This window comes from Hydractinia symbiolongicarpus, chromosome 13 (assembly GCF_029227915.1).
Source record: "Hydractinia symbiolongicarpus strain clone_291-10 chromosome 13, HSymV2.1, whole genome shotgun sequence".
Taxonomy (NCBI): domain Eukaryota; kingdom Metazoa; phylum Cnidaria; class Hydrozoa; order Anthoathecata; family Hydractiniidae; genus Hydractinia; species Hydractinia symbiolongicarpus.
The window spans coordinates 21,977,541-22,106,062 of NC_079887.1; the positions used below are offsets into that span (position 1 = coordinate 21,977,541).

A 128,522-nucleotide genomic window follows, 5' to 3' on the forward strand; every position below is an offset into this window, starting at 1 on the left:
GAGATCAAAATACTCATTTCAGGCAAAACATTATGTTTATCAATTTTTTTCCTCTCACGATTGTCTATTTTTTACAACAGAAAAGCTTTTAAGAAATTTATGTAACAACTCGTGGATTTTATGTACCAATTTGTAATATTGTTGTTTGTTATTGCAACTTGTATCAAAAAGTAACTCACAACTCGAGATTTACTAAACCACTCTGCGATATACAGCCAAATGTTACACCACAGAGATATGATAAAAGAGAAAGAGACACAACGCGATTTTCTATTCAAAGTCCTATTGTGTAAACAAACAATGCGGAGAAGGACGTGGCTTTCAGTTTGTTTTTTCTTGCAAAACGACTAATTACCGATTCTTTCAGTATAGACCCGACAATTTTCTTGTTGTAAAGGATTAAGAAAATATTTAGGTTCTCCACTGAATTCCGCTAAAGTTTATTCTTTAAATGGCTCTCAGGGGCTCACCCTCGCCTTCGAAATAATTTATCTGCATAATTTTCAAGAGAACCAGTTGGAAAAGAAGCTCGAAGGTCAAGCAGCCATATTAGCTGTTGTCGTATATATATAAAAAACAAACGTGTTTTTTTGAAGAAATACTGAACGGAATACGAATCCTTCATAGATGTCCTGATGTAACGTCCTTCACTTGGTTATTACTTTAGTAATAACCAAGTGAAGGACGATGGCTAGCGGAAGCTTAAGGATAAAATTTAACTGTTTATTTTCGGTGCTGACAATGTCTCCCTTTAAATTACTCACTGTGTTATACCACGTTTTTTTACGTAAAAAAGGCGGTGTTTGATACCTCGTGACTTTAGAAACTTACAAGTTTTTTAAAAAAAGCAAATTTTGGCTAGTTGGTAATCTTATTTAAGTGTTATATCAACACAGCTTTAGCAATCTACAATCTCTTTAGGTTTCAGGAGCTGATGTGAACATGTAAAATGATTGGATTGTAATGGACAGGGTAGCTAGCTAACTAGCTAGCCAGCTATACTTCGTTGAGGGTAACCAATAGAATTTAAATCGCTATTGCTAGCCATTTAGACGATTTCTCTCACAACTATCAGTTTTGACTTGCTAGTATTTGCACTACATTCAAGTGATCTAAGCTTTAAACGCAACTGCTTTCATATCAGACAACTAAAATATGCACTGAAAATTAATTACAAATAATTTCACACAGTTTAAACACACGTTTTACAACAACCTTAATCAATATTAGAAAATCAGATCAGCATTATCAGGAACGTCGTATAAAAATGTCAAATGGCGAAATTAATTAACAGGAACATATATGTACATGCAAAACCAAGTTACTGATTAAAAAAACATTCCATAAGTTATGCCAGATAAAAATATCGATTAACTGTGCATTTTATCAGCATACGCCAGACATATTAAATTTTATTACGTTTTGGAAAAAAATATTGTCTTGAAAGATCCATTTTGATCAGTTACTGCAATGATCTGATTAAGCGCCAAGCATTTTTTAGGCGTCCCCCCCCCCTCGATTAAGCGCCCAGGTAATTTCCTCAAAGTTCAATAAGCGCCCAGCACTTATTAAGCGCCGCCCATCTGATAAAAGGGGGTGCTTAATCAAACACTACCTTGAGAAACTGGGCGCTTATTTGAAAATTTTACTTTCTTATATTGAGAATAAAAAAACATATTTTATATCTTTTCTATAACACAAAAATAAGGAGTTTCCTATGCAATCCTTTCTTTCTGTATTTTAACTCCAAAATTGAAAATTACCGTTGCCTTTAATTTGTACAAAATTAGGAAAAATTTATAAGCGCCCAGCAATTTTTAAGCGACCCCTTCGATTAAGCGCCCATGCAAAAGATCCAAAAATTTAATAAGCGCCCGGGGCGCTTGTTTGGATCATTACGGTATAAGTAAATCGAGTTATACAAACGTTTTTAAGATATACGCGAAACACCGACACATAAACAATTACAAATTGACATTGAATTGGATTGACAATATTTTATTGAAACAAAATAAATAGTGTGACATTCTGGGAATCTTATTGTTACATCTGCAAAACCTTAAAAAAGTCGCTTGCGACAGTTTCTTCCGCGGCTAAAGTAGTACTTAATATACCACAACATTTACACTCCCTTTTGGTGTTTTAGTAGGTATTTCAACACAAAGATTGATAAGTATGTAGATGAAAGCAAGTTCTACTGAAGTAAGAAGACAAGTACAGGAGCTCGTCTTTACATGTGATTAACTTTATTTGTTCTTCTTTGAGCTGTAGAGTAGTTTCGGAGCATATGTTTAGTGTCGAAAGCTGTTTCAAGATTGCAATTTTAAGTCTTTTATTTCTTTTGCTATTTCGGAACATTCATTAAGCAGTTTGACGAGTTCTTCACGCCTGCTTAATCTTGCTGGTGAACAATCACCCTAAAAATAACAACATGTAAAAGCTGCATTAACGGTCTCGCTATTAAAAAGGTGCAGCCACAATACTTTCACAATGGTGACACACCCAATTTTGTTGTTCAATTTACACTTGAAAAAACCGAAGTGGTATATCCTACTCAATCTGTGACCACAAATTATGCTAGGTTTTGAAACCTATTAAATGACTCCGGTCGGTTGCCGAAAAAAACTTTTAGGACAAAGTAAAAATTTAAGGCGTGCATGTAGCCATTAAGTTACGCAAATTTAAAGCAGCTAAATGGGCGACCAGCGATATTTACAAATAAAAATTCTTTGAGAAAACGATTTCAAAATTATGATGCCTCACGGTATTTACTTCTCACTTTTTAATAATCTCTATTTTTCTATTTAGACCTAATTTTTTAACCTGATAACAAAAAAGCAACTCAAACTTTTGTAAAAGTGATTTGATACATCATGACCAAAATAAATAAAGGGTGATCATCTGGATGAGAGTAAGGATTGCTAAAAAGTGCAGCGAGGAAAACCATGCGCTTGGGTAGAAAAGCTTTAAATAAAGTGAGAATAGTGTACACCTACACGCTTTATTTTAATAAGAATATGCTATATAAGAATATGATGCTAACGGGCTATGATGCTTCTGTTATAAACCATAGTTCTATTGCTTGAGAAATAAAGAATAATGACCAGCTTGGTTAGAACTTTGATATTCTTATACATAAAAACGTATAATAGATTTCAATTAAATATATACAGCGAGTTAATTTATTTTGTCGCTGATTGGTATAAAAATGGGAAGCTGGAAAATTTAAGACCTTAAAACACCCGGTCAATGACGTCGTGTTCGGTATTTTAAAGAAAATTTTTGCGCTCGTGAAGTGTTTTGGCGTCCTCGAAGTGTTTTTGCGCCCGCGAAAGAATTGTCCTCTGTCAGACACCGCGAAAGTAAATCCATATCGTTAATGAATATTTTTCACAACTAATTAAAAATACCTTTTGCAAAATCAAAATGTTAATAATATGTAGGTTCAGAAGCTTGTAATACACTAACAGAAATATTTTGCACCACATAATATTCATTAAATTGAGATCTTTTAGAATAGGTTCTGCATATTTGTCTTTTCGTTAGTCTGCCCAGATTGGTATTTCTGTTTTCTGCACAAAAGAATCGACTTTCTTTATTCTTTTGTACTAAAAAAATACCAAATACTACTTGGATGAATTCTGGCGTTTTACTGTATTGTAAAAATGCTGAGATACGTAACCGGACAAAAATAAAAATTTAAGGCGTGCATGTAGCCATTAAGATACGCAAATTTAAAGCAGCTAATCGGGCGACCAGCGATATTTACAAATAAAAATTCTTTGAGGAAAGGATTCCAAAATTATGATGCCTCACGGTATTTACTTCTCACTTTTTAATAATCTCTATTTTTCTATTTAGACCTAATTTTTTAACCTGATAACAAAAAAGCAACTCAAACTTTTGTAAAAGTGATTTGATACATCATGACCAAAATAAATAAAGGGTGATCATCTGGATGAGGGTAAGGATTGCTAAAAAGTGCAGCGAGGAAAACCATGCGCTTGGGTAGAAAAGCTTTAAATAAAGTGAGAATAGTGTACACCTACACGCTTTATTTTAATAAGAATATGCTATATAAGAATATGATGCTAACGGGCTATGATGCTTCTGTTATAAACCATAGTTCTATTGCTTGTGAAATAAAGAATAATGACCAGCTTGGTTAGAACTTTGATATTCTTATACATAAAAACGTATAATAGATTTCAATTAAATATATACAGCGAGTTAATTTATTTTCTCGCTGATCGGTATAAAAATGGAAAGCTGGAAAATTTAAGACCTTAAAGCACCCCGTCAATGACGTTGTGTTCAGTATTATAAAGAAAAAATTAAAACTTTGCGCTCGCGAAGTGTTTTTGCGCCTGCGAAAGAATTGTCCTTTGTCAGACGCTGCGAAAATAAATCCATGTTGTTAAGGAATATTTTACACAACTAGTTAAAAGTAACTTTTGCAAAAACAAAGTAATAACAATGCATAGGTTCAGAAGCTTGTAATGCACTAACAGAAACATTTTGCACTTAGAATGCTTTCCAATCTCCTTATAAAAAGAAATTGCCACACCAGCCCAAAAGAGGTGAAAAAGAGAAAAGTTTGCAACTTTGCTTACATCTCTTTAATAATAACCGTATTCCGTCTGTCTGTTTGTGCGCGAGGAAAAAGTCTTGTTACGAAAACACAAAATGCTATATATAAAGGACGGACGAACCCGTAGATTTTTTAACGGGCTACTAGTCTCTTTAATAATAGCCGTATTTTGTCTGTCTCTGCGCAGACCCCCCCGCTGAGTTAGAAAATCGTGCTACGGAAATGCGATATATTTTTATCCACTTTGTTGCCACGGGTAAATTTAAAGGACGTGCGAACCCGTGGATTTTTCCACGGGCTAGCAACTAGTCTCCTTAATAATAGCCGTATATCACTGTCTGTTCGCGAAAAAAGCGACGTGCAACAGGCACAAATTCACATGCTATTTTTAAATTCACATGCTATTTTGTTTTAATATACCTTTCCTGAAGTTATAAATTATAATAATTATGACGTCATCCAAAATGTTTAATAGTTTTGTGCTCTTTAAATTAGGATATTTAGATAGAATATCAAATTATCATGACAAAACTAAAGTTTTTAAAGCAATATAATATTTTGATTGGATTTTATTTAGTTTTGAAGAAAATGATTATTTTAAAAACGAAGCTATATAAAAGGGTTAACCGTAACTTTCAGCTCGCAATTGAGGCACTTAACGAACAGAAATATTTACGAAATAAGGTAATTTGTTTTACTTTTTGCTAAGGGACTTAGGGATAAGAATCATTTTTAATATCGACCTCTTTTTGTGAGTTTGACATAATTAGGAAATTCGGGTAAGGTCTATTGTCCCAAACGTAGTAAAATGTGATGTAGTCATTTTATTTTCAAGTGATTAAATTGGCTATTACTCAAAAGCTCCCTCGCAAAGTTGAACTCATTAAACTTTGCGAGGGAGCTTTTTTTTATCGCTGAAACATAAAAATCTCTGAACTAGCGGCATTTTGTCTACTTCGTCCATTCATGTAATCACAACTGCGCAAAATGATGCTCTATAGAAACTTATCATACAAAACTTGCTTATCTGAAAGGCACCAGCGTAAAGCATGTTTTTAATGCAACCTTAAACGCAGCACATTTTTTAACGTATGTTTAAGAAATTTCATGCTAGTGAGAAGGCCTAATTTCATAATGGCACTCCGAGAAGGACACTCCCGGACTTTATTATACCACGAACACCTCGCTTATTGATACTCCGGCCTAAAAAACCGCCGGATCACGCAAACAACGGCTAAAATGACCACCGACGTTGTGTAGCAGCACCAAAATGTCCGCTGAAACGCCCGCCGATCTGATAAAACGCTGACCAAAATGATTGCCGAAATGTGGCACTTCCTTGATATAAAAAGCCTAAAACAAACACTCAGGCCCGTTAATTGTGTAAATAAACGAAAACATACGTTGGTTGTTGCTGTTTCTTCTTCAGATTTATGATCAGTATCTACATGAAAAAAGTGCAAAAGTTTGTACAGAAGAAATACAAATCAATTTCTCTATTTTTATAGCATACCGTAGGTTATTTTATGCTTGAATATGTCTAATACTTTTAAATAACTAATTTATTTGACGCACTTTGTCTTAAATATTGTTTAGCTACTTAGCAAATTTTAACTTGTAATCATAAGATTCCAGCTTCAAATCACGACTTCGATGCACGCTTAGTGTTCCTGGTCATTAGGTGCCCTACACTGACCGCTAACCGGTTTAGTGACAGGCAAGAAAGTTAAAGAAATGCTATACGTATGTCTGCTGGTAATAACAGGTAACATAGTTACAGTCTGAGGGAAGAAAAAGCCAGACGTTAAGATGGAATTCCTAAGGACATTAAAACTTCCCTTTATCTACTAACATACTTCCTTACTCAGCAAACATCAACCATTTTTAGTTGACGTGTTTTTAAAGTATTCTTTCGGCCAAATGACAGGCTGTTTTCTAGGTTCTAATAAAAAAATAATTTTGTTGGTGATATTAACGTATGCAAGAAAATGGAGGAATTCACCTAATTATGTTCGCCAAAAAAAAGTTTTAAAAATTCTGTTTAGTAAAATTTGAATATGACAAACATGTAGGACATATTTCTTTTTTTAGCAGTTTTTTTAAAGATAAAAGTTCATGTCTAATTGATAAAGATGCTGACGATGTTGTTTGTGCTTCACGAAAATCAACAGGACATTTTGTTTGTGCACGCCTATTTTTAAAAGCAATACAAACTTTTGACCGAGGCTTGGCGTTGCTTACGTGTCTAGGTTTTACAGGCTAAGCTCTTGCAGAATAAAAAGCAGAATAAGCAGAATAAAAATTGATTGAAATCACGTTTTCGCATTACGTGACTAATACTAAAAAGAAAATCCTAAACTTATTTTTATATTTCCTGTTTCTTTTTCGCACTTTTTTATTATATTTTATTTTTTCATTTTTCACTCATTTCATGATGGTTGTTACTTGTAAGTTTTTGAAGGTTTTAAGCCTCATTTTGTTTATAAAATATTGCTTTTAAAAAACGTAAAAAAAACGCGTAGAATCATGGAAATTATTATTTCAACGCATAAAATGCATCATATAAAAAGTCCTACCTGGTATGAAAACTTCTGGCTTATTCATTTCGCCGTTCTCATCCACAACATGCATGTCAATCTCGCATTTTATAAAAGCGCCTGACGCTGCAATGTTTTCGTCGGAAACTTGCGAGTTTCGGCTTTCGTTCGACGTTGAATTCCAATCTACGTCGAAACGTGTGCTGTCAGATTTGACATGTCCTTTAATGTGATTTTCGATAATTCGAGAGGCCGAGGACGAGCATCTCGAGTCGGTAAAAAAATCACCAGAGTTTGGTACGTTAATTAGTTCTTCGTCTACTGTTCCTTTGCGAAGTATTTCCTGATTGATTTCATCAAAAATCTTAGGATCGACGCTATTTTTCATTTTTTCACTCCCTTTACCAACCTTCTTATCGATGGAATTTAAATGTTCGAGGCTACTGTCACTCCTTTGATGGCTGAGTCTCCTTGTTGGTTTATTACGGTCATCCACCAGATGATTAGCTGTTAAGGTTTGAAACTTTTCATTCTTGACTGAAGATTTTTCCTTTCCTTTGATAAAGCGTGCAGTAATTTTCTTTTTTTTCGCGCCATTTGAAAACGAAGCAGGTACATAAGGAGGTCTAAATTATGGAATTTATAATAAATTTTGATCTTTATCAATTTTTTAGCGTGTAAACAAGCGCTGGAGATATATGAAGCCATTAAAGACACCAATCGCTGCAGTATTGCACACAAAAATCAAAAAGAACTCGTAAGTACATGATAACTTACTTTTTTGGCGGAAATGAATTTGGGTTGATTTGTTTTTTCAGTAATATATTTTGATGTCGCATATTGTCCGGTTTCACTTGCAATATAATTTTTTCTTTCCCAAACTGATTTTGGTTGCGGAAAAGCAATCGGAATGCCGATACATCGTCCTAAATATTACAAATCAGGTTAATGATAACGGGGCAAATATCACGTTTTGGGTTTTTAAATACTTAAATACTCAATATGATCGTAAAAGATTAGATTATTCCGACAAATATATAAAGCAAGAAAGTAAAATATTCACTGATATATTGGGCGCTGGTACAAAAACTGAATGTTGTACAAACACAAATCAGTAGAACTTCGCCATAGCGAACCTCAATGATATGCCAGCTATAGCAAAGTGTCCGCTACACGGTTCTTACTAAATTACCCTTGTATTGCTTCAGAAAACTGCTCTGAAACGTCATGCTATAATTAAATCGACCGTAAAGTTTGTCAATAGGAGAATTTTTGGAAAGGCAAACTTTCTTTTACAAGAATTGTGTCCATTATTTTGCGTGTCTGCTGTAGAGGGGACAGTTTTATGGGATAATGTAAGTTTGGATCTTAAAACCATGTCCTTTATAGAGAGATACTTTGCTAACAGTTTATCCAATCCCGTAAAAAGTGTCCGTTGTAGAGAGTTGTCCGCTAAAATAAATGTGAGCCATAAGGGGGTTTTACTGTAATACGAAAACACTTTTCGAGCAGATACAGGGGTCCCAAGCTATCGTTGGGATTCCATGCTCACAAGGGTTTCAAAAGATACAAAATTCTGTGTAGACGCAGGGATTTCGAGAAGACACAGGGGCTCCAAGCAGACACAGGGGTTCCAAGCAGACGCAGGGGTTCTAAGGAGACACAACGATTTCAAGCCGACAACGAAATGTCAAGGAGACACAGAGGCTGCAAAAATGTGTGGATTAAACTTACTTTGCATACACGCTTGTAGCATTTTTCTAAAGCATTGACGTCATGTTTACGACAGCATTTTTGGGTGCATTTCTTTAACAAACTACTATTTTGCGTGTATGGACTAACTAACGCTTTTGTTGGCATTTTCCTACAAGGAAAAATAAGGAAATAACGAACAACAGATAAAATGTAACGATCAAGAAAAAAACGTAACGAACAAGAAAAAAACGTAACGAACAATGAATAATTTGTAACGAACAACGAAAAGAGCGTAACGAACAACTAGAAATATTTGTACAAGAACCAAACCGTAAAAACGACATTTCCATCTGCTATTAAACGCAATTAAAAATTCATCATTCATCAACAGCTCAATTTCGGTTGTACGTTTTATTTTTTGACAGTGAAAAGCAAGACCTTTCTTTTTTAATATGAGTATTAATTACCTTATGCAAGGATTGCGTGTCAATGAGGGGCTGCTGATTTTTTTTCGAGTGGTAGCACTCTAAAAAGTATAAAAAATAGACACCTGAATCGTCCTTGACGTTTTGGATAGTTTAACTGCTGCAATATTGCATAAATAAATTGTTTTACCCTCACAGAATATGGCAGAAAAGATGATGTTTTTGCCATGTCATTCAGTTTGCTATCGTGGCTTGCTCCCTAAAGGAAAAATTAAAGCAAGAAAAAGAAAAATTATGAAATGAAATAAATGAAGTGAAATGAATTCAATTTTTTACTTTTGCTGAACAGCTATGTCGATGCTTCGAGGTCTTCATGTAGACGTCACTCGAACGTGTCTCAACTAAATCATTTTTAAAAACTTTAAACTACTCAACATTTTGCAATTATAACAAATTATAAGCAATATACAATTCATTATTGTCAAAATATTTTAATTTGTTGCGCTCATAAGGGAAGGACGAAAGAAAACAAAACATTTTGGAAATGAAACATTCTTGTGGAAGTGTCGGCTTGTTGCATACTTTGATCGTACAAATTTAGCAGAACAACCATCTAGGGTTGGGAGATGTAACCAAAAAGTTTAGCGTACACAATACGCACGTCATCTATACGATGTACATATCTAACCTAGCGAATGATTCGTTCTTGTAGTCGTTTTAATTTAAATATTGCTCCATCACAATCGCGTATCATGGTCGAATTAATCTATAAAATACGAAAAACAGCATTCCAATGCAAATATAAGTTCAAAGTGAAAAATATGTGATTTGTTTTGTTTTATAAAAAATCATAAAGATAGCTATTTTCGTTAAACAAGCGTAGCTATGGTTTATTTAACGAGTTTTCTTTTGGTTCTTCTAATCCTTTCTTTTTCATTTAATGGTAGAAGTTTTAAATAATTTATATTCTTGTGTTTACATGGGCTTACTTTGTATTCATAACATATAACATATATAGAACCTCTGCAAAAAAAAACGCACACATGTATTTGGTATTTTTATCAAAATATTTTAAGCAATTGCACTCTTCTTCTTTGTCGTTTTTTTTTTTTTTTTTCTTAAGCTGACGGAAATAAGTTATCAGCAAAAAAAAAAAACAGAAGTTACCGCACCGACAAGACATAGAAAGCAACACAATTGAAAAAAAATGAGAATGACTTTTTTATTTTGTGTGATGCGAAAGCAAAGCAAAAAATGTAGCCAGTTCCAGACTTCTTCATTTCCTGGCGAAAAATTTGTATGTGTGTGTAAAGGAATGTGTGTGTGTATAGGAAAGAAATCGTTTGTGATGAAAATCACTATTTGAGTTTTTTCATCCTATGATGTCCTCTTTCTTTATCTTTCATTTTCGAACTTTAATTTTTCACATGTGAATATTCACATGTAAAAAATTAAAAATGCCTTTTTTGAGAACATTTTAATTGTTTGCCGAACTTGTAACCTAAAATAGTGGTTAGGTCGACAGAAATGAGCATTTTGTTGACAGATAACTCTACAAACTGTTTTCTTTGTTACAAACAAAGATTTTCATCTTGTAATCATTTCATGCATCGGTAAAAAATTTTGCAAAAAATCTCTATATATTTTCTATAAATTTTTATGGTAATATTTTGCACGACAAACATGAGTAAAAACATGAGATTTCCCAAACAATATAGTTACTGATAGATAACTCTTTAAAACTCGCATAATGTCTCAAGTGATATGACACGAGATAATAAATCAAAAATAGTTTTAACTAAAGAACAGTGTATAACAATGCTAGTCTGTAGTCCGCGGAAAACCCTACATAAGCAGAAGCACAATAAAAAAAATTCGTCTTTTGAATTTTGAGCTGTCGATACACAAAGAATCTTTTTTCAGAACTTTGTATACCCGTTGCCTCTATTGTGTAAAGTTTAAAACAGTGGTCAAGATAATGTGTGCTAGACGAATTTCTCTATCTGATTTTTTGAATGAATACATAAACGATTGAATGAATGAATAAATGAATGGTAAAGAAATAAAGTGAATGGCGGACCAAAATTTGTTACTCGATTTTTTGTATCTTACTGTTTCAATGAATGAAGGAATGTAAGAACAAATGAAGGAATGCATCAATGTATGAACAAAGGAATGAATTGTTGAAAAATGAACGAGTCAGTGGCCGAGAAAATTTGTTACATGAACTTTTTTATTTTAATTTCTTAAGAAAGGAATGAAATTACGAACAAATGAATGAATGAATGAATGAATGAATGAATGTATGAATGAACAAAGGAAGGATAAGAAAATGAATGAACGAGTTAATGCCCGATAAAAATTTGTTACACTAATTTCTGTATCTGAATTTTTAAACGAATGAATTAATGAAGAAAGGAAGGAAGGGATGAATAAAGGAATGAATGATTTAATGATGAAAAAATAAATAAACTAATACTGAAACAAAATTTCAAGACTTTTGAATGAATGAATGAATGAATGAATAAAAAATGGAATAGCAAAAAAATGATGACTAACTGAAAAGCCGACTAAAATTTGCTACACAAATTTCTACAACGAACGAACGAACGAACGAACGAACGAACGAACGAACGAACGAACGAACGAACGAACGAACGAACGAACGAACGAACGAACGAACGAACGAACGAACGAACGAACGAACGAACGAACGAACGAACGAACGAACGAACGAACGAACGAACGAACGAACGAACGAACGAACGAACGAACGAACGAACGAACGAACGAACGACGAACGAACGAACGAACGCTAGTCAGTCAGTTTTAACAGGTGCGCCACACATTCGTACCAATATAAATTTAGCAATAATCTTCCGCTATTACTGCGTTTCATCGCCTTTGCCATTAAAAACGATTGGCAGTGGGAGACGAGTTAAAAATGTTTTTTTTAGTTTTCGACTACGAGAAATGTCAGTCTTCCAAACAATGACTAAACAATAACAACAAAAAATGACTAATTCTTCTGTACAAGAAAGCAACATCGACTTCAATCCTCCTACCTACCAAAATGTTATGAAAATATTGAATCAAACGTTGTGGCGTGTCAAGAATTCCTTTTAGTTCTAAAAACAACACTACTACACGAACCGAACTTTTTATCATTGGCATTACGCTCACAAGATACTTTCCTTTTTAGGTTTCGGCAACAGTTTGATGTTGTTAACACATATACTTGAAAGTTCTTGCCTGCATAGCCAAGCTAAGTTTTATTTGGATACCAATACACCTCGTCTCCTTTTCGGAAAACCACATTCTTTCGTCTCCGTCGATGACTTGCTATTACACGCTCATCTATACGTTTTCTTTATCTTGTATTTCACACGGGGTAAAAAAAAGTCTAAGCTTAATTAAAGACTGAGATTTCATGCTAAAATTCGTTCGTAATATGGTTATATTTGTTATTAATGTGCTGTATAATGTCACGTGACTTTTATCTTATCTCTTGGTTCTTTCTTGAGTTTTTTACAAGAAACTTTTAGAGAGAGTTCTACGTTTAAAAAAAGGTCTGTAAAAGTTAGTTTTGTTTGAATTTAAGAATTAGAACATCCACTAACACATATTAATTCAAAAATATTTGGAAGAAAGAGGATTTCAATTCGTGTGAAAAAGCTTAAAGTGTATTTATCGATCAAAAAATTTTTTTAAGGGAACAAAACGTGTGACAGGTCGAGGGATTACAAAGTGCGATATGTTTGGGATTACAAAGTGCGACAAGTAAGGTTATAAAATGCGATAGGATTACAAAGTGATACACTGCACCAGGCATGTAGCTTAGCTGGCTACTTGCTGTCTTCCTGGTAGTTATGCTGGCAGGCTACCAGCAAGCTGATTTTAATTTTTTGAACTGATCAGAGTAAGAGTAGGCCGCTAGCTACCGTTCCCTGGATAAAAGTCCAATCGATTTTTACTTTGATTGCTGAACTTCGCGTCGTCCGAAAGAGAACGGATTGATATGTCTACAATACTGTCTGACGCATTTTCTTTTTTCAGTTGATAAACAACTTGTTTCAGCAGTACGTGCTTGCTAAACCGGGGGTAAAAATAAATTAGACGGGGCTGTGGCGTAAATAACAGATGGACGTAACGCCACACTTTGGGGACACAATGCGTGGGTCACAAGAAAGTGACCTGTGATTTTTGTGTCGTGCTCAATGGCTAAATAAATCATCATCATCATCATAAAGCATTACATAACGCGTGCATAAATTCAATATTTCCCTGCCATACTTCTCGGTCCATAGCAAATGTACATGTTTCTTTCTAAGAGAACGCAAGCTCTGCCTTAATTTTGCGTTGAAATACATCAATCACAAACTCTTTTTTTTTTAGTGTCCATATTTCTGCATTGTAGAGGAATATTGGCATAACATATGTATCGAACGTTATCATTTTCATCGTTTTCTATATTATTATACCCGTATACGTCTTTAGATTTCTGTTTTTAAGTTTAGCTGGTTAGTACTTGTTTCTACTTTTTTAATTTCAGGTGGATTAGATATTATCATACTTATTTATGTTAATGTGACGTTTGACTGGTCTTACGGTAGTGTAGTTATGTTCTTGAAGTTGGTATGGTACTGGATTAATTGATTTTCAATAGCTATTATCTTCGTGTGTTTTCTCCAAGGTTTTAGCTATGTAGAGAGTGAACTCATTCGCTGACATACAGGGGGTCCTGTGTCTGTCTTAAAGAATGTACTGGTGTGATTTTTGACTTTTACTGCTAATTTCACTTGGGCAAATTTATAGACAAGATGAAGCTTGTCTGGATAAAGTATCATTTTTTTAATCAGTGATCAAGGATTTTCAGTCGATTGAATCAAAAGCTTTGCTCATATCATGCATGATTATGTGCACACGATTTCTATGTAATTGTTCGACTATTTTAGCTGCAAGGACATGCTCAGTTTTACTTCTGCCTTTAATCTATGCTGCTTGGCTAGGTTGGATGTTATCAAGTTTGATACCAATTCTCTCGATTAAACATATGGCAAGTATGTTTCGTATACCTTAAAAAAGGATGATAGTTCTCAAATTTTGAGGTGGACCTTCTGGTTTACCAAGTTTAATCTACACAACATTCCTTGCACCATTTATTAATTTAGGTTCATCACCTGTTTCGACCATTTTATTGTTAATTAAAGCAATGCATCCTGGACTTTTATTATTATTTATCATTTTGTGTGTAGCTTTCTTTATTTCTTCTTTTGTGAATGGAATTATCATTTTTCGTTGGTCTAATAATTGGAAGCGGTTCGGTATTTTTATAGAACTGATTTTTTAAAATACTTTAGTATAATTTCTGCTTGTTGTTTTTTATTGGCAGTTAACCCTGGTTCAGTCTGGATTGTAAGGATTGTTTTTGTGTTATTTTTTTTAAGTCCCTAATTCTCTATGTGTATTCTCTAGATCTTTTAGTGTGCTGGCTAACTTTTCCTTTTGTACATATTTTATGATGTTATGCATTTTCGTCAGTTTTTCATTTCTTTCTTTTCAAAATGCCTTTCTTTTGATGTTATCATTTGTGGAGTTTCGATCTATGTGCAATTTCTTTTGTCTACCTGATAATCATTTTATTTCAGGATTAGTAATCTCTTTTTGTTTTTTACTTTCCTTAGCACCTCTGTTGTTGTTTCATAGATCGTTTCCTGAATGATACTCCATCTTTCCTGATTTTTGTTTTGTTCAGGTAAGGCATTTACACGTTGCTCAAGTTCGTTTTTATATTGAGTTCTAAGTTCTAAGACATTGATGTTTTTTATGTTGATTCTGCTTTTTGGTACAATTTTCTTGTTATGCCTTAATGTTATTCTTATGTCGGCTATTAAAATTTTGAGACCTGATTTCGTTTTCATTCTGTTGTAGAATCTGGAGTTATAAGTGGTAATACATAGATTTTCTTTCACTAGTCAATTTCATTTCTGTGTGGATTTCTCCTTATCGTGTTGGTTTTTGCGTGAATGTGGTCTTTTGTTCTTTCTGGACTTTTCCAGGCTGGTGAGATGGTTTGTGTTTAAAAAAGTATTAGATAGTTGTGGTCTATTTTTGCGAATTCAAGGAGTAATTGACCGTTTTCATTTATAGATCCGATTGAGTATTTGCCAACTATTTTGTTGTATACGTTTTGTGACTGATTATCTGACAGTTTTGTTTTGGCATTAAAGGCACCTCCAACTATCACTACATCTTTGGTTTTTTTTAATTTTAATACAAATGTGAGACTGTTATAGAACTTGTTTGTTTCTTCTGGGTTTTGTTCAGTTATTTTTGTTGCAGGAGCATAAGCGCTAATGATATATAGCTTATAGTCATTTTTGACGGCAATTGTTAGGAGACATACTCGATCTGATCCGCACTTACAGCTACGCCTTTGCTGGGTTTATCTTTACTACCAGAATAATAAAGATGTAGTTTTTCTTTGCTTGATTTCAGTTCTATCAAACCAGATCCTTTTATATGAGTTTCTTGTATTGCTGGAGCGGTTAGTTTGTATCCCAGAATCATTACATTGAAAAAGCCTTGACAGTTAAAACTTTCAATGTGACTGTTTTATTGGATTTCATGTTTTGTTGTTTTATGCACTTTTAAGCGAATGTAAAAACGGCAATCTCGTTGAAGATACAAGTAGCGCCACCACACTTGCCGACCGTTTTTTTCAATAAATGAAGTTCTGCTTACAAAATACAAAAATAACCCGCTCTACTGTAAAATAGCGACCGAGGTCGAAGTGCCGACCGAGCTTGCGAGGCCGGGAGATATTTTTATTCGTAAAATCCGTAATAGAAACAACACTCCCGTATTCGCTACCGTTAAATCTAAACAAAAATGTCGGAAGCACCTTTACCACCTGGATGGGAAGCAAAATATGACCCTAATTCTGGTAGATAGTAAGTGTGTAAACTCTATTATGTTTTAGAGTAAACTTACGACCCGTGTGTAGCTACAATATGTAGCTCGCTGAAGTGTAGCTATCTAGAATGTTTTTTTACAGGAGCTATTATAGCTAGCTAGTTAAGCAAACTTTTGGCTTTGACTCTGATTAAACCATCTTTAGATAGATGGATATGCATATTTTACATGGCTAGCCTCACTAATATCGAGGGATATACCCTGTCTAGTATTTCCAGGGGGGGGGGGGCATGGCTTAGATGAAGAGTCCTTAGAGTATTTAATGCTCGTTTTGAGCTACGCAGACCCAATTAGGGCCCGTGCTCTACTAGACAGCATTTTCCCTCACATGGCTTGGGTTAACCCGGGGCTATGGTAACATTTACTCGCCCATGTTGAATCAACGTCAAGAAGAATCACTTTCATTACTCTGTATATACCTGGTAATACTTCTTCTCCACCACTTCCCAAAGAAATGAGATTGGACAGACCCTGAACAACTACCCCAAAAACCACAGTTTTCCAGGGCATTCTGGAGCCAGAAAACACAGTATAATTTTTCTTTTTACCAGGAAATTGGAATGGTTAGCTAAGGTTAGAAAAATTTCCGAATTTCCTGCAGTTAGATAACTGACTACAAATTTTAATGGATGATAGCACATTTTGATAGATTAATTTCTTTCTATTTCGATATTTGTCTCCCTTGATTGCGAAAACGACCTGTTTATAATCAGAATGTCCGGATTATGGACGCATGGCCTGATTATGTTTTTTTGCCCTGATTTTGTTGTGGCAACCGAATTATGAATGCTGGTCCGCAGACTGTGATTGGCATTTTCTTCGAACTTTTTTGAATGGAACATTAGATAGATGTGCATATTTTACATGGCTAGCCTCACAAATATCGAGGGATATACCCTGTCTATTATTTCCAGGAGGGGCCATGGCGTAGATGGAGAGTCCTAGAGTATTTAATGCTCATTTTGAGCTACGCAGACACAATTAGAGCCTGCGCTCTACTAGACAACTCCCGGCAACATCCAACAGCCCACACAGTGTGCCATCTTCCCAATTTCCCTCACATGGCTTGGGTTAACCCGGGGCTATGGTAACATTCACTCGTCCATGTTGAATCGCCGTCAAGAGGAATCGAACCCCGGTCTCCCGCACAGAGTACGAGAGCTATAACCACTAATCTACGACGCCACCAAACATTCACAAATTATTGACACAGAATGACAGATTTCGTGCTCTTTTTACCCGGGAAGTTTATTTTATGTTTTAAACACCTTTTATACCAAATATATAACTAATTTTAAAGCTGTGGATTTCGCTTGCAAAAGTGGTTTTGCCATCTGTGTTGTTTTTCTCTCCTATTTATCATGTCGAACATGATAATCAACTTCATCTGTATCAAGTCTGTCCTTATAACCTCTGCCAAATCTTTCTCGATCCGCCTCTGGGCTTTGCCCCAGGAACTATCAAGTCTCTACACTTTCTTACCCAATTATCCTCCTCCATTCTTTCCAAGTGCCCCAGTTAATTCAATCTTCTTATCTGGATAACATCTTTAATTCTACGGAGACTTAGCCTGCTTCTTAGCTCATCTGAACTCTTTCTGTCTCTCAGACTGGCGTTACACATCCACCTAACCATTCTCATATCATTCCTTTCTAAACGATCAAGATCTTCCTGCTTCACTGACCATGTCTCACTACCGTACAACATAACACTTCTTACACAGGCCTCATACAACCTACCTTTTACCTCAATTAACAGGGCTCTGCTAGTCATCAAAGGAAGTAACTCTCTGAACTTTTTCCAAGCAGAACCTATCCTGCAAGTAACACTTCTTCCAACACCCCCTTCACTGCCCAACATATCACCTAAGTAACAGAAGTTCTCAACTATCTCTAACAAGCCACTGTTGTACATCATTAAAGCTGGAAATACTTCATTCTCTATAATCTCACCTTTGCAACGCTTGCATACAAACTGAATGTCAGCTCTTAACCTTCCACTAATACTACTGCACTTCTTATGTACCCAATGCTTGCAAGTCTGACAAAAAATTGAGTTACTACCAACCCCTTTCCTGCAAACTCCACAAGGCCACTTTCCAACTACAAGGTCACACTTGGCTGCAATGCTACTAATCATGACTTTAGACTTTGCTGTGTTTACCTTTAGCCCTTTCTCTTCTAGTCCTTTCTTCCACTTCTCAAACTTTTCAACTAATTCTTCCATCGACTCTGCTATGAGAACCAAATCATCTGCATACAATAACTCCCATGGACAACCTGTTCTGAACTCCATCGACACCGCTTCTAAGACTAGAATAAACAACAAAGAAATAAGTACAGAACCCTGATGTACAAGATTTACACTAAATTCATCACTAAGCGAATCGTTAATTCTGACACGACTTCTAGCATTGCTGTACATTAGACTGTACCATTGTAACTAGCCACTCATCCACACCTAATTTTCTCATAGCCCATCAAATAACTTTACGTGGCACTCTATCAAAAGCTTTCTCTAAATCTACAAAGGCAAAATAGAGATTCTTTCTCTTTCCTAAATACTTTTCCTGAAGCTGTCTGAGTAAAAATATTGCATCTGTAGTGCCACGCCCTGAAACAAAACCAAATTGCATCTTATCTATAACAATTCTTTCTCTAAGTAACTTATCAATCACTCTTTCAATAACTTTCATTACTTGATCAACCAACTTCAAACCTCTATAGTTACCCCTTTCTAATGCATCACCCTTGCCCTTGAAACAATTCACTATTACACTCGACTGCCACTCACTCGGAATAGCACCATCCTTTATAATCTGGTTAGCAAGACTTGTAATAAGCTCAACTCCAATATATCCAGATGCTTTTACCATCTCTGCAACAATACCTGATACTCCTGCAGCCTTGCCAATCTTCAATTTCCTAATAGCCTCCACTACCCATTCTGTCTTGATCTGCATAGCTGGCCCTTCTACAACATCATCATTAGACAAATTATCCTCGTCCCAATCAAACTCCGTGTTAAGCAACCTCTGATAACGATTCTTCCAAGCTACCTATTTCTCCTCCTCTGTGCTAGCCAAAACACCTTCATCATTACATATACACTTCTCACCTACAACATCTTGATTAGTCTTCTTCATTTGCTTTGCTATCTTGAATACCTCATTGCGCTGGTCTTCCCTTCTTAACACATCTGCAAATCTGTTTCTCTCTGCTTCTGATTTTGCCTTATACACTGCTGTACGAGCGCGACGCTTAGGTTCTAAGTAAATATTTTTACTACCACCTGACTTCCACTCTTTCCAAAGTTTCCTCTTTTCCTTTATACACTGGCCAACCTCATTATTCCACCACCAGGTCTATGTCTAGCTGGTCCTTTCGTCCACCCACAGGTATCATCAGAAGCTTCTAGAAGACAATTCTTCAAAGTAGTCCAAGTACTTTCAACATTGTCACTATCACATTGACCATTGTGGGCTAACTGCTGAACTTTTGCACTAAATTGTGCAACAATCTCTTCCTTCTGCTTCCAGACTTTTCGACGGGGCCTGTACTTTCCCTTGGCTTCTTTAACACTCTTCAAGATAATATCACAAACCAGCAACCTATGCTGGGAAACACACTCTTCCCCGATATAACTTTAACGTCCTTCACCACTTTCTTTTCTGACTTTTTAACCAAAAAGTAATCTATCTGTGTCTTACAACCACCTGACTCATATGTTATCAGCCTACTCTGTCTCTTACTGAATGATGTGTTGCAAGCCACCATGTCCGTTGCCATTCCAAACTCAAGCAATCTCTCCCCTTCCTTATTTCTGCTCCCAAATCCATAGCCTCCATGCACACCTCTATAACCTTCAGATGACTTCCCAACATGACCATTAAAGCCGCCGCCCACCATGGCAAGTTCAGTGTCTCCAAATTTTGATGTGACTGCTATTAACTCATCATAAAACTTATCTTTATCTTCCTCACTGAATCCACACTGTGGAGCATAAACTGACAGAAAAGTGACAATCCTATTACCTATCAAAAACTTTATCACTATAATACTACTATAAGAATATCACTATAAGACTATTAACACGCATTACATCTATTACTTTTTCTACCCACTTCTCTGCAACGAATATGCCAACTCCTCCATATCCATCATTATTACCAATCCAAAATAGCTTATACCTTGCCTTCCTACCTTCCACAAATCTCACTGAAGCTCCTCTCCACCTGACTTCCTGAACACAACACATATCAACAGATCTACGTTCTAACATTTCAACTACTTCACCTGCTCTACCTCTCAGAGTACCAACATTTACACTAGCCATCCTCAACCTAGTGTTATCTACCTTGTGATGTGATAGCTGGGTAACGGTCTGACCATGCTCACACCTGACATCTGTCCTACCGACTATTCTTACGGCCATTAATAAAGAGTTTTTGCATTGTTTTACAGCTGGATGCCCTTCCTAGCGCCAACTGTTCGCAGACCAGACTGGGTGTTTTTTAAAGTGACACCATCACTAGGTGTCTTTGATGGAAACAATTCACACCTTGTTATTTTGGAATTGTCTCTGAGATTGTTTCAAAAAAATATTTCACATCATTTCATTTTTTAATTAGCATAGCGTGTGATACGAATTTTGAACGATTTTAAAGTAATGTTTAATTTTTTGAAATCGTTTAAAATTGTATGGAAATTGTTTCACTAATTTGTAAATCATTTCATTATAACTAAAATCGTTTCATAATCGTTTCAAGATTGTTTTAATATATTTATATACTTAAAATCGTTTCACATCATAATTCGTTTCAAAATTGTATCATTATGATAGTTTCAGTATATTTATTTTAGGTCTCTTCAAAGGTGTTTTTTATTAATTTTATAATGGTCTCTCGATAAAGCCTAATGGGCTGTCGCGTAGGTAAATTTCTACATCATTAAAAATCGCGTATATAAAACATTGTTTATACAGATTTGCGTATTTTTTTATTCATTAAAATAAAAAAAAGACAACAATCATCCACACATTTAATTTTAATATTTTTGCAAGTAAAATTGTACCTGGTTTACTTTATAATTATTTTTAATGTGGGAAAGAGAGAATAAAGAGAGAAAAATTGCTGATATATGGTAACAAATTACTCACACATTATTAATAAAAATATATACAAAAATAACATTTTGTTTTACTTGTTCATAATTTAATATGTAATAGTGTTTTTTCAATGTTACGTGTATCAAGCGACTGGTTGAATAAAGTAAATACAAAAATTACTCAATTTTACAAGTTTGTTTTTAATATATACAGTACCACTATCAGAAAGCCTAACATTGTGTATCATGTATCATGCGTGACACCCATGATCTTTGTGCTCATGCGAGACACCATCTATTGTGTCACGATGCATCATGAGTTTCTCAATCATATAAAAAATAAATCATGTTCGTCACGATGCAATTGTTTCACTGAAGTGCTACATATTTTTTAAAGTTTTATTGCTTTAAAACAATTTAAATCATAAGCAATTAAAAAAAATACCGTATATATTCGTTTTTTATAACTGCGCAAAACTATTTTATATAGTATCACATAATTATTCCCAATAGCATTATTATAAATGTTATCTCTACCAATGTGACACGAAGAGCCATTGTTTAATAGTTTTATTAAATAAAAGTTTTGCGTGGAGAACGAGCAGCGATAGAAAGCTTTTTTAGATCACGTTTTGAAATTTTAAGAACGGCTATAGAAAAGCTTTGTTAGATCGCATTTTAATAATGTTCTGTTATTGTTAATTTTTTTTTAAGTTTAATTTTTTAAAAGCTGACTATAAAAAGCTTAAATACCGTTGAAGCTCAAATTATAAAATCACAAAAAAGCTACTGAACGCAAGATATAATAGATATCTCTGTATTCCTTTAACAATTCTTATAATAATTAGTGCAGCCAAAAGTAAAAACAAATCAATTGCATATATAGGCTTCTAAAAAAAGGATTATGTTAACTCTAAGCGCTGCAAAGCCTTTGTTAAATCATTCTCTGACTTCGTATTTTGTATACTTTAAATGAATCATGATTCTCGTCGCGAAACTAATGTAGTTTTCTTGATCCGTTGCGATGAACATGAACATCACGATAGTTTCGCCATCTAATATCTAATATTTTTATAATCATGACTGACACAATAGGATCGTAGATCGTGGATGTTGCACATGATACACGATCACAATGTTAGCTTTCCTGATGGCAGTACTGTAGGTTTTTAATTGGCTCAATGATTTCACAGGTTATGGCAACTTTAAAGCTTCGCAAGGACGTTTTCTTGTCGTTTTAAAATGAAATATTGTAACTTCAAAGCTTCGCAGGGACGTTTTCTTTTCATTTTAGAGGGGAGTCTGGCAACTTTAAAGCTTCGCAGGATTTTTCTCGTCATTTTAGAATCAAATACAGCAACTTTAAAGCTTCACAGGAATGTTTTCTTGTTATTTTAGAATGAATACGGCAACTTTTTGAAGAAAAGTTAACTTTATATTTAACTAGTTTAATTGGTTTTTAATTAGTTCATTCATTTCGAAATTTGTTTCAAAAATGCGTCATGTACCTTTAGCATTGTAGTACATTTGATATTTTTACAATTGCACCCAATCGGTCAAACTTTTTTACGAAGTCGTTTCGAAATCGTTGCAGACCAGTTTTAAAATCGTTTCACTTTTCATAGTATATTATATATAATCGTTTGTGAAAAAAACAATTAATTCATTTCATGATACGATTATGAAAGGATGTAAAAAACATAATGAAACGATTCCCTTACAATGAAAATCATTTCAATTCGTATCACAAATGAACCAATCTCAGAGACAAGTCTTACTAGAGTAAGCTTGCACTTATATATAATGTAAACATGGTTAAAATCATGTCACATACTTAATAACAGTTATCAACACTTTTTTTGCTAGTTTCTTCTTAAATCACCTAACTAAGCAAACCACATGGACAGATCCAAGAACCATATTTTATAATTTACCTACGTCATGTCAACAGCCACAATTTGCTTATCAACAGCCAGCACAATATCAACAACAGACGGCACAACCAACTACAACATATAACCAACAGCCATCTTTTCGTTATCAACAACCCACTTCGGTATGTATATTTTTCAAATAGACCTTATTTCCACATCCATTTGATTCCGCGAATTGTGCATGCAGGATGCATGTTGTTTACATCCAAGTTTGAAGAACGTAGCAACAAAATGTTGACTTTTACAGCTTTTAACTGGCAGTTTCACATAATTGTAGTTAACACAGTTACAAAGAGGGTATTAGTAGTAAGTTAGGTTTAGGTATAGCTAAAACCTAAAACCTACCACTTTTTTAGAATGATATGAATACATTTTTATTTTAGTGTTCCCAAGTAACTTTATAGAACTAAAACTTAATATATGTTCATTTTATTAACGCTCAGTGGCACTCTATATTACTCTGATCCGTGTTATTCTTCCCCCCACCTAAAATAATAAAAAAACTAGAAATTGATTTTCATAAAAAATGTTAGTGTTCTTTTAATGTTTTTTGTGCAGTCTTAAGACAATCTAAATTTAAGTGAAAATCGTTTTACGGACTGTAGTTTAGTTGACAATATTTAAAGTCTTATGCAGCATTTTTTATTAATATTTATAAAGCAGGAGGGTGTTACGACAAACGTATTCTACCTTGTTTTCATTATTTTTCCTGAATGGTATTGTCTGAAAGCCTTGCAGTATTAGATTTTAGATAGCGTAACACACATAATAAGCATAATGAAGGAGGGTGTTACTACAATAATAATCTGTCTAGTTTTACACTTGTGTTAAACTATTTTAGCGAAAGGAGCTAATTTTTGTTATAAATCACGTAAAAATTTGATCTTGTTCAACCACATAACTTTTTTGGTGATTACAAAATTAGTGCATCACCCATTTTAGTTTCATTGTAACAAATTACCATGAACAAAGAATCAACTAAAAGTAGCCCTAACAATGGTGATCCTAAAGTAACGTTATTGATATGACATCATTTATCATCTTCCACATTAAATTGTCACGAGAAAACGTTTTTTTGAAACAAAATTGTTAATTGTTTTCTTCAAAAAGTTTTTCTTGATTTATTATTTTTTTGTTTTCGTGAAAATTAGGGTCGGTTGGGGATCGTAGAACAACTAATTAAGTTGGAGTGGCCTTACACAAAATCCTGAAAATTAATTTTAAAGAATTGATTGAATCGTTTACAGAAAATAATCTCCATGTAATGAAAATATAAAAATATTGTTTTTGACATGACAAGCATTTTGTAGACAAACTTTTACAGAAATGCCTTTCTTTATAGGCGGTACATCAGTAACTTTTTTGTGTTTTTTTAAGCAACAATTTCTACATTGTTTTGTGAAATGATCATTTCAAGACAAAATTTGTTTTTGACCAAGCAAAATCACTGGACAATTTCATTTGACTGAAAAAATACCAAGATGGTAATGGTAACAAAATTTAAGAATTAGGATATCATCCATTTTGTCAAAGTTATATTTTGAAGTTTTAAATTGATAGAGGCTTAAAATGCGACCCAAGGAAGCAAGAACTTTACAAGGAATGTTTAAAGTCCAACATTTCCCACCAAGCCAAATTAATATCCTACTAATACTGAAATTACAAATGTGTGGAATGTGAGTTATAAATACTTCCAAAACTACTCTCACTTGAAAAAAAGATAAACAAGGTAAGGCACCCGCGAGGTCAAATTAACTAGTATTTTAATACCACTGTCAGTAAGCCTGGCTAATGTTATTTTCACAGATGTTGTTTGAAAAATAGGTGCTCTTAATAACTGGAGACACACGATATAATGCCAGCAACATCACCAATTTTTGTAAACAGCTTGAAATTTCGTGTTTGTTTGAAACAAGTTAACCAGCCAACTAGGTAGCTAGCTACTGATATCATGGTATTCAAAGCTAGTTATTATTTAGCTCATTTAACACCAAGAATAGTAAACAAAAGCATTAGAACAGCCCAGTGATGCATGGCTAATCCCATATTTTCACCAATTGTTAATAACAATCTGTATGCCAAATTAATTTCAGACGTTTCAGTAAAACAAAGGCAGTTTTTTCCTCATTGTTCAAATATGGACAAAACCGTCAAACAGTTAATGCTCTGTGGTCGTCAGGCTGCAAAGATGCTACCTTTGCACACACTTAGGCCAGGCAGACAACGTTGAAAAGTTCTCTAGCATGCTTGCACACCGAAATAATCCACATAGTGGCCCACAAAGACTTCAAAATTTGTGGAAAATGGCGATGCTGATGTCGGCAACAATTAGCGCATTTTAAGAATTTGAACTTTACTAAATAACTTAAATTCCACTGTGAATATTGACAAGTTTAAGGTGACGGTATACCTTTATTGTATCAAAATATCGATTTTTTTATTAGCAATTTATACTAATGAAACTACGAACTTTCCAATGGCGAACCTTGAAGGGGAACATTGACTTTATCCAAATTAACTTTTTTTCTGATCGACCTTTCACACCTTAAATTGAATAAGAGTTGAAAGTGAATGTTTTTAACACTTTCATCCTCTTGAGTATAACTTTCAAAAATAAATTTTATTTCCTTTCCAAAAAGAAATGGCCATCTAAAAAAAAACACTTTTAGTGCTAAAAATCTATGCCATCCTGCTCTGTTTCTGCAAGTCACAGAAAAATGTTAAACGACTTAGAAAGTTCTATTTCTATGGTATTTTCAGTCACGTCTTTGCAAATAATAAAATTTAAAAGGACAACATTCTGGATATTCATCGCCTTGGAAGTGTGAAAGTATCACCATCATTATGAGTATGCTTGAAGGGTGTGATATTTTCAAAAATCTTTAAAACACTTTTTTGTAGTGTTTTTTTTTGTATACCAACTATTACATTTCAAATATCCTTTACAAAACTACAGAAGATCTACAAGGGAGAGTGCGACTGTGCTGAAGCCAACATGCTTATCTAAAAGTGTTTTTTTTTTCAATACATCAGCGATTCTCTAGATATTACATCTTAAACACAGAAGTTTAAGTTAAAAAAATGGCTTTTTTAGAAAAAGCAAAACTTTGTGGAAAATAATTAAAAAATCGTTTTTACATACATTATGACGATTCTAAAGAACATCGAATGAGATTTGAAAATGAAGTAGTTTTGTAAATGAAGTCACTTTTTTGAAGGCAGGGTGTGTTTCAAAAATGTCTCTGTACTTTTCACGAGTTAAAAAGTTTTAAATTATTTTTATACATTTAATAGGTGTTTAAAAATGCTTTTCGATCATGTATGAGTGAATAAACTTTGATTAACTGTCACGATTTAAAAACCCATGCTAAAAAGGTATACCGTCACCTTAAAATGTGGAATCTAACATAGAAATAACCTACGCAAATGCTTGTGGTGGCTGTAGCTGCCCTGTCTCAATATATTTCGACCAAGATTGTAGTTTTTTTACGTAATGTGTTTATATGCATAAAATATTCAAACTATTTATTACAAATAAAGCACTTAACACGATAAAACATGAAACGCACACTTGTGTTATTTTTGATGTTTAATTTGTCAACTTTTATTTTTGAATTAAGCATGTTTAAGGTCGCTTATTTTTATATTGATACCCTTGTCCTGAGATCTGGGGTACAACAACGAATAAATACGGTCACAAGCTATATATTTTAAAAATAGGTTGACAATTACGTCGGTAATGTTGAGAGTCGACGCAGATTTACAAAGGCTGTAAACCAGTTTGCTCACATAAAGAGAAGTTATGTGTTTTAGGTAATAAACTAACATAAAAAAAGGTTAAAATTTCTCAACAACTCTTAAAAGTAATATTAACAGTGAAACCAATGAGCTTAATAATAATAATAGTAATAAAGTATTTAAAAAGAAAATCACAAAAAATTATTGTTAGTGAATTGTTACCACTAGGGGCCACTGAAACGAAGAGAAAAAACAAAAAAATGATAAACATTGGACTGGCTGAGCACAATCAAACATAGTAACCTATTTTTTGCTAATGACTACTAGCTGTATAAATATGGCAATTAAAAAAGTATGAATACATATTTTGGCACCTTTTTTTTTAGGATACTGTTACACATGGAAATGGAGAAGCCGAAACTGAACTTTTTGATGAGAGTGTGTATAGACCAAGCAAAAATGAACAAGACAAATGTAAAGAAATTCGTTAAAAACAATTACAATATGTATGCAATGATTTGAAATGTTAGTCTACAAATATTTTTCAAAGTTATCTTTTTCTTTTCAGTACTGAAAAAGCTTCGTGATGAATTTGATTTGGTGGGGGTGACAAGTGAGCTTCTCATAGAAACATTAGAAGCAGTAAGTTGTCTGGGTATTTTTAACTTTCCATTCTTTATCATCTCTTAAATCAGAAAAACTAAATCGGCAAGGCAAATCGTTGGCTTCGATTAATATTTCTGGAATATTTTGGGATTTAATTAGCTGTTGGAGTAGAAATGAACTTCATTATCCATGCACTTTTTTTAGGTAAATTTTAAGGAAGACATGGCAGTTGAAATGATGAAAGGAATGGGTTTTAGTACGTATATTGTATATGTATGTTAGCACATACATGTCCATGTATAACATAACATTGTTAGTAGAGCGCATTTTTCAAATTAGCAAACGTTTGAAAGCAGTATTTCGAATCAGTCAATTTAACATCAAAACATATAGGGATCCTAGGTTTATACACCAAAAAAGTTTAGGTTAGAAACTTTCGCAGTTGTAAATTTTACCTAATTTGGGAAATGTTAGTTTAACATGTTGATACTAATTTTTGTGCAGCGAAGAGAAATCTATTTTATACTTATTGTTTTTTACGGAACCTTAAATTTATAAATAACAAGAAAAAAAGCAGTAAAGTTCATGTTTTAGACAAAACAAGATTTGTTCTTTTATGTAAACTGTAGAATTATCCTAAAAAATTTTGTGTACTAACTTTTTCGCAGAACGTTTTCCAATACTTTACTAAATTTGGTGCAATTTTGTGCACATGCGCGTTACTATAAAAATTTCTGCTAATGTAAAATGTTTACACTATTTCTTTGTTGTAAAAGTGTTGGTTGCTGACTACAAAATGTCTAATTATGCAATATAACATTCATACAGAAAAAAAAGGTGAAGCTTCCACAAGTGCCGAACCAGACTCAACATCTAGATGGGAAGTTGGTACGAGTACCAGTTCCTCTAGACCTCGCGGTGACGACAAAAAAAAGGCAGCTGCGGCCAAAAAAGAAAAGACAGCTGCAGCCAAAAACAGGAAGAAGCGCCCAAAAAAATCCCCTTCCAAACCTATCTGGGAAAACACTGAAACAACTATTTCGGACATGTATGTTGTTTTTATTATTATTGTTGTTGTTGTTGTTGTTGTTGTTGTTTCTCCTTTACGAAATAACATAACATTTTTATTGAGTGATAATTTTATATCTTATAGTGTGGCAGGGTTTGATGACATCAATTTTGATGACTTAGACAAAAATTTCAATTCTGCATCTGCAAAAGGATCAGGTAATTATGGTATTGTTTTTCCATTATAAAAAATAATCAAAACATAGTAATCGTTTAGTCAAAATAATCTCTAAAAATTGAAGTGCGCATTTCTCTAAAAATTTCGTTTACCAACGTTTTTAATATTTTATATGTTATTGTTACCTTACATTTTTTAAGGAGTTGGGTTTTTTTCATCACTTTCTGCTTTACATCATTTTCCACACTAGCATGTATTGAACCAGGTGTGTTATTTAATCTTTTAATCTCATCTAGACTGTGTTAAAGTAAACTTCTCTGTATCAAGTCCGTACTTTCTACCGCTGAATTTTGTTTCTCAGTAACTGTCAAGTCTAATGCTTCTTTACCCAATTATCCCTTTCTATTCTATCAAGTGTTAGAGCACCAAAACGACCTTCTTATTTAAAAAACGTCTTCAACGCTGCAAATACTTAACCTGCTACTTAGCTTGTTTGCACTTGTTTTGACTTCAAACTGGTGTTACACAACTATTCTCATATCATTCATCATGGTCAAGATGATCATCTTTCTTCACTGTTTATTTCTTCCAGCATATGATAATGTTATACTTCTTACACGCACTTTAATTCCATTGCCAAGACTCTGCTGGTCAACAAAACTCTAACTTTGTCCAAGCATAACCTATCATATAAGTATAGCATTTCTTCTAACACCGCCTTTCACTATCCAACATATCACCTAAGTAACAGAAGTTCTCAACTATCTTAAGCAAGCCACTGTTGTACATCATTAAAGTTAGAAATACTTTGTTGTCTTTAATCTCACTTTTGCAACGCTTGCATACAAACGGAAAGTTAACCTTTTTGCAATATCACTGCAGTTCTTATGTATCCAATGTTTAAAAGTTTGAAAAAAAATGAGTTCTAACCAACAACTCCTCGCCTGCAAGGTCCACAAGGTCACTTTTCAACTACAAGGTCGCTTTCCAACTACAAGGTCGCAATCCAAATACAAGATCACGTTTACCAATACTACTAATCATGCTTTTAAACTTTCTCAACCCTTTCCCCTGTGTGTCCTTTCTTCCACTTTTCTACATTATTATGATGACCGACCTAATACTGCTCTTTCTACTCTTGTTAAATGAAGTTGATAGCAAACCTGCTTACGTTTAAAAACCGAATTTACGGAATGTATATGGATTGAAATTACTATCAACAACGCATTGAATGTTCTCTCAGTGAATATTTGAGAGCACTGAATACTTCAGATTATTTGTCGAAAGACTTTAATAACATCAAATGTGGCGAAAGCAAGAAAGAAAGAAGAAATACTCACAGGTGACTTTAATGTCAACTATAGAAAGTGCAATAAGAATTAGAATTGTATACGGTTTAAAACAACGTATTAAACAACTAACTCTACTCGTGCTACAGAAACCTTGGAGACACTTATTAATTTCATTGCGAGTAACAATGACAAATCAATCTCACATACTTATGTAAAAAGCTGTACATATCTAAATAGTTGAATTTTCAGAAACCAAAAAACTGTTAACTGATTACCGGTTTGGTTATGGATGTAACAGATTTTGTTTTTTTATTTTTTTCTTCTCTCTGCGAGAAAAGTTAAAAGGATTTCAACCTTTAGTTTGGATCACAATTGCTCGTTCCAATCTATTTTTGTGTGGAAATCCACTTTAGCACTTACCTTGGACACGTGCTTGACAAAAGTTTGACTCTGAGAGATGAGTTTGATGCATCGTACAAAAAGGTACAGAACGCATCCATTTGATGGTGCAACTTTGATCTTATTTCAGCCATGTTGAAGCTAGGCAAATTTCCGTATCTACAATTCTTTCAAAACTGACGTATGCATACATAGTGAACCAGCATCTTATGACAACACAGTCGTCCATATTGAGATTATTAGAACAATGTGCATAGGAGATTCTCAGAATACATCATCAAGAAGAAAACAATCATGTGTGTAAGAAAGTGCATGGATGGTTAGTGCGTGGCGTTTGTTCAAACTTTTTCTGTTATTTGGAGAGTCAGGATGACACAATGAATCTAAGGATTAACCAGAAGTTAATAAAATTTCCACAATGTAAGCTAGAGTTTGGAAAAAAGTATTTGTATTATATGGGACACATATCGAAGATGTCGACATGTCGACTCCGCTATAAGGACCTGTAAAACTGATTTTTTTTGTGTTTTTTATTGTTATTATTGTTATTATTTTTTTTTATTATTGGTATTTATTTTTTTCGATTCTGCCCCTATTTGGGTCAGCATTTTCATCTTCTCTAGTGTTTAATGCGTCGTTGAATGTGCCAAAGTTTGACCAGTGCGGTAGCATCATATGACTTTTCATATTACACTTTTTATGATCGTGTTTCTTTCGTAAAGATGTCTGAATTACTGCATGTCATGAAAAGCCAATATAGTGGGAAGTTTTTTTGAAGCATAGTTTTGTCGTTTCATACGTATGTAGTAATAGAGTTTGTTGTTTTGTTTTAGATACCTTCTTAAAGAGTATGCAGTCTGAAAGACCCAGCGTTGTCATCAGTCAATCTGCATCTACTGCAGCCTCGTTTGCGAAGTATGTATTTTTTTATAAACGTAACATAAGTAAGCATTTAAGCTTAAATAGGATATGTTTTAACTATAATACCCAGCCTTGATAAATCCTAAGATTATTTTGTAACTTAAAAAGACTATTTTATCCGATCTATATAGCTTGTAAGGCAACGTCTATGTTGTTAATTTATTTTTCCAATAAGGATAACGTAAGCATACGCTAGCCTGATTGTGTTCTAATTTGGAGAATATATAAAAAACAGATAATTTGCATGGAAACCAACTACTGTATTGACATATATTTCTGCTTACTTCAATTCAAGCCTTAAAAAATAAGGAAACAAGAATGTAATTTTTTGAGAATTATGCACCTCATACATTGTTTTTATTTCTTACAGGTTGCTGTCGGGTTCAGCAATGCCAACTTCAACGTTTGTTTTTATTTCTTTTTTTACATGCCTTTGACTATCCCCATTCTTCTCGACTGTTTGTTGCGCATTGAGTTAAAACCACTATGGTTTGATGAAAAAACTACATGTCATAGATTTTGCTCAAAAGAGAATCTAAGTAGAGAATTGATGGTTTCATTTGAGATAACTATTCAGTTTTGAATAAGACTTTACAAACCATGCAGAAACTACCCTGCAATGTTTATATTGTTACTCATAGCAAAAGCTTCATATTACGGGAGATATCCAACACTCTAGTTGATAGAACATAGGAAAGGTTTATTTTTCTAATAGTTCCACATACAGCTCTACGAAGTCTTCAATCATTTCATCGAGTAGCTATGAATTGACCAAGAAATTAAAAGCGACTGGTTGCGATAGGAGTTTGACAGTTGGTAGTAACGCCACATTATTGAGGTATATTTTTGAATGCTATCGAGCTTGTTTGTTTTTTTGCTGCTTTAGACAATGTATATATAGACGACTGTTCTTCTTTATGAGATGCGTGGATAAATTAGAAAATTCTCACTGAAATGGTAGTGATATTCTCTGCAATTATTTACTATTGTTTCTCCTTTCTTATAAACCAGATTGTTTCTTCTACAATCTTCGCCTGCTGACACCACATCTAGAAAGTTTTTGTTCGACTTACTGTAATTTCAGTTTTGATCAAATTTCATTTTTCTGCAAAGTTTCATCTTTTTTTCACTATAAACATCATTTACCATATTTTGTTTGTATTTAGTACGCAAAAGACACTCCACCGAGGCGCGAACGCCAGTCTGTCCTTAGGTCCTAACAGTCATCTAGCAAAAGGACGTTCCACCAAAACATCCGGTTCACAAGTCAAAGCCAAAGGTAGATTTTTGTATGTTATCCTATGGTTGTAAATAAAATATTTTAACATCTAAGCTATAGTCTCGAGGTATAAAAGATTTAAAGTATAGGAGATCATTCTTGTCTTGTAGTGGGTTGAGGAAAAAAAGGTGGACTGCACACTTCAAAATTTTCGTGTTGTGTGGTGCCTTTGTTAATGAGGATCATTTTACCGACTAAATCACCGACTAAGTACCCCCAGACGCTTATTTAATTTTCGAACTATTACACTGGGTGCGTATTCTCAGTGGGCACTTATTTGGTCACTGGACGCATATAAAATATTTTGAGAATTGAGGTAATGAAAATGATAGATAATAATTAAATTATAATAACGATAATAACAAAAAAATAATGATAAATCAAAATAAGTTCAAATATAAGTGCATTATGTCCAACTGTGCTTCATCCACACCTTTTCCAACAACTTTTGAATAAACAAAACCGTCATGTCCAACTGTGCTTCTTCCTCACCCCACCAACAAATTTTGAATAAACAAAACCATCATGTCCAACTGTGCTTCTTCCTCACCTCACCAACAAATTTTGAATAACAAAACATATATGAAACACTAAAATTATACAAAAAAGCTAGTGTTTTTGGTGACGTTTTCTGAATAAGCGGTTAGTTTGGTGGGTGCAAGCCTAATCGCTAATTTATGAGGTGTTTAACTTTTTTATGCTGTTTTCTAGTACATGTAATATAGCGCTCATTGAAGTTTCACCTTAATCAAAAATCACCTTTTTATAGCGAATTTCATCAATTTCGGTGTTATTTTGCAATGTTTGTAAAATGCTAAACAATTGACTTCCCCACATACAAAGAATTTTTATCATCGAAAATTTGGAAACTTCAGAAAATCAATTTTTAACTTCCCAAAAAGATTGAGATGGCTTCGTAGCGAAACGCGTTATATCTGTTAGCTTTTTAGCTAAGCTAAACTTAATTTAGCGTCTTTAAAATTTCCAAGATTTAAAAAGTAACATAACACAATGAACGGGAATGTATTTTTGCTTATTGTAGCTTCTTAAAATTAACACAGCATATTAATTGTCCCATATAAAGATGTTCACCCCCCCCCCCTTCCCCCTTTCCACAAGTTCCTTATGTCCACTAAATACATGTCTGATTGACACTTTTTTTAACTATGTATTTCCATATATCTCTACGTAGGAGCTGATCCAAGGTTAGCTGCTGGAAGAAACCAATCATTAGTACATGGTCCTCAACGAGCAGCGTAATATGCACTGTGTTAACAGAAATGTGATGTGTTTACACTTAAAGAGCAGTGTACCGATGTTAGTGATGTAACAACTACAAATAACTATTATACTTGCATCGATGCTTCTATTTTGCCTCTTTTGATATTTATTTTTTATTTATCAAGTAATAATTTAGTAAATTTAAATGTTTAGCATTTAATCTTCCAGAATATACCTTAATAGCTGTTAAGCCCATATTTGTTAGTGTAAATTCGCCATTTTTGAAATGAAATCATTGGCTCATTTAAAAAAACAGTTAAAGACAATTTAAAATTTTTTACGGCATATGAAGGAAAATACACTAATGAAGAAAAATGACGTTTATTGTAGATTAATTGTGGACTGCGTCTGGATTCTTCATCTTTACATCAGAAGTCAATTTTCTTAGTCCCGAAGTCAGTTTTCTTGAATTTAATATCTTGCCATTCCCTATTAAACATTTAGGAAACACCTAGAACAAAAGTCTGAGTTTAATCAAAACTGTTTTTTTATGTCTTATATAACTTGTACGAAATTTGCTTACAAATCATACAGATTTTTTTTCTGATAAAAAAATACTTGTACTCTTCATTTTTAGATTTGTTTTCTTATATATATATATATGTATGTTGTATATACCAAAAAGGTAGTTTCGATTTAAAACCTCGTTTACTGTGCTTTTTTTTTCTTTATAATAAATAACATAACAAGTGAGGTAAATGTATTCATATTACAATGAGAGATGGTAACTGGTGAGAAAATGTCTTCTTTGTTGTTTAAAAATTTATTCTTTTGACCAAGAACAACCTATGGAAAATGACTTTCGCAAGAAGAATTTTGTGATATTTTTCCATTTCTTCATTTCGTGAAAACAAATTCGAGAGTCTGGTGTTAAATGTTTTTCGCAGGAATAAATTTTGAATTATGCAGAAAATTTCAAAAAAAAAAACAGCAACTTATAATTTAGTATGATCACAATATATCAGCAACAATACATCTGTATTTTTTGTAAACAATATCTTATAAGCAACTTGAGGCTGTAGTTTTTTTCAAAACTGACGTATAAAGAAAGAGATGCGACAAAAATTTTGTTTCAAATTTCAACGAAATAGGCTAACTGAGCAGCCAACTTTGTCTTTGGAAGTAGACACCAACAAGCAACACGTAAACATCATTCGAGCTTGTATAATCTATACTATTCTTATTCTATACTATAATACCCTTATACGTCTGTCTGTCTGTCACGCGAAATGGTAACCGGAGTAGTAAGATACGAAATGTGGTAAATAAAGGACGGAGGAACCCGGGATTTCTCCATGAGCCAACAATATACAGGTATATTTTGCGAGAATGTTTTTTGAAAATCGCGAAATTCTGCAAACTGTACTTCGCAACCGTTACATTTTTTTTCCTTTTCCTGTCGCTAAACTTTAAAAAATTAAAATCATGCATTAAACAAAACAAAAAACACAGGAAATTAAAGGTTGTTATAGCGGTCATTCTTTTATCGCGGAAACAACATCTGGCAACAGACACTTATCTCAGGAACGGAATTTAGGAGAAGCCTCTGTGGCGAACACCTTTATAGCGCACACTTTTTCTTTGCTTAGCTTTTTCAGCACGATAATATCTCAGGCAGTTGTGTCTAGTTCAGCGATTGCTGTGTCTTCAAGGCTCTCGCAACAAATGTTGGCGACCTTTGTTGGCCCAAATGTTGTTCTGATTTGCGGCCGCCTCTTTATTGCCCAAGAAAAAAAAATAAAAGAGAGGAAAGGATACAAATTTCAGTTAATGCAAATGTCCTAGGGACTAAGGAAAAAAAATAAGGAAAATAGTTCGACTTACGAATGTTCCAGTTCAGCGAAGCTCCCGTTAAGACGACAATAGGCATGCAAGTCCCTTGTAAATTGAATTTTCCTGGACAGACAACGTTATCTATCCTGAACTCGTAAACTTAGGAAATATTTGACCAATTTTTTCAATACTTCTCCAATTTCAGTTACCTCCCGGTAATCCGAACACCAGATAACTCGAACTTTCGTTATCTCATTCTCTTAGGTCCCTTTAACTTTCGTCAATACTTCCTTATAAAAAACTCCGTTTAAATCGAACCTCGGATAATTCATTGATTAACTTATCTCATTTTTTGTTCCTCCTCCTGAGCCTAATTCCCTTGGTTAACTCTAACTTTTTTATGAAAAAAGGAAATCAAAGACTAGATAAATGCTGACATTTTAACTTTTCTTTTAGTTTTTATTAATTCTTGATGTAAGCTAATCGCTAATCTTGTTCTAAAAGGTAGTTTTTTATATATTTTTTATATTACAAAGTATTACTTTCTGATTAATCCACGCGTTATTAATTTAAAGTACTGAAAGGTTTTGAGATCTTATGTCATTAACAATGTGAGTTCCTATGTTTTATGTCGACGATATTCAGAGAGAAATCTCCTAATGCTTGTGTTTAGGCTTATGCTTGTTACAACAGTGGGAACCAGGCTTAAGCTCAACTATCAAAAAACGCAGGCCGTTGAGAAGCAAATAGTCCTGGAGACAAATAGGTTCGCAAGCGTCGTTATGCAAAATATCCACCATGTCGTCAAAGGGGCCACGGAAAAGGCTGCACGGACTAATCCCAGGGGCGCGTAATGGCGTATAAATCAAAATGGCAAATCAAACTTACCTGGTTTAGTAGGGAAGGAAGGAAAGTCGGACTTTATTGTGATCGAGTTATAACTGGTTTTGTTCCTGTAATGGTGTTTTTGGAATTTTGCCTTAATGGATCACTTTCTTAGCGGGTCACTAGCTATAAAAGTCTTTAGCTAGCCACTAGACTAGCTTCTGTGTCTAGCTAGCTATGTGCATAATAGATAATAGATAAGTGTGCATATTTTACATTACCCTGTCTGTTATTTGAAGGAGTCATGGCTTAGATTAGGAGTCCTAGAGTATTTCATGCTAATTTCAAGCTACGCACACTGGGGTCTGCGCTACCAACTCCTCTGCCTGCACAAGATATACATTCAAAAGCCCCCACAGTGTGTGTGACATCTCTGCAATTTTACTCACATGACCTGATCTATCTATCTATCATCTAACCCAAGGCTATACTCGCCCGGAACATTCTCGAAATGCAATACCTTGTAACATAAACATGGCGGACGACAGTTAAAAAAATGTGTTTGAAGAGAAAGGAGTTAATAAAGTTTATATATAAGTTATTTATCAAGTAAATCTTATCAAAAATCATAAAAAACAGCTCTTTTAAGAACTTCACTACCACACAGTTCATTTTAATTTTTATACTTTTTTAAATAATTATTTGAGAGTCATTTGTGGTGAATCTTTTTTTTTCTGGCATTGTTCGGGACCATGCAGTTTTTTTCGGTCAAATACCTGAGTTTTTCAAAACTCCGAACTCGCTGGAAAACGCCCGCACTTTTTACCACATAAGCGGCTTATCAGCACCCTTGTCATACGCCGTAAAAGGTGTGGGCGTTTTCAGGCGATTTCGGTGTTTTAAAGAAAAAATCAAAAAAGAAAAGAAAAACAGACACTAATGATTCATAAAACTATAACAATTAAAATAAACTTACTATGTCATAGCGACGTTCTTAAAAGAACTGTTTTTGATATAGTTGATAATAAGATTTACTTGATATAAATTATATATGTGACTGTCCAGAGGAATTTGATAACAAACAAATTAGCTTTAAATTTTAACGTTATATCGCTATGAAGAACAAAAGAAATAACGCTAATTAACGCTAGAAAAAGCCAACTTTAAAGTTATACACGTTATTTTTTTATATAAGAAACATCTATATAAGAAACATGAGGGTGAGATTAGATTAAGAAACAGTTAAGAAACAAGGCTAGGCTGAAAGTCTTAAACAAGATTTTAAAAATGCAAGGTATACTAAGCCATTAACAATCGAACTAATTACAGAAACAACAAACACTGCAATGACCTCAATATATATAAATGTTTTCAAATTTTATGTGTATATAATCTTTTAACAACCTCAATAAATAAAAGAATTAGCTTGTTTCTAAAGCGAAGGGCTGCTGCTTCGCATTTTATATCGTAGTATATACTGTACCCCTGTAAGGAAAAAGAAGAAAAACACGTGTAAGAACTATAAAAATTAAATAGTTTAGAAACCTTTGAAGCTTAAAATGGGAAAAATTAAGAAACGCGCAGGCTAAAGTCAAGCAGTGTGTTGCTTTATATAAAAAACGTGTAGCTTAACATGAGATAACACTATAGCGTTAATTATCATTGCAAAATAGCGCTAATGTTGGCTAATAACGTTAAAAGCAATTATTGTACATGCGCTAAAAACAAATTTTTCCAGCACACAAAAAATCAAAATGGCGTAATCATGCTTTTTAACGTTGATAGTGTTATTTTAGCTAATTTTTATTATTATCTTATCGTTATTATCATTACAACAAAATTATACCAGCGTTATTAATGTTATAGCATTAAATGTTAGTGCTAAAGCGTTAATATTAGCGCTTTAAACGCTAATTAAGGCTAAATGTTTTTATCAAATTTCCCTGGACAGTCACATATGAACTTTATTAACTCCTTTATCTTCATGCGCCTTCTTCTAACTATGGTCCGCATAGTATTGCACTTCAGGAATGTTCCGGCTGAGTTCGGGAAAGTGCAGGCGGTTTCGGCAAAAAAGGCCAATTTGATTCAAAAAGTCGCCTGAACTCGACCTTTTATATGCAGGTGTTCGCCCCTTATCAGCACCCTCTTACAAGCTCATTGTTCTTATTTAAATGTTGTAAGGAAAAAGGAAGGTGCTATTTATAGAATAAACGATATAAAAAAAAGCATTTTTCAGAAATCTTTCACTGACTGCTCCACATTGAAAAAAGTAATTATACATGATGATTTTGAGTGGTCAAGAGTTGTTTGAAAGTAGTTAAAAAAGGGAAAGAAAAAAAGAATTGTATTTTTCACATTTAATTGTAACATTTGTAGATTGTGACAAGAACTGCCTGTTGAAGGTGAATTTGCTTACAACTGGGCTTTTTATAAAAAATAGATATATGTTTGCAGCATGTGGTCTCAGATCATGTAATTAGGATGTGCGGTTAGAATATACACAACAAACAAAATGTGCAATACGTTATTTTTTCACCAAGGTTTCAGACAAAGTTTAATGTTGCTTAGGCAAAGTAGTTCGGAAATATTCCTATTGACAATTTTTATTTCCGAACTGTGAAAGTTTGTAACAACCACAATAAACTATTTTTTTGGGAAAAAGTGAACTGGAAATTTTAATTCAATTTTTGCTTCATAGACTTTCAATTGTTTAATTTTATTCACAGAGGGATTCATTTTCGTTTTCAAAATCGATCATGACGAACATGATAGAGAAAAAATGATTTTAAGAACTTTTTTATGGTACTGTACTTAAATTGAGGTTCAGTGACAGGTAAAAGGCTTCCAAATAAATTTTTTGTATTATATATTATAATGCATTGTTGTTGATGTCATTGAAATGCTTAACGGAATTATCTAACATTATAGATATAATATTGTTTGTGTTCATAAAGAATTGGTGCATAAATCACCTGAAAACATAGTATAATTAGAAAAATCAATGGGTGATTGCAGTGACTTAGATAGGTAAGTCATTTATAAACTAATAGTTATTTGTGTTTTGCATACTAGCGAATAGGTTAAAGGGGCTATGAACGGGTTAAAATTCTCACTTTCCGTATATCCCGCTCACATATTAAAAATCCGGAAAATGCGTTTTGCTCAATGAACAGACCAGCACACTTTGCTCGCTGGTTCAATATTTTTTTTTTTTTTGAAAAGTATATTAGAAAGAAATATTTCAGCGAGACTCATTCTGGATGAAAACATGACCTAGGCTGGAGAAGATAAAAATTCTAGATATATCTATGTTTGAGTCTGTAAATTATATACATGCTGGAGAAATAGCCAGTTTGTTTTTCGCCACCATTAGCACGACTTTCGTGTAAGTCACTAAAGTCGAAAACCAACAAACGTTCCGTAGCCCCTTTAATGATGTGGCACTTATATTTATTACTATAATAATAGCTGTATTTTGTGCAAATATTTGTGCCAAACCACTACTTTGTGTTAAGGACGGATGATAATCTGGGCAGCAGATTTTATATAGGACGAGTAAAACCATAGATTTTTCATGCACTAACAACTAGTGTGTAATATATAACACATACATAAAAATTTTTTTGGAACGTTTGCTATTAAAATAAATAAGTGTCCAGGTTCTATGTATGAATGCATTATATTTAGGAATTGTTATATATTGTTATAAATTTTTTCTTATTTATCTACACTGTTTATAACATTTAACTATTTGATTGTGTTCTATTTTTAGACAAATTGAACAATTACGGAGGTGTGAAGTGATAAAGGAATGTGAAGTTAAATCGTTATGCGCTAAAGCAAGGTATGCTATTTTTTTGGTAAAAGTTTTTGTTGATTCAGTGTTTTACTATGCTGCAACACGTTGGACTATTTTGTGTAGAACATACAGTAACAATTGTTTGATTTGTAGTAACAGTTAAAGGGATTTTATTTACGTTACTTTTTGTTTAACTTTTGTGTGACTCCAGATTAGCTTTTTAAATATATGTTTTTTCTTGACACTTGTTTGCCATTTGGATATTCTTATTCATTAAATATTTTAAACTAGTTTTGGCCATGTATAGTCAGGACCACTTTAATTATAACTAACGGCCGGTCACTGACCGCCAAATTTTTTCAATTGACCGTCTGACTGGCCATCGAATTTTGTTAAGTAAAAAAAATATTATTTATTTACCATTAAGAATAGATAATAATGTAATTAAAACACATATACATGGTTGTCCAGCATTTTTTGTTTTCCTTTTAGTAATATTTCGACCTCCTTATTGGAGGTCTTCATCAGACTATACAAAAAGTTATCATTACTAAAGGTTATCATTGAATTGACATCAAATCAAATGACATCAAAAGAGTTTCGTTTCACTCCAGTTCTTGTAATGCTGGTAAAAATGCTAAAACAAGAGTGTCATAAATTTGATCATAAGGTACGCAAGGCACTGGAAATCCAGTTGCAGGATATGAAGCCGTGTAGTGAACATGGTCTTAATCTAGATGATGGTCAGTATGTGACGATGAAATTCTGAAGACCAATGTTCACGTACCTAGATTAAAGTCGTTGCAGTGACGTCGATTTGTTGTCAATGTCATGTAACCTTTAGTAACGACAACTTTTTTTATAGTCTGATAAAGACCTACAATAAGGAGGTCAAAATATTACTAAAAGAAAAACAAAAACGCTGAACGACCATGTATATGTGTTTTAATTATTAACATACATTCACATGAAAATGTCATTTAAAGAGATAATAATCTAAATATATTTTGCTTCACATTTATTTCCCTTTGAATCATACACATTTCTTTCTGATATTTTGCATTTTGTTTTAGTGTAGCTAGCTAGCTAAAATACTGCAATTTCACCACAAGGCTGTTTGACCATTTGTTTATTTATTTTTTGATAGAGAGAAAAGTATGAACCTCATCCCCAGGGGTGGCTTGTTCGATGAAACTAAAATTCGCGATGCTCTAATTTTGTAATCACAAAAATAGTTCTGGGGTTAAACAAAAGTTTAAATTTTATAAATAAAATAGTTATAATACAAGTAAAAAACCTTTGTTATCATATTATATATGTTTAAAAATATGCTAGCTAAAATGCTCTTAAATTGTACTTAAATTTTGATTTTTTATAAGACTACTCAAAAAACATTGAAAGAACACTAAAATATTTATCAAAATAACTTTTCTGTTTTATTTCATTATTTTAAATGGGAGAAAAATAATTTGCTGTATAAATTTCTAAACAACACAGGTATATCTTGTGTAACTCAAGACAAAATACTTGCAGCATAACGTTTTTAAAACAAGTTTTTGAGCATGCAAATATATTTTTATCTTTTTCCTTTGACAGCTATAGGAAAATAGATAGAAAAATAAATAGAAAAATATGCTTGTCGTAATACCCTCCTCTGTGGTTATATATATTTTTGTTGTTGTTGTTGCTACAATCATACATTCTCTATAAAAATATTTTTATTTCACTGACCGAAAGACCGTATGCAACTATTGACTTCACCCGTAGAACAACTAATTAAGTTGGAGTCTCTTCAGTAGAATAAATACCATATTTCGTGATTAGAACTGTTACGCAAGGGATCACATATATTTTTTGACCTCCGAAAAATTTGATTTGACTGGCCATTTTGGATTTCCAACGTGAAGAATGACCAGCAGTGGTCAAATATTTATTTTAAGCACTGTGCCAAACATCACAAAGTCCGTAGTTGGGTCCACATCGCGGAAATGCTTAGCTTTGCCACATGTACACGTTAACCCATGTCATGTAAGGGAAATTGGGTAAGCAATGCCAGTGTATAACTTTTATGTATACATTTAGAACATTTAGACCCAGATTGATAAAATTGTGTCAAACACTGAAGTGGCTAAATCCTCTATAAATATTTGGAATAATAATAATGTACAAATTTTATATTAAAAGAATTTACTGTGGAAGGCAAGTTGTAAAATTTATTGATGGTACAAAATGCTGCACTGCGCTGCATATAACTTTTCAAATGAGTATAAAAGATCAAATCAACATGTTATCATAAACTTCCTAACACAACTCTTGTCTCATTTACACGGCTTACAAATCTGATACAAACATTAGAACCGAGATTGCCCCAATAAATTACCATTTTGACATATTACAGTTAATAGCTAAAAAGTATTCAAGAAACAAGTTTTCTCGTGAATTTTTTGCAGGAAAAACTTCCGAGCAACTTAGGTATCAACCTCGATCCCAAGGCCTGTAGCAATTATTTATATAAGGATGAAACTCATATTCATTTAATCCCACATAGGCGTTTTTTCCGCAAGAAACTTCCGTGAAAAGTAAGGTTAAATTACTTCTTTGATAAAGGTAAGACTGACTTGTCGATTAGTTCCAAATGGTCTTTCCTCTTTCTTTGAATATTGTGTATCCCAGCAGACTAACAAGAGTGGCAAAAGCACAGGTGGTTGACATTTAATTTTTCATGCATTCGTTTAAAAGTTTGTAACATGGAAGTGCAGTGCGGTTAAGAAGCTACAGTCTGTGGACGTTGTTGGAATACTCTTAATTTGAAACCGGTTACCTCACCTTTTTGTCCCAAACCTTGATACAAAGAAACACTTGGCATTGATGTTTGTGCTACACATGGGTGAACTTTAATAAGAAAAGAAGCTTTAATCAGGCAGTAATTTCTGTTTTTTTACATCATCGTGGGATGCAATGAAGCAGTGTTCTTCAAAAAAACTTACTTCAGCAGTTCTGTTCTATTAATTTTTTTAATCTGTATATATGTCAGCTATGTTTGATAAACACAAATAACTGGGTAGCTTAGGGGACCTTGTCTAAAGGTTATAGATCAGTAAATTTAACAACGTGTTTCTTTAAATAAATTTTTTCTCAATTTAAAACAAAAAAATTATGTAACCATATGTTGCACAGGATCACATGTCATAAAAAACACTGCAACTAGTTCAAAAAAATTTTTTAATGAATAAGGTCAAGACAGCCAAAAAAAAACCATATTTGGAGTCCCATAAAATTTTAACAAAAAAGCAAATATGTCATGGTAAAAAAAACTCTGGTACTCATGCATTTTAAGTCTAAAATTTTTGTGTTTAAACGCAACCCAGACGATTTTACGCAAATATTTTTATTTTTATTTTAGAGAAATATTAATAGAGGAAAGCAATGTACAAAGGGTGGATTCTCCAGTAACTGTAAGTTTTTACTCACATTCCAAGCTTTACTAATTGACGCGTGCATGCCGATGTGGTAAAGCATCAAATTATAAGTTCATAAAATTTCATGTTAGCAATTAGTTGCTGACGCAGCAAAAATTGTATAGAACAGCTATATATTCCATATATGCACCATTGTTAAATTACATGTTTACATTATATTCTACTTTTGGGATAATTGTATGAAGTTACTTCGTTAGTTTAGTAAAAAACCCTTCTTAATGATTCCTATAGGTATGTGGTGATATCCATGGCCAGTTCTATGATTTAAAGGAATTGTTTAAAGTGAGTTTATAACATTTTTTTTTTGATATGTGTACACTGTAACAATACTGTTAATTTCCTGTCTAGTTCAATATTGGTCTGGTCTGTAAAGTTCATCTCTAGCATTAAATAAACATATAAATCTTTTCAAATGTATTCGTTTGATTGTCTTAAACGGCTCGTTTGCAAGGAATTGGTGAGAAAAACTACTGCAGATGCTGTTGGTATTTTTTCTATGATAGTAAATCTTTTGTTATGATTGAATTCAATAGTCAAATAGTTTTGTAAAAAATGTAATAAAGCATCTTTTTTCGGATCATAAACTTGTCTTGATTTTTCTTTGTTATATTTGATAGTTTTGTTGCTTTCTTTGGTCTTAGGTGTCCTGTTCTTTTTCATCAAAGATATTTCTTTTTTCGTTTTTACAGGTTGGTGGAGATGTTCCAGATACAAACTATCTCTTTATGGGAGATTTTGTTGACAGGGGATTTTATAGTGTCGAAACATTTCTACTCTTATTGGCATTAAAGGTAAATAAAGGAGTAGATAAGAAACTATCAGTGTTTGTTATTTGTGTTTTTCACTGTTATTGCTGGGAATTTGTGGGAACTGATAATGTAAACATCAAATCGGTTACTCTTTCTTCAGAAAGATATGAAAGATTGGGGATTGGGTTGTGCTGCTCTCGGCTAAAATTAGTACATTTAGTCCGTTTTTAAAAAAAAAGGACAAGTAAACTTTGACAGTTTAGAGTATGTAAGACTGAAGAACCAGCAGTCCTGATTGCTTGAAATTATGCCCTTCAAGCTCGACCCTCCTTTCCACTATTATTCTGGTGTTGCGACCAGTTGTGTAAAATGAGTGTAATGTTCAAATGTTTCTCTTCGATTTCACAGGTAAGATATCCAGACAGAATAACGTTAATCCGTGGTAACCATGAAAGTCGACAAATAACCCAGGTATAGCCGAATTAGTTGTTAGTACATTTGTTTCTCTAGGGAACATATAAGGATTATTTTTTTGTGTTGTATTTTAGGTTTATGGTTTTTATGATGAATGCGTGCGTAAATATGGTTCAGTTACAGTTTGGAGATACTGCACTGAAGTGTTTGATTATTTAAGTTTGTCCGCCATTATTGATGACAAAGTATGTTTTCATTCATCCTTGTCATTCAACATTTCATTTTCTCTTTTTATTTAATTTTCATTATTATTTTTTAGATATTCTGTGTCCATGGTGGTTTATCTCCATCGATAACAACATTAGATCAGGTTGGGTGAATATAAGTAATCTATTTATTGTAGGCACCGTTCGTGAAAATTATTTTATAGTTTATGCAATACAGTATATTAAGTTTACGTCTGCAATATTAAAAATGGAAGTTGAAATAGTTTGCTCAGGGTTACAATTACAGCAGTTATTATTTTCTATAGAAAACAAGTGTAACAGTGTGGAAGTCTTTGCATTTTTTTGGTTGTATACCTAGGGGTTTTTGGTGTGCTTACCTTGGTGACAACTCTAGAAGAACCACAAGTAAAGCTACCTGTTAATATTTAACACGTGGATGACTTTTTTTTGTTGTTTTAGATTCGAACTTTAGATCGAAAACAAGAAGTCCCCCACGATGGACCTATGTGTGACTTATTATGGTCTGATCCAGAAGGTAGAATTTATTTTCCACCACTTTTTTAGAAATAAATTTATAAATGACCTTACGAGATATAAGTTTCGCATTTTTGCAAAAATTTTATGCTTTTCTCGAATTACCACTATCGCCATTCGCGAAAAAAATGTTCTTGCAAGTGTTTGTCAATTTTGTCATTCGCGAAATTAAATTGTTGCGTAATTTAATTTTTAGAGCTGCTTCTAATTTGGGAATAAGCAGTCATTGTGTTTTACCAGTCATTTACCGATCTTTGACCCTGTCAGCACTTTGTTTATATATCTTAGTAACAGAAATAATATTTGCTTTTGCTGATATTCCGCCAGCTCTAATGTGAAGAGACATATAAGTCAGTGACTACCTACCCGAAAATGATCAAGGATAAAGATGACGATTTCCCCGAGAAATCTTATTGGGACATAGAGTTTGATGTTAATGAAGGACGAAATGCCTTTAACTATTTTTTAACAGCCGGAAACTTGTGGATTTTTATATAACAATATGTTCTATGAGAGTATCAGACTGGACTGCCAGGTTGAAAAAAATAGGTCTATTGTTTAGAACAACAGAGAAATAAGAAAAATAACCAGCCTGGTTAGAAATTTGACAATCCTAAAGAAAAGTGTGTAGAATAAAAAACATGCCCATATCCAAATTTTGTAGAACGTAAAACTTAATTATATGCATGTAATTAAATAAGTTTACGTTTATTTTTAGATACACAGGGTTGGGGTGTAAGTCCTCGTGGTGCTGGTTATTTATTTGGAAGTGACGTAGTTCAACAGGTTTGCATTTTCTTACATCTTTTTATTTATTTATCAAATCTATACGGCCTGTTATCTTGTGTATATAGTGCCAGCTGTAAAGAGCAAACACCATTTTGGTTTTCTTCTCGTGAAAATGACAGTTAATCCATTTATTTTTCTTAGAGCATAACATAACCCATTAAAAGCTGAAAGTTTTAGATGCTTGTTTTCCACATCGTGTTTTTAACAATATTTTAAATACGAAATCTGATTTCATTTTAGTTTTATTAATATTTTTCTCGTTTTTGTAATATTGTTTTATTTTTTAGTTCAACGCTACGAACAACGTGGAATTGATATGTCGTGCACATCAACTTGTTATGGAAGGTTTCAAATGGCATTTCAACGAGACAGTTCTCACTGTGTGGTCTGCTCCTAATTATTGTTACAGGTATACGTTGCTTGATGTAAATGTGGCGCAAACACTATGCACGAAGTGTCAGATATTGCAAAAAGCCTTCAATTATTCTGAATATATCATTAAACATTGCTTGTCCTTTGACATGTCCTAAATCACCTAAATACGCTTATAAGTATCACATAACATAAATGATATGTCCTAACTCACCTAAATACGCTTATAAGTATCACATAACATAAATGATATGTCCTAACTCACCTAAATACTCTTTTAAGTATCACATAACATAAATGATATGTCCTAACTCACCTAAATACTCTTTTAAGTACCACATAACATAAATGATATGTCCTAACTCACCTAAATACGCTTATAAGTATCACATAACATAAATGATATGTCCTAACTCACCTAAATACGCTTATAAGTATCACATAACATAAATGATATGTCCTAACTCACCTAAATACGCTTATAAGTATCACATAACATAAATGATATGTCCTAACTCACCTAAATACGCTTTTAAGTATCACATAACATAAATGATATGTCCTAACTCGCCTAAATACTCTTTTAAGTATCACATAAAATAAATGATATGTCCTAACTCACCTAAATACGCTGATAAGTATCCCATAACATAAATGATATGTCCTAACTCACCTAAATACGCTGATAAGTATCCCATAACATAAATGATATGTCCTAACTCACCTAAATACGCTGATAAGTATCACATAACATAAATGATATGTCCTAACTCACCTAAATACGCTTATAAGTATCACATAACATAAATGCTTCAACAATTGCCATTATACGTCCTTGTGAGTGTGATCTCAAACTTTGCTGCTCATTATTTCATCATTTCTAACTAAAATAGTTAGGACGAGGAACATTTAAGTCGTTAAAATTTGGGCCAATAGACCTTTCCCGGATTTCCTAATTATGCCAAACTCAATTGAAGAGGTTGATACTAAAAATGATTCTTATCCCTAAGTATCTTATTGAGAGGTTGAACAAATTACCTAATTTCGTAATTTTTTTGTTCGTTAAGTGCCTCAATCGTCAGCTGAAAGTTACGGTCAAACTCTTTATAGATGAACTTTCTAAGAATAGCCTCGTTTTCAAAATAATTATTTTGTTTAATAATAATTATTTCGTTTATTATAAATAAAATTTAACCAAAATATTATATTGCTTTAAAAATCTAATTTTTGTCACGATAATTTATTATTCTATCTGAATATCCTAATTTGAAGAACGGAACCATTATAAAATTTTGGATGACGTCATAATTATTATAATTTATGAAATTCTTATTAATAATTATTTCGTTTATTATAAATAAAATTCAACCAAAATATTATATTGCTTTAAAAATCTGATTTTTGTCACGATAATTTATTATTCTATTTGAATATTCTTATTTCAACAGCATAGAACCATTATAAAATTTTGGATGACGTCATAATTATTATAATTTATGAAATTCTTATTAATAATTATATCGTTTATTATAAATAAAATTCAACCAAAATATTATATTGCTTCAAAAATCTAATTTTTGTCACGATAATTTATTATTCTATTTGAATATCCTTATTTCAACAGCATAGAACCATTATGAAATTTTGGATGACGTCATAATTATTATAATTTATGAAATTCTTATTAATAATTATTTCGTTTATTATAAATAAAATTCAACCAAAATATTATATTGCTTTTAAAAATCTAATTTTTGTCACGATAATTTATTATTCTATTTGAATATGCTTATTTCAACAGCATAGAACCATTATAAAATTTTGGATGACGTCATAATTATTATAATTTATGAAATTCTTATTAATAATTATATCGTTTATTATAAATAAAATTCAACCAGAATATTATATTGCTTTAAAAATCTAATTTTTGTCACGATAATTTATTATTCTATTTGAATATCCTTATTTCAACAGCATAGAACCATTATAAAATTTTGGATGACGTCATAATTTTTATAATATATGAAATTCGGGAAAGGTTATTAGGTATTGTTTACTGTTACTCTGCGAAGCATAATAATTCAATATCGAAATAAGTATTTTATAGGCTTCAAAATACTGAGGATATAGGGTGATACAACGAAGCTGTTAAAATGCTTAGCAATAATACTGGTTTGGTTTAGATGCGGTAACGTAGCTGCGATACTTGAGTTAGACGAACATTTAAAGAAAGATTTCACCATATTTGAAGCTGCGCCACAGGTAGAGACATTTCTAATCAAACCTGTACATAGCAGACATCACTATGCGCAACTTTAAAACTTGCATATGGTGTGAATAAATTTCGTGTATAGTCAGTTGAATATTTTGCTTGAGGTAATCTGTCCACAGATGCGCAATTTGTTTGAAATTTTTGATGACCCGAACGTCAGGAATATCAATAATTCTAAACTATCAGAACTTTTTAACTATTGGCTAGTGTTCTTAAAGAACATTTTTCTCTTCCGTCAATATGCTTGTATTAAAAACCTTTGTAACCAAACTACAAATAATCTCAGAAACGAAATAACATTACAAGTGGCGTACATTTCATGTTAATCCTCGCTTCATCCACCGCTGACACGCTGCCATTTGTTTTAATATTTGTGCCTTTATTCTTTTACCTTTTCGTGGTCACATCCGCTTAATTTAAAAAGCTACCTTACATTTTATTTTCAATATCGTGCGTTCGGCTATGAAACTTTTTACGGAGTAAACGAACACTCGTACTTGCAGGCAAAGTCTGAAAAATACGGAGTTCAAAGATTGAGTGAAAATTTTTTGCTTTTAAAACATTTTTGTGCTTAAAAATTAGACGTGTCAAATTTTTTCTGCATTTTAACAAAACTGGTTGCTTTTGTGAATTTTTAGAAGGAACAAACCACGCACGTAGAGGAATATGTAAAAAATAAGTGGCAACATTCCCTCTGCTATGCTAACATTTAAGCAAATATGATTTTTAAATCCTATTATTGGTCAAAAGTCGACACGAGGTTTTAACTTCTCATGCTTACGAAAAAAACATGTATTTATTATCAAGTTGTAACAAAAAAAAGCTGGTCGTGATGATATATTTTTTTTAATTGTAGGAATCCCGAGGTATGCCAGCAAAACGACCACAGATCGATTATTTCTTGTAATTAACTACTTAACTTGGCTTGGATTGCCAACTTGGTTCAACGATGTTTTGTGAATTGTACTTTGTGAAAAGTGGACAGCTAGACGAATGTAGGTTAACAGAACACCGTGTTGGTTAATAACGCTAAAATAACACTTGTGCTATCAATTATAAAGGTGCGCTCATATTGGCAAGATTTTTAGAAGGATTTTAAAGTTGTTTATACATGCTGCTTGGGTCTAAATTCCGACACTGTTTTACGAAATGTGAGCAGAAAAAATTGACTTTGTTTTTTCGTAGTATTAGTTAACTTGGTTTCCTAAATTTTGTTCTTTTTTAAAGCATTTTTGCTATATTACAGAGAACCCCAATTTCTTGACCTGAACGTTTAAACTTACAGTATTTTTTATAACCATGCCTTGATGTCTTAACCGAGCCTCTCAATTTTTCATTCCTAATATTTTCCATTCGAAACAAACTCATCGGATCAACGAAGTATTATTATTTGACTCGATATCCCAAACCAGTATTTACGTTAGGTGCTTATAGATAATTTATTTATTGCTAGTAAATTTGTTTTTATCTCGATTAAACAAGTACAGATTTAATTTTTTATATTAAAAATTTTACTAGTAATGCTTCGCTGTTTTTGAATATTTTGCGGAACGTATGCTTTGATTTTGCGGAACACGTAGATTTTAATTGCTCTGAAGGTTCTGGAAATCGTAAAAAATCAACAATTCTGGGCACAAGCTAAACGCTTGGTTGTCTAACTCAAACACAACGAGGACACGATACGTTAAAAAGGCTATGAAACGTCTGTTGGTTTTCGACTTTAGTGACTTTGCACGATAATGAAGCTAATGGCGGTGAAAAAAGTTTATTATCACTGACAACAAAAACAAAAGTTTAATCATCTTAAATATAGTATTAGGTATTCAAATATAACTGAAAATGACAAAAAACGTTCCCTACATGTAATGGATATTCATACTTTATTCGATATAAATACTTCCCTTTTTTAACGCAAGTTTTCTAATAAAATATACTTCAAACTTTTTAAACTAGCTTGCTAGTTATATCCTTCGAAATTTTGCATAAAAAACATAATTTATTGTACATAAGCCAGTCGAAGCAACAACAATAATTTTAACATCTTTTTAGATGTGTTAAATACCTTCTTAAAGCTAGCAGATAGCATTTTTTTAGCAAATACAATTCGTCACTTTCGATTGACTGATATTTTGCTTTGACATGAGCTTATTAAATCTCTTCGTAGTCCCTTTAAAGAAATTTATATCGTCTCTATCTTTTCGTCCATTGTTCTTGTCTGTCTTTTTCTTTAGAATTTAAGAAAAAAAGTTGTCATTGTTAAGCATGAAGTTTTACCCCCTTTTTTTTCGTGGTTCACTCGCAGTTCAATAGACAAGTTTTAATTTACGCTTTTTACCATCAACAGATGTTTTTTCGTTCGTTAATAAACTAGCGAAACAATCCAATCTTCTGTTTCTTGTCGGAATTGTTTCCAGTTCCCGATTCCAGTGTCACAAACGTTATGATACGGTAAGGCGGGATCACGTATTACAGGATGTCGAAATGTTTCTTCTCTTTTAATAGGATAATCGTCTGGATTGTAAAAGTGATTCCACTCAACGCTAAAAATAAAATGAATTCATTTCCCTGTATCAGTCTTAGACCTCATCTAAAATAGTAATTGCTTTCAAACGCAACTTACAGCTGAAGACCGTCGCCATTACCTGTGTATATTGCATGCCCCCGCCCCTTCCCTAATACTGCGTTTTGTTTATAAAAGACAGGAATTCCACTGCTCTCTCTGCTATAAAAAATCTGCTCTGAAAAATTATACTTACTATAAATATTCATCTAACACGTTAATTCCAAACTCCGTGAGTACTTCTTTTTCGAAAGATGGTGTTTTAGCTATGCTGAGTCTACAAAAAATCAAATAAATTAATTGTCCCTTGATTATGTTACGTAAAACCAATGTTTTGTCACAAAAGAAGTTAATAAATGGCTTTCTATGCCAGTGTTCTACATTGCGTAATCTTCCATTCCTTTTATCTAATTTAAAAAACAACGCGTAAACTTAACCGAAGCGATAGTTACTATTTTAAAAACTTTTACAAACTGATTTCGTGTAGTCATATATGGAGTCTCCACTTGACAAACAAGTTATAACATACTTACTTTTCCGTGCTCTCATATGCGTGAATTAAAAGCAGGGACAGTAGATAGGAACTTGGCCTGCTATCAGCATCTTTCCACTTTATTCGGTTTGACCACGCTTTGACTACACAAATTAAATCTTTGCACTAGAAGAAAAAAAACATGTAAGATGGCGGTGGAAGAAGCGAAATTTTACATAGAAACTGTCGAAATTAAAGAAAGTAATGAGAAAGCCAGGGTAGCTAACATATACAAAACTTTCTCACTAAATCTGTTTGTCGATCAATGAACTCCGTTTGCCTTTCAGAGGATATGATAATAAACCTAAAAATATTTTAATAATACTACATATTATATGTATCTATATTTTGTATAAAAAAACTGCACAGACCTAAACGTAAAGACAATAACTTTTTTGCTTATATTTGACTGCCCTGCGCGTCGTCGAATATCACAAGCTCGACTGAATAATTACGGATATTCGATTTTACCTTGCTGAATATCTGCTTAATGATACTCAAAGACACTTGTAAAAATATCATTTCCCAGGCTATTTCTTTCCTTCTTATTCAAACTAACAATGATTTTTCAGCCTAGAGCAACCCTCGTTTTAAGATTTGTTGCTTTTTTAATGTGAGCTCATACCAAAAAGGCGAAAATCCCTGGGAACAAAGGTGGCCTGAAGCTTATTTTGCTGAAGGACATTGTAGAATACTTCATATACTGCACGAAGTCTTATTGTGTAGCGCGAATATATCTACAATGGAGATCCATGATAGAGCAGAAAAGAGTAGAGAAAAAACGGATTCGGAAATTATTAATTCCTATCGAAAACTGGCAATTAAGAAGAAAATATTGATATATTGGTATCAAATGGGAACGGTATTTACCTGTGCATGGTCAATTTTTTCGCTTTTGACGCTTTTTTGTAGACATCTTCATAGTTACCGTAATAATCTAACGCTCTTGACAACAAAATGGTAACATTCACTTCTCCCAATTTAAGAAGCAACGCATTTCCGGTTACATAAAATCGATGGGCATATAGTAAAGGTGTGTTAGAATCACATCGTTTGATCGACATATCAGATGGATTTGTGGAGCAATGTTCTTTTATCCTCTCTTTGATGATGTTTAAAAGAAGAGGCATGCGGTTGCTTTGTTCCGTATAATCTAAACATATGAATAATATGTCTGAGAAGTCTCGTCATTGCGTTAAATATATACTATGTTCAGTTGAAACCAAGTTTTACGCTCTGACATACCAAAAACAATAAATTACATAAATCGCTGCACCGTTAATTTTGCACAACGTTGAAATAAGTGAATTACATATTTTTTAGAATATGAACCCGGATATAAACACGACTCTGACCTGCAAGTTGGACAATAAAGTCTAACTGATAAAAGTTAGCAACAATAGTTCCGTGGCCAAACGCACCAGCAGGTATAATATTTACGATCGATAGCGGTAAAGTCTAAAAAAAGAAAATTATGGAATTAAGAGACGAACGAACGAACGAGGAATTACTAATTTCCTTACCTGGATGATCTTCTTTACATGTTTGGCCAGTATCACTAAGTGCTCACAGTCTGTTAAAGATGGCCGACTTTTTTCCTTTAGAATTGATGTGCTCGTCTCCTCATGAATCGCTTTTGCCTGGAACAGTATACAAAAAAATTGACGTAAACAAGGAAAAGACAACTACCGAAAATAACTACAATAGAATATATATTTTTTACTTGCAAAGGATTGTTCTCCAGATCCTTGATATATCGCTCATAAGAATCAATATGATCGAAAAGTGATTGTACAAGAACTTCATTTTCGTTTACATTTACGTCAAACTTTTCCCTGAGAAATAAACACTTTAAACCATATATACAATGCTGCATCAAGTAAACAGGGTTGGCTAGATGTTCTTAAGTCGAAATCTGACCATCGAAAAATAAAACTTGACCTTGGGCAAATCAAAGCTACTTTAATGTGAAGCTACAATAATGGAGGCACTTCTAGAAATAGTTAAACGAAAACGATTCCTGCTGTGGAGAGAATCTAAGAGGACTTACCCTTGTTCTTCCTTGTTAACCTCTTCTCTTTGTTCTTTACATTTCTGACTTCGATAGTGCCAGATGTCATTGTATAGCTTCGTGATCTCCTCCGGTGGGATCTGTTTGACATGGTTACAACACAACACCGATACTCGAACGCAAAGGTTCCCCAAATTATCAACTAATAAATCGCGGCTTTTTCTCATCTACAAATACATAAACAGGGAAATGTCACAACAACCTCGAGCCCAAGCTCTATTTCTCAAATCTACTAACATGCACCGTAAAAAGGCAAAAAAATTATTAAACAATCTATCTCCTTAAACAACTACAAAATATTTCCTTGGAACGAAGACATACGGAATATAATAGAATCATCAGTCACTAACCACCGCCTCCTACCTCTGCATCTTGTTTTTGTTAGGATAAAAGAATATCCTCTTAGGCTCGGTGTAGGATTTACTTCTTTTAACAGACCGTGTAAACAATCAACCGGCACTAGGTTTGTTACTTTATAATTTGTTATTCTTTACAACTGGTGTAAGATCTTACCTCATCAATGGAAATCGGAAATTCCACAGCATCGGTCTGGTTTGAGGCGCTGAAAATCGCGTCACGAACTTGTCTTTTAGTATGCGACATAAACGTGATACTTTCTTCAATATCTGTTGGACTCAAGATATCAACAAGCCAACTTACATGAAAGATTCGATCTTTTTGTTTTCCTTTTCGCCTTTCATTCTCTGTATTTTTATTAAAAAGCTGTAGGTAAGCATAAAACGGATCATCCCCCGTTTGGGCACTGTGCCCTAACGAAAAATTCCAGGGAATGTTACAATGATCATGAAAGTGAAATCCTTCTTCAAACGAAATTTTCTCTTCATCATCACCATCAAAATTATACGCAAAATATGAATATGCTACGATATTTAAGAACGTAACAGACACTTCCACCATATTGCTAGAAGTTAATTCCTTTAAAGCAGCTACCGTCATAAAGGAAGGTGACCCGTAGGTGTTCGAATCATTATTATGAAAATGCTGTTCAAGCGTAAAGGTATGACCCCCAGTCACAGAAACTTTAAAGGACACATTGTGACGCAGAAGCTCGTGCTTAGGAGTTACTTCCCTGTTCAAATAAATTGAAGCCATTTTTAATTCCTCTTTTGGATCATCGTTTTTCTCTTCAACGTTCTTCTCAGACTTGCTTTCATCTTTTTCGCCATTAGGAAAAAACACAACGGACCATTTTGTACCGTAGAATGGAAATTTGAATCCAGTGAAATGATCACCTTCAGCTACATTATCACACTGAATGGTGTCCCAATACGTGGTTGATTTAACTTTTAAAAGAAGTTGCAGGTATATTTTGTCATCATATAAGTACCCAGATATCTGCTCTAATTCGCTTGTTTTTATAATTTTACTGTAGCCAATACCTCCATGAAGATGTTCAAAGACATCGTAGTTCTTCGATGTTCCCTCCGATACAGAATTTTCAGGATCAAATTTATTTAAAACAGAAAACTTTAAAACAGTTTTGCAATTAAATTTCTCTGGATACTCTTCGGTTGTGGTCATTCCATACCAACGTAAAAACATTCCAAGATGTCCATCCTTTTTAGTTACTTGTAACTTCCAAGTGTGACCACAGAAATAAAAACATTTTGAAATAACACGTTTTTTTAGCTTCGAGTAATGGTCTAACTTGAACGAAAGTTTAACTTTTTGTGAATCAGTGTCTAAAACACAACACTTTGTCAGAACTACCTCAGCCATCTTGAACCACTGTCACTCGACAATTTTTTACGCGTTCTACACAATGTCGAGAGTTTACATCATATTAAAATGTTTATTCTTAAAAAAATCAAAAAGAGCATTCGTTAAATTTGAAATAAATATTTTATTAACTTTTATAGATTTAATACAGCATCTATTCATGGAAACATTATATTTTATAATAAATTCTAAAATGTTAAAGATACCAATATGATTTTGACTTAGAATATTAATTTTTAATTTTTTATTCACCCTAACGAAAAAGCTATCTTAGGAAAAGAAATATATGCGACTTACTTATACCATTTTTGTGCAACATTTAAGAATGAAAAAATATATCGCAGAGGATTGTCTTTTCTGAAGATATTTGATGAGGATATCATAGTATGTGACGGTACGACAAAATTAAGTCAAAAATTTCATTGATTGGTTGCCATGGCTACCCGTTGCTACGAAAAGTGTAGGCAAAATATGACATTTTGCTGCTCGTCGCCTAACCAAATAACTGAATCACATGCGATATTTCTACTGCCTTTTTGGCAGCGTATGTTCTTCAAGGGCCACGTGTATGGATTGATTGAAGCGCATTTTCGCAAGGCTGACTCCTCTTCCAGAGAACTGATGCGGTATTTTTAATCGAAAGAAACAGGGAAAAACAAGCAATATCTCGACAAAATAACTGAAAGACAAAACTTCGATTTGAAAATCGGTTTCATTACGCTAGGTGCAATGACAGAGGAAACTGTAAAGTGTGTGTGCTTCAATCTTGCGAATTCTTGTTTCGCGTGGATTTTGAACTTGTTTGAAGATTATTTTATGGACATTCTTGACTTGTGCATCGACAAAAGTCTTAAGTCTAACTGATGACAAGTAAACTCTGACAAGTTCACTTCGGAGGGTGCATCGTTAAGACAGCTTTCTGACTGTGTGTAGAACACCACATTTAATATTCAGAACTGTCATATATGGACTTAGGAGGCCCTAAAGTATCATATAGCTATTGGTAAAAATTGACGGAGGGGCAAGAAAGCTGTATAAAAATGCGAAAATGGTTGCTATTGGCGTTGCTATGCACTTATATTTGCGGTTGGTTGGAAAAAGTGCCAGATTGCGCAATAAAAACCTAAATTTATAATTAGCGCTACTTACCATCGTTTTATAAGATAAATTTTTCGTCTGAAAACAGGTAAAAGACAATTCTTGAAATTTAGACATTTTTTCTAGGGGAACCGCCTTAATAAAGATATTTTCAGAAGAAAAAAGCACACAGCGGTCGCACCAGTGTCAACGCTACTCTGGTATATGAAATTTTCCGTTAGGGTTTACACATACAAATACTAGACTATCCAAAATTTAAACTTCCCCAGTTTTTTCATATTAAATTTTAAACGAAGGTAAAAAGAGTTTTCCTGAGTATTGACCGATAATCTTTTTATTAATAGATACATTAATATATGACATTCGTCGTAAGCTCGTTGTAACCCCAAAATAAAAAAATCCACGGCTTGTCCGTCCTGCCAATTCCACGGATATTAAGCCATCCAAAGAAAGTAAATAAAATATATCGCTCTTGGTATTTTTGGTGTCCGTGGCACGAACTCTTTTGCGTACAGGCAGCACAAGCTTATTGGAAATTTAGTGACAGGCCGTTAGTTCGTGGAAAAAATGAATGAAATTCGTCGATCGTTAATCGCAGCGAGTCCTTTTGTTTACGGAGATTCGCCCCTAGAAAGAAATTTAATAAAAAGAATTCGAATTTTCTATTTCGTGTATCCGTAGCAGGAAGAATATCGCTATTATTCCAGATGTGTATTTCCTGCTAGTCAAAGTGGACAAGCATTGTTGATGATATTGTTATGTCCATCTCTTTCATATTTTTTCCCTGTGGTTTACCAATAATCTTTCAATTCCTCTGCTACAAATTTTCACGCTGATATATTCATCAACGTGTGATTGGTGCAACGCTTCTGCGAGGGTTGTTACCTTACCGATTGCTAATGCACAAACTCAATGCAAACAAAATTGGTTATTATTTCAAAACGCAAAACGTGGAATTTTTCAACAAACATGAGAAAAGCTTTATTAAGATGCTTATCAGAAAATAAAAGGTTACTTTTTATCTATGTATGTATTAAAAGAAGACTACTCGAAAATTATAAGCTGTCTCTAGTTGTCTTGATAAGTCAGTAAATTTTAATTACAGATCGTTCCTTTAGCTAGCGTATAATATGCTATGGCCACTAAATTCAATCAGAAAAAACTTAGACTTTGTCAACATTACAGTAGGAAGTGAGAACGAAAACTAGTCCGATAGTCCGATAATCCGATAAAAAAAATATATGTGCAGCTAGCTGATTGTGTGTGCGAGGTATCCATTTATCGATTTTTCCGTTATTTTATCGATTTGTCTCTGAGAAGAATTGTGTTTCCGTTACTCGGACGACGTTCATCTTTTGCATCACTTCGTGTTCTTGAAAACGATGTTCCCTGCGCTACTCGACTGGCTAAAAAAAAAAGTCAACGTGATAAATGTTGCCCATTTGCGTGACCCGCTGCGATACGCAGAATTAGCTATAAATGCAGCAAAAAATAAACATAAAACCAACCAAGGAGGAGTTCACAAACAGTTAATATGTGAAAATTCCTGTAATAAATAGTTAGATGAACGTGTTTCTCCTACGAATTCTTATCGTTAAAGTTTATCGTTTATTATGAGAAAATAGAGTGGTGTCGGGTCTACGGAACTACAAATTCTCAAAATCATATCACGGTAACTGTTTATTATATCTTTAAAATCGCTATTAAGATAGTGTAGAAAAAATATTCATGTGCATATACTTTTTTTACAAAATACATTTGAACAGTTTACGTTTAAGACTGGCATTCGTGTATTATGAGTATACTAGTCGTTAGCCCGTGGAAAAATCCACGGTTTCGCCCGTCCTTTTTATACCGCATTGTGTGCGTCTCGCTACCTGCGCAACTAAGCTACCATTTTGCGTGACAGACAGACGGACGGACAGACAAAATACGGCTATTATTAAATAGATAGCCCGTGGAAAAATCCTCGGGGTCGCCCGTCCTTTAAATTAACCCGTTGCAAGAAAGTGGACAGAAATATATCGCATTTGGTATTGATGCGCATTTTAAAAATTTCGTGTTTCCGTTACGGGACACGGCTTTCGCGGACACACAAACAGACAGACGACGGCTATTGGTAAAGAGATATTGCTGATTTAATTTTTAACAACAATTTGTACGTGATTAAGAACAACTCCGTCACTAGGACCTCTTTCTTAGTATACAGATTGCATTTACCTTTCAGTGCATCAGTGCTATGTCTTGTGGTGTTCAAATAGTGAAAGACTTATTTGTGGAGAACCTGTATTAAAAATATTTAGATATGGAAACCAGGTTATTTGCTAACATTTTTACCCTATTAACGCCGGGCTATTTCGGTCTAGTGTAGCATGAGAGGAGGGTTAAGGTGCGCGCGGGCTATAAATCCGAAGCTACATATACTTGGATGATTGAAAAAAGTCATATTTGTACGAAAGCTTCTTACTTTAACGACGACCTAATGAAAGGTAAAATATGACACAAAATTTTAGCACATAACTACATGCTCAAGAAAAGTGGCCCAGTCAAAGATACCAAGAGCACCTTATACCCCCTTCCCCACCGGTGCTAATAGGGTTAAACCACAGCAGGTTAAAATTGCTTTTAAACAGATTAGATACTTTCACGATCACAAAGGTTTGGCCAAAAATTTGATATTTGAAGAATACCCACTATCGTTTTCAAAGTTTGCAAAATCTTCAATATTTGTGTGGCGTTTTTTGTTTACAAAAACGTTTTATGATCGCGAACGTTTCTCATCTTAAAAAGTATTGTTAGTTGGTATTAGCGGTTGTTTAGCATAGTGGTTAAATAGTGGTTGCTTAGTGCTTGATTGTTAGATGAGTAGGGGTTACAAGTGGTACATTACTGTTTCATTACTTGGTTATTTGGGTTCATTGTTGATTTAGTAGTAGTGCATTAGTAGTTGATTAGTGATTCACGAGCGATGTATTTAGTGGTTAATTAGTGTTCTCTAAAACCATCCAGTTGTGACTATGGTCATTTTTGTTACGAATTCCTAAAAAAATGCAAATTAATAATGGTGGGAGGCGTTACGTGATAAGGAATTTTTCGAAATTCCTAATTCCCTTCAATGCGAATAGAATGAAAATGATCTTTGCAAGAAAAAGTTGTCGATCCAAGAGTTCCTCTCTACTTCCACCAGTTAAAACTTATCTTAAAATGTCTAACATTATATGACTTTAGGTCGCAAAAAATGGCGAATATGGGCGTGAAAAACTTTGAATGTTTTTTTAGTTGTTCATTAGATTTCAATAATTGTTTGTTAGTTGTTAGTTTGTCATTTTTTTTGGTACCTGTCGTGTCCATGCTTATGTCTGTTTCTCTTCCACAACAAACTGAAATAAAAGTCAGAAACGCTTTACCTTAGATGTATGAATTGCGCATTCCTCTACTGTCAAAAATATTCAGACTTGTTATGAAGGACATAGCAAAGAATATAGTAAACAAGTCAAAAATTTCGTAAACATCTCACCTGAAGTGTATCTGCTGTTGTATTTACTTTTATTCCACGTTGATTGCTCACCCAATCCTTGACCCCCTAAAAATCTTCTCCAATGTCTTTTCACCTCATTATTCCGGAAACAATAAAATATAAATATAAACAAGCCTTGTAGGGAGTTGAAAATACAGAACAGCCACTGAAAGAAATCCCGCAAGTCACCAACAGCAAGCACTGCGAACAGCCATGTCGAACCAAGCAACACTGAACAAGCAAATGTGATTCGTGCTTGAGTTAATTTTTCGTTTTCTTCTTTCTTGCTTTCTTTTTTTATTTTTGCGCCATCTTTAATTCCACGAATCACGAGAATGAGAACAATAAAGTTTCCCGCCATTACGATGCAAATAGGTATAATGAGCGCGAAGTAAAATGGCGTCCCTCTCAATACGCAACTGAAATGAAATGAAGAGCTCGAAAGAAAGTAGAATAGGATTGTAAGAAAATTTTTAATGCGGGGGTAAAGAAAAGATGTCTTACAATTGTGGATCCTCACTTGATGCTGGTCCCAGAAAATCAGAAACTGCACCAGCAGTTGCCCCAGTTATAACAAGGGGCGTACCTAAATTATATAAAAAATCCGATGACTAATCTTGGAAGAATTTTTTTTTATTTAAGAAGTAGAAAATTGAGAAAAATACTTAATCATATTCCCTTTTTTTCACGATGAAGATAAATGATCACACGGACAAAAACACAGATTTTAAATGTATTAAATATTTACCCCAAGCAAACAATGAAGCTTTTAGCAGAAATCGTGAGTTGCTGGCTCCTCCACTAAACACTTTCACAAAGTTTCTGTACAGATTCAAGCCTTCTACAGCCATCCAAAAGAACGTACTGAGGATGAAATAATGAAGCAAAGCAGCAATGACTTGACATCCGATTCGTGGTTCAGTTTTTTCAGCACCGGCCAAAAAAATTACCAGAACTGCCATCAATGATATACACAAACTTATCAAGATCTTTGGTGGGAGTTTTCGTCTTAGGTTCCTAGGTAGAGAGAATAGAAGAAGCAAAAATAAACTAGTTTTTTTGACGATATTTCTACAATTTAAAGTTGATGGTTTTCAAACACGTAACTGTCGAGTTGCGACACCAATGTTTCTGCTAAAAAATTTAACTGTGTTACTAGCGTAATTTTTGGGACGACGTTATTATGCATACTTACTGAAGGAGAATGTTCTTTCAAACATTTGAAGATACATGGGTTTTCTTTTGCTTTAATACAAGACGAGATTGAGTTGATATTACTAAATGTCACTACTTCCTACTACATGTGGAGAAGTGGTGATCAAGGGAAAAAAAGCAGAGATAGCAAACACTCATCTCCCGAATAATTTGATGGTGGAAGTGACGAAGAAGCACTCGGGGATAGTTTTATGTGAATTTTTTAAGTACACAAAAAATGACTTGCAGCAATTCATGAGAAGAAATACGACCTACTTACTTAAACAGTGTGAATGTCAATATTGTAAGAAAAAGGCCAGCCAATGAAATTCCACATCCAATCCAAGTAACAATCTGAAGAGCCAATGGATTTGAGCCAGACTGATCAACGTCAAGTAGTAGAGCAAAATTTGTCAAGTGATTACAGCTACATTTTATCTGATTGGGATGCTCACCAGTGGATGTCGTGCACCCTCTTGTCGACCACCCACCACTACGATATCCTGTGGTAGAGTCTAAAAAGTATATCAATACCCTGTACACTAATTGTACGTGGTATAAGTGTCCACTATTAGGCCCATAAAAATCTTCCGCAAGATAAACTCCTTTAAACTGCTTTCCATCCTGAAATCGGTAACTTTTAATTACCACCTATAAATTGTAGTTGGTTGTGTGCATGCATTTTATGCAAACGTGTTTCTTATAGTCTCCATACAAAAGAAATTTCTGAAAAAATGACTCATCAAAGCCGGTGAAAGACCACTCCCAGCCTTTTCTGCACTGCAAAAATTATTTTGCAAAAGTTGCTTAGTTATAGATGGTATTGAACAACTAGAAACTAGTTGAATTTAAAATATACTGTCAATTCGCAAAATTGTACAATGATAACACTAACCGTTTAGACTTGCATCCCAGTATTTACAAACACTTTTTTCTTTGCCACTTATATCCACTTTCTTAGTGAATATCAGCTCTATGGGAACAGAAAGATTTTCTAAATGTCTCCGTCCAACAGAAGCAGACAATATGAGACTGTGCACTTTAGAAGTATTCGCACTTAAATTTCTATTCGCTGTTAAAAAGAAAATGTCTGTTTCAAAAACAAACGAATACACGGCTTCATCGTTCGATTCGGCTACAACTTCTTTCGGCAAAATACACACCGCTTTAGACAACTCAGAAAAACTGGAATCAGCATTTTGTGTGATGTTAATTTCCGCTGTGCCAGTATTTCCAGAGAAAAACACGAGAGAGGAGTTTTGACGTGGTTTAATAACTCCCATTGCTAAATGTTTTTTATTTATGATTTTAAGATTTCCTGTATTAGAGAAGTCTTGGGTTTGAGCTAATTTTTCCAACTGGTTTAAAATGTTGGCAGATGTTTGATCTTGTTGATTTGCAGCTACTATTAAATTTTCATCCGCTTCCATTACAGAATCAACCGTGTCTAAGATATTACCAGTGACCTAAAAAACGAAATAGAGAAATATTAGTTGAACCAAAGAGAGGTTTAAGCATTGTGCATCAGACATTTTATTTAACCCTATTCGATCTTGGTTTTTTTTTTAATAACTCCTTTATGCTATATGTTGTATGGCTATGATACCAACTGAGTTTCAATATTTATTTATTAGACACCTGCATGCCAAATTTTTAGGTCCTAAACCTTTAAGCGGCTATGATATTGGCTATTACTCGGAACTACCCCTAAATATCTTTACAATATCCTTTCAATCGGGAAAATATGATAACTCTTGTTAGGATTATCCTTGGAACTTGAAACTTACAACACAACATTGTTTCATAAAGTGAAATCTATTTGCATGTTGTGAACACATGATTATTTCGATTTCCCTATATTTTTTTGGATGTTACGCAAAAATCAGGAAAAACGATTTTCTGGGAAATTTTTTGCATTTTTTTTTTTTTTTTAAACAGGAAAAGTATGCTAAATAATTTTTATTTAGCTTTAACAAACTTTAAACAGAATGTTAAGATTCGCTGTAGAACTAAAGTAATTGAATTTAGACAATGGTATTTTGAACAATTTGTTCCTTTTGTGACGTACTATAAGTGTGCCAAGTTTGAATCAATTTAGACAAGCCTATGAAAAATTATTAATTGGGGGATGAATCAATACATCTGTACCTGATCATTAGACCTGTTTACTGCAATGATGGTGGTGATGATGTCAGATATGAAATTGATGTCAAATTGATTTGTTAATTCTCCATTTCTTACTGTATTACTGAGATTGCTGGATGTCTCTTCTACGTTGTCCGCTGTTATTGTATCCTTTATAAATGTAAGAAAAAATTGACATATCACAAATAATATTGAAGACATCTAGTTTTTCCTATGTGGTAGAAACTGGAAATGAATGATGAGGATGGCAGAAATTTTAGGTACCGTTTGGACTAGATTTTCTTGCAATTTTTTACCTTTTTTTAAACAACACGATATTTGCGTGACAATGTATAACATTTAAACATTGTTTGGAGGTTAACAGATAGTTAATCTTAACCACTTATGCTCCAGTATTCTGAAATCAGAAGGGCCAAGGGTTGTAGAACAATTATGTTAAGGCTATTTTCCAGTGTCTATAATTGCAACTCACCCGACAAAACGTTAAATGGCTACAGTGGCCGGTTAAGTACGTTTTTTGTAGATTGTAAAAACTTACATTTGAAAGCGCAATCAGCCTTTTTGTTGTTTCTGTTTTTGGTTGACATACATCCAATGATAAAGAACTCCATTTCGACCCTGTTTCTGCTTGAAATACGCATTTACGATTAATTTGTTGTCCTTTAACATATGAACCATACGTGCAGTTGAGACTCGTGTGAGTACCAGCTAATGTAGGTGGAAATGTGTACCTTCCTTTGAAATTCTCATCACCTTCTGTTGTAGCCAAGCAACAATCTAAAATAGAAAATTTGATGTGCGGCCAGTTAGAAAAAACAAATATGAATACTGATCAACCTTATTAATTTAATTATATAACTCATTCTATAGAATAGTATAGTATATAGTAGTTTTTTGCTGGACTTTTCTTCTCAGATAAAAAGAATTTCGTTCAGCGCTCTTACAAATACCATAACTTTTCTTTCTTTTACAGTTTCAATTACGCATGTACGATGTAGATAAATATTAAGTGTGGTAGATAAACATTAATTTACTGTAAAAAGATTGATAGGATTGTTTTCCACTAAAATAAGTGTTACAAATTTTACTAATAATGATTATGAAACTGTGATACAGTGTATTGTCCGTTTGTAAGGGTACAGTGTCTTTTTTCCGCATGAAAAATGTATAAATCATTTTACCGAAATTGAGTAAATTAACATCTTGGACCTTCAAGTCACCAAAGTTTCCATCTGTGATGATTTTAGGTAGACGGTGACAATATGATAACCTCGTTGGCGACGTGACGCTGCTAAACAATACTTTGCCATGTGCGATCACAGACGACGAGCTAAAAATTGTTGAAATATAACACGGGTTCCGTAAGCCTTAAGTAATGCAAATATGACATTAAGCGTTCTTTTGGCATAATGGAATTTGGCTTTTGGAAGTTAAGTTTTTACCTGGAACCTATAAAACTTAAGATATTTTCAGGAGCTTGAATAGAAATGTCAAATATAGGTTACTAACAAAACGTTCAGTGCTAAGGTCGTAAAAAATTCTACTTGGCAGAAGAACAACAGAAAAGGTGGTCCCTCGTTTGATACATAATTTTTATATTAGAGAAATTTGATTACCCGTTGCATCTATAATAAAAATGCACATGATCATTAGTATTTAACAAACGGTTAAGAGATATTGAGTTTAAAAGTGTTCTGATGACGACATCAATCACCTTTTGTTCCAAAACAGGTGTGTTGACTATATACTTTGGAAAATTGATGTCAGGTATTCGTCTCAGGTTGTCAGTAGGTGATGACGTCGCAAGTTATTTAGTCTCAAACTTATAAGTGCATTGAAATGGTTTCACTAATCTTATTCACTAATGTATTGTCCTTAAACTAATGTATACGTCAAGAATAAGTTAATTTGTCGGTTAAACAAAAGAGACATTAAAACATCATCTTTGTAATAGGCGCAGACAAACGGAACTTGCTCATTTTTATAATAGACTAGTCCATAGGCCTGTGAAAGATCAACTTAGGCAGAAAATCTATAGGATCGTGCGTTTTCGACGAACGATTAAGGAGATAGCAAAGACCAACCAACGTATAAAACATGTCTTAAAAAATTTATTAACTCGTTGCTTCTTAAGTGTATTAGATTAGTAACTTTGGCAAATGGTTGAGGAGATATTGGGTTTTAGTTTTTTTATTGACCTCATTATCCGGTCTAATCAGAAACAGATGGGTAGATCCATCTTTAGGAAATTGATGCTATTTTAGCATTGTAATGACTTTACTAATCTTAATAAATTCCCTTTGGCGTTCTCGTTTTGACGACTGAACAGTTTTATCGGTTATTTTTGCAGACTTCATTGAATAATTTTTTTAAAAACATGATCCACTTAGAAAACACCAGACGCACACAGAAGTAGCCAGATTTTAAAAATCTGACATTAGGAACATAGTATCTTACTTTGAAAAGTTGTCAATCTCAATGAAACGATTTGATTTTGGACCACAACATTCTTTGGCGTCTAATTTGTCCTCAATCTGAAAAATGCAAAAACATCACATATTTATATATTGTATACGATAACACTCATACAGTTATCTACCCTCGGTAGGACAATACTTTCTTATTTGGAGTCGGTAAACCTTGATAATCAACGAATGAGCATGTAATTTCTGTTTTAATATATACTCAACCGATACTTATTTGTTGCCTTTTGAATCAAACCTCTGTGTTTTCAAAAACAAGAATAGGTTTGTAGATGTTTATAACTTTCTCGCCTGGATCATTTTTAAAATACTTTTAGCCAATCAGACATGGTAATTAGTCTCATAACCAAAGATATTACTGTTTGAAGGTGTTGAATGGTCAAAATGAACATGAAATTGATCAAAAATAAAAGATAAATTAACTTAATTAGTTAGCAAATCTACTAATTTACTGGGCATTTACCCACTTGTTTTTCTTTCATCATTAAATGTACTTACCATTCTTCTCAATCTTGTTTCAAGTTGCTGAAACTCAGTAGATTTCTTCGTCTTTAATTTTTCATTCCATTTTCTATTTATTATGTTCATCGTAAACTTTGTTTCTGAAATATCTATATTAAAAATAATTTCAGATTTCAGTATTTCAGTAAGTATCAAATATTAATATCTACTGAAATAGAAGCTTAATAGTTATTAAACTTTGACTATTAATATTCCTTTATGCCTGGCATCTTTTCCAAAAAATTTTAAGTACGCCACAACTAGAAATGGCACAAAATGCCCATAATAAGCTTTCTTAAATAGAAAATACAATGGATTTTGATCTAATGATCTTATGGGCAGAAATATTTCACAAAGTTTTATGTTTGGATTTAAAACATTTTCGCTAACTTTTGACACCTGTGAAACCCGGTTTCCACAATTCCAATATGATATTTGAAATGTAAATGCATGTATTTTGCAATTACGTAATCATGCAAAAAATATGTTTTAAAACCATTTACATCACTAACAAAAAATCAAAATAAAATCCCAAAATTTTACCAAGAACACTGTCCTTAAACGTCGAAACTTGTCGATGACGCCATACAAAAGAATTATAAACAGCTATTATTATTCTCCAATATCATATTTACCGTACATATATATATTTTTTTTACCTGTTAGCTTTAAGTAGATTGTTTTCGACATCACTTTTATCGATCCACTCTCAATTGCGCATTGGTAACTGCCTTGGTCAGTTATACTTGCTCTGTTTATAACAAGGTCGTTCACTTTATATGATGGGAAGTTAGTACTATGATCTACAACTTCATCTCCAAATGCAGAAAATTTTGTTATTATGACACCATCATCACCGGTACTAGCATTTCTCTTTTCCGTACCATCTTTTAACCAGTACGAATTCGTAAATTGATATGGTGATTTATAGTTACAATTCGTAATTCTAACTTCCATGCCAGTAACAATGTTCGATGTAATTGAGAGTGGGGAGGCAAATGAAGGTTGTGGATCTGAAATATAATACAGAATCATAAAGAAACAGCACCTGCAGAGGTGCGCAGAACTAAACGATTATTATAACAACCACGGCGGCATCTTTACTGTTGTCCTTGTTCTTGATATACTCAGGTTAATTATGTTTACAAAGTGGTAGCACACAGAAGAGGCAGTTTATTGTTTTGTCTGAAATTCGTTAATTTCATTCAAGCTGGAGTAAATAGTAAATTCTAAAAAGACGAAGAAACAATAAAAATTAATTGCCCCTGACTTTTAGATAAAAACATTTGGGCAAGTCGATTGCTTTTTTTTTAAAAGGATATTAAGCGGGGGAAATATTAAGAAAAAAATGAAATAGACAAAAAGCCATTAAAAGTTTAGTCACGTTGAAGAGACTTTCTCAAAATGGTTTCGTACAAACCTCAACTATTTTATTGTGTTTAGAAATATTCCAGACTACCTTCCACTCTCTACCAAATTGGAAAGCATCGAAACAGAAATTGTAAGTGCTGTAAAAATATTAGATATACAGTTTGACATTATATGGAATTTTGGTAAAGGCATTCAAACAAATTGCAATGTGCAGAACACTTATTGCACTGGCGAGGTTGATTACTTACTTCGCAAGATCAATTTCATTATGATGGTTGCAAAAAATTAAAGCCAATAAAAGTTTGAACAAACGTTTTGTAAAATACAAAATATAGTTATAGTCAATGTTTTATAGGCCCTGTTGTAAAAAATGTTAGACAATCTAATCACCTTTGCTAATGAAACACACACACACGCGCAGTTACAGTATTAGTGTAGTGAGTCGGTGTCTAGAAAAATATACATACCTATACACACATCAAAATTTCGAGCATAGAATTTGGGGTCACTTGTACACTGTGCACCAGACTTCTTTTCTGCAACAACGGATTGTAATCTCCAATTCTTGTATGTTTCAACACAAGAGGTGCAGGAATATTCTTTCACAAACTTTAACGAATAGCTGGCGTCAGTGTTTATATTGATTTTTTTACCCGTGTCATGATCAATAAAAAATATTTCCATGGATGAACCTGCTAAAACTGACGGTAAATTTAAACCAACTTCTGCTCTCAGCGACAAATTAGAGAGTAAGATACTTGACGACGTTGCGGTTTGCTGGATAGATCCATCAGCAATGTAAACTTTTGCTGAAATCACAAATATTGTGGTTTTATTTTCAACTTGCAGATCTTTCTTACTGAACATGAGACTAATGATACTTTGAAACTTTCCTCTCATCCGAAAAAATATAGCTGTTGTATTGACAAATGTCGGTGAAAAAGTTGAATACTTGACGCATGACGACAAATTCTGATAAAGAAAACTTGCTGGAGCACATTTGTCGGTTGTTTTAAGGTTAAGACGTGCGACAATCTGTCGAATGGGAAATGATGTATCATCTGTAATTTGAACATGAATTTCAAAAGATGTAGTTAAATCAACCAGCCCTTGGATTGCACTAGTTGTATATACTCTGCCCGTCTTTTCATTGATGCAAAAATATCTTCTTGGAGAGTCTTCATAGCCCTTTGTACAGTTAGTCGGAAGTGTGATTGGCGCCCTTGAACTGCCACCCAGAAACTTTCCGTGTGATATTATCTTAACGATATCGTAGGTGAACACATTTCCTGAAGTATAGAATGGCTGATCACGTGGTATAACTTCTGTTTCACTGTAAGGTATGTTAATGAATAAATCATATTCTGTCTTGGTAACATTTGGTGCTGATGTTTCTAAATAAAATCATTATTTTCTATAAACCATGGATTACAAAATAAAACCTTTGAAATACGTTCTGCTGATTATTTGCACGCCACTAAGATATATGTAATATTGGTTGAAACATTCGTTTGCACTGGTGGAAATACAGTTTCAAGGCATTCAGAAGTAACAGAGATTGTGCATACTATCAGGTCCTTAAACATGTCCCTAGTAAATTCTTTTTAGCAAAGAAAAGGTTAATGTGGCCTCTTCTTTCCTAGGGAATAAGCCGATCCAGAGGTTTTGTAAAACTGATAATTTAAATAATCAAAATTCATATGAATTGTGTAATAGAAAATACCAGTTTTATATTTATTGTTGTTAAATAGTGTTATTTTCGCATTGTGACGTACAAATTTGGAACTACGACATCTTCACTTCGTCACCTCGAAAATCATGTTCAGAGAGTTATAGTCTGAAATCTGACAGTCTCCGAACATAAGTGAACCATCTTTCATAATGATAAACTGGTTTAAAAATGCTGGTCATATAGAGTGGATTTGAAGTTGGACCTTCAATCAAAAGCTTTGAAATACAACTTTTGTGTGTCCGTCAATCTATTTGCAGATTTTACTCAGGAGCGCTGTTTAATATAAGATGCATAACTAGTAACTTTCAAAATAGTTTCTTTTAGATTTTCAATCAAATTGGATGGAGCAATATGAACTAAGTTAAAGTGTTTAAATTAAGAAGCAGTGCCTAAAACTCTAAAGGTACGCTGGCCCACTTCTAAAAATTTGGAAAGCCAGCTATATCGTTTGATTTGAAAAAATGTTCTGAAATGAACTAGGACTTACCGTTGCAATAGCCATACTTCGTACGGAATGCGCTGTTGTCCGGGTCCGGGCACATACTCTCAATGATGGGAAAGCTTTTCTCGTATTCTTTTTGAAACTTGCGATATAAATTTACGCAGTTTGTTCCAGTAGTGCAATAGTCAGCCTTTTTTATAATAACTAATCGCCACTCTTTTGTATCGTATTCATATGTGCTTTCAACTTTACCTGTAGCGTTATAATACGTGAATGTTATGCCGTACAATTTCTTGTTGTCTTCGTGTAAAAGTGGACGGTTAAAAGCTGTGTACTGGCCAAGGTTATAGTGTTTTGTCTCAATTGCTTTTCCATCTGATTCTAATCTAACCCGAATAAAGTTCCCGACATGACTAAGAGACTGTCTACTCAAGCCACTTCCCTTGTACAGCCCGGTAATATAATATGTACTTGAAGGCGAGGGCGTGATAATATCTATCGTGCCCGGAGTTACTGTGCTAAATGTTGCAAGCGAAGCATTTTTATCGCACTGTTTATAAACAGGTCTATATAAAGCAACAGTACTTTTACAAACAGATTTAAAAGATATGGAAAATACTGGTTGTATAATTCTTGGTGGGTAGTTCTCAGTATCTCTAACTTGGATCGTGACATTAAACACGTCATCTGGTGACACAAGAGCGGCTTCAATTGTTGTGTATAAGGCACCTGTTTGCTCATTTATGCAGAAATAAGCTAAAGGTAGAGTGACATTATAAGTTTTTGATGTACAGTTAGCATGAGCAGTAATATTGATTCGCTGTAAATTATTATTTATATATTTCACCACAACTTGTTTAATACTGTAGGAAAAAACATTTGGACCAGTGGTATAATCTTTTATCACCAGTTGAGGGTGTCGCAGTAAGTTTAATTTATCCCAATCAATCTGTGCTGTCGTTCTGGAAACCGCTGGTGCCATGTTATCTATGACAAAAACACTGTTATAGCATCGCTGGCGCTTATTACGTCAACAATAACAACAATAACAACATCAACAACAACAACAACAACAACAACAATAACAACAATCATCAACAACAACAACAAAAACAACAAAAACAACGACAGCAAACGACAACAACAACAACGACAAAAACAACTTTGACCTTACCACTACAATATCCATACTTGCTGTATAGCAAATAATTATCTTCAAAACGGCACTCCTTATAATACTTTTGATACTCCATATAATATTTGTTTGCAGAAATTGTACATTGCGCTCCATTTTCACAAAAATCTTTCACCGGTAGGCTTAATAACGATATCTTGGTTTGTTTAAAATTAACTTTTCCAAGTTCCAGATCAGAAAAAGTTAGAAGAACGGGTAGTTTACTTGAAGATTTGATTGGTGGATCAAGTTGCACGTAATAGGTTCCAATTCCTAAAAAGGTAAAGTTTCCCTTTCTGTTGTGAACACCTGCCAGGACCCTCACAATGAATTTTCTTCCTTTTGCAATATCTGCAAGTGCAACTGGATTTTCATTTCCCTCGGTCGTTACAAAGGAATCGGAAGTTAAATCTACAGAAATGGCACTAATATAAGTAATTCCAGCGGATGTCGGTATGCTAATGTCGTTTGTATACACACTTTCTTTATTGGTATGTATATTTTGAGTAATAACGTCATTAAGCCAGCATATTTTTGTCATGTTTATATAAATCTGTTTCATACGATCACAACTTGAGAATATCCTTACAGAGTGCGGACTGACGTCGCGTGAATACGTCCTGGCACCAGATTTATAAAGAATTTTCAGCAATATTGTGGTACCACTTCTAGGAGGAGCTTCATTAAAGTATTTAGTCACTTTTATGTCTCCTGTTACATGGTCGATGCAAAATTTGCGACGAAGTTCAGGATAGTTTAATAACGTCGAGAGGGAACAATCATTAATTGTTTTTGTTTCAGCAATTGATTGCCATTTTGGTGCTAAAATAATGTGTATAGTATTTAACAAACACTAATATATATAGCATATAAATTTAAAAGTAGCTGTTAGTTTTATTTTTTTCCTTTTCAGCTAAAATGGCTACCAATGTCTTAAATTCACGAGACGGGGGGTATCTTCATTCAGTATCCTCAAAAAGGGATGAATTTGTTCAGTAATTAAAACGGCGTTTCGAGCCCTCTCAAGTAGGCGGCCAAGGTTCAATTATATTTTAGATTCTCATCAATTCTTCCGGATTTGCATTTCAGAAATCCAATTTCAAACATTTCAGAACTTACAGACGACCGAAATAGGTCAAACCATTAAATTCGTTCAAATTTATTAAAAAAAGATAATGTTTTTCTTTCAGTTTCAATACGCGTCCATTTTACAAGTACTCCCAAAAAAACATCCTTCAATCAATGTCCTGCACTTAAAAACCTGCAAGGTAATATACTTACTGGGTCTATCAGATACAGACGGCTGGTAGCTATCTTGCAATAAGTAAGAAACATTAACTAAATAATGTTCTATAATCGCGCTTTTGTCAAAGCTGTCTTCTGCTCTAACTCGTCCAATGACAACATCAGCTTTAGTGTTTAAATTGATTGGTGGAAAGGGAAATGTTTTTGTTGTTGAGTCTATGTTGGTCGTTAATACCCTCAACTGTGCATCTAAAAGATACGCATCGGTTTTTCTTACAGGGTATGTTTGTCCTACAGAGGTTTCAAGAAATTTATGTGCGAGCAAAATAGTAACAAAAGATTCGAACATTATTTCACTGACAATGCCCAACATTTCACAACAAATAAAAAATAAAATTTATCTTACCCGAATATTTGACTGCAACCAAAATGATAACAAATGTCCATAGTTTTGCCAAATGGGTACAAGTCATGATTGTTGTTGTTATCCTGTTTTAAATACTGTCCGAAAGAATAATAGAAAGATATATTTTAACATATCACATGTATGATAACAATTACACGACCTACAGTTTGTTTCAGGAATACAATACAATACAATATAATTCTTAGAACACACTACACACAACATAAATACCTAACATTGGGCTTGAGTACTTATTATTATTGATTGGTGGAGGAGAATTGGGGACGGGCAAGGAAAATTTAAATATTAACAAAGGAATTGTGGCGAGTATTTCGTACTCTGGAGCACACGTCATATACGACATCTTAAATGTTAAAAATGTTCATCTGTGTTGATTTGTTTTAAAGTCCGTTAGTTATGATATAATATAAATTACCATCAAATTTGTATTTTTTGTAGAAACTTGCCACAAAAGTGGTACAGAAAATAGAAAAGTCAGCATTATTCAAAAAATATGGTCCTTTTTAAAAAAGTTATGAAAATGTGGATTTAAAATGAGGACCTATGACCCTCTTGACTCGTGTGTATATTTACCATACATTCTTGGCAAGAGATGCTTTTATTTTCAAACGGAGGGAGGGCAGGTATTATAATAAATAAATTGGATCTTCTTTTCATGATCTAAACAGTCGATTTTTTACCCTTTGGATATATTGTACCGTTGCCCTGTAAAACAGTTCTCCTTCCTACATTTCTGCTTTCTCTTCCGTGAACATGTCTATATAGTCAAAAAACCACATCTAAATATTTTAATTCCAAAGGAAAGGGCTATATTATCGACGACGACGAATTTTATAAATAGACATTTGGATTTAACGATAACATTGCTGTCCACATTGAACTAAATTCGTAAAAATTCTTTACAGTTTTTTAATAGATCATAAAAGAGAAATCAGGTCATCACTACAAACACGTACTTAGTCATAAAACTTAACTTTATTGTCAAAGTATGACATGCAATAAAATAAAATAAATGAACTTGTCAGACAAGATTAGACACATTATCACGAAAGACAACAAATCTGTTAAAATAACGTGTTTTAGATAACAAAATTCTTGTTAACTGTTGTCATAGTAACAATTACTTTTTTATTGGCGGTTAAATGGCGTCATATTCAAACGAACTACTAGCCTCCCACTGTTTTTAAGATTGTATCTACGTACTCAGATTGATATCTGTGGTGTTTGTCTTTAAAAACAGTCATGAATAAAACCTTTCCAGTGAAATTGTAGCTAAGCTTCTTATTTGATGTTATAATTGCTAATTAAGAGTGATTGTAAAAGTTTTCTATGGAAAGTGTTTATAATCGTCTTCGTTAAAAGATAAGATAAATGGTACGTGAAGAAGATAATACCATAGCTTTCCTTTAACGTTTAACATTGTTTACAAAAAAAAAAAGACTTTGTTTCGGACGCAATGTAGCTATGAAGTTTCTCACAATGAACAATTCATTTCACTATTAAGCAAGCACAGGACGACTTGTGCGGGAAGGATACAGCTATCCCTGGTATAGAAAAATAGTGTCGTTTGACCAACAAAGAAAAGAAACCATACACAACATTAAACACACCAAACGTTTCTTATGTGTGTCTCTTGGTTAGATTTGCAACTTTATTTACAGTTTCCCCTTCTCTTGAAACGACAGCTTAATAGCTCGTTCATTTTGCGTCTCTTTTGATCTCTTCTATTTAATCCTTTTGATTGTACATACATTCAATAATCTTTAACTATCTTTATGTTTTTTAAACAGAAAAAAAATTACTGCAGTTATTGTAGATTAAAATTACAGCGCGTATACAAACCTCTTGCTGCACGGATAATAATTAAAATGTTATAATAACACATAAGAGTCCTGGAAATGAAGTTGCTGGGTTTGCATTATCAAATTCTCTTTCCGGGGAGAGAAAGGGCATCATGATTGGTGATTTCTGATATATACGTCCGGTACATAAGTCTTTCGTTTAAAGTTTTAAATAACTTAGTTTCCGTGTTGTTTTTAATAAGTAGAAATAAACTTCAGTCAAAAGATATATTTTCTTTCCTTCTTTAAATCAAGCAAGCTGTTTGCGTAACCTTTCAACCGCCTAATATCTATTTAACCCTCTCTTATTTGGAAAAGAATATTTTTTTGGTGTAATAAGTAAAAATAAAACCTATGCGTGTTCACAAAAAGAAAAAATATTTCCTTGGTGTTTTATTTTTACTCTCGCAGAATGTAAATTAAAAAGTTTTTCTGCAAAAATATTTTAATAATTAAAATCAGGAGAGGAATGATATCATATTTCAGATCCCATATTTGATATAAACACTTAGATCTCGAAAGATGCAAGTTGGCGTCGCAGCAAAGAGCGAAATGCTGATGTCCTATCTACGGGCCATAACTCGTGATCACTCAGCCTTGAGATATCAAGATATTGTCCGGCAGTCTTCAAGTTAGCCAACATTAAGGCAGCAAGTTAAGGTTAGAATATGGGTTCAAAATCGAAAGCTTTTAGAGAAAAACAATGAAAATTCGCATCTCTTTAAAAATAAAATCTATAGACTGTAAAATGATCTATAAAATGTCTCTTAAACTTATAAGAAACATATTTTAAGTAACACGAGGCTGAGATTACTAGTACATTCAACTGCTAACTTATAAAATACTGAACAGGACTCTCGCAAAACAGCATTCTAATGTACAATAGAACTCAGGTGCTGTGAATTTTAAAAAAATCTACCAAAGTTAAGAAACATCTAGACTGAGCCCAATAATATTTTTTATTGATTAAAAAATTGTATGGACGCCAAAAACGCATGAGTGAAAGGTTATTTATGCTAAATTATTCTTTAATTAGAAGAAAAATATGACAATAACATTAAAAAAGAAATCTTACCATGCAGTGATGGATGTCCTTACGTATGACAGAAATAAATCAAAATCCGACAGATTTCACAGAAGTAGTAACATATAAAGATATACAATGAACGAATATCTTGTACCTTCTATGTAAAACACACTGTACGTAGTAATTTGACATGTTTTACCTACTTTTATCAGATTGTCAATTTAATACGTACATCAAACAGAAGTATATTGTATTGGATTAACAAAAACATAAAACCTATTCAATGTTATTGTTAGATAAAATCAGAAACTTATAATCGATCAGAAGCTCATTGTGTTAAAGTGATGCAAAATTCTTTGAATTTGCGAAAGAGTTGTGACTTGTTACCTACTGGAGACAAATTCATGACTGCTACTTGACTCAGTTGCATCGACTCTTGACCTCACCTCATGTCCCCGCCCCTGTGGCGTATCACACTCTAAAAATCTTGGACGGTAAAATATAATAGGATACTTTCGCTACCCGACGTATAATTTTTAATTCTGCAACCCTATGTGGGACTATGATGATTTGCAGCAGTTCTTTGATTTTTATCCGAAAGCTCAAGTCCTCCTGTGGAGGTTTAAAATACTTTATTCGTACAAATTTTTAATTTGGCGATATGGCAAAATGTTAGAAATTACAATACATCAACACGATCAGCACCAACCATTGATTAGATGTGAATTCGTTTTTGCGCTTTCATGAAAATCTCTCTACACTTTTATAAAGATATGGCTTTAAATAATCTAAAAAGAGAGTTGCGGCAACTCTCTTTTTAGATTATTTAAAGCCATATCTTTATAAAAGTGTAGAAAGATTTTCATGAAAGCGCAAAAACGAATTCACATCTAATCAATGGTTGGTGTTGTCTATACAACAAACGTCCTTGCTATCATGGAATGGATAACTTTATGACTTGTTTATGAACTTAGTAATTGTCATTAACGGAGCATGCGCACTGCGATCAACTGTTGCAATGCAAATTGTTGGAATATTCTGAGCAGTTAAAATACTGACTAGTTTTATGGATTTAGCTATACACGTAAGAAATGTAATTTCTTTATCGGGTTTTTAGTTTTATATATAATTATAATATTTATATATGTCAATTTATGTCCGTGTTTGTTCAATTTTTAAGAAAAAAGAATTTATGACATGGTATTTGTATTGCTCATTACTTTAGCTATATTTGTAATAAATTATATTTAGAGAATTCATGATTTACTCTCCTCCATACCTTTTTTGATCTCTTTAGTCCTTTCCTATATTGACACTGCATTTGTCCACAGTTGCGCTAGGTCTGTATTCAATTTTTTATAAGTTTGTAACAGTGTGTTGCCCATGTTTACAAGGTTTAAATTTACTTTGGGAATCTTCAGACTGGCCCATATTGTGGCTGTTTCTGAAAAGTGTCAATAGTTAGGCCTGCTCCTTTTTTGGTACGATTTTTGAAGACACAAGTCCTTTGTCAATAATTGGACTTGTCCTATCTTGTGGCACAGTCTTTTAAAAGCATGGGAATTTTTTTGTTTATTATATATAATATAGTATACAAATTATGCTTTAGCCGGAAACAAAAACAAAAAATAAAATATTCAACGGTACGTTGCGTTCTCGTTCACACGTCAATTCTACCAACTGACTGGGGTATAAGGATGTTTAATGGATCAGTTGGCATGTCATTCCTTTTCAAAGTTCTCGATCTTCTTATACACAAGATTGCTGATTTCAATAGCGTGAATGATATTTTCGTTCGTAACCAGCTCATCACTACACGTTCTTCCGTTCCTTGTCTCCGCGCTAACTTCAACGAAAGTTCTTTAACGAATCGTTCTGTCTCACGACTACAACCACCATGACTTGAAAATACCAAAGGAGTAAATGAGCGGTGCTCTATTTCAATCACTCGTTGGTTATATTTTCGTTTCTTCTTCTTTTCGTTGTTGCAAAATACTTTCTGAAGATTCTGATTTACATGGCTTAAAGCGAACGGGTTGAAAACTCTTACATCAAAGAATGCTCTTTGACCACGTTGCCAGAAACTTCTAGCTGCAATATCCAATCTATCTTCATCCCCTTGAATAGCATTTGGTGGGAGAGCTTCTCCAGTCAGAGGGATTAGTCTCGGCTCTATCTCAACGTCTTTGCATGTTTCTAGCAAAGATTGGCGATCCAATTCTTTCATTTCATCATGTCTCATGTATAAAAATCCACCTTTTGGGTAAGACATGGTACTATCTACACTATAAACTTTACTACAGGGACAAATTGAAGGTAGATGTTAAAGAGGCCATCTGTATCTGAGATTAACTGCGTCGAAAAACTCTCTTTTGTTTAGAACAATTTTTTTCTGACTCCAGAGGTAGAGCGGTAAGCCCCGATGAAGCGTCTCTTATGGTAGCCAGGTCGTTCGCTCTTATACCCTCTTTATTCAATCTTTCTCTCAATTGTGATAGCATAGTTGATCTCTTTTCTTCACGTTTCTTTCTATTTCAGGTTTCACCTTTTTCATTTTTCCCAAATCAATGGAATTCTCTGATTTCTGTTGGTTAATGTTGTCAACCGGTTGTGCAGTCACCAAAATCGAGTTCTGATACTCTTCCGGAGCTGCATCTGTAAAGATCGGCAAAGTGAATGCTGGTATAAAAACTGAGTCAATTACTTTGTCGAAAGCTGCTATATGAAGCTGTGCTTCAGGAAACGTTTTAATGAAGTAGGTTATCTTGTGTTTAAAGCCACTTATAAAAGATGTAAAAGCTTCTTGTGGTTGACTTTTTTCAATTCTACAGAGCACAAGAAGCTGATCACACCATTCTTTCACTAAATTTCTTGCGTATTCAGATTTTCCTTCCTCGCTGCCAATCAAAAGAAATTTTTTTTGCGCCGTCTTTTTTCTCATCATTTATATCAAAAAAGACAAAAAAAACTGGCCACGAACCCAGGGTTGGTTTTGAAAATGTAAGTTAATTTGGAAAGTACGTCTACGTAGCGGACACCTACATTTTGATGTCTCAATTATGTACTTATAGACAGATATCGCTGTATCCTCTCTGATATGATAATAATAACCTCTTCCCCAGGTCTTTTTCTTCGCTCTATTTATGTGAAAAGTTTTCTTCAGTTTAAATAAGCAAAGCTGTCATTAAATTTTACTATGTAGTCCCGTGAAAAAAAATTGAGAGTCTTTTCTTCTCCAGGGCGGGAACGCCCTTTTAAAACACCCGTGTCTCTGGAGGCGGTTTTTGAGTAACACGGGCCGAAGAAGACCGCAATTTTTTTACAATTTGTGACGTCACTTTTTATGTTTGCTTGACGCCATCTTGACGATTCCTTCGGCTGAACGCGGGCAAAGGAGAAAAACGTCTCCCCGCTTAAACATATCTAAGACAGAATTTTACACACTTTTTCGTCAAAATAAAAACAATATGTCGGAGTCAGATAAATTAAATGTAGACAACATCATAGCACAACTTTTAGAAGGTATCTAAATATTCTATTTTTTTCTCGTTTCTATGATGCATTTGTAAAGGGTGTGTTTGTCGTCACAATTTTTTTGACACTCGTAGCTAGCCTAGCTAAACTTCCATCCTAAGTTTAAAGTCTAGAAATCTGTATTTTTTGTGCTGCTTCTACTTATCATAAAATCAGTCTGAAAAAATACAGAAAAATGAAGATAGTAGCTAGCTAATCGTAATCACCCTTCACAGTTTAAGTTGTTCCGGCATTTTCTGTATTAAGAAAGGAAGTAAACAGAGTGAATTTAATAAGGCTTTGACCGTTGGCATGATGGGTATTTTTTATTTTCTAATGAAACAATGTACCTTTTCACAGTTATCATGATATGTAGTAATACACAAAGTATTGGTTTCAAAAGACAATCCCGTGCGGTTATGAGAAAAATCTGCTACTGTGCAGAAACCAAAAAAAAAACACGTTTGCCAGTCCACAGCAGTGGGAATTTTGGTAAGAGGGAAAGGTCGTTTTCAGTTTTAATACTGATTTTATGTCTTCTAAATTGGCTTTAAGACGATTAGTACTGTGCAATTAGTCGTACAGATAACTTGAGTCGGATAAAATAAGGTTATGTTATTTTTAATCAACTGTGAAAAGGTGTATTTGTCTCATGGCATAAAAATTTAGGATGTTGTTGGTAGTAACCCTACATAAAATATATAGCTAGCTATATATATGTGAAGAAATTGTAGCTAACTTTTCTTTTTAAAAATTCTTACAAAAAATTATTTCACTTTTCTTCACAGTTTATATATATACTTCCTTTTTTCAATTCTCAATAAGAGCATCGTAACAAAATGAAGATTTATTTATGCAATGGTTAACTAAAACTGTGCACTCTTTCAACAGAGGCTTTGTTTAAACAAGAACTACCAGTATCTGAAATAAAGTAAAGCTAAATAAGCAAAAACTACACATCATGTAAAGTTTTAACTTAGAAAACATAGATTTTGTAAAAAATCACCCCTATTTTGCCGACCAAGAGAATCATCAGCAAAGTCATGTGAGGGGAATTGGGGAGATCCCCAATTCCCCTCACATGACTTAGGTTACCCCAGGTCTATGGTGAAATTCACTCACCCATATTAAATCCCTGCCAAAGTGAAACAAACTGCAGTATCAGTACAGTTTTTTGACTATGTAGTCTGTAGTTTTAGTGTGAGGTCCCTAAATACCACTGAAAACAGTGGCAAACTTATAACGTTACCAAACAAGACATTGTCCTAATCCTGTTTTATATGATTTTATCATCTTTGCTGTAAAAATATTCAGGCCAAACTTGTTATCTCGAGAACTGTGTATAAAGTCTTAGAAAGAAGATGACGTTCATTTAAACAATAGTTTTGAAAGGATTGTTGCATGGAAAATAACAGAAATTGAAAAAAAATTACTTAAAACTCGATGAATTTGGCTATTACCTAAACAGTGTGTAACGCTTGTTGGGTGCCATTTGGTATTCTGCCCCGTGTTTGCAGGATATATAAAGACTCAACAGAGTATGAAAATCAAACAATTGTTTTGATCAGTGTAGTAAATATATAAAGCCACTTTCCTTCTAAATGACAAGATGGATTTTTTGAGTTAGATAAATTATTTCTATACGCTATTATCTTCATAACCCAGGCTAGCTGCGGAAATAGCACAAAATTTGTGTACGCAAAGGATACCTTGTTTTAGAAGGAAAATGTGTTTCTCATTACATTGACAGTGACAATTTTCCGTGCTGTCTACAAAAAAGGTCCAGTAAAATGTAGGAAGATGACATTCTATTTGTCCATATTGCTTCATGTAAAATATTTGGCCTTTAGAGCTTAATTTGTGGGCACAAAAATTGATGTGAACTGATTTAATATAAAAAATTTAATTTTGCTACATTGGATATTTCCAGTTTGGTGGGTGGGGTAAAATTGTGAACACTTGATTGTAATTTTCAGTAGCAGCTGTTTGTTTTTATGAAACATAAAATGAGTGGGTGATTGAGTTTTTTTCCTGATGCCTATTTCATATTGTCGTTAATGCTATATATAGTTTTCTAAACTTTTGGGTCAATTAAAATAGTTAAAGAGTAGGAAACTTTCAGCTGATTTGACAATTATATATAGAACAAACTGTGAAAATTAAATTGCTTTGAAACTTTAAATAATTTTTCACACAGGTGTTTTTTTTTTTGTTTTTTGGTGTGTGTGTGTATTTAAACATACTGAAAAAAGAAAGATTCAATAAGTATACAATGTTTTGGCAAATTTTGATTATGTTCCATATCTTGTTTTGTAAGTCAGGGGCTAATACAGGTCAATTTAGACATCAGTATACCGATTTTGGGGACATCCAATTTGGGCACCCAAAATAGAGAGTTGAAAACTGTGTTACATCTTGTAATGATATATAGGGAAAAAATGTGGTGATAACAGTTCTAGATCTTGTAGGTTCACTTTGAAATATTACTGTTTGATACAAACAAATTGAGTTTCTTACTCATCAATGCCCAAAGTAATTTCCTGGATTAACCCCTGAAAGTGAAAACTCATCAAAACTGGGTTCAACTTATTTAAAATAACAAAATATAATGTTAACCAGTAGGTTCCAAAAAAGCTCACTAAAAAATTATCCTGGCAGAAGTTATAAAAGGATGAATGTTTAACCTTGTGTCGTTTTGTTATTCTAGTTCGTGGTTCAAGACCTGGCAAAACTGTACAACTGACTGAATCTGAAATCAGAGGATTATGTTTAAAGTCTCGTGAAATCTTTCTTAGTCAACCTATTTTACTAGAGCTGGAAGCTCCATTAAAAATTTGTGGTAAGCCTTTTAGTCTTTGGAAGATGGCCATACTGTATAGGTTAATTATTTCATGTATATTTTAATATACATTGAAGGGGAAGTTATAATATTTTTCCATGAGAAGAATGATTTTAAAATAATCTTATTTTTCCTTTTTCCTTAAATCACTGTGAAGTTACTAATTAGATTTTAAAATTGATTTTTGCCATTAGTTACAGTAATATTTGATTTGGATTAAGTAAGTTTCCATGTTTACATAATGCATTTTAATAGGCAGTATTTTTAATGACTTGTAGTAGTATCTATAATTGGTGCTTATTTCATTCAGGAGGTGTTGTTTGATAGATTTATAGCTTATCTGAAGTTTTAAGATCATACTTATTGTTTAGGTGATATTCATGGACAATATTATGACTTATTACGACTCTTTGAATATGGAGGTTTTCCACCAGAATCAAATTATCTTTTTCTTGGAGATTATGTTGACAGAGGAAAGCAGTCGCTAGAAACGATATGTTTGTTACTTGCATACAAAATAAAATACCCTGAAAACTTCTTTTTATTACGAGGAAATCATGAATGTGCAAGTATAAACCGTATATATGGCTTCTATGACGAGTGTAAGTTGGTGTTATTATTTGCTTAATAGCAGAAGATTGCTATTAATTTGTTTGGCAGAAATTGTTGAATTTAGCTATCATATTGGTTTTTTAAGGCACCCCACGGTCCCAATTTCAGAAATATAAAAAATATATTTGAACTAATTAGAACTTTCGTATTGTTAAAAGGGAATATTAAAGTAGATTTTATTATATTAATTTAAGAAAACAAAAATCCAGCTGGATTGTAATTTTTTAAATAGAAAAAGCAACTCTCTTATAAATGTGTTTACGTTTTAATTTGAAACCTCAAAGTTGGGCAGTTCTTGCTATTTAGATTATTTCCTATTTTGTGTATGTAAAATGTTACATGCCATAGTGATAACATATGCTCATTAAAAATTTACTTCGCTTTTTAAGAATTTCGCCATGTTTTCATATATATATCATAAAATGTTAATGCAACTATCTAATGCACATATATATATCCACATATCTACATGTACTTAACTTGTTCTGTGTGGTTGTCGTCTTTGATACGGCAAATAAAACAAATCAATTTAATGAATATGCTTAACCACTTTGGTTAGAACTTTACGGGCTGTTTATTTTTAAAACAAATTTTATGCTACTTTTCCTGCCTCGCATACGGGTCATTACGAATAAGCCCTCTGTTACCATTTTTACATACTGCATTTTCTTTACCAGCCCCCTTCAAAAAAATTATTTTCTTGTTCTACGTATTGTTTTTGTATTGCTCAATATTTATATTAGATACTTTTTATTTTCTTTGGCAGGTAAAAGACGATACAATATAAAATTGTGGAAAACCTTTACTGATTGCTTTAATTGTTTACCAGTAGCAGCCATTTTAGATGAAAAAATATTCTGTTGCCATGGAGGTTTGTTTTGTTTTGTACTATAAAAAAATTGACTATCCTGTCGACAATCAAACTGATACTTGGGCCTGCTCTTTCTTTACTTGTGTTGCAGTCATTTAGCCTACACTTAATGACATATATGATCTCTTATATTTAGGTTTGTCGCCCGATCTTCAATCGATGGAACAAATCCGTAGAATAATGAGACCAACAGATGTTCCTGACCAAGGTATACTGTTATTTTTATTGAGCTACAACTTTTTAGAAATTGTGGTTATTTTTTACAGCTGTCTGTAATCGGTGTTAAAAAAACGCCAGCCTTTTTTCGAGGGAGGCGCTCATTAAATATATTGAAAAAATAATGGATTAATTTTAACATTTTCGTGTGAAGTAAGGGTGCTTGAGACTCATACCCAGTGTATTTCAATATCCCCTTTGCTGGTGATATTAATTTTGAAAACTAAATAAATTATCTACAGTAGGATGATAGTATATTTACATGAAAAATTCCAAAAAGAAAAAACAGAATTTTTATTCATTGAAAAAATATATAATTGTAAAGTCCTCTTTTTTGTAGAGCGGAGTTCTATACTTGAATAATTTTTACGTTTCTAGGCTTGCTGTGTGATCTACTTTGGTCCGATCCTGATAAAGAAGTTTCCGGTTGGGGGGAAAACGATCGTGGTGTCTCGTATACGTTCGGTCCTGATATTGTCGCAAAGTTTCTTCACAAGCATGATTTCGACTTAATATGCCGCGCACATCAAGTGGTGGAGGACGGTTACGAGTTTTACGCGAAACGACAACTCGTTACTTTATTTTCCGCTCCTAATTATTGTGGAGAGTTCGATAACGCTGGAGCTATGATGAGCGTGGACGAAACATTGATGTGCTCGTTTCAGGTACGCTAATTACAGCTTAGAATATGTACGCGGTTGTCGGGCTGTTAGACGTTTCAAGGTGTTTAACCAACCCGAAACTAGGATGAATAAAAGTGTGGTATTCTTTATTCTTTTAAAACAAATAAATGGAAAGGGTGACATGCGACGTAGTTTCGCATTGAGACCATCGATTTAGCTTGAATATATTACCTAAGCTTGTTAATGTTTGTGTAATTTGTTTTCTAGATATTAAAGCCAGCTGATAAAAAAAAATTCCCGTATGGCGGTTTCGGCGGAGGCCGGCCAATAACGCCACCACGTAATGCTCCAGGTGCTGGTGCAACGCCCAAAGGTAAAGGCGGTAAAAAGACATAGATTTATAAATATTGATAGTGTCGTTAACTGGTATTCCAGTTTTTTATGTATATATATGTTACGTGAGCCTTCACACAACGTCGCTGTCGTACGGAGACTTACAACACCACAACTTGAAGAACGCATTTTAATTTGCTGCAGACAAAAACTTATCCAAAAAGATGTCATCGATTGAAAAATTATAAAAACGACGCACTCAAGCCTTCGTGTAATTAAAGTGTGTTTTTGTTTTAACTTGGACTAGATTCCTGTTTGTTTTCCAAATAGATCTCGGTTTCTTTTAAAAACGACGCACTCAAGCCTTCGTGTAATTAAAGTGTGTTTTTGTTTTAACTTGAACTAGATTCCTGTTTTTTTTCCAAATAGATCTCGGTTTCTTTACTGAACTCGGACTGGAATTTAGTTTATTTACTGTAATTAAACTCTGTGTGCACTAACTATTTATAATTCTGCTTAATCCCTTTTGCTTATGTGGCAGTTATATATGCACACATACTCATGCTTTCACTGTGACATGAACATCTAGATTCTTCAGGTAATTTTAATTATATTTTAGAACTATAAAATTTTTTTGAAGCGCTGACTAATCTTAAGCGTCATTTTAAATGTCTAGCTTGTTTTGATGAGCAACTTGTACAGTGTGTCAACGTTACGTATTCGCATTTTTAAACTTCTCGTGCAGTTAGAAAAAATTGTATTATATTGTGATGAATATATAATGCATGTTGATATATCTAGTTTTTTTTCTACTAAAGCATCTGCCAACCTATAAAATTACCCAGCTTTTTACTGACGTCATGGTCCCAAGGAAAGTGAATAGTCTAGTATCTAACGGGATTATATACCGATTTCCTTATGTTGTGTTCTTCGATTTTTTTTGCGCCTGATTCAATTTGTAGATGATGAAATTTAACGCGTTGTTTATTTATTATTTCACCGGAGGTTTTGTACATTAGCACTAGCATTGGTTACTACTAGCTAGCTAGTTAGAGCTTTAACCAATGTTGTTGACCAATATATACACTTTTTTCTTTGTTATTGGATATCTTTCATTTTTTAAAGATCTGTAAATAACATGACTTAGCTATCCTAAGCATATGTTGTGTTGATGGTATTAGACGGAATATTGGTCTTCATCATGTTATATATTCAACAAAATGTAATAAGAGTAATGTAATCACTCAAGGTAATACTCATAAGTATCCTTGAGCCTTACGATTATTTAAAAATTATAGCCTGTAAGAATGTTACGGTTACAGCTAATTGTTGTTGTTTTTTTAAATTCACAAAATGTTCTGTCAATAAGTAGTATTTCTATAAGCATTGCTAGATTGTTATTCCACGTCAGGTATAACTATGGGTATTGTAATTTATTTGTACGGAAAAGCGAAGATCAACAACTTATGCACAAATATGTTTTTAAAGGGTACTTTAGACAAATCTGATAGAATTAACATAAAAACTTTTCTGTATTATACTTGCTGAGTTTCCGAATTTAAGCTACTGTAAGAGGCCAATAGATTTTTTATACAGAAGACCATGTATTTTAATGAAATAATAATAAATAGGCAATTTTTTTTGGGAGGGGGGGATGATTTTTAAAATCTAAGAGAATTGTAGATGAACAAACCGCTCACGATTTGTTTCAAGTTACATGTTGTTTCAATGCAATAACGTTTAGCCAGTTAAGCTGGACAGCACTCCCTTGATATGTTTAATACTTGATCGATTTACCATAATAAGTTATAACAGATGGCCTAACAAAGTTAAGAAAGTTTTGAATATATACAGACGGCCTTACAACTAATAAATGACTTTGTTTTATTTTCCTGAGGATAACCTAAAAAAACATAACCTTACAAGTTTGACACTGTCATTTTCAAAATAGTTAATAGAGGCCTAATCTTGCTGTTAAGTTAATTCTAAAGAGAATAAGAACAATTTAAAGAACCTTGAATCTATTTTTTTAGAGAAAAGAACAACACTACACCTACTAAATATTTTTATTTATGGAAATGTGTGACCTGTGATAAAAACATTTTTGTAAGAACAGCAGCATTTTCTGTTGTTTCCGAAAAAAATTAGTTTATGCCACAACCGAAAAAAAAAAAACAATTTGTGATTAGTGTTGCAGGTTTATCATTTCTTGAACATGTTCAAGAAATGATAAACCTACAATACTAATATAAATCTGAACAGACAAACCAAAACAATAAGCAATTTGTGATTACTCTAAGTACACTGGGTTGAGCCAAAATATGTTTATTATAAATGTATACTAAATGGAAAGGTTAAAGCATATTAGCAGGAGAGTGTGACAATAATAACGATACATAGCTGGGCAGCACATAATCCCTGAGTACATGCTAGCTATACCATCCAACCTATAATATCTGGCTAAAAGCTGGGTAATTTTTTTAGGATTTCAGTTGGTTTACTTTTCTTTATTGAAAGACTTTTTCGTAAAATGTTTGTTTATTGCCATTTTTCCTTAAGGCTTAATTTCGTGAAAATAGCAGAAAGTCACAAACAATTTAATAGGGGAACATACAGTTTAATTAACCGTTCATGTTAATTAGATTGTGGGTTGGATGTGCATATTAGTTGCATCATGGGTTTGATGTACATATTAGTTAGATCATGGGTTTGATGTACATATTAGTTAGATCATGGGTTGAATGTACATATTAGTTAGATCATGGGTTTGATGTACATATTAGTTAGATCATGGGTTGAATGTACATATTAGTTAGATCATGGGTTTGATGTACATATTAGTTAGATCATGGGTTTGATGTATATATTAGTTAAATCATGGGTTGGATGTACATATTAGTTAGATCATGAGTTTGATGTACATATTAGTTAGATCATGGGTTTGATGTACATATTAGTTAGATCATGGGTTTGATGTACATATTAGTTAGATCATGGGTTGGATGTACATATGAATTGGATTGTGGGTTGGATGTACATATTAGTTGGATGATGGGTTTGATGTACATATTAGTTAGATCATGGGTTCAATGTACATATTAGTTAGATCATGGGTTTGATGTACATATTAGTTAAATCTTGGGTTGGATGTACATATTAGTTGAATCATGGGTTGGATGTACATATTAGTTAGATCATGAGTTGGATGTACATATTAGTTAGATCATGGGTTGGATGTACACATTAGTTAGATCATTGGTTGGATGTACATATTAGTTAGATCATGGGTTGGATGTACATATTAATTGGATTGCGGGTTGGATGTACATATTAGTTGGATGATGGGTTTGATGTACATATTAATTAGATCATGGGTTTGGTGTACATATTAGTTAGATCATGGGTTTGATGTACATATTAGTTAAATCTTGGGTTGGATGTACATATTAGTTGAATCATGGGTTGGATGTACATATTAGTTAGATCATGAGTTGGATGTACATATTAGTTAGATCATGGGTTGGATGTACATATTAGTTAGATCATGGGTTGGATGTACATATTAGTTAGATCATGGGCTGGATGTACAGTTAGATCATAGGTTGGATGTACATATTAGTTAGATCATGGGTTGGATGTACATATTAGTTAGATCATGGGTTGAATGTACACATTAGTTATGATGTACACATTAACTGAGTTACATTTTCAAGTGAACTTGAAAATGTAACTCAGTTACGAAAAGCTTCGTGCTACTTTATAAATTAAAAATAAAATTTTAACATGTGTTTTTAAAACTTTTCTTATTTATTTGTTGGCTGATTTATCATTATGAAGTATCAGATTTGTAAAATAATCTGGTCTGTAGAATACAACTATCTGTAAAATACGATAATCTGGTCTGTAAAATACGAAATGTCTGATATGTAAAATATGAGATATCTGGTCTGCATAATATGAAATACCTAATCTATAAAATACAAAACCGTTTTCTGCTTGGATAACGAATAGATGGTTTATGTTTGGCATCGTTTGGTAGCCGAACTCATCCTTGTCTAAAACATTCTAAAACGTAGAGGTACTTTTCATAACAACCCAGTCGTTAGGAATTATAGCGGCTTAGCTAAGTTTTGTGGTGTTGAAAGGACTGATCAAGCCAACATTTCTTGTTGAATACTGTTGCGGATTGTTTTTAACATTTGCAAATCCTTCAATTTAAAATTAGTTTCATCTGGGAAATTATTTTATCTGCTAAATTAACCCCCCGAAAATATGCGCTTCGTCCATCCGCGAAATTATGCCTGTATAACTGTGTACAAACTGAATGGAAAACAAAACCTAGGAAAAACGGAAGACGTAAGTATTTTTTGTTTAAATATTAAATAGAAATATGACATCCTGTTAAGAATGAATTTTAGGTCCAGTATGTCATTACAATTTAATTAACACATTGTCTTTGTTTTGATGACAAAAAAAAAACTTTTTTCTGCCTGAACTATTGCATACTGTAAACCAAAACATTCTCCAAGAAAAAACAATATACTATCTACTACGCGTCATCGTTATTGTGTTTTGTCATGATGAACAGTTGAAAGTTGGTTTACCATGATGTATCTTGAAAAGAGAAAGTAGAGTTTTCGGAACCAAACAAATTGACTCTGATGACACTTCATGCCACACTAAAATAAAATAAAAGGACTCTACAACAAATAAAATACCTTTGTTTTACTTTTTTATTTAGCCTTCCTAATTCTTTTTTTTTTTTTTTTACGTTGGCAAAAAGTTTCGACGTGAAATGCCATTTGTCTGTTTTATCAATACGCCAACTTTCATGTCGGCAGTTACTAGAAAGCAGTTACGACGTAAAGGGGCTAAAGTTTCCTCAAAAAGATTATCATTCCTCAGGCGTCCCCAGTAATATAATGAACTTACATAAGTTTTATAAACTTCCCAAGGAGATGATATTAGAACAAGTTTGCTAAAATTATGTAATTCGTATTACTACAAAGAAAATATGCACAATGTATCAAAATTAAATGCTAAAAAGATTTCCACATTATATTGAATTGAATAAAAATCACCTTTGTAGAGCACCAGCAATGATACATGTAAACAGCACATCAAATATGGATGAATACTTTCGCAAAATATTTACATCTTCTAAAAAGAACACCTTTACGTTCCGCAGAGATTTAATAACTGTATGCGTATCTTGATGGTTAGAATGACCAGAGACACCATATTCTCCAAATGTAATTACCTGCACAAGAATTTAGTAATATAAACCTGTAATGCACAAAGTTTTGGAAATTCTTGGCTTTTTGGTAAAATTAGGCATGTTAATACACGAATTGAAAGGAACAATACAACTACATATACCATATCTACATTGTTCTTTTTCAAATTAGCTTCCAGTTCCAATTTTAGCTGTTGTATATCCCATTTGTGAGATGGATCATCAAGAAAATGACTAAACGAAAATCCTACGCTGATTATGTCCTATATATATAATTATAATAATTTATATGTTAAGTTAAATACATCTTCATACTTCTCCTCCAAAAACAACACATTTTCCTCCTTTATACAAAGTTCTTTGCAGCAGAGTTTTAGTTCATTTCTTCTGGTGTTTCCAATCCCATTGTAGTTTCCTAATAAGATTTTTAGAAATTAAGAGAGTAAAGTTTCTAAACCATAGTATCAAAAGATCCTTCTCTATTCAATGGAAACAATACGCTGCTATGACAGCTGGGGAAAACAGCTTTAAGCCAAGAATCACAATACCTATTTTATTAGTACCAAAATTGTGTAATTTACAGAACAGGCAGCCTGAGCAATGTATATAGATTATATACATGGTGGAGCTGACATTTTAATTTATAGCTATATTTGTAACTATTTAATAATTACAAAACAAACATATTTTTATGAAACAAGAGAAAGGCTGGAAAATGTTTATAAAAAATATTGCCACAAATGTTGCTCTCGATAAATAGCTTTGTTAATTTGCTTTCCAAGATATCCAAACATGTCCCAATGTTTGAAGAAGCTTCAGTTGCATCAGGGCAAGTTAGGAAGTACTGCAATCATTTGAATATTAAAATTGATTTTAGAAGTAATTTCAATGCGACTGACATTAAAAAAACACAAACACATCTTGGAATTGGGATATGAAGTGTCACAAATGGATGTTTCTCAGTTGTTTTAAAGGATGGTATAAATTTAAAACTATAAAGTGATCAGGGTTACTTTTATATAGAGAGTAAAATTATATACACAGGAGGTTTGAGGACTTTAATGGGGATTTTCAGATTTTTGAGAGTATGACAATATGTTTTTGAAAGAAATATGAGAAGATTTTAAAGGTGACAACATAGCAGAAGAACAAATAATTTCTGTATGCATGTGTAGCATTTTGAAAAAAAATATATCCTTGGTATAGTTTTGTTCAAAAAAATTTGAGAAGGAAATTGTAAAAAAGTCTGCGTTTGGAAGAAGTTTTAGGATTTTTGAGAAGGTTTTCTAAAACTGAGGAGAATATTGGAAAGATGCAGCAACAAATATAGTTATCATATCAGCATCAGAGCCATAGATACACAAAATATGGATAGTATTTTTATGCAGATAGTTATCCAATACTAATACAAATGTGGAAATTTAAGCAAAAAAGATCTCTACGGTATTATTAGCCATAAGCCTATAATTATATACTATACATACCATCCAGTCCGAGTCACTAGCAAAAATAGACAATTACTTCACTATTGGGAAGAAACTTCCCAATCAGGAAGTTTTATTATTGGAGAATATCAAATTTTCCAATCTGGAAGTTATGCCACTACTTTGACCAAACTTTTTGATTGAAAAGCCTCAACACCATTACAAATGGCTTCCTCACGTCTCAGTTTTAAACCAGAGGGAAATGAAGCATTATTAGCCATAAAGAATGGAAGATAAGGATTATAATATGAAAAGCATACTAGGCAGTTGTACAACCTTGTTGTTGTCGTTTTCCATGTTGTCCCCCATGTTGTAGTGGAACAGCCTTGGTTGTGGCTTATAGCCACGGTAAAATTATTATTCGCTCTGTAACCCAGGGTATTTTTTATATTTTTTTTTACTTATATATTGAGAAAATATATTGCACAATGTTAACATCACATACGCACAGGCTGTTTGAATTCTCAACATCCGGAATGGAGAAGTTACTTTCAGATAAGGCAGTTAAAAAACTTCCCAATCAAGAAGTATTGCTCGATTGGGAAGTTACTTCCATTTTGAGCTAGTGGCCTAACTGTTATCCTGTAAATGTATCAGCTAACTATATCCTGTCACAGGTAATTAACAGTTCTCCACTTTCCATGGTGTATATTTATATACAGGCATAAACACATTATACGGGACATCGGAATATTTACTTACCACTTGTTATAGATAAAATGAGAAAATTATCCACGCTAATAAATTTCAAAACATTGTGTATTGTGGGTGCAAAAAACATTACTTCATCATCTGGATGAGCAATTACTAAAGCTACATTTTTCGAAGATGCAAAATTGCTTTGAACTCGATATTGAAAGACCGTCTTCTGAAAACAATACACTAATGAATATAATATTACAAAGGCAGTAGCTACCACCACCAAAAAAGCAATCATCATGAAGCATGTTAATCACGCGGACTGTCGAGAAACCATACAATTTTGTTTACGTCTAAAATCCAGACAGTGGAATTTTCTCTTTCCATATTTCACGGCTGCTAATGGCCACTTTCACTAGATGTTATCAAAAGGGGAGCTAGTCGGATCAAAATGGTAGAAAATTGAAGCGGTGAATCTTGTGTTTTTAAATCAAACAGAGCCAGAATGTCACAGAAGAAAAGGTAGCTATTCGTTTTCATGTTTTAGAACTAGAAGCTAGGTTGCTCAGCATGTTGAAAGTAAAGCTCACGCGTACATTTTGATTATAAAAACACGTCACAAAAACTCTTGCTAACTAGCGAAAATGTAACACAGAGAAGTATCTGAAATTTTCAGCTAGCTAGCTAGCTAGATCTTTTTGCGCAGCCAATGGCAATGCGCTACTAGACATTTTCTTGGGTGCATTATCACATGTATAAAAAAACTTTTGGACTGATGACAGCGCAGATTAGGACTGTAGCTAGCTGCTTAATAAAGCAAGTTTAAGATAAACTGTGTATATTATTAGCAGAATAATGCAAACTGAGGTAGCTAAACATAGATAAATAGGTGTCCATATTTTACATAGTTGAACTCACATATATGGAGGGATATATAACCTGTCTAATAATTCCAAAAGGGGCCATGGCTTGATGGAGAGTCGTAGAGTATTAGGTGCTCATTTCACGGCTGTTTTGAAGCGGACAAAAATGTTACGAAAAAATAATTCAAATTACCCTTTCAGTTAAAACATCTCAGGAACGAAATTAAATTTTTATATTCTGTAAAAAGAATAATAATCTCAGATAAATTGTTCATGCTATTAAAAGAAAAAAAATTTTGGACACCTGTCCGAAATTAATATATTTAGGCCAAAAAGGCTAAAAATGACTTAAAAATTATCATTTAGATGAATGTCTTCCACAATATCTCTAGAATAAAGTTAAGGAAACATGTTTTTTATGGTCCACAGGTTAGGGTAAATATCTGGAATGAAAATTAATTAATTTTATTACTGTCTGAAATTGTCCAAAGGGTTATTTTTGGGCCAAATGTGAGACCTATGTGAAAAACGGCCTTTAGAGCCTCAATGTATGCTTAAAGTTTGTTTATTAACTGAATAAAAAACATCACTTCAGATTTTAAGGCCATTAAAGATGATGTAGATGTAATATTTATCTGTCCGAAATTGTCCAAAGGGTCACTTTTGTTCCAAGGGTTTTCGGGCCAAATATGTGACATCATACATTAAATAAAACGTCATTCAGAGTCGACAGTTTCAACATTCCAGTTTATCATGCTAGTAGAAAATATCTCAAGTTGTGCATAAATAGTTTATTTATTATACAAAGCAATCATTTTGTGTTTCTTTATAAATTGTATAAAATAGCACCCAATCTTGTGATAAAGCCAAGATTAGCTAGCTAGCTAGCCATAAACATCTTTGATTTCAACATTGTCATCTTGAGAAAGCCCACCAAAGTCTTAACTAAATATAAAAAAGAAGTATTAAGTGACTTAGCTACAAAACGCGATGCAAAATGCGAAACTGTAGAACCAAAAAATAGCTACTCTTTACAGAAAAATACAAAACAGAAGAAAAAAGATTAAAAAAGATAACAATTAGCCACATTTGAAGTTTTACAAGCTATAGAACAATTTCTTAAAATCAAGGGTGATCTTATAGCAAAAAAATAATATTAAAATCCCTGCAAAATAAAGTAGTTTACTGTTTTGTCCCTTACCTCGTGTTCTGCCAAACTTATGCTAGCTTCAAAATTGATAAGACACCGTTGTCTCGCTTATTTCAACATTTTTAAAAAATCCCAGGTTCGGACTAGGATTTCCCAAGTCAAATGTAAACACCAGGTTGCCGTAATTTTGCTGGGAAAAACCATACCTACCAAAACATTAAACGCGATCACTGTGACTTGCTTAGAAGTTTAGATAATTATTTAATTAGACAGAAAAGGGATCACACTACAACAAATCGTCGTGCACCACTTTGGCAACTTTTTCCCCTTCTTTTTTAGCGCCTAAAGAAGACTTAAAATTTAAGTAGTTTATAGTTTGCAACATGAACGGTGCACGGTACCAGCCAATAGAACCATGTTTCCAGGCCCCCGATACCAATTTTCAAGTACGTAGCTAGTAGCGTGGCGTTGGCACAAGGTTGGAAGGTGGTATACTTTCGCCAAATATAATGTTTTTTTATAGTTTTGTGTGTTTTGATCGACGAAATAACTTGAAATTTATAACACACATGTATAACATATTTATATATTTAAAAAGCAGAAAAGTAGATCGTTTTAATACTTTTTAATTCAGTAAAATTAAAACAAAACAAAAAAGGTTTCAATAACTTAAAAAAATGATAAAAATACAAAATTTCCAAAAAAATTGTGGAAGCCATCTTAATTTTGTCCGCGGTTTGACCGTAGCAAAACAGCCGTGATTTGAAGCTGAGCAGATCCAATTAGGTCCAAACTCTACCAAACAGATGCCTTCATCCAACAGCCCACACAGCGTGCCATCTCACAATTTTTCCCTACATAACTTGGGTACCCACAGCTATGGTAACATACACTTACCCATATTGAATCGCTACAAAGGAAAATCAAACCCTAAGCTTCCACACAAAATGCAACAGTTATAACCACTAAGCTATGGCACCACATTAATTAAAGTGAAGCCAGTTGCTTATACCGTCCTTATTACGTGATTGTCTAAGCAAATGGCTCTAGTGACAATCTGGTAATTTCATGGTTTTGATTATAAACCATCCTTTTAACAAACTTTTTAAAATGCTGGTAAACAAGGCAGGTGTTTGCACAGGGTCAAGCAAAAAAGGAATTGGCTGAAATGTCTCAAATCCGTGATGTGTTTTTTCCAATGTGAGATCCACTGGAATTATTTTTAAAAGCCTATTTTATGTTTAAAATTGTTTCAATACTTAGTGATTTGTCTCAGATGTAGCTGGTGGTTGCTTCAAACGTGGCCATGTATCCTTTTCCATTCCTCAAAATCAAAATCTTCAATAACTGCATACCGTATATAATTGCCAGAAATTGGAATCTAATTTTGCTTCCAACATAAAACTCCCTTAAAGGTATGGTCTTTGAAGGTCTAGTCCAAAAAAAGTCAAATTATCTTGTCTTCTGACCGTAAGACTAGTTTTGGAAGTTGTTGTCTTATTATACTTTCAAATTTGAGTAGCCGAGGCAGGCGCTACTATTCATAACTTAAAATTGAGCAGGTAATAGGGACACTTCATCAGGTAAAATTTAACCACAAATGGGAATTTTTTCAAGAGCATGTATCATTTCAGGTAAATGACACTGAATAACGTTTTGTGCATTTCTGGTATTTTATAGCAATCTTGTTCTCATGCAGCCTTTTGTTTTCCACAATCCTTCCCTAATATGTTCGGGCTCTGCAGATGTAGTTGACCCCAATATGTTTTGTTTTAGCTATGGATTGCTTATTCCAAAGAAGGGATTTCGAAAAGCGAATTTTACAAAACCTTCAGTGTTTGCTGATGATTCTAGTGATGATGAAAACGTAAGTAAATAATCAGGTTAACAGAATCGGTCTATGGATTCTTATTTATTTTTCTTGCTCATTAGATATAAGTCAATCAAAATATTTTAATATTGTAAATAGTATCCAATATCATTTTTTTTTAGAAAGTAAGTCACAACCTTCTGACTGTAAAAACAACAAGCACCCAGATAATCAAATTAATTTTCGTAGAAGAGCTGTGTTGTGTGGGTTTAATTATGAAAACTGAATATCCTTAACGACCATCGTTTTTCTTGAAATTTTTGTGTGTTATTTAGAAGCCTATGAAGGCTGTGAATAAAGATATAAACAATGAGAGTTCCAAAAAGATTGCCGTCAAACAGGTATTGATTTTTTTGACAATTCAGAAAACTTGTGTAGCATTTTAATTTTATAGTACTTTTATTCTTAACTGATTTGGTTTAAGAGAAACACTAATTTTGCGGTTAGTTCATGGGAGAAAATATCTTTTTTCGAGTGTCTTTCAGGTCAGTATGGAAATTTTTTATCTTCTACCAACTCATTTTTATTAGTTAGTGCTTCACGCCTTATTTCCATTTATTTATAAAGATTTGAAGCAAACTACCTAAAATCTGTTTATGTATAGACTAAAATTGAGATGCAAAAAGCATTGCAAGAGGATCCGTCTGTTTATGAGTATGACGAAATTTATGATCAGATGGAAGAAAAGAAGAAACAGACGAACGTAAAACTTTTGTCGACAGAGAAAAAATCAAAGTATATCTCAAAGTTGATGAAAACTGCAGAGCATAGAAAAATGGAAGATGAAAGAAGGAAAGAGAGAAAAGTGCAGAAAGAACGTGATGCTGAAGGAGATGAATTTGAAGAAAAAGAAGAATTTGTGACTTCAGCGTATCCTTTCTTCAAATTATTATTTATCATTATTATATGATATTGTTTGATTTGCTGATTTGTTTGATAGTGAATGCTTTTATTTGGAAACTTGAGCTCAAGTTTTTTGAAATTCAAAATCGCTTATACGAAATGAATACGAAAAAATTGCTGAAATCGAAAAAGGTTGTAAAACGCTGTAAAATTCTACCGATGTTCTCCTTGATAATGAAACAGTTATCGCCAAAAAATGGAAGAAAGAGCTGCGGTAGAAGAAAAACTACGAAAACAAGATGAACAAGATCGTAAGTATGTTTCCCATTACGATGTGCGAACACTGAGGTTTTTGTAGTTGTTTGTGGTGGTGGTGATGGTGGGGTTATTGTTTTTTTTTATAATCATTCTTTAGTGCTTTCAACCTTAGAAAATTTTTCCTCCTTATTTTCAGAAGCCAACGATGTTACGAAACAGAAAGATCTTGGAATGTTTTATCGCAATCTCATGACGAAAAATGTGGCGATGGGGGGCGAAAAAGATGACTCTTTAAAGAAAAGCGCAAGCAACGAAACAAAAGAGAAGAAAGGGAGTAGTGAAGAAGAAACTAGTGAAGACGAGAAAAAGAAAGCATCGAAAAACGACAGACGATCTTTACAGAGTTCAAATAAAAAACGAAAATATAGAAAGAAACAAAAGTCTGATAGCGAGAGTGAGGCTAGCGTTACCCCAAAGAAAAATGTTAACAAAAAACAAGCACCAAAAAGTGGTAGCAGTAGCGAAGACGACACGGACGAAGACAGACAAAAAGGGAAGAGTAAGAAGAAGAAAGAGACGGCCAGCAGGAAACGTAGTAAACTGAATTCCGAAGATGAGCGAGAAGTTGAGAAAGAAATAAGAAGATTAAAGAAGAAAGAAGTACTCTCAAAGAAAATTTCGAAATATGAAAGCAGTTCTGAAGATGACTCAGAGATAAAGAAGAAGAAAAAACAGAAGCGAAGAAGTGAGAGTCACTCATCATCTTCGTCAGATGACGAAGATGAACGTTCGAAACCCACTCGTAAGTCTACAGAATACTCGAAAAAACAAACAGATTATAACAGCACTGAAGATCTTCTCGAAAAAAGGAGGCGAAAGAATTCGATTAAAATGCCTCTGTCGTCAGATGAAGAGAAAGAAAATAGAAAGACTAAAAGAAGAAGCTCGATTGAAAAAGAATTCGCATCGAAATCGAGCTCTAGACGAGGAAAAACACGACACGAACACGATGAGAGTGATGATGAAACGCATCGAGGTAAAAATCTAAAAAAACGCTCGTATTCTTCCTCTTCAGAAAACGAATTAAAAACGTCACGAAAAGTTGTAACGAAGAAAAAGAAGCGTGCGTATACGTCATCGTCCTCCGAAGGAGAAGAAGAGGAAGAAAAACATAAACAAACAAAAAAAGATGAGCAGAAAACAAAAACTGAAAAGAAGATGAAGAAGAATAAGAGTGTTTACACTAAACGTAATACAAGCGAAACTATCCTTCAAGCAAGAGAACGTTATTTATTAAGAAAGGAAAATCTTACGGCACCGAGTCAGAACACAAACTATGCCCAATCTGATTAATTTGATCATGCCGCTGATACTTTTAAGTACTTTTCGAATACCAAGATTATCCTCGAGGTTGTTTTTTATCCGTTTTTAATAAAAATAAAACTTGTAGTGAGTTGTACTTCTCGATAACTTCCCCCGTTGTTTATAATAAACGATGCGCAATCCATAACGATACGCAATCCTAAAGTCGCAAAAATGGCGTTAAAAGGTTGCGCAAATTATTTTTCCAAAAAAAAAACTCAACATAATTCTCATTTTTATAAGCATATTTTAATTACAATTATTCATTCTGTCTGTTAGAACTAAAAGTGCAATTTTGTCTTGGCTTAGCTCTTGACAAAAATTATTGAGAATGTAATTAGCAATTGTGTGACTACGAACTAGTTTTTTTGGTGCCGCCATTATGAAGTTTGGGGGATAAAAACAGGTCTTCTGGGTGGATACTGCTCATAAAGTTCTCAGCCTTTTCTCCAGGACTTTAAGCTTCTAATAAGAAGATATAGAAGAGCCCTGGGGACGGTGTTGGGACACTCTGAAAACCAATAAATAATATTTTTGTGTGTTTATTCAATTTTTTTCATGAAATCTATAATTTGCAACCTAGCGTCTAAAATTTTTGCAAAAATAAAAATATGCGCATAATTAGTAAAAAATATTAAACGCATAATTAGCAAATTCCACTACATTTTATTTAGAATATCTGAAGTCTGATTGACTTTTCGTCCCAAACTTAGGTGGAGCAGAATTCTTGTTCGAGATGGGGACGGTTTCATTTTTTTCGTGGGTTAAAAAAAATACGTTTCGCGGATATATATTTTGCCAAATGGCGCAAATATGTTATTAAATATTTTTAAAAGAAACCATTTTTTGTAAATCTCATACAAGTATATATCAGCGTTTGATTTTTTTCTTTATGCAAATGAATATTGCACTCATTAGGGTAAAAAGAAAAGTATTTTTTTAATATTTATTTGAACCGGTCAGAAAGTTAAGTGACATAGAAATCAACAAGCAGACCCTACCAGATCAAACTTAAACTTAAAAACAGGAAAAGGAAAATGAAAAAATGCTACAAGTAAGCAATCTAGAATCTAGGCACGCTGGACCATTTCGAGACAAAAGGCACTGGAAACAAGGTTTGCGAACAAGTGAACTTTAGTTCAAACCAACGATACTAAACTTTGGGACCTTGGAAAATCATCGTAATCTGTGTAATGTGATATTTCTTCGTTATAACTATGTCTTCTAAAATCATCCCTCCCTGTGTGGTTGACATTAAAAGAAGCGCTGCGACGGAGAACTGGTTCGTTGGTACTCCATGAAATGGTTGTCTCTATTTCATTGGAAATTCTGCGAAGAAGCGCGGGATTATTTAGAAGAAGATCATCGTAGGACCTTGACTTCCTTTGATTGGATGAAGAGTGATTAAGTGTTCCCCAACTTAAATACGGATTTTTCACCTTGAACTTTTTTAAGCATGATTTCATATTTCCATTTGTTGTGCTTTTATCACTCTCCTCCTTTTTATTGGCATGTTGATCTTTATTGTCGATAAAATTATTGTTATGATCGCACCCTTCTTCATTTAATTCGTCAATATTTTCTAACGCGAATCGAACTCTACGCTTTGAATTTGTGCGTTGGTTTCTTACGGGCAAGTTACTATATAATTGTTCAGGTAATAGGCTGTTTTTCGCTTGTGGTGTGAGTGGGCGTGATATGGTTGATGGTGAAGGCTCAACTTTACTTTTGTCATTAAACCGTTCGGCGTAATTGCCTAAACGAGATTTCCAGTAGTCTTCATCATACACATTGGGCCTATCATTGTTGTTGTGTCTTCTACGCGGTGTTTTTGTTTCATATGTGTTATCACTAGCATGTTCATGTAATGTAAAATAAGATGGAGAGTGAGGTGTACTTGCTTGCTTAACTGATGTCTTTCTACCACCATCTTTCGCAAGTTTCTCCTCTCTTAGTTTTCTTGTCTTTGCAAGTAAAACTCCGCGTGACTGATTTAACTTCTCATTGTCAAAAACCATAAATTTTCCAGTACCTATATGCTCTGTATGTTCTGTATCTTTTACGCTTTCATTTTGTTTTTTCATGCGTAGAAAGCTGTCCTCATGTACCTGATCACGAAATGCTTCTCTTTCACGCTTTATTTGCCATTCCAAGGTTGTTTCCGCCTTTAAGCGATGAATGTTTTCATTGATATCCAGAAAACGACTTAGCAATTCTTGATCAACTTTTTGGAGGTTTCTCTACAATGAAATGAAAAATTTTATCTGATTTTATTTTTCGCATAAACGCTACAGCTCCATAAAAATGCATCAATTTTTTCGGTGATTTTGTGTAAATGACGGTTAGTAAGTTAATTTTCATAGCAGTTCTCATGTAGTTCAACACTATAATATTTATGCGTGTTTTACTTCCTCCTCAACTGACACTACCTCTGCCCCCTCTACACCCTCTCCCCCTCTTTCCCTCTCCCCTCTCTCCTCTCCCCTCCCCTCCCTCTTTCCCCCTCTCCTCTCCCCTCTTTCTAATAAAAATAGGGCAGACTTCAGAATTTATTATGATCTTTGGAATGTTTTTAAACATCACAATATATCCTACCAATCTGGTACAACTTTTTTTCCAGATTTATAACTACAAAGTTTAGGAATTATTAAAGATGCTTCAAGTTATTGCTTGTGAAAGAAAGCAATGAAATAAGAAAACCTTCTTACCAATTCGTCTTTTAGTTTCTTCATTGCTTTCTCAAACCGTTCCATGTGATTATCTTCAACAAGCTTTATTCCTTCTGTCATTACCAAATAAAAATTCTAACACACAAATATCAGTTTTAACGTGCAATATATTTTTCTTTAATATTTTCTTTTCTAATCAGGCTTGCTAATTGATTAATTAACCTTCTCTCCTTAGGTCTTATGTGATTATTAACGTTTTTTATTCTACTCATCTCTCTTAAGATTACTAATAGATGAACTTGCTATAAAACCTATTATATCGGTTTATAAGTCAATCTTTTATCTTTTCTATTAGCTACGTTAATGTTGTATTATCTTTTTTAAATGGTTTTATACACAAAATGAACGCCATTTTGTGGTTGCTAAACATCTGAGGTATCAAACACCTTGGAGAAAGTCGCTGAAGAAATAATCAAAAGAAATCGTACTTAATTATATTAGCAACTGCTAATAAATTATAAAAGGGACTACAACCAACGCAGGTTTAAAAAATATTGTGCACATATTGTTTACACATTTTTGCGCTAATTAATAGAAGATATCATTAGAATGCGATAGCAAAATTGAACAATCTTATTTGCCATAGTTATCAGTTGCTAGGCAACATGACTTCTTCCGTTCGACACCAACCCACATAACTGATTAACATGTGTGATTTTAATCGCGTAATTAGCCGTACGTTTCTCAAGAGTCACGTGTGTGGCTTGAGCGAAAAGTTTTTTCTAAGGATGGAACACCTAGTGGGTAACCGATGCAGGATTTCTCGTACAAAAATGGCGTAATACACAAGGCGAAACTAGAAATTTGTCGGCCAAATGAGGTTAAAAAAAAACTTTAGTACAAAAATCGGGATTCACTCCCATCGTCCCCCTAATCACAAAACCTGAGCCTTTTACGTCAGCAACCGCATACTTTTTTTCCATATGTCGTACAAGTTTTTGTTTTCATTTCTCTAATTCAAAAACACCTTATCCCTTATTTCAATGTCGGTTGGCTTAATTTCCAATTATTTAGTTGTAGTCTTCCTCCAGTTTCCTTTTGTTGCGAGAATCTTTATTTTTGGCATTCTTATGATGTCGACCCTCTGCTGGTGAAGAAAATTTGTTTGTTTTACAACACTTTTCTACTTTCTTCTGTAACAAAGTTTGGGCCATTATCGTTTCTCAGAATTAATGGTATGCCGTGACGTGCAGTTGTTTCAAACATTGTTGTGATTATTTTAGGCAATGTTGCGCTTTTTACTATCTTACATTCGTAATAACGAGAGTAGCTATGCATCGATGACATTTAATATACTCTCCTCCGTTGGAATTGATCCTAAAGGCTCATAGTGTACAAATCACTATATTTTCTCAGGCGCGGTGGTTGGTTGCATTGTTTAGCATTGCGTTTTGTCAGTCACCAACTAGCATGGTATGCCTGTGCTGATAACAGTTTCAACATCTTTATTGTTGGTTGGCCACCACACTTTGATTCTTAGCGTTTGTTTCACTCTACAGATTCCCATATGATTTTTACGAACTATTTTCAACATTTTGTTTTGAAGAGATTTTGTGATTACTACATGATTTCCTTTCAGAAGATTTTTCCGCGAATGTACAGCTCTACTCTCACTACTTTTCTGTAAGGATATAATACAGAATCTTTCTCTTACTGTTTTCTTTAATTCTGATAAATCACTGTTCTCGCATTCTTGATAACAAAGTTAACATGCTCTCCACAAGCATCCAGTTTTTTCAATTTTATTTTTTTGTGCAATTCTTAAAAGCACATCTGATAGATTTTGAGCACCTGGCTTCCGAACTTGAATGTTTGCATTTTTTATACCCATCTTTCGATCAGATGGTTTCTATTTTAATGACCAAATGTGTAGTAAAGGCTGGTGATCTTAAACTCTGTTCCAATAAAATATTGGTACAATCGCTCACAATTCCAAGGTATTGCTAAACTCTCTTTTTTTTATCTGAGACTATATCTGCTTTCAACATATGTTTTTGTCTGTCAACATCTGTCAATTACTTGCATACTCAACCACCTTGTATGTTGTTGCTGTAACATAGCTCCAACCAAACATGGTAATGCATCCACTATCTTGTTTCTGCCGTGGGTGACACAAAAGCTGTCACTGTGTCTGATTTCAATACTTCTCTTAGATGGTTAGATGCACGGTACTGTTCTTTTGTCCGAGTGTATGCTCCCTTGTTATGGAGCAACGTTCTTAACAGTTCTACAACGTCAGCAACATTTTTGAAAAAAACTAAAAATATAAGTTAATTCCGTAAATGAGCGTAGTTCTAAAAAATTCTGTACTTCCTTTGTCTCATTAATTGTTTTAACTTTGACCGGTTCTACCATTGCACCTTCCTTTGGTAATGAAATACCAAAAAAAGGAGGTGTTTCTTTCTTTCTGTTTAATTTGATTCCTAAAGGCTAATTTTATTAGGGACGGCGTCCTTACGTTCCTTAAGACTTTCTGTTCTAGTACATATTGATAGCATTCAGATGCAGACGTGATACTCAATGAATCTTTTACAAATCGCCCAAGACCGATAGAAGTACTAAATGTGCTAATAGAAAGAGAATTTTTACGCTACTTTAACTGATGGTAAACCATTTTGATATCAAGCTTCGATAAAAACAGAAAAACCCCTCGTTTCCTGCTTAAGTTGTTCTAATGTGGGTACTGAGTGTCTCTCCCTAATTAATAGCCTAATTTGCTCTCCGGATATCAATAACCAGCCTATGCCATTGTCTTTCTTGCAGGCATCCTTTAAGTAATGCCCTTAACTGCTACACCTCAATCAGCCACCTCTCTTTTCGTTCAAATCAGCTCTCACAAAATGATCAGCTCTTCTCCCTCTACTACTACTTCCTCTATAATTTCCTCTTCCTCTTTTTTTCCTCACTATTCTTCTTTCCCATCTTCTCAGCCTGACTCGTAGATTGTTCAAGCATTCTAACTATTTCAAGCAGTTTATCTAGATCAAGGCTGGTTTCCTGGAGCAACTTCTGTCGCAAACGCACAGATTTATACAATATGGTGGCGAATCATATCATTTTTAACCGCATCAAATTTCACCCCCTCCTTTGTGTTGCTGAATTAAACAAATCTTTCTGTAACTAAAAAGTCCGTGAAACTTCTCAATTGCATGTTTAAAGTGGTGGTTATCAGATTCTATCACTTTTATATCATCATATAGCTGCTGTTTTCACCAAGAAAGTGTATCTTTTATCATCTCGAATGCTCACCGCAATGTCTATAGAATTGACCCAACTTTTCCATTTTTCCACTAACGAGCTTGGATCGCCTTTCACTTTAAAAATCGTAGTCCAGGTAAACCATTCATGTGACTTGCAACTTCTAACATTTTTTTTCTTAGACTTTTCCACACCACTTTTGTTTCTTGGAAAAATAGTATATATTTTTTGCGTGTAATTATTTTCGCGCAAAAAATTTTTAATTTTGTAATACATTTCACGCACTTCACTTGTTCGATGCAACGTAAATCTCCCTTCTCTTTTGAAAACATGCCCATCTCAAATCTAACAATTCTTTCACCATTTGTTGGGATCTTTTTTTTGGTGTAAGAATGTATGACAAAGAATTCTAGTGATTTCATATGCATTTCAGTTTATATACGTGCACTGTGCAAACTCAGGCATTATGTTTCTCCATCTATACTAGTGTCTCTATACTTCGCCCTTCACTCACATTTGTCTTACGCTTGCCAAGCCTGGGGTCAGAACTTCTCTTATAAATCCGAACGAGTTTTAAATCTGCAAAAAAAGCTATGCGCGTAATAACCTTTTCCGACTTTAATTCTTATTCTGCTCCTCTGTTTCTGAATCTTAAAATTCTGTCTTTTTTTGATTATGTCAAGATGTGCAATATTATTTTTCAAGTTAATCAATAACAAACTGCCTCTTACTCTTCTAAATAATTTTATAATTACATTTAATGCTTGCAATCGTCCAAATAATCGTGCTAATCCGGACTCAATACGTTTACTTAGAGCAAAAACAGTCACATTTGGGAAAAATTCTTTCCAGTATCAATCAGTCATCTTCTGGAATCTTCTTCAACAGTTTTCAGACGTTAATATATCTACGCTGTCGTTAAGTCATCTAAAGTATCTGGTCAAGTTTAAATATTTTTCATCATATAGTAGTTTTAACATTTAGTCCATTTATTGTTGCATATATCGATCGTTATTTATGAGTATATAAAGTTTGTAATTATAATATTTTTCAAAGTTGTAACTTGGTTTGATGGTCATTACTACCTATTAGGTATTATCCTATCGGAATGGTCTCCAGTCTATTAGGACAAATAAATAAATACTTATTTACTTAAGAATACCCAAATTTACTAAAGCTTTTAGAATCTTATTTAGGGACCAAAGCCTCTCAACAATACTAGTACAGCATGGAGTTTGGTTGCAACCACTTATCGCATAAGATTTAAGCAATGTGTTGCAAAGCAAAAGATATGTTGAAGATGCTTTTCATTTTTTGTTCTGCGGTCATGATCCCTGCATCAAATTCTCCCTCTTATCTGTAGAACTTCCATTAATATAAGGTAGTATGTCTTATAGTGGTTAGAGGCTTAATATTATTAATCTGATATGTATGTATGTATTTATTGCGGCAGATCACATAGTTATAAGCTGTCCAATTTAGAACAAAGCTTGGTGGTAGGTAATAGGACAGTAGGAGCAAGATTTTGTAATATTTCATTTCATTTTTAAATGTAGTAACAAATATTTGCGACGGTGATGACACTTTTTATGTTGAAAACAATATACGGACCTTTTCAGGCGTCAGATTTCCAACTGGGCGGGTCCTATTCAAAACAGATTTTCTAATACAAGTCAATCAATAGAGCACCTATTGCAGCAGCTCAAATATTGTCAGAAAAGAAATATATCGAGATTTACGCTAAGACAATTATGATCTGATAAGATATTTTTGGTACAGCACGGGGTAATCGGTTACTATGACGGGTTTTTAGGCATTCTGATTGGCTTAACGCTCTTGATGACGAGCCGATATTTTGTGTTATTGCGTGCCTGTATGAGTCAAATTTAAAAACTCTAATGTTTTTGTCTTGATCATCCAAGAATTTAAAAAATAATAGCTAATTCGACGGCACAGTTCCATGTTAAGCAATTACTGTATCACCTATCAACCAACTTCGTCCCCAGGGTTTGTTAGATTTTTTTATAGTTGAACGGCCGTGGTTGCGGATCAAATAATATTAACTGCCTCTGTAACTCAGGAAGGTATTTTTGTATCAATCCTTTATCGATTTTTCTTATAGTTTATTGGCAAGCTTGCTTCTTTCTCTTTGTTTTATAATAATACTTTGCAATCTACATAAGGGAATACTTAATTGATCACAATGGTGTACAAAGCTGAATACTTTTTATATGCCGCTAGTGTGTTGGCATAGCTCTCTATAAATTCTTCTGGCGTATGGTTAGCAAAAGTTTTGCTTTCATTCGACAAATGTTGTGTTTGTTGGCGTCAACTGCTTAATTTTCAGTTTCGAACAGTAAAAAAAAAGAATTATTAACTAGTTTCTCAGAAATTGATAGATTCGGAATTCCTTTTTAAAATTTAAATTGTTGGTTTGTCAAAATTTTCGTTTATAAGAATGACAAACTGAATTCTTACTACGCAAAGTTTTGAAGAACTCTTTTGTAAATTTACAGACAAGAGAGTTGTAAATTATCAAAATAGTTGCTATCACCTTGTAACACTTGTTTCGTGCAAAAGTTCGTGCAAAATAAAAACGTTCAATAAAAGCGTAATCTATATTTCAGATTTTTGTAAAATTTTAATTTAACTTACCAAATATCAGATCGAACTGTGGAAATGAAAATATTGACAATTAGTAAGGCTTTATGTGGCGCCATACTTACTGTTTTGGTCAAGCCATTATTGAAATAAAAAATTTATTATGTGAATTTTTAGAATTATTTGTTATAACTTTTTCATAGACATCAGAATTTTAGAAGTAAAAATATATAATAAATTTATACTCTATTTAAACATTAATTTTTCTCAAAATCTATTTGTGTAGCATTCTTGTATATTCTTCGTTTTTTCGGAAGAGTAGTTCCTGAAAGTTCGTCCTCACTTGAAAGTCTCAAATTAGCGACGCTGTTTTTTATAAGAATAATAAATGCCAGAGCAGGTCAAAATAGTCTTAAATTTTTATTTACTTTCAGGTTGAAATTATTCTTACTATATTTTTACATAGGTGTTCGCTAACGAACAAAAGATGGACTGCAAGTTTTTTTTCCATAGTTACCAGCATTCGCAGTCCGTCCTCGGTATTTTTCTAAAGAATGATTTATCAAATTCCACAAGATAGAGGATTTGCTTTCGAATGAAACATAAAAAAATAACCCTACTTTTTTGTACTGATTATATTTCAAGTTTTTACTTTATAATTGGTTCTAAGAAAATATACAGGCCTTCTCGAAGCAAATAAGAAAAAAGGCGTTGACATTTTTTTCTATTTTTGTAAAAAGATGTGAAGTTGTTTCCTCTTTTTAGTATTGTTTATATTTCGCGCTCTATTGATATTTGGACCTGATCAATTAAGCATATAAGTTAAACGTAGTTTTTGTCCTAAAATCCTAACCGCAATGGACCAGCCGTCAATTTCGAGGCTCGACTATTTCCTGATCGATTGGAAATCCTATATCGATTCGGGTACACAGTCCGTCATAAAATCGAGTTGAGAAAGCTCTCTGTTAAAACTTAAGAAGCCGATGAATTTAATGTTTCATTCATTCAGATCAAAATAAAAAATAAACTGTTTGATAATAATAAGTAATTTTCTCCTTCTATAGAAAACCAGCCTAAGGATAATTTATTCTTAATTCTTGAGTACCGATAAAGTATAAAAAAGTGTGTTGTGCACTATGCAACAACGTTAAACTGGCGTCGATAAGACGTTTAGTGCCATCTTAAAACATAAGTGAGTGACCTAACCTGATAAATATCAATCAAATGTAACGGTCTTCTTTTAATGAAGTAATTAATGATTTATCCTATTAGCAGATGCTCTTTAAATTCCACAACATGTGAGTAACAAGATAAAAAGATTCTGTCTTTGTATAAAATTCCTTTACAAATTTTCTAAACTAATAATGCTACTTATATGGTTTGTGGCGCACCCTACAAAGATAAGATGTCTTAATACCTGAGTATAGGATTTAAGATGTCGTTTTATCTTTTTGTTACGCAACTTTTTAGACGCAAAACTAAGTGAAATCAGAAAGTGCCATGCATGGCAGATTATTCTATGCTCTTCTACATTGTGAAATAAGTAAACGGTATTACGATTTTATATGTTACGAGTTATAATTTTTCCGCTACTTTTTTTTTTGACAATAAATAGCGAAGATTATTTATCAATAAAAATTCAATCTAGTTTAAATAAGATCATCGCTCGTTTAAATATTTAGTCAAATATCTGAATCTTGAGGGCCGTCTTTTCTACAGATGAATTCCAATGTACTGATTACCAACTGCATTTTTGCTGGCTTTTCCCGCCCTAACACCCTAGTAATTTCGCGGGAAAACAATTTCGAACTCTGTCGTTAACCATGCAGCTATACTTTTCCTGCTAATAAACGTTCACGCCTTTCTCAGTCCACATAAAAAATTAAAATGTTACACCAAAAACAGTTTATATATACGGTGGCAAGAAAAAATTTAATTTATCAAACATGTATTAGTTCAAAATTTAAGAAAAAAAAGGTGTTTCAGTTATTTACGTCAGCAAAATAAAAAATAAAAATACAACGTCGTCCCAAGATTTTTTTTCTTTATGTCATTGACCTGAAAAGTAGAAGAAAAGAAGCTCCGGGAACGAAAATAATGATAATTTCTTTTTCTTTTCTTGGTCCCGGTCTATCCGTGTCAACCTGTTTGACGTCTGACGTGTAATTTCACGGTACAATTTGACATTAAAATTATTTTTTGTCGTATTAGATTAAGTTATGCATCAAGAGCTTCGCTCAGTGTTCTGTAATAAAAAAATGTCATTAAATAAGAAAATTGACAAATTTATTTTTTTCATATGAGTTAACCAAGCTAAATATGGCCACAGTGGGCTTTTCCTTAAAATATCCAAAAAGTTGTTGAAACTAATTCTTTTTTCAACAAAAAATTGCTTTCTGGTTAGTGTCGATGATAATTTGTATTTGAACGTTAAAAAATTGCTGGAAATTAAGTCAACTCACGAAAATCAATGTGTTTTTTATAGACTTTGTTGTGACAGACAAATTCGCGTGAATTCTCCACAGCGAACAACTATTCTTAAATAATTTTTAAAATTATTTTAGAGTAAAAGAAGATTTTATCGTAAATAGCTTAACAGAAATCGTTAAAAATGACACGCCGTTGGAAAGAAAATAAAGATTAACTCATTTTAAATTTTTATGCATTTGTTGTTGTTTTTATCAAAAGTATCTCTATGACTACTATAAATTTATCACGTGACAAAACCATACAGAAAAAATAATAATTGTTAAAATAGTCGTTAATAAATTGAAAAAAAATTAAATCGGTTTCTATTGAATAGATATCAAAAATTATAATCAAAATTTCAAGATTCAAATGAGGAATAAAGTATTCATAGCAAAAAACGACACTTATTCATTCTCGAAATTTCAAAGAACTATAACACAAAAAATCAAAACATTTCGCTCTGTCAAAGTGAAGGTAGTCATATTTTTTACTTGTTTTGTTTTTTTATAATGACTTGTATTTTGCTACATTTTTTAATTTTGTTTGTCTATTTGTTTGTTTGTTTGTTTGTTTATTCTTTACTTATTCACGCGAGTTTGGTTTCATTTCGCAAGATCTCCCGATTAGGAAAGAGGGTCCACAACTGTCAAATGTCATCAAAATTCGACCTAAGTTTACGAAATGAAATTTTACTTACAAGATATTTCTTGACTTTTAAAACCTACCTTTAACTCTAAATTGAGGGCGTTGTTTACTAGAGATCTGATCAAAAATCTCTTCCTGTAGAAACAAAAATACGGCTAGTTTATGGGACTGTTGTGAACCCACGTAGACAATAACTGAAAAAGAGCTTATGAAATGCGGTATATGTTCCCACTCTCTCCAATTTAAATTTTTTTTAAACTTCAAGATGTATGAGAAGAATTAAACTTGATTCGTCATTTTATAAAACTTAAATTGTATTTAAATGTGTTGTATTTGAACAACTGGAGAGCATAAGCGTTTACGAAACTACAATCTCCGCCAAAATATATGTAGACAGAGAAGCAAATTTCAAAGATAGTTCTCACAAGTACACTCTTTTGTTTAAAAACACAACTTTGTAAGCTGAAGTATAAACAAAGTACGCGTTGAAATAAAGTCAATTTTTTTCCTTGTTGCTAAAAAATAATATGATAAGATGATTTTTTAAAAAAAGATTTTTTTTTTAATTATTAGATTAAAATAAATCCATTTTCTTCCTGTTTTTTTTTTTTTTTTTTTTTTGCTTAAAAAAAATCAGTTGTAAAGGCGATTGTGACTCAACCTCGCAGCCGTCCAGTTAGAATATCAAATACATAAAAGAGCCCTGGGGATGAGGTTGATTGCTTCTAACTTAATTCTCAAGATGCTTTCTATGCGTGAAAAAATCTGATTTAAGAAAGTAAAACAAACCGATTTTTTCCGTCTTCTCATAACATTATTATTATCAAAAGAATCTAATTATTAGAATTCAATATAGAATTGGAAACAAATTTTCCTGCTATGGAGGAGGTTTTCAAAAGTTGACAGTTGTATGCAAAACCTGTTACATCCTCATTGAATAAAGAGGAATAAACGTATAAAAAATAAAGGCCTGTTTACACGATGATGCTGTGGCGAACACTATGCAATATTTTAGTTACGTTTGGTAAAAATATAGGGAGCACCTTAGCTTGAGAAATTTCATTTTTTGCAAATACATCGAATTGAATATTTTGCTCTAGATACAACGCTTTCTATTATCAATCATAAATTAATCAATTTTTAATTCTCTCTTACAGTAAGAAAGACAGGATTTAAATTTACAAGTAAATTAAAGAAACATAACAGACATTGCTATGCTATCAACGCGTGGCCACACTCTGAACTTTTACCAAAACAACTTTAATCTTCGTATCTAATTAAGCAAGTAAGACACGGGATCATTAGCGGTCGATTTTTTTAATAGAAATGAGAAGCAGTTATATTCGATTGAAAGCATTTAATCACGAATCGGACAGTTACTGGTTATCGTCTTCCTACTGGATTATACTCATTTTAATTGGTAAGATAGAGATGACAGTCAATCTGTATATCATCAACTATAAACATGCTATAAGCTACTAACAAATTCAACCCTAACTTGAAAAGTTTAAATAAAAAAAAATAAAAAAATCCGTCCTGTTACTTTCTGGTGGAAGATCGACATGATTACTTAGCTTATTATTAACCCTATCTCCACTAGATTCTTTCCAAGCACCTATTAACTAGAGGTTTGGGAAGCATTGTGTCGCCTCTATTCCCCCTCTCCTACATTGTGTGCAAAAAATATTACGTCATTGAAAAAATTCAAGCAAGCCATATTACACCGATTTCCGTTATTACAAATTTAATAATTTGGCCAACAGTTATTTCGGCTTAATATTTCAATAGATTTGCTGATAAAGGGTACTTGATAAAAAATATCTTTCATTGATTTGCTAATGAAGGTCACGTGGTAAAAAATCACGTGATATTCATGGTAACTACTGTTTGTTGATGTACTTTAAAAGGTAATTCTTTTTAGCGTTTGTTTCCGATTATGACACGCCCTTCTGTTTGAATAATACCGAAATGACTAATAAGGAATGCAAAAAAGATTAAAGGAATATAAAATAAGGATATAAAAACTAAAAGCTGAAACCAGATAAAAAAATAAATGTCAATTAAAAAACGCAGCAGGCTTGACAATCAATACACAAAATATGAAGACATTGGAATACACTATCTTTTTTCTTTTAAAAGATTACGACACAGATTGGTAGCAAAACATATATAACAGACAGACGTTCTAGCTATAAATTCCGGATCTACCCAACGGTACACGCCGGATAGATTCCTGCAATGTGAAAATATAGTTTAGACATTCCTTTGGCTTACAGGCTAGACAGAGCTTAATATTAATAATATAAATCTTGATTAACAAAAAGCAAAGACCTGCGTATTTTTTAGCTTACTTTTTGAAGTATTTAGAGCTCAAGCAAGCAAAAATATTTTCTAAAATTAGTTTCGTTGTACGACGAAAGTTCTAATAATATTTCGTATGGCAACTTTATTATGTTATTTTTATTTAAATCTGTTTTAACTGTATTTGATTATTATAAATTAATGAAGCTACAATTATGGGAGGAAATTAACGAGAAAAAGGAAGTTTTTCGTCAGTTCTCAAACAGGGCTGAAAGGGTCAAAAGATAGGTACTCTGCAGACAGCAAACTGAAAAGTCGCTACTTTTCCGCACATGTAAACCAGGAGAAAAGCGTTTAAAATTTGCCAGTGCCAATTGCGGTTCTGTTTGAACTTATATATGTTTGCAACGATTTTCTAAAAAAATACAGATATGTAAGATTAGCTACGTGAGTGTTTTGAGCACTCTAAATTCTTGTACGTGCCAGCAGAAAGTGACCGCCTTCTGGTCGATTAGAATAGTCATTTCGCCCAGTCATGTCTTTTCTGATCACTATGGGAACACGTGGAGAAAAGTTCTTTTTTAATCACGTTAAGTGATTAAAAGTGACGTCATTCCTGTTTCTTCTAACATCGAGGCTTATTATTTATGTTCTATCGCGATGACAAAAATACTTATTAAAAATAAAAGTGAGATGAATAATTGGTTCATATCACTCCCAAAATGCCCAGTTTTCGACAAAAGTTAACGCAGTAAACAAAAAGAATGCACCTTTTCACGTACTCAAAAACGTAGCCGGTTACAAAGTATTATAACTCTCCAAATGGTGTATAAATATTTTAAAATCTTATTAATTTTATTAATTGACAATTCAATTGCTTTTATTGCTCGAGCTGAAAGAATTTTATTAATAAAATAATATGATAAAATGCATTGCAGTGTTTTTTTGGAGAAAAGAGATTTTTTACCGTCTTCCTGTGATCTATCAAAAAATAAAGTTATGAAAATGGGAGATATTTTCAGTTGAACAAAATCATATGTAATTACATCTATTTACTTATTTTGGTATAAAAAAGAGAAATGGTGACTAGGGTGGTTTAGCGACACGCATGGGTTTAGGAAGATCGGTCTAATCAAAAATTGAATTTAAATGACGGATCGAATTATCAAGACACGTACCGTTTTATAATGAAAACCAATCTAACTAATTATAGTGGAATGTGTTAGCTAACTATTGACGAAAATCTGAGAGTTTTGTGTGTATAAAAAACATCGCAGTTTTTCTCTAAGAAAAAGTCAAAGTACAACTTCATTTGGGTAAGGTTGTTTTCTGATGTTATTATGTTTTTTATGAGATTAAAACAATGGCACTTTGTGAGAGAGTAGGATTCAATCGAAAAACAAATTTAATAGACTTCGCTAAAGCCAAGCGCAACTGTATTTTGTTTTAATAGCGTAAATAGATAGACGCTTTTTTCATAAGAACAGAGTTTTTCCTTTCAACATGAATATTCTTACTTTCTGATAAAGATTTTCCTGTTATATTCCTAGCATATTCTTAGCACAGTTAAGATTAAAAGGTCTCAGAATGCAAACTAGTGATGTGTTTGTGTAGCCATTCCGGGTACAGGTTGGTTGTGTATGACGTTTAACATACAGCGTAACGAGCAAGGTATCGATTTGCTGGGGTTTTATAAATTGATTTCTTGTTAAAAACGTATGTATGTTCTTAAATAGGGAACTTTAGAATCTTTTTAATGCTGAAATCCAGTCTTACTACCCAAAAATTTCTAAAAAAACCTAGCATAAAATACGTGAATGAGTATTAATGGCCGCCATTTTGATGTCATGTGTTGATTTAAACGATCGTATTGTTTAATATTTCCACTAAGACATTAAAAAATCAGGATTGAGCCTTATGCTTTTTTACCAAAAGGATAAACAATCCCGACACTATTTATATTTTTAAAACCAAAACCAAGCTACAAAACCCTGGAAACGGGATTGTATATTCGACATTAAACATTATTTTCATCAACGGCTAAATAAAATCGTTGATTTTAATGCATTATCAGGGTTTTTTGGTGATGCAATAGCGCAGGGCTTGGGGTCAACATTTTTAAGAAGCGGATATTCATTTTGTACTAGAATAAATAGGATAAAGTGTCTAAAAAAAAATAAAAATTTATTGCTTTTGTGTATTTTAATGTTGTTACGCGTGTAGCTTACAGGAAATTTTTTGTATGTGGATTAATTGTAAAGAATGTGTAGATGAAACAATGATTTTTGGTTTGCGATAAATAAATAAGTAAATTCGTTTTTAAATAATCTCTGCAGTAATAACTACTCACACACTGACCATGCCTTAAAGTGAGACTGGTAACTAATAAGGAGCGAGCAAAAGGTTGTACCGAACCGGTTTTCAATACAAATTCTAAGAGACCGCTACAATGACTACCATTTTGAAATTTCAAAACTTTTTGCACAGCTGCGCTAATGTTGAAAAAGTTACCACTATAGTAAAACTACTTTTGTTTTTAACAACAAAGTGTAAATATTAAAAAACAAATTTAACCGGCTGACGAAGAAAACTCAATATAAATTTAATTAAATGAAAAAAATCCAAAATATAGAAAAAAACGTTGTAAATAATGAATGATGTTTTGAAAACGCAGATCAATTCAAATACATGTATACACTAATTTTATAAAAGAATAAATTTTTAAAAAATACCCACCGATGTCAAAATTACCCGCTTTTTAAAATTTTTAATATATGAATAATAATTTGCCACAATTAACATTCTTCATCTTCATATTTTCAATCAAATTATTTACTTTTTTATCTTTTTACTGACATGTTTAGCTAATCAATAAATGCTCAACCTTGTCCCTAAGACTTGCTGGGTTTTGTTATATTAAACGAAACTTTTTTAGAAAAAAGCCCTGGAGACGAGGATATATTATACTGTTATCATATACTAATCTTTTAGGAATATTTTAGGCTCAAAATTTTGTGGAATTTTACAATGAACGCGCATATACAAAAAGCACTTGAAAATCTACGCTCTGTTTCTAAAAAGGCAAACATATATTTGTTAAATTAAATTTAAATATATAAAATGGCGGTGTATACAGAGCTTTATTTTATGACCACACTGAAAAAGTTCTATTGAGAATGATGACTCATCACGTGGTATTTGTGGACCAATAAAAATACATCTCTTTCTTTCTCGCTGCGCAATTCAAGTTTATAAAAAATATTTTTTACAACGAGTTTAGATGTTGAATATATGAGACTACATAGTGACCTAAGGTAGCTTCTTCATCTTCCTCGCTTTGTTTTGTTATTGTTGTTGTTGATTTTGTTGTTGTTGTTGTTGCTGTTGTTTTTATTATTTTTATTTTATTGTGTTGTTTCTGTTGTTGTTGTTATTGTTTTTGTTTGTGTGTGAGTGCGGTGATGAGCGTTGAATGGATGTGTGGCGACGATGTAGTGTCTTAAGAAGGTATAAATGTAGGGCGGGTAGAGAGGTAAATCAGCTTGAACTATTGATTCAAATAAAACTATGGCAGAAAGAAAAAAATATCTCTGGCGAAAAACTATTTTCTTTACTTGATGCTCAGGATTCCATAGTTACTGTAGATAGAGATGGGATTTTAACGTACTTTGTGCGTATTTTTTGATGAATATCAAGGATGGGGCGTGATATTTGACGTGAATGGGTGAAAGGGGCGTACTATTTGACGTGAAAGTTTAATTAATACTGACTCTGCTTTTTTCTTTAATATAATTAAGAATATTTCCGAAGCGCAAGCAAACAAACTTCTAGAATTATGACTGCTCGTATTATTACGTGAGTTAACTAATACGACGGAAGTAGAGTAAAAAGTTAGATAATATACTAGTCTGGAAATATAATAATCTAATTATATGGTGCAGGAAGGAAATAATATTATTTGAGATATTCGACTTTAATAGAACTCACAGGCAGGGCAGCTTGTTTACTCACTCAACGTTCATACGCTCTTTTGCATTTATAAAAATAATACACCTTTTATCTCTATTATTGTATTTGAATACCATTATTTTGGTTGTGTGCTACGCATGCTTTGTGTGTATATACTAATTACAACATATTTCTCTATCTTTTATTTATATATATTTCTCATTCTTTAAAGAAAACACTGCAGGTTTCAATGAGACTTTAAAAAGACGTTCCGATATATTATCAGATTTATAAAAGATACTCGTTGAAAATCAGCGTTAGCCACGAGTCCTTTCTTTTTCCTTGTTCAAGAAATAATAATATTAATTAATTACAATAAAGAGAAGGTACCGCTGTACAAGGTTTCGTGGGCGAACTTATATTTTTATGTATATTCTTAGACCAAGGGAATTCATACTTTTGATCGCCAGACAAGATGCATGCAAAACAGTTAGCAGCGATGTTGGTTGTGTTTAATATTTTCGGAAATTGTGTGAATTCAAAACCAACGACACAAAAACCGTTATTAGCTGACATACCAAAAGCAGTGAACAACTTTCAGAAACGTTTAAAAGCAACTGAGGAGGAGATCCAAACGAAGAAAAAGACGGTAGCTATATGGGGTGGCTGTGATGAGGAATGTCAGAAGCAAACAGAAGTGTATAACGCCATGAAAGAGTTACAAGCAACAAAAAGACCTGTCTTCACTCTCTCGATAGAAGACTTATTGACAAAGCATGATTATTTTGACGACGACGACACAGACTGGTAATAAATTTAAGCACAAGGATGGAAAGTAACGAGGTGTAATCCCAAGCACGTTCAATCATCAGTGAAGATTTCTCAAAATGACAACTGAAGCACAAAACTTTCATTTGCGATTTCGGAACTTGTTAGCAAAATATCAGTTAGAATTATACCCATTTCTTGTTTGGTTCAAGTCAGTTTAAAGAACACTAAACAAATGGTGGATGGCATATAGCCATGACCAACAGGTATAGATTAAAAACGACATTTTTGTACGGTTTTTAAAATGAAAAATTGTTTTAATTTTGTAAATTCAAATTTAAGTTATATATATATATAAAACGTGTATCTATTATGAACAAGGTATTTTTTTCCTGTTTTGGTTGTTCATCTTCAAATACGATTTCATGTTTCAGGTTTTATTTTATTTTTTAAAAATCCAAACTTTTTTTTGTATGTTGTCACATAGAGAACAAAGAAACAAGTCAAACAAAATTTTTATTCATATTTGTTTAATTTTTTTGCACCACACTTTTATTTTACTAAGCGATATAAAGAAGATTTAGGGAAATGTAATTAAAATGTTGTGTAACCCAGCTTTAGCAGGTGAAGTCTTTGGTTAAAAAAAAAGAACTGTTAAATTTGTTAAAAAGAAACAAATAAAAAAAAACATCCTAAAAGTTAGTAAATAACAAAGATTTGTTTCTAAGAATATCGTTTAAATAGACCATGCGCCATTATGGATTGCGTAAGATTTAAGTTAAACTTTGGACCCTATGAATGCTATATATACACTCATACCTTTTTTTCACTTAAACCTATCTGTATTGCTAAAGCCTCCCAATAATATAAAAACAAAAACCGCTTACTTGTCACCTAAAAAATAAGAAAAATAAGTGACGCAATTTGGCGCCTAAAAACCAAGAGTCCGCAAAATCTCTTTTTGCTTGAACAAATAATCCATAATGGCTGCAGGATTTATAAATTTAACTTTACGAATTTTGTACATATTTAAGTTTAATCGTTTTGTTTCAGTTATAATAAAATTTTTTTTAGAGGATGATTATAAATAAAAAAAAAATAAATAAATATATAAACGAATTCTGGCCTATTTTTGACCCTTCCTAAATAATTTCGTTGTTATACTAAGTGATTCTACTTTAAATAAAAACTTTAAATAAAAACTATTCTAAAGAAAGGCGATACGCCTGAACCCTCACTTTTACTGGAAAGTCGTGCTAAAAGAAGTAATTCACAAGTTTCGCTACGTCGACTCGCCAAGCACATTTGGACAGGGACGCCCCGGGAGCACTTGATCTTATAGGAAATTAGGCTACTTTAAAAAAACGATTTCGAAATACTGTATGTCAAAAAGTCACTAGATTTCTACAAAGTGGTAAACAAGACCACCCGCCCAGCTAGTGGCAGGTTAAGACTTAACATGGTAACCTAGGCGCGATAAGACTGAAGATGATTAAATTTTAAAGGTGCTACGAAACGCTTTAATAAGCTTAACACCCGCAATTTTCAAAAAATGGTGTGTAATAAAGGGGCCACTCTAAAGGCCAAAGTGCAAGAGATTATACAAACTTTAGAACCGAAGAAGACGTCTAAACAACCTGTTTATAAATAGTTAATTATTATGATGAATTTTCTACTTTTTTCTTTTTGTTTTCTAGAAAAATAAAAACAAAATCCTACAGTATTTTGTTAGCGGTAAGATAAGCTACGGTCTGTAAATTATATTAAATATCAGTAAATCGAAAGTTTGTTTTGGCGAGGGAACAGAAACAACACGAGGAGCTGTATTTGTTAAAAAATGCTATGTTACTAGTTTTAAGAAGGGAATTAATGCCTCTAACAAGATTTTAAGTCCTTGTTGTTGCTTTAGACTGGCTTTATGTACATTATATTTCTATGCAAAATTTTGAAGGATATATCCTTCAAAATTTTCCTAGCTAGCTAGCTAATTCAAAAGGTTTGAATTTTATTATATTAAAAACTTTGAGTTGAAAGCAAGGTAAGTACCTTGTTCTTGCTTGTATCAAATAAATCATGGATATCCAATATACGTAGGGAACGTTTCTGTCGCTTTCAGTTATATTTGAGGATTTAATATCATATTTAAGATGATTTAAGTTGTAGTTTTTGTCCTCAGTGATCACAAACCTTTTCACCGCAATTAGCTCAGCTTTCGTGTAAGCCACTAAAGTTGAAAACCAGCACCCGTTTCGTAGCCCCCTTGAAAATGCTTTTAATGATTCGATTAAAGATATGACCTTACTACGTGAAACATTGCTTAACATGAAAAATATCTCACTTAAGAGTTAATTAGAACACGACGGGACGTTCGATTCAAAAGGCAACTGTCATAAACCTACATGCTGACCTAAGGTTCCCGTCACATCGAGCAGTTTTCCGCATGGTTTACCGAATATAAGGACATTTGATTGACATTTGATATTCAGAAAATGTTGTGTTTACTTAGAAACTTGGTTAACAATGCAATTAATAACACACTTCGATTGTCAATTCGAGGCTTTTTATAATATTTCGACAGCAGAAATTAATATAAAGAAAGTCAGAAACAAAGTGTGGAATTTATTTTCACATTTTTAAGACTGACTGGAATGGAAAAGTTTCTTTGTGGTGACTAGGTGCAGTATGAACTGTCTTGTTAGAAACATACATCGCTTTAAAAACTCAAATAAATTTCCAATTTTATTAAACGTGTATATTAATTTATATTATGCACATTTTTATGGTTATATACACGATAGACAAACATTTTAGAATTAATTAATTATTTATTATGGAATGCAGTCTGACGAAACAACTATGAATTTTTATCAGGTTTGTACAAAATAGTTGTTTCGTGTCACCAATGTTTCACTTCAATTAATGGTTCGTAACTTGTTTATAGTATGCAGTGTTACTAACAAAGTCTTTTCAGAATTGGTTAAAATATTCTTTTTGACTAATATTTATTTCACTTGATTTAGGGAAAAGAAAACATCACGAGTTTCATCAATTAGTTCTATTTGACGTCGTATACGGCCGCAACGTCGTCAAATACAACTAACTGATGAAACTCGTGATGTTCTTTTTCCCTGAAAAGAAGGTTACAAGATTCTTTGCTCGTTATTGCATTTCACTCAACTACAATTATGCATTGCACATAAAAAGATATTTCATATTGGCACATTAGTTTTATTTTTTGAATACATTGAATAGTAAGTAGAGAGACTTGCAGAAGAAACTTAAAAATGGCGCAGAATTTTGAACTTGTTGTTTCGTTTCTTTTTTATACGTACCGTTCTTTTCGAAAGAATCTACGTTTTTGGTCACAAAATTGTTGCCATTCTTTTAAATTGAGACTTGTGACACAAATCCACCATTTACACGCGAAACCTTAACTGGGAGCCGCAAACAAACTCACGTGCGGCTCCCAGGTCTGGAGACCACAATAATAATAAATATATAAATAAAACATGCCTGACTAATTAACTGCTTATCCTTTAAAACAACCTAACTTATTGTGAGAAGTAAGCAGTAGAGTTAGAAAAAAAATGAAAGACGCGTCCATTACCTAAACCTACTTACCTGCTTAGAAACCTCCTTAATTTAAACACGCCCTACTACCTACTTGCCTACTTACTTAGAGAACTACCTCATGCCCGAAACAGAAACGAAAGAGAAGCAGATTATACTTGATGTGCTTCTTCTTTCTCTTTACTTCTTTTTCATCCTCACTGGTCAATGACTTTATCATTCTTCCTTTTTCTGGTTTTCTGATGTCTCACTTTCTTTCTTATTCATCCTTCTTTTAGTTTTGTGTTTCAACAACAGTGTTCCTTCTCAAACGATCTAAACATAATTGGTGCTTCGCACGTATTTTTTTCAATCATTTAACCAACCAAGCAAAAAAAGCCAAAAAAGCAAAGCGAAACAAAACGAAACAAGAGAACACAAACAAAAACAAACAAACAAACAAAAACAAACAAACAAACAAAGACAAACAAACAATCAGAGGGGCAAACAAAGAATAAAGCAAAGAATCTCATCTTTAACCAACCACCTAACAACGACACCTAATAAATCAAACCAACCAACTAACAACAACAACAACAAAAAACTTACCAACAAACTAACCAACCAACCAACTAACCAATCAACCTTAAACCAATCAACCAATCAATTAAACAACCAATCAATCAACCAAACAATTAAACAATCAATAATCATACCAAGCAAACAACCAACCAATCAATCAACTTACCAAGCAACCACTAACCAATCAATCAAATTACCAAGCAATCAGCAAACCACGAAATCAACTAAACAATCAACCAATCTACAAACAAATTATATGGCTGAACCAACCAGCTTACTAACGAACCAACTTACCAAACAATAATTTAAAAATTGAAGTGATCAACCAATTTACCAATCAAGCAACCAAGAAACATATAAATCAACCAACCAGCCAACCCATTTACTAATCAACCAACCAACCAACTTACTAAGCAATCAATCCACCAACCTAGAAGTAAATTAAATCAACCAACAAACGTGAAAGTAGAAACCAACAAGCCAGTCAACCAACGTACCAACATACCAACCAACCAATCGACTAAATTGCCAACCAACCAAGCAACAAAAATTAACCCAACCGACCGACCAACTTACCAAATTACCAACTAACAAACAAATAAAAACAAAAAAGCCAACCAATAACCAACAAATCAACAAATTAAATCATTTAACCTACTTAGAAGCAAGAACTAACAAGCCTACCAACCATTCGACCAACCAACCAATTAAAAGCCTAAAAAACAAATTAAACCAAAACCAAACAACCAACTATCTTATCTACTAACCTACTTACCAACCAACCAGTCAACCAACAAATTAAATTTACCAACTAACCTAGAAATAAAAACCAAGCAACCAACAACCAACTTGCTAACTTGCCAACTAACCAACAAAAAAATTGAACCAATCAACCAACAAATCAAAACAACTATGGGAAATATGAGAAAGTATTAAAAAAAACCCATTACTGTCAAAAAAGTTACTGATTTTTTTTTGATTCCCGAAGCTTTATTTATTAAGAAAAGGCCTTATTAATAAGTATCGTATAAGAAAAGCGTGTCGTTTCCTACTAGAAACATCAAATAACTTGAACATTCATTATTATAGAGAATTTGTCTTGAAATAGGAAATTAGAGGAGGCGAAAGTTGAAAATGTAGGTGTTTGAATCAAACAACTCCGCTAAAACAATTGAGACAATAAATCGTTCATATACGAAATAAGCGAGTCCAAAATAATATATTGATAATAAAATTGTTTTTATTGACAAAAATGCTTTGTTTATAAACTTCGGGTTCCTTTCCTATTTCTTCTTTACTATTTAACCGTGCGTTAAATCCTTTTTTTCGCAAAATTTGTGACATAGTCAGTGGCCTGTGGAATTATCCACGGGTTCGACCATTTCTTTTTTGCGTCTCACTGCTTGCGGTACCATTTTTCGTGACAGACAGAAGTATGCGGGTAATTTAATATATATTTTATTCTTACATGGATAGATATTTATTTATTTTTTTCATGAAAAAGTATTTCGCGAAAATTAGTTCTCGCTAAATTTAATTCTTTAAGAAAAATTTTTAGCAAAAGATTTTTTCTCGAAGTATCAAACATAACTTTTAAAGGAATAAAAACGACTATTATTTTTCTTGACAGTAATTTTTCACAGTGACTTTCTGTGTACGTTTTTTTCACGAAATATTTTTTCACAGAAACTTTCTATGGTTGTTGTTTTTTTTCACGAAAATATTTTTTCACAGAAACTTTCTATGGATGTTTTTTTTTTTCACGAAATATTTTTTCACAGAAACTTTCTATGGATGTTTTTTTGTCACGAAATATTTTTTCACAGAAATTTTCTATACATAATTTTATCTTTTTCGTCACGAAACTATTTTCTCTTGCAAAATATTCATACACATTGCTACTTACCTCGTCTTTTATAGCGCTCATAGCGCCACTCCGTTTTAAGTTACTTGTTCAGAAATTGCCGCCAAGTTGATCAGTCATGTCAATTTCATGGCTCTCCTTATCAACCTTTTTTTTTCTAATCAGTTTTTTCAAAGAATATTTGTTTAGTCTCCGAGAGGGAGTGTAATCTCCACAGTACAATCAGTTTCGCTTAAAAATGTGAGACCCCGTAACTTAGAACAGAGAATTGGTAAAAGTCGTCCAAATAGAAAAGCCACAAGTGGTTTCCAACCTGGTCCCTAGGTCTTTTCTACCCGATGATATTTAGACGGGACATCTCCGTACCTGGGGGCAATGTTAAATAGTAAAATAATCACAAAGGAAAAATGCCCTGGGAACGAGGTTGCTCAATTGCATGAGCATGTACTTGTGTCGCGGGGTACAAGGTGCGTAACAAATTGATAAATTGATTACAAGGTATTGTAATATATTTCCTAAAGTTTGTTACGTCTGTAGATGTGTGTCTTTCTGAACGTCCAAACGCTTCTCCTTGAATAGAACAGCTAAACGCCAGTTTTTTCTGCGGAAATGCAAATATTTAACTATAGTATCAAAATAAAAGGTAAAAAGAATTATATCGTGGTGAGAAAAGGTTAACTGTATTTACGTTGGACAAGGGGGGAGCTCTCTCCTTTCAAATTGTTCATATAACTTTATTAAATTTTAAGGGGGGGGGGGGGGATGAATTGCGAAAAAAAGCAATTAACGTTCCCTTATTCAAAGTAATGTATCGCCCTTGACTCTACACAGACTTTACGCAGACTATAGGGTCACGACAAGCCACGATAGGTCACTACAAGCAAGGATAAGCAAGGAAGCAGTCGCAGTAGAAAATGAAATAAGTGGAACTGGGACACGGGATGTACAGTGATGCAGAATACAATGAGTTAAAAACATGATACGAAAGAGCATAGAGATATAGAGTTTATTACATGACTGCCATACATGATTTATGCGATCCAGATGGATTATATGCTCGCCAACCAGGGTTCAAAGCAAAGCGTGCTAAGACGTGTTTTACCACCAAAGGGCCAAATTAGTTTTCATCTGTGGATGGACACAAGAAACTTATGGGCTTCCAGAACAGTACGTTTCCTTTATCTGCATAAAGTTGTATGGATACAGCTTGGCAAGGCTAGCGAGTCGTCGAAACATCAAGTACCAAATCATGAAACAGGTGGCACCCCCACCTCGATCAGGTCTGCGGATTTCCATGAGAATACCAAGGCCACTGTAATAACGGTGGGAGTAGGGCTCATCCTCGCTATCATCTGGATGGAGAAATAGGTCTAATGTGTTGAACAACATACTAGACTCTCAGTGCGATTTACCCTTATTACCCAAATTCAACAAATCCAACAAATTCAAATGCAAAAATTATATGCCGTTGTTTTCTTGAATTTTTATATGAAGAAAGTTGCCAGCATATTCGAGAGTGGAGATAGAGGTACATAAACCCGAGTGATGGCTACTATGCAGGCGTATCTTCGCAATAACAAGGGATATTTTGCTGACCCAACTGAATCTGTTTACTATGGTCCGTCGACCACGATATCATGCAACACAACACCACCACAACGCAACACCACTACAACACCACCACAACACAACACTATCACAACACAACACAACACCACGACACCGCAACACAACACCACCACAACACACCACCACCATAACACACCACCACCACAAAACAATACATTACCACCGCAATACAACACCACCGCAATACAACACCACCACACCACAACACAACACCAACACAACACAACACCACCACGGCACAACGCAACACTATACGATGTCAGGTAGTTAAGATCGGTCAACACAACATTATTTAAGCAAAATGCTCTATAATGCATGAGTTTACGCCAGGTAAGAAACGTTTCCATCCTTTTTTGCGGATATTGATCTTAGTTGATGAATTAGAGGACGGTTTAAATTTAGAAAGCCTTCTAACACTGTTGGGTTATTTGTGTACAAGTGATCAATAACATTAGATTTAAAATTCATCAATGCAATGGATAGTTAATAGCTGCAGGCTATGCGTAGATTCTTAATAACGTACGGCAATTTCTTGATTGTCAACAAAAGAAAAGAAAAACACCTTAGAAATACTTCGCTTCCTTAACTGTTAATTAAAGTCATGCTGATATGTTTCCATGACAACATGGTGGACTAGCTAACATGTAGCGATCCTTCACATATCAAGTTTCAATATGAGGATGAATCGAATTATACGGCATTGAATCAAATGAATGTATAACACGCTGTCACGTATAAATATTATAATTCATTCATCTCCGGAGATGTCCACGGCAACAATTTGAATCAGTGAAGTGTTTTTTTGTTACATAATTATAAATAAAATAATATATAATTTATACCCAATATATATGACAACAACTTCACTTGTTCTTATTATTTTAAAGAACCAGCTGACAACAGCAGTGTGCACGCATCACAGCCATCAACATACTACGAAGAGTCAACCTCTGGTAAGTTCTGATAAAATTGAAAATTTATGCTTAAAAATCTGAGTTATGCAATGTTAAAACTGAGACATATTTCTTTATAACTCGTGTGTTCTTTTTTGGTGTGTGTATTCAATTTTTTTTCGGAATATTATTATAATATTCGGTAAGGCAGCGTTTTCTTTACACGTGTTTTAATTTTCGTTATAGTTTTTGCTATGTTGATGATTTATTTCGTGCGTTTCTTTGCCTGACAAAGGGACAAGGGTCTGGTATCGCTTGTCTAGTTTCCCCACACAGTGTCGATTTAAAAAGGGTTAAGAAAAGAGTAATCACAAGACGGCTAAATTTAACTAGAATTGTGCAATAAAACCATGTTAATTCCTATTTTTGTTCCAACGAATAAATTTTTAATTTCAATCCAGTAGGAAACTCTCACGCAAATGCAAAACGCACATAATTTCCCTACTAAATGTATTTCTTTATATTTCATTTCAAGCTACGTGGTTTTGACGTAATCACATCGGAATGACCTCTTGAATTATTCATTAAGTGGGACTGGTTGGATCCAATGTTGGACACGCCCCATTCACGTTTAAAAACTGCGATTTTAAAAACGCTCTCTTAATAGTTTCGTATTCAAGAAATTTTTTTTTATTATTGAAAGATAAATTTATCTCTGCGATAAAAATTGCGAAAGTAGAAAAAAACAATCAACATTCTTTCTCTGGCAATTAACAAAAACATATAAACGTTTTTGCCTGTCCTACATATTCTGGTCCTCAAATCCCCCTTCGTACATATCCCAAGCTTCCCTATTTCGTGCATCCTTTGCACAAAGTAGTATTTTTGCCACAATTACGGAAAAACGGGTATTAATATAGGAGACTAGCTAGGTAACCCGATGTTTAAAGCCAGGTTGATTGGATAAGTACAAGCAAACCATATTACACATCTGTGTGAAGCTTCTAGCAGGTATAATTTGCTACGCACATTTGCTAATTTTTTATTCAAATAAGAACTTTACCGCACGAGTGGCGGAAACAGGATACATCCTTTGGTAACCCTGTTCTAGCAAAAATAATCACCCGACATTTTTTGTTTTGCAAAATAAATTTTCGTAAAAAGATCCAAAAAAATTCAGCTTAGCTAAAAACGCAGCCTGTCGTTACTCTACACATTTAAAGCAGTTGTTTAGTATAAGTCTTTGTAAAAGTTTAAAAATTCATCACAAAATATGTGGCGTTCTTACAGCGGTGGCTCTTACATAATTGTCTCGCAAATTTGGTTAAAACACATGAAAAAGCCTGCCATTACCCTCTCCGTCTATATCGTTCACTTACAATTACTTTGTGGAATAAATTTTTCAAAAAATATTAATAACGTTGGCTTGGAAAATGACTTGAACCTTGGACCTCCGTATTCTTTCCTCCAAGCTTGAACTGAATAAAAGCTTTAGCTAACAGAGCAGCTAAAGTACGAGTGTTCTCCACAATGGATGCTTGCAGCCAAAATTTTAGAAGCGGTTTGTTTAAGATTTGCAAATGGCTACACGTGATGAAACATTTATCGTAATAAGTGGAAACATGAAAATTAAATATTTCCTTGACTAAAAAGTATTCAGAGACCTTCTCCAAACCTCATACTAAACCTGGCCAAAATCACTTAAAATATACGGTATTTGTTGTTTGTGCGTAAGAAATTTCGTGCTTTATTAGCCACAGTCTACTTATGTTTGGCGAACAGATGGAAAATCATTAAAATAGTAAATTTCCAAATTATTTTGTGAATTTTTTACCAAGCCTTTACTGGTTTTAAACGGCCAGATCTTTTCTCTGCAAGTATCCGCATGCATTATCCATCCTTAAACTTTTTTATTCACAGGATGACTTCAGCAATCTTTTTTGCATGCTGCACACTTAAATAATGCAACCAAAAAAGCGACTTCTGACATTACTAGAACCAAACATAAAACATAATTTACTTGTACTAATTATATTCAAGTGTTCACTTAATGATTGAAATAACGATGAAAGAAACACTGAATTATTTTTTGAGCGGAGCCAGTCTTAAAAGGAGAACCGCTTACTGTAAAACCTCCATTAAGCTTATTCCAAACTAGTTTATTATTGTGTTTGACTTAATAAGGCGGTACTATTCGAGGGCGGCACTTTATACAAGGATCATTCCTTGTATGAAGTTAAATGTATCGAAGTTAATTTTCAATAAGTAAGAATATGTTTTTTCAGGGCCACTATAAAGTATCGGGTCCGAATTATCACCTAGGGTATCGAG

At 33.2% G+C, this 128,522-nt stretch overlaps 10 protein-coding genes across 19 annotated transcripts; 5 read left to right on the forward strand and 5 right to left on the reverse strand.

Annotated features, from left to right (window-relative positions):
• Positions 1-1,987: 1,987 nt before the first annotated feature.
• Positions 1,988-10,378, reverse strand: LOC130623722 (uncharacterized). Its single transcript, XM_057439235.1, has 9 exons — positions 9,937-10,378; positions 9,585-9,649; positions 9,439-9,507; positions 9,291-9,349; positions 8,863-8,992; positions 7,906-8,054; positions 7,168-7,754; positions 5,995-6,035; positions 1,988-2,417 (listed from the first exon to the last, which is right to left on the reverse strand). Exons 2-9 carry the CDS (start codon positions 9,621-9,623, stop codon positions 2,310-2,312), a joined length of 1,182 nt encoding a protein of 393 aa, XP_057295218.1. The 5' UTR covers positions 9,624-9,649; positions 9,937-10,378; the 3' UTR covers positions 1,988-2,309.
• A 5,671-nt stretch (positions 10,379-16,049) lies between these two features.
• Positions 16,050-34,704, forward strand: LOC130624065 (uncharacterized). The gene is made up of 12 exons (XM_057439635.1): positions 16,050-16,201; positions 23,195-23,384; positions 27,387-27,474; positions 27,569-27,642; positions 27,811-27,862; positions 28,435-28,654; positions 28,760-28,833; positions 31,317-31,398; positions 31,775-31,807; positions 32,120-32,242; positions 32,571-32,683; positions 33,876-34,704. The coding sequence occupies exons 1-12, from the start codon at positions 16,140-16,142 to the stop codon at positions 33,941-33,943; spliced, it is 1,179 nt and encodes a 392-aa protein (XP_057295618.1). The 5' UTR covers positions 16,050-16,139; the 3' UTR covers positions 33,944-34,704.
• A 4,789-nt stretch (positions 34,705-39,493) lies between these two features.
• On the forward strand, positions 39,494-50,712 carry LOC130624066 (serine/threonine-protein phosphatase 4 catalytic subunit). Its single transcript, XM_057439636.1, has 13 exons — positions 39,494-39,592; positions 40,338-40,409; positions 43,768-43,819; positions 44,075-44,125; positions 44,533-44,634; positions 45,001-45,063; positions 45,141-45,251; positions 45,326-45,376; positions 45,693-45,768; positions 46,486-46,553; positions 46,844-46,965; positions 49,115-49,193; positions 50,060-50,712. Exons 1-13 carry the CDS (start codon positions 39,567-39,569, stop codon positions 50,108-50,110), a joined length of 924 nt encoding a protein of 307 aa, XP_057295619.1. The 5' UTR covers positions 39,494-39,566; the 3' UTR covers positions 50,111-50,712.
• A 638-nt stretch (positions 50,713-51,350) lies between these two features.
• LOC130624064 (uncharacterized) lies at positions 51,351-56,187 on the reverse strand. The gene is made up of 10 exons (XM_057439634.1): positions 54,880-56,187; positions 54,346-54,533; positions 54,019-54,130; positions 53,819-53,935; positions 53,651-53,753; positions 53,166-53,448; positions 52,542-52,599; positions 52,297-52,421; positions 51,960-52,040; positions 51,351-51,743 (listed from the first exon to the last, which is right to left on the reverse strand). Exons 1-10 carry the CDS (start codon positions 56,104-56,106, stop codon positions 51,563-51,565), a joined length of 2,475 nt encoding a protein of 824 aa, XP_057295617.1. The 5' UTR covers positions 56,107-56,187; the 3' UTR covers positions 51,351-51,562.
• A 2,072-nt stretch (positions 56,188-58,259) lies between these two features.
• On the reverse strand, positions 58,260-76,498 carry LOC130624062 (uncharacterized). Of its 8 annotated transcripts, none has more exons than XM_057439631.1 (20): positions 76,352-76,498; positions 73,415-73,509; positions 73,045-73,257; positions 71,764-72,585; positions 70,635-71,576; positions 68,883-69,809; positions 67,704-68,057; positions 67,042-67,154; positions 66,518-66,594; positions 65,242-65,390; positions 64,599-64,837; positions 64,064-64,210; positions 62,811-63,381; positions 62,196-62,430; positions 61,470-61,738; positions 61,226-61,307; positions 60,722-61,140; positions 60,543-60,584; positions 59,425-59,488; positions 58,260-58,610 (listed from the first exon to the last, which is right to left on the reverse strand). In XM_057439631.1, exons 2-19 carry the CDS (start codon positions 73,479-73,481, stop codon positions 59,442-59,444), a joined length of 5,715 nt encoding a protein of 1,904 aa, XP_057295614.1. In that variant the 5' UTR covers positions 73,482-73,509; positions 76,352-76,498; the 3' UTR covers positions 58,260-58,610; positions 59,425-59,441. The 8 variants fall into 8 exon arrangements, 6 of the variants coding, with proteins under 6 accessions (XP_057295614.1, XP_057295616.1, XP_057295613.1 ...); XR_008981177.1 differs by lacking the exon at positions 60,543-60,584 and adding an exon at positions 60,106-60,244 and having other exon boundaries at positions 58,535-58,610; XR_008981176.1 differs by having other exon boundaries at positions 58,535-58,610; positions 60,106-60,584.
• Positions 76,499-79,646: 3,148 nt separating this feature from the next.
• On the forward strand, positions 79,647-86,102 carry LOC130622931 (serine/threonine-protein phosphatase alpha-2 isoform). Its single transcript, XM_057438390.1, has 7 exons — positions 79,647-79,825; positions 82,524-82,655; positions 83,027-83,257; positions 84,034-84,138; positions 84,275-84,346; positions 84,733-85,019; positions 85,245-86,102. The coding sequence occupies exons 1-7, from the start codon at positions 79,771-79,773 to the stop codon at positions 85,371-85,373; spliced, it is 1,011 nt and encodes a 336-aa protein (XP_057294373.1). The 5' UTR covers positions 79,647-79,770; the 3' UTR covers positions 85,374-86,102.
• Positions 86,103-89,655: 3,553 nt separating this feature from the next.
• LOC130622933 (N-acetylglucosaminyl-phosphatidylinositol de-N-acetylase-like) lies at positions 89,656-92,996 on the reverse strand. 2 transcript variants are annotated; one of them, XM_057438391.1, is made up of 6 exons: positions 92,733-92,996; positions 90,862-90,961; positions 90,690-90,780; positions 90,392-90,570; positions 90,243-90,288; positions 89,656-89,989 (listed from the first exon to the last, which is right to left on the reverse strand). In XM_057438391.1, exons 1-6 carry the CDS (start codon positions 92,968-92,970, stop codon positions 89,873-89,875), a joined length of 771 nt encoding a protein of 256 aa, XP_057294374.1. In that variant the 5' UTR covers positions 92,971-92,996; the 3' UTR covers positions 89,656-89,872. The 2 variants fall into 2 exon arrangements, with proteins under 2 accessions (XP_057294374.1, XP_057294375.1); XM_057438392.1 differs by having other exon boundaries at positions 90,243-90,311.
• Positions 92,997-93,056: 60 nt separating this feature from the next.
• LOC130622929 (nuclear speckle splicing regulatory protein 1-like) lies at positions 93,057-99,108 on the forward strand. The gene is made up of 6 exons (XM_057438388.1): positions 93,057-93,191; positions 96,459-96,549; positions 96,828-96,893; positions 97,157-97,422; positions 97,639-97,706; positions 97,850-99,108. Exons 1-6 carry the CDS (start codon positions 93,175-93,177, stop codon positions 99,004-99,006), a joined length of 1,665 nt encoding a protein of 554 aa, XP_057294371.1. The 5' UTR covers positions 93,057-93,174; the 3' UTR covers positions 99,007-99,108.
• A 450-nt stretch (positions 99,109-99,558) lies between these two features.
• Positions 99,559-102,056, reverse strand: LOC130622930 (uncharacterized). The gene is made up of 2 exons (XM_057438389.1): positions 101,724-102,056; positions 99,559-101,255 (listed from the first exon to the last, which is right to left on the reverse strand). Exons 1-2 carry the CDS (start codon positions 101,802-101,804, stop codon positions 100,155-100,157), a joined length of 1,182 nt encoding a protein of 393 aa, XP_057294372.1. The 5' UTR covers positions 101,805-102,056; the 3' UTR covers positions 99,559-100,154.
• Positions 102,057-110,338: 8,282 nt separating this feature from the next.
• Positions 110,339-118,793, forward strand: LOC130623852 (uncharacterized). 2 transcript variants are annotated; one of them, XM_057439380.1, is made up of 2 exons: positions 110,339-110,486; positions 117,347-118,793. In XM_057439380.1, exon 2 carries the CDS (start codon positions 117,382-117,384, stop codon positions 117,715-117,717), a length of 336 nt encoding a protein of 111 aa, XP_057295363.1. In that variant the 5' UTR covers positions 110,339-110,486; positions 117,347-117,381; the 3' UTR covers positions 117,718-118,793. The 2 variants fall into 2 exon arrangements, with proteins under 2 accessions (XP_057295363.1, XP_057295364.1); XM_057439381.1 differs by lacking the exon at positions 110,339-110,486 and adding an exon at positions 113,905-114,274.
• The last annotated feature ends 9,729 nt before the right edge of the window (positions 118,794-128,522 follow it).

What these genes read in the sequence shown, in the direction of transcription:
- LOC130623722 (XM_057439235.1), bottom strand. Translation starts at nt 9,623, where the DNA reads ATGAAGACCTCGAAGCATCGACATAGCTGTTCAGCAAAA. An exon ending in TTCTGCCATATTCTGTGAGG is followed by an intron (nt 9,350 to 9,438) that starts GTAAAACAATTT and finishes TATACTTTTTAG; the next exon opens with AGTGCTACCACTCGAAAAAA. An exon ending in ACACGCAATCCTTGCATAAG is followed by an intron (nt 8,993 to 9,290) that starts GTAATTAATACT and finishes TTTTCCTTGTAG; the next exon opens with GAAAATGCCAACAAAAGCGT.
- LOC130624065 (XM_057439635.1), top strand. Translation starts at nt 16,140, where the DNA reads ATGTCGGAAGCACCTTTACCACCTGGATGGGAAGCAAAATATGACCCT. An exon ending in GACCCTAATTCTGGTAGATA is followed by an intron (nt 16,202 to 23,194) that starts GTAAGTGTGTAA and finishes TTTTTTTGCTAG; the next exon opens with TTTCTTCTTAAATCACCTAA. An exon ending in GATGAAAGGAATGGGTTTTA is followed by an intron (nt 27,863 to 28,434) that starts GTACGTATATTG and finishes ACATTCATACAG; the next exon opens with AAAAAAAAGGTGAAGCTTCC.
- LOC130624066 (XM_057439636.1), top strand. Translation starts at nt 39,567, where the DNA reads ATGGGTGATTGCAGTGACTTAGATAG. An exon ending in GGGTGGATTCTCCAGTAACT is followed by an intron (nt 43,820 to 44,074) that starts GTAAGTTTTTAC and finishes TGATTCCTATAG; the next exon opens with GTATGTGGTGATATCCATGG. An exon ending in CGATAACAACATTAGATCAG is followed by an intron (nt 45,377 to 45,692) that starts GTTGGGTGAATA and finishes TTGTTGTTTTAG; the next exon opens with ATTCGAACTTTAGATCGAAA.
- LOC130624064 (XM_057439634.1), bottom strand. Translation starts at nt 56,106, where the DNA reads ATGGCTGAGGTAGTTCTGACAAAGTGTTGTGTTTTAGACACTGATTCA. An exon ending in CTTTATTGTCCAACTTGCAG is followed by an intron (nt 53,449 to 53,650) that starts GTCAGAGTCGTG and finishes TCATATGTTTAG; the next exon opens with ATTATACGGAACAAAGCAAC. An exon ending in GCATATGAGAGCACGGAAAA is followed by an intron (nt 52,041 to 52,296) that starts GTAAGTATGTTA and finishes GATTTTTTGTAG; the next exon opens with ACTCAGCATAGCTAAAACAC.
- LOC130624062 (XM_057439628.1), bottom strand. Translation starts at nt 73,481, where the DNA reads ATGACTTGTACCCATTTGGCAAAACTATGGACATTTGTTATCATTTTG. An exon ending in GTCTGTATCTGATAGACCCA is followed by an intron (nt 72,586 to 73,044) that starts GTAAGTATATTA and finishes ACATTATTTTAG; the next exon opens with CACCAAAATGGCAATCAATT. An exon ending in AGCTTCATTGTTTGCTTGGG is followed by an intron (nt 61,308 to 61,469) that starts GTAAATATTTAA and finishes TATATAATTTAG; the next exon opens with GTACGCCCCTTGTTATAACT.
- LOC130622931 (XM_057438390.1), top strand. Translation starts at nt 79,771, where the DNA reads ATGTCGGAGTCAGATAAATTAAATGTAGACAACATCATAGCACAACTT. An exon ending in CATAGCACAACTTTTAGAAG is followed by an intron (nt 79,826 to 82,523) that starts GTATCTAAATAT and finishes TTGTTATTCTAG; the next exon opens with TTCGTGGTTCAAGACCTGGC. An exon ending in AACAGATGTTCCTGACCAAG is followed by an intron (nt 84,347 to 84,732) that starts GTATACTGTTAT and finishes TTACGTTTCTAG; the next exon opens with GCTTGCTGTGTGATCTACTT.
- LOC130622933 (XM_057438391.1), bottom strand. Translation starts at nt 92,970, where the DNA reads ATGATGATTGCTTTTTTGGTGGTGGTAGCTACTGCCTTTGTAATATTA. An exon ending in AAAAGAACAATGTAGATATG is followed by an intron (nt 90,571 to 90,689) that starts GTATATGTAGTT and finishes ATTCTTGTGCAG; the next exon opens with GTAATTACATTTGGAGAATA. An exon ending in GGGAAGTTTATAAAACTTAT is followed by an intron (nt 89,990 to 90,242) that starts GTAAGTTCATTA and finishes ATTTTATTTTAG; the next exon opens with TGTGGCATGAAGTGTCATCA.
- LOC130622929 (XM_057438388.1), top strand. An exon ending in AAAAGATTGCCGTCAAACAG is followed by an intron (nt 96,894 to 97,156) that starts GTATTGATTTTT and finishes GTTTATGTATAG; the next exon opens with ACTAAAATTGAGATGCAAAA. An exon ending in GAAGAATTTGTGACTTCAGC is followed by an intron (nt 97,423 to 97,638) that starts GTATCCTTTCTT and finishes ATAATGAAACAG; the next exon opens with TTATCGCCAAAAAATGGAAG.
- LOC130622930 (XM_057438389.1), bottom strand. Translation starts at nt 101,804, where the DNA reads ATGACAGAAGGAATAAAGCTTGTTGAAGATAATCACATGGAACGGTTT. An exon ending in AGAAACTAAAAGACGAATTG is followed by an intron (nt 101,256 to 101,723) that starts GTAAGAAGGTTT and finishes ATTTCATTGTAG; the next exon opens with AGAAACCTCCAAAAAGTTGA.
- LOC130623852 (XM_057439380.1), top strand. Translation starts at nt 117,382, where the DNA reads ATGCATGCAAAACAGTTAGCAGCGATGTTGGTTGTGTTTAATATTTTC.